Raw genomic sequence first — 119,913 nt, forward strand, 5'->3', positions numbered from 1 at the left:
CAGAAATATACTGCAAATACAATGCAAACTAATACAGAAACATACTGCAAATACAATGCAAACTAATACAGAAACATGCTGCAAATACTCACAGCACAAACAAATACAGAAAAAAACGCTGAAATTACAACACATAAAAACAGAAATGTGCTGTAAATACAATGCAAAAATACAGAAACATGGTTCAAATACAATACAAACAGATACAGAAACACACTGCAAATACTCACAATGTAAACAAATACAGAGACGTGGTGCAAATACTCACAAAACAAACAAATACAGAAACATGCTGCAAATACACACAATGCAAACAAATACAAAAATCCTCTGCAAATACTTACAACCCAAACAAATACAGAAATGCCTTGCAAATACTCACAGAGCAAACAAATACAGAAACATTCTGAAAGCACTCAACACAAACAAATACAAAAACGTGCTGCAAATGCTCACAATGCAAACAAATACAGAAACATGCAGCACATATTTTTGCAGCATTTGCAGCACGTGCTGTCAAACTGATAAAAATGTCAAACTGTTTTCTCAGTTTGCTGGTGTTATTTTTCTATTTGCATGTGTTTTTTCAGTTGCAGCACACTGAGCTCTCTGAGGGTGCTTTCACACTTGGTTCGCTTGCCTGGTCCGAACCCGAGCATAACATTACTCTCTGCACTTTTAAGTATTTACGTTTTTGAACCGTTCATTTTGTTTACAAAGCTTCGGTACATAACGGCACTTGCATCTGTCTTACGAATGTACTGCAAATGCTCTAAAGAACACTAAAGGCGAACAGAAATGGTACGATTGCGTTCACATCAGCAGTGAACCGTACCAGAGTTCACATGAACCGTACTCCAGACCACCGTTTTTAAGCGGACTCAGGTACGGTTCGCGTGTGCGCACCCGAGTTCAGAAGACAGCGTTCACATCATCCAAACGAGCCAAACTCTGACGTCAATCGAACCCGGGTGCGCACCAAAAGTGCTAGTGTGAAATCACCCTAAGTCATCATAAATATAATGCAGGTGTATGGGACCCTCAAAGTTGATGATTCTAAAATTATGTAAAAAAATGTGATGAAACTAGTGCAAGAAATATCACAGAAGCACAGAGGACTGCCACTTCTCATGCAAGTTTCACAAAACGCATACATCACATTTCACCACATGCTGAAAGTTGGCCCAAATCTATAGTCCATAGTTCAACATTTTTTAAATATTAATATTTTTCACACATACCTCTATCGTTTCGCTTCATAAGATGCTGATTTTTCAACCAGAGTCATATGGATCACCGTCATGCTCCTTCTGAGTGGTTTTTGAAACACCAATTTTGAGGGGCCCATCCACTTGCATTAGACAGAGATGGATTATTTTTGTAAAAAATCTCTTTTTGTGTTACACAAAAGAAAGAATGGGATGGCATTAGGGTGAATAAATGATGAGAGGATTTTTATTGTTGGGTGGAGTATAACTTTAAGGTATGGCATTAGGAGCAGAGCTAATGACACCAGTATGACCCCCAGTGCATTCAGGTAAACAGATCACTCCATATTGACGTACCTCTGCTCACTTGTATTCACCGTGAAGTGGAGCTATGAAGCCCGGGTAAATGGTGCATTGTTCATCACAGAAGAGAAGGCAGGCAACAGCTCAATCTCTCTGACTGCCCTCATCGCTCTGTTGCGTGTCATCGGGCAGTGGGTGATGTCAGAGTAGCTGTCATTTGTTTCGGCCCGTCATAATCATTTCCTGACTTCATGTTTCTTTTCCACTGTGTCACTCTCACTCACCATGATCATTAGTCATAGAGCCAATCATGCATTATCCTCATGCCATCAATCACAGGCAGTCCCACCCTCTCCGTACCAGCCGGTTATGTGACAGCCGATCTAATGCATCATGCAGGGGTCTCTGGGAGCAAAAAGACGGGAAAAAAAACAGATGAGGTGAATAAGTGTGATTGTGTGTGGGTGCTTTTTAAATGTGTGCAGGTTAGGATGTGCGGCTCAGCGGGTAGGTTTGAATGTTAATGAATAATTTGACAGCTTTGGCTTGTGTTCTGAGGGCATGTGTGTATGTGGTGTGGCACCACACACGTGTCTGTCACAGCAAGACATTTTATTCATTCATTTCACTCAATAAATAATAGTGTCAGCACTACTGATATGTTGACATCCTTGAATAGAAATGAGGAGATGGGTGTAAAAAAAAAAAGTTTTTGTCCATCCCAAAATTTCTTTCCAGCAATATTGATGTTTTTTTTTTTTTTTTTTTTCATTTTGTTTTGTTTTGTTAATTCACTTTTGGAAGGGTATGTCTGCTCTGAATGGTCCTTTTTCTCCTGGTGACAGAGAGAATGCCTGAGTGAAATTCAGCTCCTTCCTGATTCCACAGGGAGTTTTGGGCTCGTACAGATTAAAAAGAGAGACAGAGTAAAGAATGAATCATTTAGAAAGGGAAGGTGCGAGGTTTCTAGTGGCTGACAGCCATGCTTTGAAGTCCGCCTCTCTGTAGAGGGTTGAGTGTGTTTTGGTAGGGATGTTCTGCAGTTGTTTGTTTGGATAAAAGGGCCGTGAGCCTCAAAAGCATGAGAAACACAGGAGGAAAACATCAGTCGCGATGGAACCGCGCGTTGGACGCAAAGTTCTAGAATATTGTCCCTTAGATATAAACCAGTATTCTCCATCCTCTATACTGCCAGATATTTTGAGAATGAAGTGAGGGGGAAACCTGCTGTGAGAATATAATGATGCAGTTGCATAAGAAGATCAGATATGCACTTAAAAAGTGCCTCCAGAGTTAACATAGTAACACGTGCAGTTAATTGAATTCAGCAATGTTATTTTTGTGTTAGTTTTACACTTAAACTGCTTCATTCTCTTTATACGTTTACACTTTTACAAGACGCAGAGGAACACAAATTATATATATTTCTGTATCATTAAAACCCAACAATAATTATCACCTAAACACTGAAATCCATTGTAATTCTCATAAGCATTAAAGAGAGCTAGAAAGCCAGCAGAAAATGCAACTTGTTAAGAAAGTTTTTGGACATTTCTGAAACACCATTCAGCATTTGCAGTACCTGTGTGTTTTAAAGACGTAGTATATAGGTGTGTGAACACTGTGAGAAATCTACTACGTATTTTAACACATATGCAATGCAAACATGCAACATTAATTTTAAAATAACTGTTGTTCACATTTTTTTCTTTCCTTGAAATGTGATATGTGAACGTGTTAACAATTTTAAATGACACTTGTCTTCAATAAATGTGGATACTCTCAGTAGCAGTCACACTACATTAAAGAGTGTCTAAATTAAATTTATTGTTTATTTTTTTCCATAATTCAAAGCAGAGATTTTGGTAAAGCAAAAATAAACACAATTTAAGACACAAAACATACTTTTAGGATCATAATCATGTTTCTCTACAAACAGCTTGTTGAGACTTCCAACTCAAAATAATAAAGTGTGTCATATAAACTTACACTGAAAATAAATGTTAAAAACCAGTTTACATCTATTTTGCAATTTTTACAAAAAGCCATGCTATAGATATATATTTATTCTTGAAGTGATACTCTGTGACTCGTGGCCAAGAGAACTCAACACAGTCCAGCTGAAGAAAACACAAACTATTTCCTTGAAATAGCTCAGAATGTGTTAACATGATGCATATTTTAAATGACCAACAGCTTTAGAGTGTTTCTTTTCACTATAAAGCATTTTACATTATGGTTTTATAAAGGTCCTGTTAGTATCTTACCATTATTAGCAAATTAAATTAGACAGCCCCACTGTTCTAAATACAAGCTAGTATGCTAAATGCAGAGAGAAATATCTGGATGAAGTACTAAAAGGAAAGGAGGTAAGCCAGTGGAAGAGATGGGTGTGAGAAAGCGTATTAACACCTGTAACGTGAGAAATAGCAGAGATGCACATGGCACTGTGACCACAGGTACCCCCGAGCGATGCATTAATCCTGATCAAACATTAGATGCTCTCCTCTCATGGCATCGACACTAAGCTCTAAGAGCAGGTTGGAGAAATATTTTATTTCCTTTCCCTTTTTTGCTCACTTAAAAAAGACTGACACAAATTACGGCAACACTTTATTTTAAGGTGTCCTTGTTACACGTTACATGTACTTACTATTATTATAACAATAAATTATGCACAATTACATGCAAGTTACCCTAAGCTAAACCCTTATCCTAACTCTAACCATATAATAAGTACATGTAGTTAATTAATATTATTCACAATGAGCAATACACTGTTACAGTATTTATTCATCCTTGTTAATAAAAAATACAACTGTTTATTGTTTGTCCATGTTAGCTCAGGTCTATTAAATAACATTAATAAATACAACTTGATTTTAATAATGTATTAGCAAATGTTGGAATCAACACTAATTAAGATTGATAAATGCTTTATCATTTTTTCATTGTTAATTCATGTTAATGTTAACTTAGTAATGTAGTAAAATGTTAACAAATGGAACTATGAAACAAATCTATCTATCAACTGTGTGTGTGTGTGTGTGTGTGTGTGTGTGTGTGTGTGTGTGTGTGTGTGTGTGTGTGTGTGTGTCTGACAAAGAAGATGATGTCTGTCTGTAAGACCTATAAACTTGAATTTAAATTCTTTTACTTCTGTTTATAATTTGACTTGCATTCCAGTTCAGAATACAGTTCTGCATTCTGTTCACCATTTTAAATTCAATTCAGATTCAACTGAATTGGACTAATGGTGATACCAGGGTTTAATATTTGTTTTTGTTTTTTTTTACAAAATCTGAATGGTGTAGGGGTGTAACAATATACCAGTATTGACAATAACTGTGATATTTAAAAAATAAAAAAATTAATAAAAAAAATGAAATATTGATAATGTTACACTACACATCAAATAGCATTGTAAATAATCCAGTGCCATATGGTTAACACATATGGCACTGGATAATTTACAATCCAAAAACAAAACAAAAAAACAGTCTGCAGGAAGGTTATGCTTTTGTACTGTTATAATTACAAACTCTCTTCGCCTCGCTATACTTTCTGTTAGCATATAATTAATGTATTTTAAAAATAATTTTGTTTTATAGAATTGTTTTTTTTATTTTTTTTTATTTTGTTATTATTATTATTAATTTGTGTAGATATCACAATGATATCATTAATGTGTTTTGTTTTGTTTTGTTTTTTTGGCCACAATAATCATGCAGTGAATATCTAATATAGCGACATTCATAACACAACCCTGGTGTCAGAATGTCCAAGATGACTGCCATATCATCCAGTATAATATAAAATGACCTTTTTATGGACCCAAATTACAGTTATGTAAGTAATAGCATACTGTGTATTATATGTAGATGTTTGCCTATAGGTAATTTGACCTGGCCTAGCTAACACAGCCAGTGAAGATTGAGACCAAATAGAGATCGCTATTTCTCCTTCGAGTGGGTACACAAACATCTGGGTTTGCCTTAAGAACACAAAAGGGGGATTGAGTTGGAAAGATGATGCTGTCAAATGTCTTGTTTCGGTATCTTTCCTCACACATAATAAAGTCACGAAACCCCAGATTTCTATTTTTAAGTATGGGGGTTTAAAAGCACAACTCTGTACTTTCCTAAAAGAGAATTTTAGATTCTTCTCTCCAGAGACAATTCTTTGAGAGAGACTTTTTGTGTTACTTCTGTGCGAGAGGACAGATTTTGCACAGCAAACTTCAACAGAGACGGCAACTAACAACTCAGACAACGCTCTCCAGCTCACTCTCTTCATTAGAAGTAGAGGAGAACAGAGTCTTGAGTGAAACTTCAAGGGGGCAATTCAATGTGAGACTCTGACATGGCAGACCATAAATTCAGCAAGAAACCTCAGCAACTCATTGTTACACCCCAAACACCTCAGACATAAATAGCCGACAGGGAGAGTTTATGAACGTCTAGCTGAATTTATAGCCAGGGAAGTTAGTGTGAAATAATGGTGTGATTTGCTGACTCATCTCAGTAGAAAAAAATTAAAACCGTTAGTACCCTCCTCAGGGAGAGGGGCGAATCGACATCAGTGCAAAAAGGAAACAATAATAATAAAAAAAAGAAACTTTAGCTTCATTCGAGCAGGGGAAAACAAAGAAACACACACCTGAGATGTATACCTGCAGTGTGACAGACTATGGACAGCATCCTACGGAGTTCAAAACTGTGAGCTGCTAGTTGTGTACCAAGACATTTAGCGGTTAAAGTAATAACTTGCTGTTCACAAAAGCAAATTCTTGCATCACAAATTCTATCTAAGAACTCTGGAAGTCATGAAATATTGAACGCTTCATGTTTGCGGTTGCCTTGACCCCACCTAACCTTCTTCATAGATTTATATGATTTATGTATTCATTCAGGTAAGCCGCTGCGAATGCAATCTCGAGCTGGTTTTTAACCCCTTGTGTTTCACAGAGAAAGGCTTTTTCAGCATATCCCTTTCCCCATGGCTAGTTTAAAGGATGCTGTAAAATTGATTGCTGTTCATTATTGCAGAAGGTCACCATTTGCCCAATAAGTGTTGATGAGGTTTTCACCTCTGGTCATTGATCTCAGTTGCGCTAAAGCTGCCGCCTGTAAATGTACGCACATCATCGGTCGTCTCCGTCAAGATCCACAACCCAGCTTGCATGTCGTATAATCTCAACGCACTTTAATTTACAAAGGCAATCATGTATGCTTGCTTTGAATCAAGGACAAAACCTAGTCATGTGGTCTCACTTAAATGAACTTTGTTTAACATATAAACATCCAGGTGCTTGAAAATCTTTTAAGTCCTTGAGCCTTGTGTTTTAGTCATTTGCTAATGAAAACCAAGCATAGAACTGTAATGACACTGTTTATTTGTATTTTTTAAATTAAAATTCAACTCAGCCCAGTTAGTATTCATTAAATGACACAGCATAGTTATTGTATGATCAAACAGGATTATCTGGAGTGCAGTTAAAGAGCAACACAAGCCTCCTTCAGGCAAAGGTAATGACTATGAAGGACTTGTGTAATGAAATGAACGACATGGCAGAAACATTCAGCCATGACTTGGATTCTCAAAGCATCTGCTGACTTCATAAAGCTGTTGTCATGTCACCCATTCATAACTCAAACAATGCAGAGATATGAACTATTTTTTCTTGTTGAAAGCTTTGCATTTCTTTAGCTTATAAAATATTAAAACTTGATTTCAAAATGGTGTACAATTATTTAATTATGTCATCCTGGCATCGCGGATCGCTCTCGTTTCATTCAAATGCAGCTGCTGCCATTTTGCTACGATTGTTTTGTAGGCTATGCTGTAATGGATTATAAGAGAACTAACAAACTTGTAAGGTTTTAAACATTTTCGTCTTAATTATTTTATTGCCTTAATTATTTTTTGTGGTGAAATGTTGTGCAGTAAGTGGTTTGACTGCACCGTTTCCCTTAAATGTCCGTCTAGTTTGAATTTGCCGCTTGCTCGCAACTGCTGTCTTCACAGAAGCTTTTAAGTTCAAATATTTCAACTCAAATCAATATTTCGTGTCTAATTATTTACTTATGTGGCAAGTAGCCATGTAATAAGCGGGTTTATGTGTATACTTGAGTTGGTTTTCTCAGAATAAGCCCCTTCAGGTTGATAAAAGACCTCTCCGCTTTGCGTCAGGGTCCTGATAGCCCTGTATATATATACAGGTGCATCTCAATAAATTAGAATGTTGTGGAAAAGTTCATTTATTTCAGTAATTTAACTCAAATTGTGAAACGCATGTATTAAATAAATTCAATGCACACAGTCTGAAGTAGTTTAAGTCTTTGGTTCTTTTAATTGTGATGATTTTGGCTCACATTTAACAAAAACCCAACAAATTAGAATATGGTGACATGCCAATCAGCTAATCAACTCAAAACACCTGCAAAGGTTTCCTGAGCCTTCAAAATGGTCACTCAGGTTGGTTCACTAGGCTACACAATCATGGGGAAGACTTCTGATCTGACAGTTGTCCAGAAGACAATCATTGACACCCTTCACAAGGAGGGTAAGCCACAAACATTCGTTGCCAAAGAAGTTGCCTGTTCACAGAGTGCTGTATCCAAGCATGTTAACAGAAAGTTGAGTGGAAGGAAAAAGTGTGGAAGAAAAAGATGAACAACCAACCGAGAGAACCGCAGGCTTATGAGGATCGTCAAGCAAAATCGATTCAAGAATTTGAGTGAACTTCACAAGGAATGGATTGAGGCTGGGGTCAAGGCATCAAGAGCCACCACACACAGACGTGTCAAGGAATTTGGCAACAGTTGTTGTATTCCTCTTGTTAAGCCACTCCTGAACCACAGACGACGTCAGAGGTGTCTTACCTGGGCTGTTGTCCAGTGGTCCAAAGTCCTCTTTTCAGATGAGAGCAAGTTTTGTATTTCATTTGGAAACCAAGGTCCTAGAGTCTGGAGGAAGGGTGGAGAAGCTCATAGCCCAAGTTGCTTGAAGTCCAGTGTTAAGTTTCCACAGTCTGTGATGATTTGGGGTGCAATGTCATCTGCTGGTGTTGTGTTTTTTGAAAACCAAAGTCACTGCACCCGTTTACCAAGAACTTTTGGAGCACTTCATGCTTTCTTCTGCTGACCAGCTTTTTGATGATGCATTTTCCAACAGGATTTGGCACCTGCCCACACTGCCAAAAGCACCAAAAGTTGGTAAAAGGACCATGGTCTTGGTGTGCTTGACTGGCCAGCAAACTCACCAGAGCTGAACCCCATTAGATAATCTATGGGGTATTGTCAAGAGGAAAATTAGAAACAAGAGACCAAAAAATGCAGATGTGCTGAAGGCCTCTGTCAAAGAAACTTGGGCTTCCATACCACCTCAGCAGTGCCACAAACTGATCACCTCGCCACGCCGAATTGAGGCAGTAATTAAGGCAAAAGGAGCACCTAGCAAGTATTGAGTACATGTACAGTAGATGAACATACTTTTCAGAAGGCCAACAATTCACTAAAAATGTATTTTTTTTTTTTTTTGGTCTTATGAAGTATTCTAATTTGTTGAGATAGTGAATTGGTGGGTTTTTGTTAAATGTGAGCCAAAATCATCACAATTAAAAGAACCAAAGACTTAAACTACTTCAGTCTGTGAGCATTTAATTTATTTAATACACGAGTTTCACAATTTAAGTTGAATTACTGAAATAAATGAACTTTTCCACGACATTCTAATTTACTAAGATGCACCTGTATATCTATATATATTTAATTTAATTTAATTTATGCATTTAGCAGACGCTTTTATCCAAAGCGACTTACAGTGCATTCAGGCTATCAATTTTTACCTATCATGTGTTCCCGGGGAATCGAACCCCAACCTTGCGCTTTGTAACAGCTCTACCACTTGTGTTTAATTTTATATATTGTGTTTATAGTGTTTTATTTATATATAATATAATATACTATATATATAATATTTTATTAGAATCTATACAAATTGTTAATATTTATATTAATTATTTTTTTTTTTTTTTTTTATTCAAAAATTTTTAAACTTTATTATATTATATGTTATATAAAAAATTGTAATACTTGGTTATTTATATATATATATATATATATATATATATATATATATATATATATATATATATATATATATATATATACACTGACTGTATATATAGACTGTGTGTTTTTTTTTTTTTTTTTTTTTTTTTTTTTTATATATACTATATATATATATATATATATATATATATACACACACACACACACACACACACACACCGAGAGAGAGTATATATGGACTATCTATCCATCCATATATTTGCCAAACTGCTTATCCTCTTTATGGACTTTATTTAAATTACCTTTATTGTGAATATTGTCAATATAAAGTCATATACAGTGAGGGTGAGGGTAAGCAAAGAGCAATCTAACATGTAGAATAAAATGGCCTACAGTGCCCTGCTTATGCTATATCTTACAATAACAGAGATTTTGAGGAATCTTAAAAAGTATTCAAGAAGATTTCAAGAAATAGGGATGTACAACAGGAGAAAATTTTCCTTACAGCATCATTTTAAAATGAACCCAGTTCCACGGAAGAAAGCCGCACCAACACTCTGACTTGACAAAATGTCAATGTGTTTTCCTCAGGAGAGCATGCTACTTTGTCCTCTCTTCTCAAAGCTGAACGCTTGGTTTGCTCCTGGATGTGGAATGTTAATGAGGTTGATGGGTTTGATTGAGGTGGGATGGGAGAGAGAGGAAAAAGAGGGACAGAGAAAGAGAAGACTGCCAGAGCGTGAAGGAGTATGTCGCTCATAAGAATTTACCGCTCCCTGCTTTCATAATACAATAATAGACTGGAGTAAAAAAGAACTGGCTTTGTTTGACTTCACCAGTCCAAGACATTACATGTTTTGCTGCATGTCATCTGCTGATGTCAACAACTGCCGAAACAACCATTGTTAGAAAGTTTTATTCCACGGATCCAATTTTCCTCTGCTTCTTCACTGCAAGCGCATGCCAATACATACAACAGCATCCCTATGTTATAGTACGACGAGGAAAAGCAACCTTGAGTCACAGTCTGCATGACATCCTAGTCACTATTTTCATTTTTAAAACATACTTCGCTGAGCTAATTTCACATATTTGCAATGTCAAGTAACATTAAATTAAAGGAACAGTTCACCCAAATATAACTATTTGCTGAAATTTTCCTTTACTCACCACAAGGCAAAGGAGTTTATTTATTCATTCAAACAGATGTTTAGAAGAAATTTAGCATTACATGACTTGCTTACCAATGGATCCTCTGCAGTGAATGGGTGCCGTCAGAATGAGAGATCAAACAGCTGATAAAAACATCACAGTAATCCACAAGAAATCCATATGTCTCCAGTCCATCAAATAACATCTCGTGGAAGTGAAAAGCTGCAAATTTGTAAGAAAGAAAAAAAAATCCATCATGGCATGTTAACATTTTAACTTAAAAAATCCATAATAGTGCTTCATTCAGTGAAAAAATTCCATCCATCCCCTGTTGTCTTCTCACATCAAAATCCATCAACGTTTATTTAGAACTGATTTGGTGTGCATATTTCTCTCCTGATTCAGACAAGACAACTTTCTCAATATTATAGATAAAGAATTCTTTATTTTATGTGGAAGCAATGATTTGAAGTTAAAAATAGCTTAATGATGGCTTCGTTAATTACAAACTTGCAGTTTTACAATTGACAATACATTAATTGATGGACTGGAGTCATGTGGATTACCTGTAATGTTTTCTTTATCTGTTTGAACTCTCATTCTGACGGCACCCATTCACTGCAGTGAATCAACTGGTAAATAACCTGTCTCGATGAAGAAACAAACTCTATTCCTTTAATTAAAAATACAGAAGACTGATGTATTTGTTATAAACAGACACCTCCTCAAAAATGAAAAAGCCAACAGATACAGCAATACATTACCATGCTGCTTTTTGGACAAGATCCACTACGTTCAGACATGCTTGAGGGGGAAAAAGTTATAAAATCCTTCATTATCCCAAAGCCCCCGTACACCTGAGCCCTTGGCGCTTTTTTGCTCCTGCCAATGAAAGAGTGTGAAGAGAATCAGGTAGCTGTCAGAGCGTATCTTATCATGTCTCCACAGAAAGACACAATATGTCTCTGCTGATGGTCTTGAAAACAGAATGAGATCTTTGAGGTTTTTCATCCTTAAACCACAGAACAGTCCTGACAAGTTCAGAAAATGTATATGTGTGCTCATCAATTAAATTACTCTCATTTTGTTGTAATATAAACTAATTTACATTTATCCTTTACACCGTTGCTCCGAGCAGATGCTGTTTTGTGCAGAAATATGGTCTTTTTTCAACCCCATTATCAGATGCTACATCTTTTGGGGCTACTGTATCCACGGAAGCGAGAACAAAATTGAAGATCTCATCAGCAAGGGAGCACATCACTAGGAATGCAGAATGCTGTAGCCTACGCTGTGTGTAGGCAGATAGCACAAGGCTCCAGGCAGATAGGCATCAGGCTATGAACATCCAGATCACAGCTTGCAGCTGGCTCAAAGCTAAATACAACATCCAGAGGTGACTGTCTGTGAGGGCAAATGCTGAAAGGTTGTTTCATTTTAAAGATACAGATGCTTTAGGGTTCATTCCCCCAAACAAAACCTATATTTTACAACATATCTTTGCATAAACATTGCGAAATTATCAACCTGAAATCTTACTCTACTCAACAAAACATATTACACTGGGTTTTGGGTTGTAAGCAAACATGAATAGTTGCACAAATGTAGGTTGACGTGAATAGGTTACAACAGCATTGCCAAGAGCTACTACACAGAAGGGTTGGTGTTCTCATTTATGGTTCTCTTCTGCCCCCTGCTGACATGTTGTGTGTTATGACATTACAATGTCAAGTCTATGACACAATGATATGCAAATCATCATTTTTATTACTTTTTAATTATTAGTCTTTTTGTCTTGTTTTCTTGAGAAGTAAAGTTTGTAAAATAATACAACTTCACAGATGTTCACAGATTATATCACTTTTTAACCCAATTTTTCACCCCACAAATATTTATTTTCTTATTTTATACATACACTTATTATTTGTCTTTATTTGTATTTCTATTTTTCAAATTCTGTCTTTTTTCTATGATCCATTTGTAAGATGTGATCTACGTAAAAAAAAAAAAAATCTCGTTTTAAGCATTATTTATTATTAGGTATTTATCTGGAATTTTTCAAAATACCTAAAAGTGCCTAATATTTGAAAACAATGTCAAGTAATTTACAGGGGTATTATAGTTACTGTTAACTAGAACTGAAACTAAAACTTTTTTTTTTAATTGAAATAAATCTGAAACCCAATAAATATTACATGATAAACCCAAACTTATTTCAGTTAGTTGCAACATTTATAATTTCTTATTCAGTTTAAAGCTGGAACATTAACATACTAACAGGAAATAAAATAAAATTAATAAAAACTAAAACTAAAATAAACAATACATTAAACCAATATAGTAATGTTAAAAAAAGGCAAAATTACATATTAAAATTACAAAAAAATAAAAAAGAACAATCAAAATATGAATAAAAAACATAATAGTATATAAAAATGTTGTTATTATTAATGTAATAATAATCATTATTCTTATTATTATTACTATTATTGCACTGTATGCATAGGTATTCAAGTGTCACATGTATAAATATGTTCCATTCATTTTCTGCTCATCTTCATTTTGTTCATCACAGAAGCTCTGTTGTTTCCTGTGCACTCTGTTGTGTATTCACCTGGGCTTGATAAGACAGGAACAGTCCTCTGATTGCTTAACCCAGCCAGCTATTTTTAGCACCTTCACCGTCCTTATCATCAAGGTAAAATAAGAATGTTGCTGAGAGGGCTTAATTAAGCATTTCAAACAGATGCAGCGACACAAGTCTCATTTCCCCCGTTCCCTCACTCTCGCTTTTGGGACTCTGTAGTAATGAAACAGGAATTGACCTAAATATTCACTTTGCTTCACTATCGTTTCTAATTATTGCAGCATTACAAAACTCTGTGCGTTCAAAAGCATCTAAAGCTTCAGTTGTATTGTGGGAATTACATCTTAAAATGAAATTTCGTAGTCATAATTAAATTGATGCTCAAAGGGAACCATATTCAAAAAAAAAAAAAAAACATGTTTTCTTGAAGCCACTACAGTTGGATTCTACATTCAGGTCAAAGAAACAGAATTTAGTAATAATAGCAATAAAAACAGCCAAGGTGTGAAAAAACACATTCTAAAAAACTGTTTTGTAACTAGCTTTTCTGGGACTTTCAGAGCTCAGTGTAGATAGGGAGGACTGCATTCACTTTTATAAGAAAAGTATGAGAGGAGGAGAGAAATAAGGATTCGGAAGGGAGGTATGAACAAAACATTTATTTGTCATCAGAGGACCTCTCTCCCGAGGTCTCTCTGTAGAGCTTCTGACCAGAACGCCTCTTAAAAAGAGATCAACCTCCCTGCGGCTTCATTAGATCAGTCCACAACAACAAGAAAACACCAAGCAAACAGACTCCTTAACGAAGACCAGTCTGAGCGGTTCAACCCAGAACTCACCTGGACATCAGCGGAGCCCTGGAGCTGCACTAAAGGCCTCAGTTCAAAACCCTTCCTGAAAGAGAAGATGATAAAGAGGATGGTGTTGTTGATGATGCTGTACTTTAGTTTCGACTGCTTCATGTCAGACACAGAAGGCATGTTTGCTGGATCTCCTTACTGATCATTCAATGGTTCAACTCGCTATTTCTTCTGCAACAAGGTCCATGAGATTCCAAGATATATACTGAAAAATACTAATTTGTGTGAGTATAAGCACACACAAATGTACAATAGAATACATAGTTATTAATTCCACATTAGAATCCTCACTTCAAATATTTTGATACTGCCTAGTTGTTTTGGATGTTGAAGTTACAGTGTGTGTTGTTAACTAAAGCTATTTAAAAATGTGTTTTCATTAATTGAAATAGAGTTGAAATCGAATTAAATAAATGTTAGATATTTGATAAATGTTATTAATAAATAATTCATATATATTATTATGTTATAAATAATGTAAATAAATAAATAAACAACTAGCTGGAAAAAAGTTCTAAAATTAAAACTTATGTAAAACAAACATTGAAAGAGGAAAATGAAAAAAAAATAATAATAATATAAAACTGAAAATATAAAATGAACAGCTAGTTCAACATATTATAATATTATATGAATAATACCAAAATAACATGGACATAGTAAAGTGTATAGTAAGATACAAGTAGAAAATAAATTAATATTATTAATATTTCTTAAAAAAATATTATTTAAAAAATACTATAAAATGTCACTACAAAATATGAACAATTTTCATTTATTGCTTACAATTATTTTATTTAGCATTTTTTTGTAATTCAAAACAAATTATGTTGTATTCTTTAATCATGATTATAGAGATTTATGCACTACTTTTCTTACATTTATTTTAAATAAAACAAAACGATTTAATAAATAAGAATTTTAATGAAAGTTGTATAATAACGAAAGTAATAAACAACACTGACAACTTGACAGTCTAATTAAAAACCTGAGATTCTCAGTGACATGGTTATTGTGCTTTGGAGAGAATGTGATTGACAATCGCTTTCAAACACTTCCTTCATCAGCCATTTAGAAAACCCCACCCCAAACTCAATCAGGGACAAATAAGTGAGGATCAAAACAGTCAAACTATGATTTAAAAAGATGTAGTGATTTTTCCTAATCTTTAATATCTGTATATCTTGTAGCAGATTTACTTTCCTGCATGCTTTACAAGGATTCTTGTCCGGAGCGCTTTGTGTAATTGTGCTGTCTGCACATGGAATGAATATCCACAGGGAGAACACACAGACATTAATGACAACGTGGGATAAGAATTACACAAAAAATCTTGAGAGTAAATAGATTATTTGCAATCTGTAAGTAGGCTACTGGTAATTGTGTTTCCATATCTTATAACATTTCGCATCTTGAATGACCTAGTTTCTGCTATGACTCATTCTGCTAATACTAACTTTCATGGGAACTTATTAGATTCCTGAAGTGGAAGATTGGTGTAAGTTCACAAATATACTTGAAAAGAGTTTTTAGAGCACACACACACACACACAGAGATACTTTAAATTTAAACCAGTCTGATCTCATGAGAAAATGAAGCTTGTATGCTTGAGAGAACAAATTTGTATGAATTTGTGCAATGTGATTTGTATGGGAACATATGATTTTTAGAAAAAAAAAACCATGAAGGTCTGAATTCATACCAATTATCCAACACATAAAATGTGATTTTGTTTTGTTTTCAGCAAATCTTTTTTTGCTTGGTGTCAGAATTATAATCAGTGTTTGTTGTTAGAAAAAGATGATTGCAATTAATCGCATCCAAAATAAAACATTTTTAACACATGTATGTGTGCTGTGTATATTTATTATGTATGTATAAATACACACACATGCATGTAGTTCAGAAAAATGGTATGCTTATATATTACATTTATTTATTTGATATATAAATTATATAAATATAGACATGTAAATACATGTAAATATTTTCAAAATATATACTGTATGTGTGTGTATTTATATAAACATAATAAATATATACAGAACACACACATATTTTATACAAACAAAACTTTTATTTTGTATGCGATTAATTGTTTGACAGCACTAATACAAATTAAGTGATTGGTAAAATTAATAAAATAAATAAATAAATAAAAACAGTCATACTTGAAATAGACATGTCAACTTTTATATAGGACTGCTTTAATACCACACTCACCTCTGAGTAGACTGCGCTATTTATAACTGTAACACATTGATGGATGGTGAATCACATCTCTTCTGTCTAATTTTGAGCAGGGAGATCAAACTGACTCAGATCAGCGTGCTTCGCCGAGCAGCCTTGTCTGAACTACATGAGGTGACGAGAATGTAAGTGCAAAGAGTGAAGGACACCGGGCTGTTTACTATTAAAACCTGGAAGTGTTTATTCAGCAAGATTCCAAAGCATACAATCAAACATTTAAAGCCCAGAGAAATAGCTACTGAATGCTCACAACTCTTCTTGGCTTTTGGCTTAGTTTTGACTTAATGCAAAACTGCATAAACACATGATATTTAGTCTTGATTGAATATGTTTAGAATTTCACATGGAACATGATGTTTACTAGTGACCCAAACACTATGTATCACTGTATTAAAATACTGCAAAACCAAGGACAGAATAAATGACAAGTGTTTTTTGTTTGTTTGTTTGTTTTCTTATTAAAAGAGATAAAATCAAGTTTAATATCAGAATTATTATTATTTATTTTTAATTAAGTCAGTATTTGTATAGTGATTTGATTTCGCCCAGTGCTTTTAAAAGGAATAATTCATCCAAAAAATATAAAAAATGCGTTAATATGAAAGACAAAACAACTTTTTTCTACCTATCCATCTATCTGACAGTACTATTACAAATTCAAAAAATCTTGTGATCCAAAAAGATGCCTTCTGGAGACTTCCAAAGCTACAGTATCTGTGAGTTCTCTTCTGTCTTCATTACTCTTGTCTAGTAAATTCTGAATCATTTTGGTCTCATGTTGTGGTTCTGCAATTTAAAGGGAGTATATTCCCACAAGAATTTCAGTCTATCATTGAGTTAGGTTAAAAGTCCTGAAAGACCTCAGTAGAAGCCTAAACACGTGTCAATATCCATATCAAATGTTTCTCACAGGAAACAAAGGCTGTAGATACAAAGACAAAATACAAATGTCTCTCTGACGTATATATTCCATTGATTAATCTTGTCTGTATGTGTGAGTGTGTATTCCTTTAGGACTATATCAAACACTGCTCTTAAATTCCTGCCTGATTTCTCCAAGATCAACTCTGCTGCTCTTGAATTTATACGTAAGTCTCTACTCATGTTGTCACTGTCTTAATGTATACGGGTCAAAGATGTTAAGATGTCCACATCAAAAGAAATTTACTAAAGTGATTTTATGTCCATAGAAAGCACATTAAATGTACGTAAAGTGTCTACTTTTAAGGTTTCAAATACGTTTTTGGAGAGTAAAATGTCTAAATTTGGTTTATATAATGTTACATTGTCATTCAACACAATATTTATGTAAAAATTCAAACAACTTGCTTATTCTGGCTTGTACATATCAAAATATATAAAAGAATAAGGGAGCATTACATTTTATTGTGTTTTAAATGAGTAAAAAAATCTTACTGACTTAACTAATTAACTAATTAGAATTTGGGTGAAAGTAGTTAGTCGTATAATATGTCATAGAATTGATTTTTGTTGTAAATATGCCTGACAAGATTGTTACACTGAATGACATTTTAGTGGGTGTCTTCTGTAAATCCGGGAAAAATGTATGATATTTATTTTTTGCTCTGGAAAAAAAAAAAAAAACACACACAAAAAAAACACAATTTAAAGCAGTATTACACTTATTGTTAATTAAGCAATGTTAATATACCCACCCACCCACTATCTATTTTGTACTTTTGTAATGCACTGATAACCACCAATAACGTGGTGATGAGTCACATGACGAACCAAAGCATATCACAAACAGTTTTTCACAAAAAAATTATTTTTAATGTGGTGATGAGTCACAATTTATTTATTTTTTAATTTTTTGAGTTTTTAAATTTTTGAGATTTTTAGTTAATTGAATTTTTAGTTGATTGAATTATTTTTAGATTTATTGATTTTCAGTTTAAAGGTTACTTTTAATCAGCACATTAAATTGACTTTTATGTATATTTAAGATAAATCTTCAGAACACAATTTAAGATATTTTGGATGAAAACCGGGAGGCTTGAGACTGTAGACTGCCAAGTAAGTAACACTGTCTAGGTCCAGGAAAGTATGAAAAGCATCGTCAGAATACTCCATCTGCCATCAGTGTTTCTACCGTAACGTTATGAAGCGACGAGAATACTTTTTGTACACGAAGAAAACATAAATAACGACTTTATTCAACAATTCCTCTCTCTGTGTCTCTCCAAATCAGTGTAGCGCCATTTTGACAAATCTGAGCAGTACGTAGACGGCATATGCTCTTCTGTCAGCCGCACCACAAGGATCCGTTTTTTTTTTTAAGTTTATTTATACAGCATATTATAATGAGTCCTTAAGGATCATGTGACACTGAAGACTGGGGTAATGATGCTAAAAATTCAGCTTTGTCATCACAGGAATTAGTTACAGTGTAAAATAAATTAAAACAGTAAAGTTAAACATAAAAAAATCTTACCAGCCCCAAACTTTTGAAAAGTGGCCTAACTTAATGTACTAATGCAGGAGATTAACAGGGCATGGGATCTGTGAGATTAATAGCTATGCATTCAATGGTAGCAAAATTGAAAAATTGTGAGTTCAGTTACATCCTTTATATATTGGACTGGCAGATGGGAGCTGGGTGCCATGTGGCAGGCTTCTTCACAGTTTTCTCCAGCGAGCTGTTTGTTTACACTCTGACTGCCATTGCCCTGGAGCGCTGGCACACCATCACTTACGCTATGCAGCTGCGCCTGCGCCATGCCTCACAATAATGGCGGCTGGGTGGCTTTTCGCCCTGCTGACTGCTCTGATGCCCATTTTGGGAGTGAGCAGCTACAGAAAGACCAGCATCTGCCTGCCAATGGATGCAGAAACGGAGCTTTCACAAGGTTACGTGATGCTATTGCTCCTACTCAACATAGCTGCTTTTCTAATCGTATGTGTTATAGGAGCATCTACCTGACCATACACAATTCCACCTTCACACATTTACCGCAGAGTTCTCTTCGGGGCAAAACAGAGCCATGGTGCCTTCGCCAAAGACTAGTGATGGAAGAGCACTGAATCAAGCTGAAATAAGGAAAAACGTGGAATCAGGATACGAAATTCTGGAAGATTTCTATGGCAAGAAATAGGGTAAAGGCATCTCATATTGATTTTATGTACTGACAGTGCTTGACCTCTCGGGTCAAATGATTCAGATCTCTTTAGAAGTAGATACTCCATTCACAAGATGCTGCTTGATTTACCTTTAATAATTCCTGCTTGGATGAGTGCACAAAATTTTAGATTAGGCGATATCTTTAGCATGAATAATAGATCTCTACATCTTTCAACAATCATGCAGCATTACATATTGTCATGTTATTTGACTTTATTTATTTTTTCTTTGTGTATTCTTTTTTATCCAAAGCGACTTACAAATGAGGACAATGGAAGCAATCAAAAAACAACAAAAGAGCAATGATATATAAGTGCTATAACAAGTCTCAGTTAGCCTATACGTAGCAAGGGCTTTTAAATAATATAATAAATAAAAAGAAAACAGATAGAATAGAAAAAGAATAGAGCAAGCTAGTGATAGAGGTCTTTTTTATAATTGTATAATAAATGAAAAGAAAAATAGATAGGATACAAAGAGATTAGAAAGGTAGTTACATTTTTTTTTTTTTTTTAATAGAATTAGAATAGTGAGGGAAAAGTTATAGGGTCAAATAAAGATGGAAGAGATGTGTTTTAAGCAGATTCTTGAAGATGGCTAAGGACTCAGCTGCTCGGATTGAGTTGGTCAGGTCATTCCACCAGGAGGGAACATTTAATTTAAAAGTCCGTAAAAGTGACTTTGTGCTTCTTTGGGATGGGCTGGGATAAGCGATGTTCACTTGCAGAACGCAAGCTTCTAAAGGGCACATAAGTCTGAAGTAATGAATTTAGGTAAAGGGGTGCAGAGCCAGTGGTGGTTTTGTATGCAAACATCAATGCCTTGAATTTTATGCAAGCAGCTATTGGTAGCCAGTGCAAATTGATAAATAGAGGTGTGACGTGTATTCTTTTCGGTTCATTAAAAATTAATCTTGCTGCCGCGTTTTGGATTAATTGTAAAGGCTTGATAGAACTGGCTGGAAGACCTGCCAAGAGAGCGTTGCAATAGTCTAGCCTGGACAGAACAAGAGCTTGAACAAGGAGTTGTGCAGCATGTTCGGAAAGAAAGGGCCTGATCTTCTTAATGTTGAATAAAGCAAATCTGCAGGAACGGACAGTTTTAGCAATGTGGTCTGAGAAAGTTAGGTGATCATCAATCATAACTCCAAGGTTTCTGGCTGTTTTTTGAAGGAGTTATGGTTGATGTGCCTAACTTGATGGTGAAATTGTGATGAAACCGATGGGTTTGCTGGAACCACAAGCAGTTCTGTCTTGGCAAGGTTGAGTTTAAAGGTGATGGTCCTTCATCCAGCAAGAAATGTCTGTTAGACAAGCTGACATGCGAGTAGCTACCGATGGATCATCAGGATGGAATGAGAGGTAGAGTTGAGTGTCATCAGCATAGCAATGGTATGAAAAGCCATGTTTCTGAATGACAGAACATAATGATACCATGTAGACAGAGAAGAGAAGTGGTCCAAGAACTGAGCCCTGAGGCACCCCAGTAGTTAGATGTTGTGACTTGGACACCTCACCTCTCCAAGATACTTTGAATGACCTATCTGATAGGTAAGACTCAAACCACTGGAGTGCGGTTCCTGAGATGCCCTTTACACATTTTTAGTCCTTTTAGATCTCTACATCTTTCAACAATCATGCAGCATTACATATTGTGGGATTATGCATCCTAAATTTCCAGAATAATGTTTTCCAAAACTTGTTTTTCATCTGCAAAGAGGATGCTTTTAAGGCCCTTTAAGGCTTGCTAATGCAAAAAATAAAGAAATAATAATAAATAAATTGTAAACCATCAATAGTGTGTTTTGTATATTTGTTCATTTTATATAACCAAAAATAATAATATAAGTTAAAAATAATTACACTATATAAAAACCTCCAGTTCCATTCAGATGGTTTGGTTTTCTGTATTATTTTAGTTCTCATGTTTGCTGAAACTGAAAAGACATTTATTGTCCTTGCCATTGACCACTCTTATCTTAAATATTTCAGTCCTTTAGCACTGGAATGATTTCTTCAAGGTCACTATAACCTTGCAGACCAACTGCAGTATGAGAGAGGATGTCTGAGAGAGTATGAGAATTTTAAGTTGGTACAACCAATGAATCCTTTACTGGACATTCACACAGCAGAGTCTGCTTCTGCTTTACATGAAATGAGGCACAATTTAAAACCCAAGTTAGGAGTGAGTTTCATTCTGTCCCAAGTCTTAACTCTTTTCTTATCTTTGCACCTGCAATAATGTTTAAGCTTTGAGACAGAGAGCTGTTGTTCTGCTACTTTTTTTTTTTTTGGCAGCAATGTTTGCCTCAGTGCTGGAGTGGAGCGATCGGAGTGTGTGGAAGTTACAGCAGCTGTGCAACACGGCACCCTGAACTCAAACCTCAAATGGGCTGGAAAAAAAAATAAAAAATAGGAATCTGTTACGAAGATATGGCTCAAGTATCAAGGCCAGTGCTGTAAGTCAAGGGAACAGTGGACAGCAAGAAAGCCACACACACTGAGAAAGCAGAGAGTAGTTACTGCAACCATTAGAACTTTAAAAATCTATATTATTTACAAAATCCTATATTTAAAAACCCATGTCTGTGGGTCACTACTTTTTAATTCCAACACCCACAGTGAGAACTAAGATGATTATATCAATTCAGCAGCACTATGAATATTTCTGTATTTCTGTGATCATCAGTCTATGGCTGCAACTGACCACTGGATGGCGTTGTAATCCATCAAAAGCATAAAGCAAGTCATAAAACACTGCATTTTGCATGTTATTTACTCTTATTATTGCTACAGAATATGGTAGTTATACTGTGCACGGTATGCAAATATTCTGTATGCATAGATTACCCAAGATGAACAAAGCTTATGGAAGGACATCCCACAATGCAATGCGCTTGACATGACCTTCCTGTTACAGTGAGGAATGATCCTGAAAGAGCTGTGATTAACACCTCTTTCTTGACTCACTGTTTGATTGAACAAATGTTTACATTCTTAGACAAACTGGACAAAAAAAATAAAATAAATTATAATAATGCAATTAAAGCAGTTTTCATTTCTTAGAATGATGAAACTCAATCTGAACTAAATATGCTATTTAATAGGGTAATCTGACAGCAATGTTGCATAGTACTGTTTGAAACATTATCTCAATCTTATTTTCACTATCCATTTTTACAAAAAATAGTAGTCAGCATACAGTGTATATTTCCGCAGGATTCATTAGCATATGGAACATAGCCTTAAGGCCTTTTCACACTAAGGATGATCACTGTAACGATAACCATGAAGTTTGAATAATCATTCTCATTCTATGAGGATAGGAAAGTTCACAACTGTTACAATAACCATACGACGAAGAGGAACGATTTCAGTGGAATTACTTTCAGAACGATTAAAACATTGACAGCGAATCATAATCAACCATGTCCTTTTACAATGTTACATAATGTAATAACTTATATATAATAATGAATAATAATAATTTTTGTCCATTAGTGTGGACGCTAATATGGTTATCATTCCAGTTGTGAACGTGCCTTTAAGCTGCTTTTAAACTATTTTTGACGTTCATATGAAGGTTGCATTTTACCCCCCAGTGGCAGTCACGTTAAACTTTAGAATTGGTTATGAAGCAGCCCTTCCATGATAAAATAAATGAATGATGAATGTATGATTTTTGAACAGTTTTTCATAACTGTCCATTTTACAGAAACAATGATTAAAGAATGATTTAGTGTAAAAAAAAATTAAAAGGTTAATTGTTATTTTGTTTTTAAATAGTTAAAAAAAATCAATTTCAAAATTTTGACATTTAAATATTTTTAAATAAAAGCTCCATTAGAAATGAATGACTTCATGTCTGTTTGTCAGAAATATTAAAAATGTGGCTTTACAGTCTGACTGACTGATGACAGTGAACTGAACAACAAACACTAAATCAGTAAAAGAAAAAAAAAACTTTTTTATTCTTTAATACCATATATAATGCAACAATTGCATATCTTTGGCAAAAATAAACTTTATAAACCTTTTATTAACAGAGGTTAGCTTACAAAATCAAAAATCTGGTTCAGCTGCCACATAAGGCAGAAGAACATGACAAAATTGACAGGGAAGTGGCAACTTAGTTAGTGGACCTTATCTTAATATGATAACAATAATAATAGTAATATAATAATTCATAGGCAGCTGTTTTCAGAATTGGCCTCAAATTCTAAAACTACTGCTTGGCTCCCCTCCCTGCATTAATACTTGCATTCTGTATTAGCACTATGTACAGCTAGAAGGGGACGAATTGGCAGCCATGGTTAAAGTGACAGGGAAAGAGCTTCACAAGGATAGGCAGTTTTAAAGTAATCGACTCAAACAGAACGTTCTGGTTTGCCAGTGTAAAGGGGCAAGTGGCAGCTATAGTTCACAATTTCACATGCTTGGGTATATAAAATGCTAATGTAGCCTCAAACAAACACTTAAAAACCCAATCATAAACAAACAAACTACTGGGAACACACAGCCAGGCAAGTTTTGTGAGCAGCAACTTTGGCGATCTCAAATGGGACAAAAAAAAACTGGGTTAAACATGGCTGGGAGTCCAGAGAGTTCTTAGTGGCACAGTTCTCAGTTCACATCCAGTTGGCTCTCCCATCACCGGCAAGCAATATACTGTCCACTCTCCCATTTCACTTCCTGTGATCCTTTCTCCCATGGTCAGCAGTGTCCGTGAGCAGCGGTGATGGGAGAATGTCTTTGTCTCTGCTTGCAGGCGCATTTATTGTGCAGTTCACATTGTCTCTGGTTTCTTCTGAACTCTCTGGAGGTCTGGAGCAGCACAGCGCCAGCTCAAAAGCAGCAATGGAAAGAAGTGGAGTTTCACAGAGCTCCCCCTGCTGGAGGCTTTGTCACACAGTTTTGAAACCAAGAAACAGATGACAGGCCTGATTTGGGTAGAAGTGACACTCACGCCAACATAAAGTCAAGGAGCAGGAAAGGGAAAGAGTGGTTCAAATCTTATAGTAGAGGTAAAGAGGTTCTTGTTTTGATTGGCTGCTATTAAGTATGCTCTGAAAGCAAGCAATATGCACACGGGCAATGATTTAATCAAGTCACTGCATGTGGAATAGCACAATACCTGATTGCTAGCTTCTGAGAAACACTGAGGCTGATGTGCATGCAACAAAAAGCTGTTTCCTTCAAGGTGTTCTCCAGTCATAGTGGTCAGGATGGGGAAGCAAACCTGATCCAATCAGGATGCACGGGAGGAGTCACATGGTTTTGACATCATAACTGCGGCAGCAGAAGGCTCCCAGGGGCATGCCGTCACCACCACACGAGATATAAACCAGAAGTACAAAAATAAAATAACTAAGATATTTAGGTCAACTAATTATTGCATTTCTTCTTTTGTATCATGTTTATATTATGATCCAAAATCAATGGCACTTTCATATTTCTCTTTTTTCTTTTTTTTAAGCTTTTTCCCTCTATAGTTAAGAAGTGCGAGAGATCTTGGGAGCTTGTAAAATCCATGCATTCATTTTCCGTATAAATAAGTTTGTGTTGATTTAGAGGTGGAAGCATGCAAATCTTGTTTGTAAGGTTTTTTTTTTTTTTTTTTTTTTTTTTTTAAACAATTAACATCTTCAAACTCTCATACCATTAAGCTCAAATGATGTGGGCTGTTCATTCAAATTGGTTTCTTTTTCTGTACATAAAATGTCAGTATGGCTTTTCTCTCCTGTGTTTGTATTGCCATATTTGATGAGTGGACCGAGACGTCATCCCAGTTAAAAAGACGTAAGGAAAGAAAACACCCCAATAATTACAAACAAGAAGGAAGATACACCAAACCAGAAGAGAGCGGTTGGGCAGGCCACAGGATGGAGTTACAGAATCGGGTTCATTTCCTACTGAGTTTCCTGCTCTTGCGTCTTGAGGCGACTAAACTGGTGCGAATACCGGCCAGGTGTAGGAGTGAGCCGGCCGCCTCCTTGAGCTCCTCATCCACATCTGGACGAGAATCTCTTCTGCTCCTCTTTCCTAAAAGCGGACCCTGTAGCGGGCTGCGTGGCCATCGGGTACAGCCTCCTCTTTCCTGATCGTGGTGTAGAGCCAGACTGAAGTTGTCCGGCTGTGAAGGAGGCATCTGCCGAGGGCAGGGCGGGACAGGGGTGCTGCTGTAGTTGTGATCCTGCTTTGGATCCCGACTCACAACCACCAAGTCCCTTCGGGAGAGATCTATGGGTCCTTCTTGATCATCTGGGTCTGAGAAATCATAAGCAGATGGATAATAGATGACCAAAATCGTACATGATGTTTTTGATGTCTCTTATGCTCATCAAGGCTACAGTTATTTTTAAAATAAAAAAAATAAAAAAATAAATTTAAAATGACTGTTTTTCTATTTGAATATATTTTAAAATGTAATTTATTACTGTGATTGAAAAGCTGATTTTTCAGCAGCCATTACTCCAGTCTTTTTCTACATTAAATCAACTCTAATACGTAGATTTGAATTTGAACATAGCTGATTTATTACTATAAATGCTAAAAAAACAACTACAAAAAACAACAACAATAGTAGAACAGAAAGTCTTAAAGGGTTGGTTCACCCAAAAATGAAAATGATGTCATTAATTACTCACCCTCATGTCGTTCCAAACCCGGAAGTCCTTTGTTCATCTTCGGAACACAAATTAAGATATTTTTGATGGAATCAGAGAGCTCTCTGACCCTCCCATAGACAGCAATGCAACTGTAATGTTCCCAGGTCCAAAAACATAAGGACATAAAATAGCCCATGTGACATCACTGGTTCAGTCGTACAAAGCTACGAGAATACTATATGTGTGCAATAATAACAATTAAAAAAAATAATAACAATTTATTCAACAATTCTTGTCCCGGAGTTACCATCTTCTGCCATTTTGGAGAGTACCCCAGAATGTAATAAGTGTTATTTATGTTCAGCATCCACATGCTTTATCCCAAATGTAAACAACGCTGATTAAGTTCTGAGGTACTCTCCAAAATGGATGGAAAACAATGGTTGAATAAATAATGTTTTTATTGTTTTCTTTGCACACAAAAAGTATTCTCGTAGCTTCGAAAAATTGCGACTGAACCACTGATGTCACATGGGCTATTTTACCAATGTACTTGCTACGTTTCTGGACCTGGGAACATTACAGTTGCGTTGCTGTCTATGGGAGGGTCAGAGACATCTCCGAATTCATCAAAAATATCTTAATTTGTGTTCTGAAGATGAACGAAGGTCTTCTGGGTTTGGAACGACATGACAGAATTTTCATTTTCGGGTGAACTAACCCTTTAAAAGAACAGCCTTCATTTGAAACACACATTTTATGACATTATAAATGAGCTTTTCTAATACACATTTTGGATTGGATGATCCCTGATTAAAGCCAATTACACATGCGCATGATTGCTGTGATTATGTAAACAAATACCTAGATGCATGTCATCACTAAAATAAACCTGATGTAGAACATGAATAAAAGAAGAAACAAACAAAATAAAAGGGCAAAAATGAGGTGTTGGTGTATGTGATGGTGTTCTCTTACATGAGTCAATGTTCTGCTCAGAGGCAGACTTTAACAGCATCATGGCAATGGCAGCATCAAAATCACATTCTGTGAAGAGAAAGAAATGTTTGATGCACACAAGTATTGACTATGTGATGTGTGTGTGTGTGTGTGTGTGTGTGTGTGTGTGTGTGTGTGTGTGTGTGTGTGTGTGTGTGTGTGTGTTTAAGTGAATGAGTCACTTCCACCCAAGAGCAAAACAGTCGCTCTCTAATTTCGAAGTACAAGTGCCTTGGTTGCCAAGGTTACCAAATACAGGAAAGAGATGGCATCTATGTGCATGGTGTAGAAGTGAGTGGTGAGTGGAACAAAAAGAGCTGACATGAGTGATAGGCTTCAATGTGTGATGATGCATCTGATAATGGTATGTAAAAGATGTGACCAGGTTATGGATTTTCTGAACAGACCTAATGAATTCTACTAACCTTTTAGGGCACAGCACTGCTCTGATGTGAAAAGGTGATGAGGAGGAGACGAGGCACTACAGAACAGAGAGAAAGTGTGAGATGATGTTAAGCACACCAGTTAGATAATTTCTAGACTGAAGTCTTACATCACAATCTGTTATATCATAATCTTCAGAGGCAACCACAGGTGAAATCTGTGTCATAATGTATGAGACAGACAACTGTGGTTTTGACTAAAGTACTATTATACAGTGCGCACACACACACACACACACACACACACACACACAGTCGTTCAAAAGTTTGGGTTCAGCAAGATTTTTAAGTTGTTTTTTTTTAATATCTTTTGCTCATAAAGGCTGCATTTATTTGATCAAAAATATAGAACAAAACAGTTATATTGTGAAATATTATTACAAGTTAAAACAACAATTTTCTATTTTATTATACTTAATTTATTCCTGTGATGCAAAGCTAAATTTTCAGCCATTACTCCAGTCTTCAGTGTCATATGATCCTTCAGAAATCATTCTGCTTTATTACCAATATGCCAATATTTATTAACCATGTTGGAAACAGTTGTGCCGCTTATAAATAAATAAATAAATGTATGTATGTATACAGTACCTAATATAAATTATTAATTTCTTTAAATACTTAAGTATATAAAAAAAATAAAAATACTGATCCCAAACTTTTGAATAACAGTGTATATACATACACACATTTTTTTATATATATTACCATGAGGTAATACCTATTCTTGGGTGATCCAGAGAAATATATTTTTTTTATTAATTTTATTTTATTTTATTAAGACTCAAAACTGTCAAATATTACAATGGGTGTATAAATGTTATTTAATTTTTTGTAAAAATGGTAAAAATACTGACGATTCAATTGTATGTCATGAATCACTTCTATTGTATTGCCCAATAATTCATATTTAAAAAACTGTGTAACATAGTAAGGATAAATATTAAATATTTTTTAGATAAACAAATTAATAGCAACAAAGAAAGTAACATAAAACATTAACATAGTTAAAAAACTGTCTGAAGTAATTTTTAACATTTTTAATATTTTAGTTGTGTTATTTTAAATGCATTAATTAAATTAAATTGTGTATCAAATTGTTCTGAATCAGAAAAAAAGCTTGAATTAAAATCAATGGATTGAATTTATTTGCTGGCAACTTTAAGATGCACACCACTACATTATAAATATAACCAGACAAAAAACATTTAGAACAAGCAACACTCACACACCTGTGACGACAACTGAATATAAATTTTATATTAATGCACCAAAGCTGCAACATTTTTGGTAAACAACCTACATTAGACATGATGGCCTGCACCAGACATCAGTGAAGCATCATGACACATAACTAAATCACTCCCACTATATTTAACACAGCTGTCTGCACTGGAAGTGTTTTCCAATAACAGTTCACAGAGTAAATCTCTGAAATCCTAGTAAGCAGCATACAAGCATTCTTTCTACTGACTGAAGCCTTGATAAATGTCTGAATTATGCATTTGTCATATAATCAGGCCAGTGTTGATACCTAGGAGGGGAGGCAGGAGGAGTGCAGAAGGCATGTGCATTCGGGAAGTGCTGTTTCTTCAGGGCTTGCATCAGCATGGGCCGGAACTCGGGGTGAACGCACCACAGAGAGCCTTTCCCATTGGTCTAGAAGAAACAGAGAGGGGCGGAGTCAGAACTGAAAGAAGCAAGCATGATATCAACATGCTCAGGTTAAATGACAACAGGACCATCTGTCTCTCTGCAGGTGCACTGTACATTCATAAGCACATCATACATTAGCTGCAAAATCATTTTAAGCCATGGTGAAACTATAATGACCACATGGGAACCATGTGGAACAGTGGCTCCTATTGTGTTTGCATGGGGATATGTGTGTGTGAATAAAGGACTCATCACCCTTTGTCTGAGGTGTGGTCCTGCAGGGGGAATATGACCTTGACTCACTTCACTAGCCGTGTTCATAAACAGGAAAGAGGAAACATTGCCATGGCAACAGACACCAGGCTGAGACATATGAAACCCACAGATTCACACGCAATGTCACACGTTAATGAAACATACCATCCTCACCATTCCATAAATCATTTCGCCATCTACAGTTCATGTAGAAGAAATGAAAACATCTGCCTCGCTTCATTTAACTGGCTGCGTGCCCTGCTTTGAACACATCGGTTTTCAAAACGCCCTAAACCAATATCCCTTTTGACAACCCTGTTAGCACACTGCAGTCAGCCGTGCACTACTTTATACACTGACCCAGTTAGTTAAACATCTGAGCGAGTGCTCTGCAGTGATGATGTGTGAACCGCTCCTCAGAAGAAGATGCTATTCTAATTTATTACAAGGCTCTCTGGAATACTTGATTCTGATTGGTCAGTCGCAGCTTTGTGAGGTCAAATGGGTTTTTTCTGTAATGGCAACTCAACTGCATTTCAGCGTTGTCCCTGGCAACCGGTCTCAGTGTGCTAGTTTCACGTCTCTTGTAGCACTATGTGGTCACACATAATAAAAATTATTTCAAGTCTATTTATATATATATTTCATTATTTTTGAGATAATGTACAGTCATTACTGCAAAATAAACCCCTTAATTTTAGGGATGCAGCAATGTTCAAATTCTGGCTGATACTGGTAAGCCGAACATTATCTTATGCCATTTATCGCTTATAGGCGACAACCAATATATTTCTAAAATTAAAGTCATATACTATTTTAGCTAATATATGAAAAATAAGTACATAAGTACAATACAAAATATTAACATACATTTTGGTAAAGATTACATTTAACGAAAAGCAAAAGCACCAATATATATATATATATATATATATATATATATATATATATATAATATATATATATATATATATATAAAAACACTAAAAATAGGCTGGAATGAATGTCCACAACAGTGTTATTTTAGTATTATTTATATACTAAATTTGCTTTTATTTGTACATTTTCTATAGTTTCATTTTAGTTTGAGTAATTTTGTTATATGCTTTTGTTGTTTTTATTAGCTTCTTTTAATATATTTTTATTTAGCTATAATTCAGTTTTAGTTTAGCAATTTTATTACATGTATTTAAACTTATTTTCAGTTATTTGCCAAGAGAAAATTTCTAACTTTTAAGTTGAAGTTTTTCTTCTAATATTTATTTTATTCTAATATTAATTTAATTTTTAACTTAATTTCAATTAATGAAACATTTTTTTATAGTTTAACATTTAGTTAATAAGAATACTGGTCCACAATTAAATATCCAATAAAGAAAAAAATAATAATAATATTGTAATACTGATAACCATTATGGTTCTGTATTACAATTATGGTTATGCCTGCATTTATTGTATGACCGGCTGAATGTACATTATCACTTACAAACACCACATGAATATGTCCATTTTTCTTGCATTCCTACCTTTCCTATGCTTCGCTCTACTTTGCGGAAGCACTTGTTGAGGGACAGGTTGTGGCGCACTGAGTTCTTCCAGCCAGTAGGGGCGCTGGAGAAATATGGAAAATGTTTGAGGATCCAGCCGTAGATGTCCTTCACTGGGAGAGACTTGCTGGGCGACTGTTCGATAGCCATGTATATCAGTAAGGAGAAAGAGAAAGGAGGTTTTGACTTGTAAGGATCCCTCTCGCTTCCTGCAGAGACAGAGGAGGTGGACGAGGTGGTGTTGCTGTGTGGCGACCCACCGCCTCCCTCGATGTCAAACAGCGGGCTGTTGATGGGTTGTGCTTCGCCTCCGAGCGTGAAGTTCTGCAGCAAGTTCTCATGAAGCCAGTTCAGGTTGGTTAGTTCATCATCTTCAGACTCACCCGCCACCACACTCAACGCTCCAGCCCGACCAATCTGGTCCAGACTGGTAGCCATGGGACTGGAAGCACTCTCTGCTTCAGGTAGAGTCCCAGCTCCACACACGCCCTGCGCTCCGGGAGATTCGGCTTTCTTATCTGGAGACATCCCGATTATCGGACCCATCAAACCAGGAGGGTCTATGAAAGGGAAGGGTATTGAAGAGAAACAGAAAGTGGGCACTGGTTACTACAACTGTCAAACACAAATAAATGTGGGTGTATTTATTTACAGAAATGCAGAAACTGAAGTTAAGACTGAAATTGAAAATAATGTTTCGTAAATTCAATTTGGGTAATTGTTCTTATAATGCTGTTCAGAATGTCATGTTGTCAGGAGATAAATTAAACCAGTCATAGTAAAGTTCAGAAATGCCTCTTAAAAATTCAGCTACATATTGGTACTATATTTAAAATAAATATTAAATAAATTCTAGGTGAAAATTAATGGCAACAAAGTACACTAACATTTTTGTTAATAAAAAGTTAATAAAAATGCAAATTGGCTCAAAAAGCTTGAATATTTTTTTTTTTTTTTTTTAAAGTGTAAATCATGAATTTAACTGATTTGGTGTCTACTTGAGGACTGACACTGGATAATTTTTGGTCATGTCCCCAATGATGACATGTTTACCTATTGTAACTTATTAACACTATGTGCACAAAATATGCTGACATAGTAAAACTGTTTTAGTCAATGACTTCTGTCCTTGATTTCAGCTGGCAACTTTTTTTTTTTTTTTTGCTGTTTCAGACAAATATTCTGGGCTGCCAACACATATTTTGCGTTCAACAAATCACAAAAACAAAATAAAGATATAGTTTTCATCATCAGTAAGGTGTATACTGAGTTTGGTCTTTTATATCACTGTATTAGTTAACTGAGGTGCCCTGCGCGTTGTTGAGGAATCCTAGAGTGTGATGTATGAGGGGAACTCCAGCTTCACACAAGCCACACAAAGTTAATTGAAGTAAGCACACACGTAAACACCATCAGCTATTCTGCACTCCATACTGGCCCTGATTATCATAACTTCTACTTACCACTTGCTCCATTCCTTCAAATCAGTTTTTATGAATGAATGAATGACTGACTTTTGCTACTGGTTGCTTTTGTCTTCATCAACAGCCGCTTGCGCCACCTGCTGGTGAGGGACTGACAGCAGCTGTGCATCGGCGCTCTACTGCTATTCTTGCAGTCCCGGATATGCAATGCCGAATTTTCTGGCGAATTTGAACCACTGAATTTGTGGAAGCAAATTTGTAAAGTGAAATAAAATGGTCCGAAAACTGGCTGTCAAATGATTCATCATATTTTTAAACAGATTTCAGCCCCTAAAAATGCAAGACCTGAAAATACAAAGCATTAAAATGCAAGCACTGTTAATGCAATGCACTGTTTTTTTCAGCTAGTGCAATTCAATGTGCTTTTTTGTTTCAAAGACATCTGTCATTATTTTACTTCCATAGCTTTCTCACTGATGACATGTTTGCTGCATTAGTGCGCGCCTCTATTTGATGGCATCACATCATTGTTCGGTACAATTTATAAGGTTTTTTCACTTATTCGGGCAAACAACAAACAATCTTTTTTTGCTATTTTCGGCCGAATAATTTCGCATCCCTAAAGCCTTCCATGTATCACTATTACATAGCACACTTTAAATATTTCTTCAATACCACAGTAAAAACTACAAGCCTAACTAAGAAACTTTAAATATGACGAGAAAAAAATAAATAAATACACAAATTACACAAATAGATAAATGCATTACAAATAAAATAAGGTCTAACAGTACTATCCAGGTGCAGAAATCTAATGATTAAGTGTAAAATAACACTGCATAGTGTTCACTGTATAAATTACATATAGAATAATCTTAGTTATAGCTGTGTTTTGTTGTTTGATTAACATTAATGACAGACAGCAGCTGGTATTTATAGGCCACTGTCCCTTTAAGACCTAATGCACCGATCTAATATAATGATATACATCCGATTTCTACATCAGGTGTTTTTGTTCACATAACAGAATGCGTTTACGAGAATGACTGTCGAGAGTGGTATTTTGACATAATTAATGTGTATTTGTGTCTGTTCAAACACTAAGAGATGCGAATGAAGAATCACCTGTTTTGTATTGACGAACTATGAACTGTTTAACCCTTATTTAAAGGAAATTGCGTGCCAGAGGATTCTAGAGTATGACTACTGAACATAAGAGAAGCCAATGAGGCAATGAAATCATAAATTTTGGTTCAAATTTGTTATATTCATAATACTAGATGACTTCATTTTTTCCATTTCTTTTACCGCTAAAACACTGCAATCTCTTTGCCTGCACCATTTCTCTTGAGGGAATTAAGAGGCCCTTTAGGACAGAGTTAAGGGCCTCTTAGGTGTCTACTGAAGTGTCTAAGAATACCATGAGCCTCATCTTCAAGATGATACCACACAAGAACAACTAAAGTGTGCACTCCAGGATTCTTAGACATCCATTGAAGACGTGCAAGTCTGTTATCAGCTCGATGTAATAAGACAGACAAGGACGGAGAGGATAAGTGATGGTGGCCCCATACAGCTTGAAGAAACTCACAGAGATCAATTAGAAATCTACCAGCCACAGACTAAGCGACTGGCTTTAATGGACAGCCATGAAAAGCACACAGAATATTTATAAATAAATCATCAGCTCAAGTAAAAGAGGACTGAGTGCCTTGGAGAGTGAATGTTTCTCTGCCCACTATTATACCCACTGCCATGGAAACCATACAGCCCATCGATAAATAAATAATCACATAAAGTGCTGCTCTGAATCATTCTCTCTCCCACTCTGGATAATAGAGTGGAGGGCACAGGGAGGGGGTTCCACTTCCTCTTTCAGACCGTTCAAAACACCCCAGACACAAATAAACATCTTCCTCTGCACATAAGTACTGTAATAACAGGTGTCAACAAAAAATAGCTTTTCCACAAAGTTAAAGGGATAATTCACTCCAAAATGACAATTATGTCATCATTTACTAATGTCTGTGTCATTCCAAACCTGCATGGCTTTCTTCAATCTGAGGAAAGCAAAAGGAGATGCTTTGAAGAATACGCTGCTCTTTTCCATACAATGAAAACAGATTGGAAACCAAAGATCATCCAATTGCAAAAAGGAAAAAAAAGCACCATGAAAAGTAGCCACATGATAGCCTCGTTTTATTATAACTATTCACAAGAGGGGTTGGGATGTTGATCAGTAATGGCTTGGGATGGGTGTCATCACGTGTCTCAACCAATGAGAGCATTTACAGTGGGGCTAAGACCCCCTTATTAATAAGACACCCTTATTCTCCCGCATCCCGCACACACGAGTCTCTACCCGCCCTCATCCACACTCGCCCATCAAGTGTTGTCCTGTGCCGCACTCTTTTGCTTACGATCCCGCGGGAGTGCAGGTCTCTACTCTACACACACATTATATATAATGCTGAAATAAATATTCACTGTGATTTCAGAGATATGGTGTTTCAGTGTGCAGAAAATCAGTACCATGCTTCACTCTGAAACCGGCTGGTAATCCACAAAAATAAAAGCTCAATGGTTTAAATTTAAGGACAGAAAATCAAGTTAAGAAATATTAGTATTGTAATTTTACAGTTGTATTTAAATTTTTCCAAATACTCAATTTTTTTTATTGTACAGTTAAACAGTATTACTTAAATATATTTCCTCTTTTGTTTAATATATATTTATTTTTATATAATATTTTTTTTAATATATATATATATATATAAATTCCATTTTCCAGGAATTGAGGAGGGGTATTTGTTAATTGTGTTTGGTATTTTGTTTAATATATATATATATATATATATATTAAAATTCATAGATTTTTTTTTTTTAATTGTTTGTTTTTTTTTTTTTTAAATCGCAATGCACGTTTTCTCCAATTTCATGCAGCCCTGGAATCAAACCATCTGTCACCCTTGTCCACATTATTATGCTCCTGTAGTGCATACACATGCCGTTTTGTTTTCCAATAGCATCCTCTTTGGATGTCTTTCTTCATGGGCACTCAAGGGCAGGTACGACAGCAGTATGTCCTTCATAGGACATTTAGTGCTGTCTGCTTCCCATCCTGCTCCAGGCGGAGACCTGATCCCTGCACTCATGGCAGCTCTCATTAGCAAGACAAATCTAACTCTCCTCCAACAGGCTCATCAGCCCATCACCTTGCCCTCCATCCACACAGACAGACAAGGCTAATGCTGACACTCTACCAGTCTAAACTACTTCAAACAGAAATACACCCAAACAAACAGACTATGAGTAAACTTTTGTCAATGGGAGGGGCAGCTTTGAAATACAACTAATTACCCTTTTAATTCCCAGGCCCTCTGGGAAACCTTTGGCATTTATTTATTGTCACTGACAATTATCCAGAATAGTTTATGTAGACTTGACGTTAAAGTTGCAATGAAATCAAAGTAAAGGCAGATCTTTTCTTCCACACTGTGATGGAGTAGTCCAGCATACATCACCAGAGAGAAGTCTGCTGTTTCAGATTGAAATGAGGTAATTTACGAGATAAAAAATAAAAAATGAAGCGCAAGCACAAATGAATTGTTAATAATATGATGAAATACATTTTGAAAAATAAGGATGATTTTCATTTCATGCCAACAAAATATGTGCTATGAGCTATTATCCTATTATCCACTAAAGCAGAGAAGCCCAAACTGGGCCCGCAGCCCAAAAGTGGACCAGAGCCATTGAAATGCAGAGAATATACATGAAACTAATTTTTTATTTTTAGTATGATATATTTGGCTATAATGCAACATTTACTTTCAGCCCACATCCCTCAATCATGTTTTTAGCCCTTCATAGGAAAAAGTACGGGCACCTTTGCACCTAGGGCCCTATGATATTCGCCATGCAGAAAACGCCAACGGAATTGCCGAATCCTGTCATAAAAACGGAATTTACTGTTTAACGCAGAATATCATGGAATATGCCAAATTTGAAAGGATACATTAAAAGTAGGTCAATACACTTAAAGGGGTCATATGTAAGGATGCAACGATACCATTTTTTTCAGATCTGATCCGATCCAGAAAATTCTGAGTATCGGCTGATTCCGATCCAATACGAGCGCAGTTTTTTTTTTTCCTGAATTTCTAAACTTCTGTGTGTTGACCTGATCGTCAATCTTTTGTGTGTTAAACAATCTACTAAATATTGACAACTTAATTTTAATTAAAAATAACATGAAAAAATATATCATAATGTATGAAAATAAATACTATTATGAACTAGGTTAGTGGATAATTTAGCAGAAGAAGTTAGTCTAGAAAAATCACAATTTTATAAAATCTAAACATTTAATGAAATAACAATATTTAGTGGGGAACAAATAAACGTGAATAAGTGTAGGTGTAAGGAATTATTGAATAAGTGTGTAACGTGAATACACATTGCTCTTTGTATTGTTGTAAAATACATTAATGAAAACATGTAAGTGTATTTATTTATAATTAAATAAACTATAAATTTAAAAGACATTTTTTTAAATGTATAGCACAGTAATGAAGGCAGCAGCATATGATAGATAGAGGAGTCATAGGAGTCCTATCTATCATATGTTGCTGCCTCCATTACTCTGCTATACATTAGATTATTTATAACCTTTCTTTTTCTGTCCTATCATAGGACTGAACAAGAAACGCTATAAATAATCTTTCATTGCGCAAATGTATTATAACGAAAAGCTCCAATACAGAGCGGCACAAAGCGCTTATGCGCATCATGGAGTCACAGCGTGCAGCTCCACATAGAGAAGTTCAAAGCACAAAGGAAAGAGATTCTGATGTGTAGTGTTAGTGTATTATATCTGTGCGATAGTTTATTGAGCCTTTTCTTTTAACAGTTTTAAATTTCAGTTACTGTGCGGACTTGGAGAGAGTTTCATTGTTTTGACTGTCGGAACCGAATGTTACCTGCAGTCTGAATGCTGAATGGAGGATGACAGACAGCTGCAGCGGAGAGAAGAGTTTACGTGAACTTGAATTTAACGACTTAAATATTCATCTGAACCTCACATTAAACTATGGAATGGCTTCAGAACACTTGGACTTTGACTTTATGGTGCTTTATAATGTTTTGTGATTTCATGAGGCTTAACAATAACACAGAATAGTAGGCTGCAAGCAGAATATCAGATTTGGATCAGTCTTATCTGACCGATACTCGATCCAGCAGAAAATGCCAGTATCGGATCGATGCATCACTTGTCATATGATGTGTTTTCAAGTTTCTCTTTGGACTGTTACAAGCTGTTTGTGCATAGATAAGATCCCTAAAGTTGCAAAGACTAAAGTCTCAAACCCAAAGAGATATTCTTTAAAAAATGTAAGACTTGTCCACGCCCTCCTAAAACCCTCACATGTCTACGTCACTACGTCTGTGGGATGATTTGCATAACACCGCACAAATGTTTTCACAAAGAAAGAAGGCATAACTTTTATTCTCGCTGTAGTAATGTTGCTGTTTCATTGTGATAGCAAAACTACTTTGGTTGGCCTTCCAAAAGAGGACACAACTAGAAATCAGTGGTTAAGTTGTATTTACAACAGTGTTCCAGAACAGTTCAACCCAAATATTTGAGTGTGTGCACCGTATTTTATGGAGGACTGTTTCCTGGGAGAGTAGCCTACAATGCCGATGCCGTCTGTGTTTCTATAAAGTGGGGCAATTCCAACTTTGCAAGGACAGCCTAGATTCTGACTCACAGCCTGTAAGTACATTTTCATATTTAAAGAAATGCCACTGATGATTCAAACGCAAGCTTTGAGCAGTGTAGAGTAGCGCTTGTTGTTTCTCCGATCACAAATGCAGACATGGATTTATGTTTATGCTGTGCGATACATAACACAACACGTAAAAAGACAGTATAAGTCATTTTAATCAGTAATTATGTCCCCAGTGGATGCAACAAATGCCTTGTTTGTAATGGGTTTTATTGTAGTTGTCTTGTCGCGCTGGGACACGGCATCACAGTATGGTAAGGGCCGTAACATTTCCGTCACACGCTTGAAGTATTCGGCCAATCACAACGCACTGGATAGCTGGCCAATCAGCCTACACCTCGCTTTTCAGACCGATGAGCTTTGTAAAAATCAACGCGTTTCAGAAAGGCGGGGCATAGAGGATTTTTTTTTTTTTTACCTTAAACCACATAAACACATTGCATTACACCAAATACACAAAATAATGTTCTACATCATATGACCCCTTTAAATCATAACATGATATGGAATAGTGGATGTGAATATTAAGTGGCAAAAATATAATTTAAACATGAATACCGCATGTTATGTGTGTCTCTGTGTGAATTAATGGTGCAGACACGCGGTTTCATTTACTACACATACTGATGCACATGTGATGCTCGCAGTGTTTTTGTTTTAGCCACTGTTGCCTCATTATATGACTACATGAACATCTCCAGAACTCCAGATCTCTGAGAGTCACTTCATGAGCATTTTACCATTTCTTTTGAGAAAAACTATAGTCATATCATATAAACAGAAAAAATTAAAGGTCTTCACAGCAACCCATCAAAATAAAGGTTCGGTTTAACAAAGAAACCGTGTCAGAAATGCTTAATACTTAATGACAGTACTATGTCTACTAATAAAATTATTATTAAAACATTATTTTTAAAGGAATATTTACCAGAGAAATTATTTGTCATAATATATGCAGCAGAAAAATGTAAATACACAACACTGTACTTCTGAGGAAAAAAATAAATAAATAAAAATAATACATTTTTTAAATAAAATAAATTAATTAGAGATGCTAATTTGATTATTATTATTTAGTGAAACCATTAAAATCGAATCCAGAAAATTAATGTAAAACAGAATTTTGTAAAAATAAAAATAGATCTAAAGGATTTTATAAAAAAACGACCTGTTTTTCCTCTTTCATCCCCACCATTCACAAACTAATTTCCATCAAAATTTGAAGGAGGATTTATTCTGTATCGAACGGCTGATGTCTGCAGAACAGAGCACTGGGAAGAGCATGTGCATCTGTAATAAAACAGTTGGAGATGGAGATCAAGGGGTCTTCTACGTGTTTAAGCATGCTTAAACAGCCATTCAAATTGGAGCTCTCTGCTGAAAACCAAGCAGAGAGCTTTTCTTTCCTGATTCCTGAAGCGTTTGGTATTGGTCTGTCAAGTATCAGTCCTGACTTAAGGACTCCCAGCGCATCTTCGTTGCTTTGTGAGAGCTAATCTAAAAGCCCAGCAGGAAGGTCACCTAACCCTATTAGAAAACTGCTGGAGATTAACTGCTTTTTTACTTTTCTCTGTATAATCCAAAATTCTGATATTCTACTTGATGTTGAGGAGACATCTGACAAGCTAATGGATTTACTTCCAGTCACAATAAGCTTAAAGAAACTTTAAAACAAATCATACAGTACAAAGAACCTGTTGTTGTTACTTAGTTCGGGGCTAGTTTCCTCCACAATTCTGAATCACGTTTCAAAGCTAAAGCTTCTTAAACACATTCATATGCTGCAAGGGTTCTGGAAACTTGAAAGCCATAATCCAAAGCAGTAAAGACACCACATGTACAATGCCTGAGTTTGTTTCATATCACCTTCTATTTTAAATATTAAACCTTTCAAAACTCAACTCAGAAAAACGTTTTAAATTTCCTGATCAATGTAGTCATTTAAAGTCCATTTAAACATGCAAATGTACAAATGCAATCCTAAATTTAAAAAATGCTTCCCATTTGTTAACTTCTTGACAACTTTATGTAAAAATTGTATACTTAACATTCCAAAAACATTCACAATAATTTGTCAGCAAATCCACTAATTCATCTTTAATCGGATGCAGCAGTTTAGAAACAAATCCATTTGACGTTAAATTGTCTTGGTTTTTTTATTCAGGCTCAGCATTTTGGTCCTTTTTATGGCAAAATTTGGTTGTTAAATGGAACACAGTTTAAACTCGGTCACTATGCACCAATCAATGACAATATTTGCATATATTTATGAATATTGCAAGAAACATGACTTGAATTTTCTGAATTAATCTGTCAATAAACATTATGCCAATTAAATGTTTTACACACATTCTGGACTACAAGCAAAAGGCACAACATGCAACTTTTTAATGTTTTTGAAAAAGAAAAAAAAGTATCTTATGCTCACCAAAGCTGCATATACTTGATCAAATATACAGTAACAATAGCAATACTGTTATTATAATTTAAAATAACGGTTCTCTATTTTAATATATTTTTGAAATACTAATTCCTGTAATGGCAAGTGGAATTTTCAGCTGCCATTACTCCAGTCTTCAGTTTCACATGATCATTCAGAAATCAGTCTATGCCGATTTGTTGCTCAAAAAAAAAAAAAAAAATATTTTTTTTTTTTTTTTTGTCAGTGTTGAAGAGCAGCTGCTCTGCTTAAAATTGTAATATTTTTATATTTATTTATGTATTTTTTAATATTTTTCCAGGATTCATTGATGAATAGAAAGTTCAAAAGAACAGCATTTATATGAAATGGATTATCAATTTACTTCATCCTTAATGAATTAAAGTATACATTTCTTGAAAGAAAGAAAGAAAGAAAGAATGAAAGAAAGAAAGAAAGAAAGAAAGAAAGAAAGAAAGAAAGAAAGAAAGAAAGAAAGAAAGAAAGAAAGACACTTACTGACCCCAAACTTTTGTTAGTGTATGCTAGTTGACAATAATTGGAGCATATATTAAGTATTCGTAATTTTGCATTGCTTCAAATGCTCTCAGTGTAGATGCATATTACTGAACTGAATCTTTTTGTAGTGTGGACAGACTTGTTCATCAAAAGAGGAGTTTTCTGATTTGTTGCATCATTCACTTGCAATGCAGATTCAGAAGCAACTGTATTCTTAACCAAAAAAATCTGAATCATCTCATTGCATGTCCAACTTGTAGTCTGCATCACTTTTGTAATGAAAGTGAAAAAACATAAATAGACCCTAAGAGTTAAAAAAAAAGCAGTGTAAATAGCTGTAACTTTTGCCAAGTTATGTTCATAAAGGCTTTTTAAAAGCAAGCACCTACACATGAATAAGATATCAGCAGGGTTTCCGTTTCTTAGAGCTTTACATGGCAGTGACATACAGGCATTCATACATACAAGCGGCCACACAATCTTCACAGTGTGCTGTCTGGACTTCGTCCCGTGCCATTGTCACACCCTACAGTCTCAATTAAACACACCCTGTTTATTCACACAGGAGTGACCAACACAATGGAGGCTATTGTGGTCAGAATGACACAGGCTATGGTACTGGGGGGTGAGCTCTCCTCATCAAGGCACTGCCTGACATTAGCATCACTGTCAATGGACAGAGGGGCCCTAACTGCCCGTCGGCTGCTCTGCGGACTTAAATCTTTTAGAAAGGAGGCGAAGGTTACTAAATGAGAAGGAGTGTGACAAACCAAGTCTAAGAACACAAGGTTGAGTTGGGGGTTGGGGAGGGCGTGAGGTCTGACACGGTCCAGGCAAATGAAGGAAAAAAAAAGCGCACATTTGCAACTGAAATCCAGAGCAGTCGCCTATATTTGATTACCACGCCCCGGTGTCACCATGTAGCCATGGCAACCACAGCATTATAGCCTCCTGGGGATGTGAGTTGCGCCTCCTGGTCTAACGTTGAGGGCATCAAGGAACAAAAAGAGGCTAACAGCAGATGAGAAATATGTGCAGCTGGAGGTATAATGAGTGGATGGAAGGAGGAGGGGTAAACGAACAAAGGCACTGTCGTTACAGGCCACATTAAAGCTTGGACATAAGTTTCATTTGCTTTTCAATTGAGTTTGGAAAAGCTGATGAGTTTTACTAAAAAAAAAAAAAAAAAAAAAACTACAGTGTGCATTTACCTCAGTTGTCTTTGGAGGAAAGCAACTGCATGTTCGTTTACATGTTATGCCCCTCAACCAGGAAGAGTTGCCAAACGTAAATTTGTGGTTTTACTAACAAGACTGTTTTTTTAACCCCTCGTGCATTGAAAATGAAGAATCTACTCTTCTTTCTTCGACTGGAAGCCAGTTTATGACTATTGATATAACTGTTGTTGACTGCTGCTTAACACTTTTTACTGCCATGCACTCATCAAACTTTTGTAAAGTCAAAAATGAATAAAACAAAGAAAAAAAAATTAGAAATATATGTTCCTCAATCTGTATTTAAAATAATATTAAAATCAGTTTTTAGTTGCAAGGTTTAACAAGGTTTGGATGTCTTAATAAATAAAATAATACACAATACATGTATAAAATTAATACATATATATATATAACATTTTATTTTATTTAAAATGACAATAAACTGTATTTTGTCTGCAAGGTTCAACAAAGATTATAAATAAAATATTCAATAAAATACAATTTGTGTTTTGTCTACGAGGTTCATTCAAGTTTAAATGTCTCTATAAATAAAATAATAAAATAAACATTTATTAAATAAAACAAAATAAATATATTTCAGACCTTTATATATGCACACACACATATATATTATATAAAACACCCAAACCTGGTTGAAAGAATGTACGAGTTTAAATGTTTTGCCTGCATTTCTCATTTCTTCAGCTTTTGTGGGACAGCAACTGCATACAGCCAAGAGCCAGATCTTATCTATCATTGTGAGAGTCATAATGAGACTAATTAATTTCCCGTTTAATGCCAGGAGAGAAGCAATAAGCAAGGGATCATTTGCTGTGTCCTACAAAAGCCCTCCAGAGAACACAGCACTGCACAGACACTATAGCCATTCACTACATTAGAGCAGGATTCGGTACTAATGAAGTCTTTTTAGGCAATTGTGCCCTTTCAGATGTAGCGAGCTATGCATCTGAATTCTGTCCACTGTGGATGCAACTTATGTGGTCATACTGCAAATAGAAGCAACTACATGACAACCCTGTTAACAACACAGACCCCCCATTCACTGCCTACGCAACATGACCTGAATGAGTCTACAGTCTAAAGTGCAAAAGTAGACAGCAGAACTAAATAATGTGCTCATGTGACACGCTGCTCAGAGTTGTGTACTCGTCCCCAGCTCTTCCCTAAGCACAGCTATGCGTTCACTCGGACCACGTGTCAATGTCACTCAGACGTTATCTACCGCCGGAAATAATGAGTGCACGTCCGCGTCAGAACATCCCATTTCATCAACAAGTCACGAGCAAAACTACCAGTCGTTTGCTTTCGATCTCAACGAACGCTTATGTACAACCACAACAAGTAATAGGCAAAACAAAACAAGAGAAAATAACAGCCCCCACCCTCACATCTCGTGTTACATAGTTGCCCTAGATTCTCACTATTCGCCACTAACTGATTATATATATATATATATATATATATATATATATATATATATATATATATATATATATATATATATATATATATAACCTTCAACTGTAACCTTTAGCATTCCTCTGTTGTTATAGGCGATTATCGCGCGTTCGATTAACGTTCTATTCGAATGCTGTTTGGACTTCAAAGACACTTTCGCGACGATTGACGTTTGAATTGTAATGTTATTTCAAATAGATTTGATGACCGCATATATGTCGTGCGTTCTGAAACTCCCACAGATAATGTCACAAGAATGCTGAACGAGGATCTTCAGTTAGCGTCAAGCTAATGCGTGGCTTTAAAGCGAAGCTTCGCGACAAGCTTCTGCACAGTTAGCGAAATAAAACAGCGACGAAAAAGTCCTTGGATATATTTTGTGTTATGAGTAACGTTATTCATTCAGGAAAAGTGGAAGAATACGACTGGCATGTAATTGGTTTAATGTCTCGTGTCAGCTCGACGGCAAACGCACGCATTTTACTCAACTAAGTTAGCTAGCAAGATCACATGGTCTAAAATGTTCATAAATTTATTCTGGAAATAAAACAGGCGTGTGTATGTTTCAATATGAAATATAAATTAAAAAAAATATTCGTTTAAAAAAACGTAAACACAAATTAGTGAGGTCAAAGGCTTGTTATTGGCTAGATTTTTTTTTCACGAGACACGTTTTATACTTGTCATCTGATTAATAACGCGCTGACATATAAGATTTCCCTTCAAATAAACAGAATTATAAATCGCTGTTTACTTACATTCGTGCATTCTACTGTCGCGTCCGACGACAAAGCTCCCGTGCTTTCATGCAGTAGCCTTTCGCTCGCGCTGTGTCAAAAGATCAGCAGCTGCTTCCTCCATCCACGCAGCGCGGAGATCACGCCGCACGGCAACGCTTCCGTACCCCCCCTACCGTCGCCAAGGCAACAGGGCCACTTCAGCCAATCACACCCCCTCCTCTCCGATATCCCCCTGACAACTGCCGCAGCGCGGTAGCACTTTTTTTTAGCAAACCTAAGCAATTGCGTTCAGCATGCGCTCCGCGTTGCACCACGTTATTCATTCGTTCGTGAGAGGTTTGTGACGGAAAAACTCGGTGGTAATTCAAACGGTTTCGCTTTAGTGGAGAGCCTAAACCGGTCGGTGTAGATTCAGACATTTTGACGTCATACTCTCATTGAGAATTTGCTTCATATTTAATGGCTTTACCAACTTAGACAGTGTTTGACCACCAACCGGCTTGCGCTGGAAACGAGGTCAGATGCTGTGGCGTCATTAGAGGGGGAGTCCTGGAGGCTCGTCGTCCAATCACAAGCTACTTCGCGATGTGAAGTAGAAGTACTCAAAACTTACCAACTTGAACTTACATAAGTATTGTGCTCCAATGAGATTTTAAACTCGCTGGAAAGTCAGAAGCACAACCACATTATTGCCCTTTTTATTTACTATTAAATATTTAACCCTTTCAGGCTGATAGATTTAACCCTTTCATGCCTAATTTCTATTATAAATGCAGCCATAAGTAGCTAATAATCAGTCAATAACAACAAAATAAGTTTTTGATGTTTAAATAGTTATTCCTAATGTGCATTGTTCATAATGATTGATTCTGACAGGCAAACAGTTTTTAATACCAACTAAAATAAAGTTTTGGTAAATCACGTCTAGCTGTTTTGCAGCAGCCAAGAGTAAATATCCTTTAATCTAAATGGGTTAATTGTAAGCCTTAAATGCAGGTCAACTGGCCTGCATTATTTAATTAAACAATAAAAGTGTTTTAACTGTAGCCTTATTATAGGAGCTGTTTATGCAGCCAGTCCATGCATTTTGCTTTCCAGTCACATGATTGATTTATGGCATTGAGGTGGGCTGGAGGAGGGTCTTCAGCAGAGGACAATGCGGAAAAAAAAGCAGAGAAGAGATATCTCACACAGACATAACATGAATCTCACAAGTGAAGATTAGTGCAAAACGTAGTGTTCATTTTGCTATAAAACATGACCGAGACAATTTAAAGTACTGATTTTAAGTATTGATTAATTTATTTCTTATTTAACATTGTCAAGCAATGTTTCTTTTATAGAAACCATACACTGGGCTCTTTATTACAGACATGAAAAACATGACTTTTCCATGTAATTATCAAATGTTAAAAAAACAAAAAAATTAAAAATATGCTGAAAATGTTCTCCCCCTCAGGCCATCCAAGATGTATATGAGTTTGGTTCTTTATTGGAACGGATTTTGAGAAATGTTTGGAGTATTTAGTACATGACTTGCTAGCAAATGGATTCTCTTGAACTGAATAAAAATACCTCAGTGATGTATTTGTTTATTATTATTAACAGAATTAACAGATTTTTGCTTGAGAAGACATTAATTAACTGATGGACTGGAGATATGTGGATGACTTGTGAATTATTGTGATGTCTTATAAGCTTTTTGGACTCTCACACATTCATTACAAAGAATCCATTGATGAGGAAGTTATTCTAAATTTCTCCAAATCTGTTCCAATGTGTTTGCATGTGCAAATGTGTAACTTTTTCACCCCAGCATTGTGTGCCACATTTTTCCACATTATAATTACAACTGTTTTTGAAAAGTAAGAATTTTAGTGAATGCTTTTTGTCCTGTGATGTGTCCAATGATGTCAATGTGCTGTTACTTTTTTACCATATGTTTATCCCAGATAAGGACATAACCAAACATACAAGATTGGGGGTAAACAAATGAAAGTTGAAGTTGAAGCCACTGAAAACCCCAGTCTGATATGTATCTCTTAGTGTCTATGGCTGGGGTTATGGCTTTAATCCCAGATGGCTATAGGAATTTATTTATATCTGATTTCTCTCATATCACGTTATTGTTTAAAAGATAGATGTGGGTCATCATTAGATGAAAAGTTTTTTTCTGTCTTAAAAAAAGGCCGCCAGTTTAATATACAATCCAATTCCACTCACTTCCCTAGATAAGCATTTCAAGGCTGTAAGTATACAGTGTGTAAACACTACACACTTCCATTTATTTGGCCTTAAAAGTCTGAACTACCTATCAGTCGTTTCTGAAATGCTTTTCATTCATTTCAGTTTTTAGTTTCTCTGATTAATGCAAGCACAATTTGTGTGTGTGTGATAATATTAGACGAAAGAAGTTAATTTATTAACACAGGCCTTTAGATCACAATGACCCAAACAAGAGTGTGGAATACTATACAAGTACTCTCTCAAAACTCTATCCTTGCATGTAATAGTTTTTTTTTTTTTAATGAGTACAATCTCAAAAGCAAGAATATTTTTTCATTGTACCCTATAATCTAAAAACAAATAGATCTAATAAATTTAGGCCACAAACAACCTTTGAAGAGTTATGGGTGACGTATTATATCAATTAAAACAAAATACTTGAAACATGAGTGCATAAACCTACCATCAAATATCTGAAGATCAATGCGGTTTAGCAGATGTCTAACTCTGAAAAGCTTGTTTAGGTTGTTTGCCTATAGGTGGCGCATATTTACCCAGAAATTGAGAGAGCAAAAGGAATATGAATTCAGTCAATAACGACATATTCTTATCAGACTAGATAAAACACACCGCTGTAAAAGTCTCCTACAGCACTTACTTGCGTTATTTGCACAAGTGGAGTATCTGCATTAGAGTATTACAGGAAGGCAACACCTGCAATCAGGGTGGTTTTGTCTTATAATAACTGTAATCGAGTCATGTTTAACAAGCTCTTGAAGGCAGTATATTATTCTGTTGAACTGTAGTGACAGCTGTTAGGGGTTTTCAGGCTACAGTTTTATCAAAGTAGTGCAACCTTTAAAGCATGTGATTAAAACAGCAAACTTCCTCTTAACATGTCAAATGTACTGTTATGAATCAACAAAATCAAGCACAAGCACTGTTGATCTAATAAAGTTTATTTTCTTAAAAATGACCAGTTTCTGTTCTTTTCTAGGAAATTAAACCCTTTTTAAATTCATACTAGCATCTACATAATGGTTATTGAAGACTTCACAATATATTAAGTCTAGATGTTATGGTACACATGCATAAAATTCAGGCTGCATGAGAAGCCACAGTCACCACATTACACATAGATGGAGTTTGAGGGGCAAAAAGACAGTGGGGCTGTAGAGATACTTGTCTCAGCTTTAAAGAGGCCAGAGGCCTCCGATATAACCAACTCCAGCAAGGCTTTTCAAAATCACTATCATACTTAAAACAGGCACAAGTCAGGCCATGGGCCCAAAAGAATGCAATAAAAATGATTTGAAAAGTAAAGGGGCATTTTCATGATGCTATGATCACATGGACAAAGAATTAACAATGAAAATGCTCTGGGATTGTTTTTAATAGAACTCTTTTTTTTTTTACATTTTGTATAAGATGTTACGGTCAAACATGTTTCAGAATTCTTTGGGCCCTTGTTTCACACTTCAAACCACTTGGAGATTAAAGGGAACTTAAAAATGAGAAAGATAAATACAACAGGCAAAAATAACCTTTTTTTTTCTAATTATGGCAGCAACAAAGGTGATGCAAACATTTCTGAACCTGCACAACCGTAAATTCCACACTTCAATCGTTCACATAAAAAGAAGTTAACTTAAAAGTCACCTCATTAAAAAAGAAAAAAAAATGCTGGAGGACAATTTAGTGTTCGTTTTTTTATGATCTTTTCTTTGTTATTCCTCTTTCACAGAAAGAACTTATATGCTGAGACAGGAGTACGATTACAGCAAGCCTAATGTGTGCCAACAAAAATATTAATAACAATAATAATAATAATATATAATAAAATAAAAGACATTCAAATACAGTAAGATTTTTTTTTGCCTGAAAATACAAAACTACATGAGAAAGCATTAAAATCATATTTGTAGATCAGAAACACATATTAACATTAAAAAAGCAAGTGCTAATCACATTGTTTTTTTTTTTTGTTTTGTTTTTTTGTTAATTTTTTTATATCATACATATATTTCAGCACATCTGCTGTCAAAAAACAGTCGCCGGAAGCCATAATGCAATGGCTCTGCCTCTAATCCGAGAAACCGCAATCTGTAGCTCCTAGTGGCTCGGGTCACGGTCAGATCTGTACAAAAACTGCAGCAGAACTCGTCTTGAATCTCCACATAGCACTGAAGTTGCACAGGGCAGGGCTCACAGCGTCAGACTTTGCGATTGGAAGGACCCAAGAAAGTCTATTCCCCTCCCAAACTCAACACCACTGTGGTACCCACCTCCATAATCCTGAGTCAACATATTGCTTCACAATATTTCACTCTTCCAAATCATCCGTCACGCTCCCAACCAGAAGTGAAGAGAACTACTTGCATCAAAACATCTTCTCAGTTTGCAATATACAAGAGAATCTGCACCCAGTACTGAGGCAGCTTTGGAGTTCTGCATTTCACCTTTCCAAGGATAGTTTCTCTTAAAAGAATGAATTCAAAGTCTGACAGTTTTAGTTATCCACACATACATCGCACACCAGGTCTCTCTGGCCCAGAAATGGCAGGTGCTCTGGATTTGTAGGCAGGTACGATAAAGGCCAGGGTGCTGTGTTGGAGGTTGAGCTGGATCTCAGTTGTGCTGTAATGTGTTGGATTCTATGGGAGGTGCAGAGTCATACAGAGTGTCCGTGTCATGGGTCGGCTCTCCAGCCAATGTGCAAGGATTGGACAATGTACCCGCGCCACAGTCACAAAAAAACCTGGATAGGACAGATTAGAAAAGCGATTAGAGCAGATTCATCTATGTATCCACTAAATCGCAAATATGACAGAAAAAAAGAAAAAGAGTTAAGTTCTATTTTAAATCAATGTTATTTTTATAACTCTAAGATACTCAAGAAAAATTGATCAGTTTTGAATTTAAAAACATTAAGCAGCACAGCTGTTTTCTATGGAAGCTTGTTTCAGCTAAAAACTGGTTTTGCACTGACCTATCATGCCGTATAAACTCCACATCATGCCCTTGGTGGCACTTCTTAATACAATTCACACAAATTGCATTCCGGTCTGTTGTGTTACAGGTGTGACACCTAATACAAGAGAATGGAAGATGGTCAAATACTACAACCAATTCCACTGGTTTTCAAAGCAGACGCTTCTAGTTGCGTGCCTTCTAAATTACCTGTAGAAATCGTGCATGGGGTAGCTGGTGTAACTGGAAATCTTGTACAGGCACTGACCTCTGCTCACTGCCTTTTCTATGGCATCCTGATTGTTCATGATTTTGTTATCTACAAAGTTATGAAAAACATTTACATTAACAAATACATAATATTGAGGTGAAGTGAGATAGTCAGCTATGAGTTTCAATGTTAATGTTTACCTTTCATTGTAACGTTGACACCAGAGGCTAGAAATAAGCCTCCAAATCTGTTGTTGAATATTTGATTGCCTTCCAGAGTCGCTGTGGCATGGTTTGTGATTTCAATGCCTAAAGTGGGGGTGAAAGAGCGTTATTTAGACGACTAAACAGAAAAATGCCACAGACTACACAATCGTGACAACACGTACATTTTTATTGTTTTACAATGTGCGTGTTTTATGTTTTTAAACAGAAAAATGCCACAGACTACACAATCGTGACAACACGTACATGCTGAAAACTGACCATCCAAAATGAAGATGAATTTGTTTCTTCATATGAACAGATTTTTGAAAAATTTTGCATTACATTTCTCTGAAATCAGTTCTGATTAAGAAACAAACTCATCTATATCTTGGATGGCCTGAGGGTGAGTTAATTTTCAGCAAATTGTAATTTTTGGATGAACTATTCCTTTAAGACCACTACAGTGACAGCGTGTATGCACTTCTGACCTAAACCTTCTACTGACCTGCAGCAAAGCCATCAAATATCCGGTTCTTCCGCAGCACCGGGTGGCTGTTTGTGCTGATGAGAACACCAGCCTGTGCATTCCTGAAGATATCGTTCTCTTCCAACAACCCTGAACATGCATATAAAGACACTGCTATTAGTTTCTATCATAAAGATTAGAAATGGTCAACTGGCAATGCATTTCCTGTGCTGTGCCTATAAGCAGTGAGAAATCTTCCAAATCTGTTCTTACCCCTCCCGCCGTTGAATATGCAAATACCCCCATCCCGTCCATCATGGATTTTATTCCTGCGCAACGTGGGGTTGCTGTCCGTCTTAATCCACACCCCTGCCATGGCATTATCAAAGATCTCATTGTCCTCGATAAAACCCAGCCCTAAGAATAGACCACCAAATGATGTTAAACACAAACACGAGAAAACAGAAACTAGGCAGACCAATGTAACATCTGAGATCTAACTGTTTATGGTAGAGCTGCTCGATTATGACATCATAATCACGATTATTTTGGTCAATATTGTAATCACGGTTATTTAACACTGTTATTAGTGGGCCATATAACAAAAAAATACATAAATTTAATGTAAGTCTAAAGTACTCAGTTAACAGCCTATAGAAATTGAATAATCAAATGTAAAATAAAACAGCATAGTCTTCACTGTAAATATTAAACTTCACTGGTTTCTTATTAAAGCTACAAAAGACTTTCTGTGAAGAGCAGGGACTGATTTTGTCTTTGTCTTTTGTTCTTTGATTGACATTAAGCACACAGTCGGCAGCAGGAATACAGAACGCTGTCACTTTAAGACCCGCTCGGTTTTAATTCATCGTTACACACGAATTTTCATTCTCATCTATTTAAATTCATTTATTACATAACCGATGAGGGGTTTAAGTGAATAATCATCAAGCGCCACATTTTGACAATTTTTGCTTGTATTTGACCGTTTAGATGACTTTACATGTCCGTGTTCTGTTCCGTCTCTGAGCGCAAGCCTACTGAGGAACAGTGCAAGTTCTCTTTAGTGCTTTTGAAAACATCTAATCAACTTTAATAACTCAAGCATATCCCATTTTGTAAAAGTCACGTTACATGATTTTACTGATTTACACGTCAAAATGGGCTTATATGGGGGAGTGAAAGCGCACTGCTGGAAAGGGGGTGCAATAATTGTTTTATCTTGATTATTATATTTTCATAATCTAGGCCGAAATTGAAATCGAAACTAAATTTCGATTAATTCCACAGCCCTAGTTTATGGGAAAAAAAAAATGAAAAGAAAAAAGAAAACCATACTTAACAAGCTTCATAAGGATTGAAAAGACAGAGACAAAGTGGATAAAGAACTTACCAGAATTGTAAACAAGGATACCTCCATTTTGTCCACCCCAAATTTTGTTTCTTCTGATTTTTGGATTGCTTCCAGTTCTTTGTTTAAAAAAGAAACAAAAGAAAAAACATCAGTCCTACACAATGCATCCAAAAAATGAGTCCAACATAAAAATGCAGTACACTTTTTATTTTTATTTTTGTACTTCCAAGACTACTGAAAACCAATTGGTACTCCAGATACTTCCTAAAGGAGCAGAAATTCAATTACGTCCTACCTGATCTGGACCCCAGAGTACATGTGATTGTAGATATCATTATCTTCCAGTACTCCATGTCCGTTGTCATAAAAATACACTCCAACCTTTTCAGAGATATAACAAAATTAGAATGGAAGAATGAAGGCTAGATCATATCAAACTAAATTTTGAAGTTCCAAACCTGTTTTCCGCTGTGTATCCTGTTCCTCCTGAGTACTGGCGTGCTTCCTGTGGTCACCCACACTCCGGCCAGAGTGTTGCTGTACACCTCATTTTCCTCTATTACACCCTGGCCCTTTTCATGCTACAAACAGAAACAGGCAGAACAGGGAGAGTTACTCTATGACCAGTGCATACTTTTTTGTTCTGTCAGCAGCCTGTAATGTATTACAGTCAGTTCATGTTCATGCTCACCACATAGATTCCTCCATGCTGCCCGTCATGGATCTTGTTGTGCCTTACTATAGGACAGCTGTTCGTTCTGATCTGAATGCCAGCCAGGGCATTTCCATAAATATCATTTCCCTCAATGAGGCCCCTCCCATCTCCAAATATGTAAACGCCTCCTTGGTTTCCATTGAAGATGGCATTTCCCCTAGATTAAGAGCAGACATTTCACTTTATAGATAATCAACAAGATGGAACAATCAATTCCCAGTGTGCTGAGTGTTAAGTGAGCTGAGCAAAAGCTAGTCAATATCCAAAATTATTTCCAAGTCTAAAAATAACAATATTGATTTATACTAATATGACACTGCAAACTTCATTTCCATAGGCAACACAGGGAGGACAATGGAGACTGACCTTATAGTTGGGTCACTGTTAGAGGTGATCCACACACCAGCAAAGTTATTAGCATAGATTTTGTTTTCTATGAACTGGCCTCGGCCTTTCTCATGTACGTAGATGCCCCCCGTTTGGCCGTGGTGGATCTCACAGCGTACTACGGTTGGATTCGCGTATGCTTTCACCTCAAATCCTGCAATCCTGTTCCTATGGATATTACAGCTCTCAAAGTAGCCCTGCAGAGGGAGACAAAGAGACAGACATCAGCTCACTGGCTAGAACAGATATATTAAGAAAACATTTCTAATAAGAAATATTAGATGTAATCACCATGCCATGGTCAAAGGTAAACACTCCTACATCTCTGCCATGGTGGATGTGATTACGTCTGATGATGGGATTGCCATGATTTTTTACCCAGATACCCGCAAGCGCATTGTTTGAGATTTCGTTATCTTCATAAATACCCTGTAACACAACAGCTCACAGGTAAATATTTAAAGTGTTATATATATATTTTAGTACTGTCAAATGTTTAATCGCGATTAATCACATACAAAATAAAAAGTTGTTTACATAATATATGTGTACTGTTTATTTATTATGTATATATAAATACACACATTCAGTATATATTTTGAAAATATTTACATGTACATACATCTATATATCTATATTATTATAGTATATATAAATATAGTTAATATATATAAAAAATTCTTAAATATATACATGCATGTGTTTATATATGTATATATACATAAATATACACAGTACATACTCATATTATGTAAACAAAAACTTATTTTGGATGCGATTAATCGTTTGACAGTACTAATATACAATGGGGAAAATATTTATTTGATCCCCTGCTGATTTTGTAAGTTTGCCCACATACAAAGAAATGAAGGGTCTGTAATTTTTATAGTAGTATTTTTACAGAAATTATATATTATGTGGAGAGATTGATTTGCATTTCAGTGAGTGAGATAAGTATTTCATCCCCTACCAACCAGCAAGAATTCTGGCTCCCACAGATTGGTTATGTGCCCATGTGGAACACAGATTAGTCCTGCCACTTTAAGAAGTTACTCCTAATGTCAGCTCATTAGGTGTATAAAAGACACCTGTCCATACAATCTGTATCTTCCATTCCAACCTCTCACACCACCATGGGCAAGAGCTGTCAAAGGATGTCAGAGATAAGATTGTAGATCTGCACAAGGCTGGAATGGGCTACAAGACCATCAGCAAGAAGCTTGGTGAGGAGGAGACCACTGTTGGTGCGATTATTCAGAAGAAAAAAAAACAAAAAAAAAAAACAACAACCATCAATCGGCCTTGGTCTGGAGCTCCGTGCAAGATCTTGCCTCATGGGTTAAGGATGATCATGAGAAAGGTGAGGGATCAGCCCCAAACTACACCGGTGGAGCTTGTTAATGATCTTAAGGCAGTTGGGGCCACAGTCACCAAGCAAAACAAACAAACCAAAAAAAATTTTTTTTGTTAAATTTTTTAAAAAAAAGTGGTAACTCATTGGTAACACACTACGCCGCAATGAACTGAAATCCTGCAGCGCCCGTGAGGTCCACCTGCTCAAGAAGGCACATGCACAGGCCCATTTAAAGTTTGCAAAAGAACGTCTAAATGATTCAGAGAAGGCTTGGGCGAAAGTGCTGTGGTCAGATGAGACCAAAAATTAGCTCTTTGACATTAACTCGACTCGCTGTGTTTGGAGTGAGAGAAATGCTGACTATGACCCCAAGAACTCCATCCCTACAGTCAAGCACGGAGGTGGAAACATTATGCTTTGGGGCTGTTTTTCTGCTAAAGGTTACAGGACGACTTCACCACATTGAGGGTCAAATGGACGGGGCCATGTATTGTAAAATCGGGGACAAGAATCTCCTTACCTCAGCCAGAACACAGCATATGGGTCATTGATGGGTCGTCTAGCATGACAATGACCCAAAACATACTCCCAAGGCAACAAAGGAGTGGCTCAAGAAGAAGCACATCAAGGTCATGGAGTGGCGTAGCCAGTATCCAGACCTCAATCCTACAGAAAATCTGTGGAGGGAGCTGAAACTTCGAGTTGCCAAACAACAGCCAAGAAACCTTAAGGATTTAGAGAGGATCTGTAAAGAGGAGGGTATCAAAATCCCTCCTGAGATGTGTGCAAACCTGGTGACCAACTACAAAAAACATTTTACCTCTGTGCTTGCCAACAAGGGTTTCTGCACCAAGTACTAAGTCATGTTTTGCTCGGGGATCAAATACTTATTTCACTCACTGAAGTGCAAATTGATTTCTAACCTTTAAATAATGTGTTTATTCTGGATTTTTTTGGTTGATATTCTGTCTCTATACATTAAAATAAACCTACCATAAAAATGAAAGACCCTTCATTTAAAACCAGCAGGGGATCAAATAAATATTTTCCCACTGTGTCTGTGTGTGTTTATGTATATATGTATACACATATACACACACACACAGAGTCTTGTTTAGTGGTCGACCAATATTTCGGTTGATATTTTGCATTTTTCAAATATTGGCATCTGCTGATAGGTTTTTCTGTTTGGCCGATGCGTTTGTGGCAGGACTTATATATTTTGACAGCTCAATGGACTTATTTCGACGGCGCTGAGAACGGCAATTCACATTCTCCCTCTTGTTCACTGTTGTCGTTAACCGCTCTGTCCACGGACAGAAGTCTGTCTAATAATCAGACAGAACTGTTAAACAAAGGAATTAAAATGTATACAAAAAAGTATTATAACGATTGCTTTTACATTGTTAGTAATAGAAAGGCAATCATTATAACACTTTCTCTTTTGCCGTCATTATTCAGCATTTATATAATTTAAAGGGGTCATATGATACGATTTAATGTTTTCCTTTCTCTTTTGAGTGTTACAAGCTGTTCGTGAATAGATAAGATCCCTAAAGTTGCAAAGACTAAAGTCTCAAACCCCAAGAGATATTCTTTTTAAAAGTTAAGACTCGTCCACGCCCTCCTAAAACACCTCGTTTAAACACGCCCCTACATATCTATGTCACGTTGTTGGAAGATTTGCATAACGGCGCCCAAATGTTCAGGCAAAGAAAGAAGGCGTAACTTTATTCTCGCTGGCGCCATGTTGTGGAGATGCGGTTTCATTGTGAAAGTGAAAATACTTTGTTTGGCCTTCCAAAAGAGAACACAACTAGAAATCAGTGGTTAAGTGGTATTTACAACACTGTTCCAGAACAGTTCGACTTCAACCCAAATATTCAGATGTGTGCAGCACATTTTGTGGAGGACTGTTTTCTGATCCTTGGAGAGAAGACTACAATGCCGGCTGTTCTGACTCACAGTCTGTAATTACGTTTACATATGTAGAGTATTTGCCACTGATGATTCAAACGTGAGTTTTGATCAGTGTAGAGTAGAGCCTGTTGTTTGTCGTTTCTCCGATCACAAATGCAGACATGGTTTTATGTTTGCACGGTTGGTTCATAGATGAGTATTTATAATTTTAGGTTTGTGATTGTTGTTTTTTTTTAACCTTAAACCACATAAACACATTTCATTACACCAAATACACAAAATAATGTTATTTTTAGCAACATCAGATGACCCCTTTAAACAAATCTTTGAATGATTAATGAACATCTAATTTCTAAAATCTTGCAAACTTTAAGTCGAATCCAGCTGAGATCTTATGAAGTGTGCATTTGTATCCTGCACAATCGCGTATGCTCTGCGTGACAGTCAGTCTGTGCGACTTGAATATGGACAGGAAAGTTCAGTTTCATTGAGACACACAAGTATGCTCTGCGTGACAGTCAGTCTTTGCGACTTGAATATGGACAGGAAAGTTCAGTTTCATTGAGACACACATGTATGTGAAGTTTTATCTCAAAATACCCCAAAGATAATTTTTTACAGCTTGTTGAAATTGGCACTTTTAGGGTATGAGCCAACACACACTGTTTTTTGTGTTTGTCCCCTTCAAATAACAATGAGCTGGTGCTCCTGCCTCCCTTTTCAGAACGGAACTGACCCTCATTTGAGAGGCAGTCTGGCGTAAAATGTTAGTACAAACGCATAAGACTTTTCCGGGGGGGTGGTGGTTTCTGGGACATTTCCTTCGAAAATGAAATGTAACTACTGTGTCCTCAGTTGTCTATGGAGACTCCTATGTTTGTTGGTGCATCCCAACACACAACACTTTTCATGGCTCTTTGGCGCTGACATTGTACTTCCAGTAGATACAGCAAGAAAACAGTAATGGCGGACTGCAGCTTCACTCAGGGCTGTGTATATGCTAATAGGGCAGAAAGCGTCACAAATGGGTGGGACTTTCCCCGAGTATGACATCATAGTAGTGAGAAATCTGGAACTGCTAGTGTGGAGAGACTGTTTCTGATTTATTGGGATTGTAAAACAATGAGTTGGTCGATTTTTACAATTATAGGCTGGTTGTTTTCACACACTGCCATCACACTACTGTGTTGAAACACCTTATAAAAGTATTTTTTGCATTCTATGGCACCTCATGATTTCAAATGATGCTGCCCTGCATGCTTTTGCCCAATGTCATATACATGTAATTGCCACTGTGTGCTGTATGTAAAATGAGTGTTACCTTGGTTTATTTTTATTTAATGTTGTTATTAATTATTAAAAAATTCTTAGTAGAATACTGAATGTCCTGCTGGTTACAGTGATTACTTTTTACTTATATTTTTTATTAAATATTTGTTTAAAAATACATTTTCATTTAAAGTATAAGCATGTTTATTTTACACATTTTTTCATCCATTTTCAAATTTCTTAAATATTAAATAAAATTATATCAGCTTTATATCGGCCACCCTGCTTTCTAAGATATCGGCATCGGCTTTAAAAAAAACAATTTCGGTCGACCACTAGTCTTGTCTGCAACTGTATAATCTACAATTAATTGCTACAAATTTGTGTCAACACTGACATAAAGTAGATATATTCAAAATGCAACATTTTTACAATATGATTTTGACCAGAACATGTAGGCAAAATAGACAAGCCTTGCATTTTAACTACTACTAAATAAGAATCAATGAAATAGTCTAAGCATGTATCATATGGGTTCAGAAGACTTGATATAAAAGTAAAAAAAAAACAAGTCATATGAATCAATTTTAATGAGCTTTTGATGTGTTTTCCTGTGCAGTGCTTGACTAAAAGGTCAATATGATCCTATTGTATGGAAAACATTTGCATGACGAAAACTCAGCAGCATAAAATCTCAAAACAACATGAATACAAGTAAATAAGTACAATTTCCATTTTGAACCATTCCTTCAATGCACAAAAGAGATCATGAAGGTTCCTACCTGTGCATGATCAGTGATGTAGAGTCCAACATTTTCACAATCGCTGATGTTGCAGTGTTTGATGGTAGGTCCGGCACCCTGACCACTTACACACACCGCTGATCCCACTGCACAGAAGATAGAGAGAAACTCCCATCTCAAAACCATCCAATAACAATTGCTGTATTTTAGCTAATAAAATATGGTGCTAACAACACCAAGGTCATGGGTTTAATTCCCACATTTACTGATGTATACTTTGAATGCACTGTAAAGTTAGATGAATATCTGCCAAATGAATTGAACACATACATAGGAAACTCTTTTTTAATTCATCATATGTGTCAGTACATTTAAGACATTAATCTTTTAATTCAGCAATGATGCATTAAATTGATCAAAAATGATAGTAACAAAATGTATAATGGATCCTCATCAATGTATCCTGGGAAAAATAGTATCATGTTCCACACAAAAATATTAAGCAGCACTGTTTTTAACACTGATAAAAACAAGAAATATTATCTGATTATAAAATCAGCATATTAGATAATATTGCTGAAGGATCATGTGAAATTGAAGACTGGAATAATAATTGCTCACAATTAAATTTTGTCCCCTTACAGTAATAAATTACATTTTAAAACATTAAATTAGAATTATTATTTTTAATAGTAATAATATATTTACTGTATTTTTAATTTTTTAAAAAAGAAGCCTTAGTGAGCATAAGAAACATCTTCCAAAATCATACCAAGCCCAAACTTTAGAATTATGGTGTATTATGCTAGGGAAGCAGATGAAACACACCTGTGCAGGTACTGCGGATAACGCAGTGGTCGATGTTGGGGCTGCAGTTAACTGTGATCTCCAAACAGTGGTGAGCATTATGGTGCTGTGCTGACTTATCATCAGGGTTGAACTGGGGGTAAAACAAAACATTTTACACACACTCAAAAACATGATTTGCTGCCACCTCTAAAAAACAGCATCAGGGATGATTCAGAGAAGAGCAAGTAGTATTAACTAAAAGACATCATGCAATGATTTAAATTCATGCAATGACTCTAATAAGACACTGCACTAAAAGAAAAAAGTTGGAAAAGCTGTTAGACTCACCCTGATGGTCATGTAGCCCACATATGCATCTTCAGATCCCTCCATAAACACAAATGTTGAATCTCTAGTGTTTTCAATGACAACCTTGTCAGCTACCTTCCCTGAGGCTGAACAGAAAGAAAACAGGGGTGTAAGTGTTTAGGAATGTAAGGTTAAAGTTTTAAAATCTAAAGGACATAGGTAACAAAAACAGGGTCATCAGGTTCAACCTGCGCCAATCATTGTGATGGGAGATTCGATGTAGATCCATTCATCTGTGTAAATGCCAGAATGCACGAATATCAGGCCATCAAAATGGGCCTCCTGCACCCCTCCCAATGCATCCTCAATGGTGTCATAATACTGCACATCAGGAAAAAACACTGCAATTACAAGGAAGCTGAAATCTCCTCAGTGCATTTATTGAACCATCTTCACATAAATGAAACTGCTGAAGCCAAAGATCCATACCAACATATTCTCTCTGCCTTTGTATCTGGCTGGATTACTATAAAAGTGTTCTGCAAAACCAGGCTTTACATGTGCTCCTTTATACTGTGGAAAAAGAAAAACAAAAGCAAAGACTTAATGAACACTTATTCACAAGTTAACATAAGATGGAAATGTCATACAGTGAACAGCATTATTACTCTGACAAATTGCAAAAGGCCTCACACTGGAAAAAAATCATCTATGGATTCACATCCATCCTGATGTGAGAAGACAGATGATTATCTACAAACTGACTTTTCAAGGACAACAGAATCACAAGCTCTCATACCAACTGCTGAAAGCTCTCTTTCCACGGGTTTGGTTGCTCATACTCTTCCGGGTTGATCTGGTAGAACTTCCCCGGCTCTGGATGCATCATGGGCCGTGTGTACTCAAACACCTCCATGTATAGTCTCTTCCTATAAATTACACAAAGAGACAAAACAATCACTAAAAATATCAACTTGAATCTGTAACATCTCAACCAATCCACCATTTACAAAACATTACAGTGGAAAATGAGCACTTTCTATATTTCTACCATAATTTCAGGTCAGTGTTCATACACTACTGTAACGACTCACACACCACTAGTAAGTTACACACTACCGTTCAAAAGTTTTTTGTTTTTTTTTTTATTTTGAAGAAAATACTTTTATTTAGCAAGGATGCATTAAATTGGTCAAAACCCAGAGTAACAATTTTTACATTGTTACCAAAAATTCTATTTAAAAAACATTCCGATCTTTTGAACTTAATGAACGCATCCTAAAAAAACATGATTTACGAAATAAAATTAAGCAGAACAACTGCTTTTTAACATTAATAATACAGCACCAAATCAGCATATTAGAATGATTTCTGAAAGGATCATGTGACACTGAAAACTTGACACAAGCCACAATGCTGCTGAAATTCAACTTTGCATTCACAGGATAATATAATAAAAAAAATTATTCTATATTGTAATATTTCACAATATTACTGTTATTACTGTATTTTGAATAAATAAAAGCAGCTTTATTGAGCCTAAGTTACGTCTGTCCCAAGATTTTACTAACCCCAGTATTTTTGAACAGTATGTTGTTCTTTTGTGGAAGCTGCAAACAAGACTGATATCAAAAAGCCCCAAGATATGATTTTGCCATTGTGCTTACTAGCCATGTCAGGTGTTAAACTCATCTTCCAAAGAGAAGCATTACACTCTTACATTCTTCAGATAGCTACCATATTTTTTTTTGCAATATTATTGCTGTCTAGCTGTCATGATCATCATAACATAACTTCTCATAGACACTGCAACAATGTGCTGTTTTCCCAGCATTATGATCTATTAAATCATTTGTAGCCCGCTTACACCATGACATTGCCCTTACAATTCTTCTCAATACTTCTACAATTAAAGAGATTAATGTGCTTCTGCAAATCAATCTATTGTCACCAAGTAAAAATTCTCACCAGAGAATGGGGTCATTTGCAAGCTCACTGAATCGCTTGCATACACAGGCAGCCTGGCACAGATCCTGCTCCAGCAGGTAGGAGAATATCTTCAGAACGACTTCATCCGGAAGCTTCTCTTGGAGATACTGCTCCGCAGGGGCAGCTGAAATAAAGACAACAGGAGAAGAAATCTAAATCAAACTTGCAGAGCACAATGAATTAATAGTCCTTTGATCAGAAGCAAAACCTAATGTAATCACAATTGAATGACCGAGACCACACTCTGCACTCACCTGGCAAGTCCTGGGATTTTCCCGACACTCTTGCACGTTTAGCTCTGTGACCAAAATTTTCTGTGGCTGAAGTGGAGGCTCCCTGCATCACAAATCAGACATTGACTTTTAAACTACTCGTTTTATATTAAAAAGACATCAGAAGGTCAATCTCTGTTAAAAGTGCAAACTAAACAAGGATAGTATGAATCTCATTTTTTACCTCCATGCTGTTTTTTGTGGGGCACACAGTTCTTTTAGGCAACAGGGACTTTCTACGGAGTTGGTATGGACTGTTTTGAGCTCCTGGACCAGATTCTTCTGCAACCATATCTGCAGGGATGTCCTCATCTACAGAGAGCATAGGAAGAAAAAAAAAAACAATCCATTCAGCAAAACAGTTCAACCTGCCCTGCATAGGCTCAGACCCCAAGATCCACCACAAACTCCTGATTTCCACGTGAGCACACTGAAAACCGTGCCTGCTGGAACAAAACAGATCCATTCTCGCAATGAAGAACAGTCAAAAAGCACACTTTTTGTTGGCCTTCTCCAAAAGCATAGCAGCGCAGACAACACTTCCACCCATTATTTACCGAGAACGTCACAATCTGTGGAAAACCTCAAGCTTTTTCATATCTTGCTAATTAAGGAGTAAAACCCTTAAAAGCCTCAACTTCCTCCTGTTTTTGCAATTGTAAACACTATTATATTTTATACATAAAGCAATGCCTAGATTAATTTTGTTCCAGGTAAGATGCAACAAAAGCTGTTCATCAATCAGCTACAAATGTCTTAAAGCTCCCTACCTGTTCACCTCTGTTTGTGTGTGCAAGTTCCCTACCTACCTGTCAATACCTGGTGTACTGATCACCTGAGAGCCTTACAGTCTGTCCTTCCCTACAGCACATTTGGTACCTGGAGACAACATCCAAAAATGAAAAATGAGAATAGCAGCTAAAGTTTGGCTCTGAACTGTCACGAAGTGTATGGCAACTGATGACTGATCCATTGGTAACAAAAACTTTACAGGTGACAAGACAGCAAGGCAACAAGAGTACATCAGGGCAAAATATGAAAACAACACCTGCTTATTAAATCCTTATCTGATCAGCTGTGACTCTTCTCACTTTGTCTGCCTAGAAAGAGGTACAAAAACAAAGCAGTATGGAGAAGATGCTATTCCTTTTACCTAAAACAAAGATTTAAGAACCTGAAGCTTAACATTAAACACGTTTAATGCAAATACAGATATTACATGACTCTAACTAAAGTGCAGTGATGGCATCAGATGGCAATACCATAGCACTATTATGGTGTATGTCCAAAATACATTTACAGGTTATACCACGTGATATTAAAATGAATATAACATACTGTGCACTCTCAAGTCAATGCATTTAGACAAATTTTCTCATTGAAATATTCTATAACTGCAAACGTTTCACATCACATCAAATGTAAACAATAAGATCATCAAAATGCCCTGATCACCACTAGTCTAAAACGAATCAATAATTCCTAATAAGCGCTCAAAGAGCAAGAAAACCTAATGCTTTAACATTTTATCAATGGAAAGCCTGTCAGTGGGGGTTTGTAACGAAGCTTAAGCGTGTAAACAAAGGTTTCTGATTGATCGTCGCATATGCACCTCCACCAGCAGACTCCAGGGCCTTGTGCATATCATCTACAAACCTGCAACAACAACCACTCATGTGATAAATGTCCCATTACGCACATACCCCCGACAAAACAGCAAAGAGAGCCTTTATCCAGCCCCGTTTGCTCGCTCAACTGCGCAGCTAACGTTACTTGCGTTAGCTTGCATGCTACCTAGCAGTGTGTAAACACAGTTAACTTCACAGCTACTGCATTGAAAGCCAACCAAAACCGAACAATCACAATGCTGTTGAAGGTACTAATGCGATGCAGCAAAAAACAGACAGTGTATTAGTATTTGGTGTTAACGGACAGTGTTGTGTAACTTATCAATGGCAGCCCACACTGGATACTAGCAGCGGAGATTTTCCTGCATAAATCCACTTCACTCTTCCACCTACAACCCATGAGAGGTGGCTTATAGCAAAGATAAATCAAAATGTACCTTGTCAACTTGTTTCTAGGTTTAAAGGCAACCCGGAAAGGTGGTAAGTGTGTTAAAAGCTAACCGTTTACGGTTCTGGCTCGCGCAGCCCAAACAAAGCGCGGCCTGGCCTGTGTATATGCGCCTCGACGCTGTGCACACATACCCTTTTATTCAGGCCGTGCGGCTTCGGAGTGGCCATGTCGGGTCAGATAGATAAAGCACCGTACACGAAACGGCACAACATTCAAGTGTTGTTGAATTAAAGGCGCACGTCTCACCTCTTTCTGCGTTGTTTCTTTCCGGCTGCACCGGGCGCGGCCTCGACACTCGCCTGGGTCTCCTGCTGCTCGCTCTGACGGAGTTCATTTGGCGAGGTGACTTTACCAAGAAAAAATACGCTTCCCTCGGACCTTATCCTGTTGTTCTTAGCATTTACACAAATCTCTGGTCTGAAACAAGTCAAATCACCCGTCTAAACCGAAAAAGGACACCAACCCGGGGCAGTTTTTCTTTTTCGGGGTGTTGTTGGTGTGTTTTTTTCGGACAGCTCCCCCCTGTGCTTAGCTCCGTGTCTATCTCTCTCCCTCTCTCTCTAGCAGGAGGAGCCATTAGCATGGACATGGAGAACATGCACAAGGGGGCACCACTGATATTCGACAAAAAGTGTCATTGCTTTTAGATATTAAACTTCCAATCCTGAATAAAATCGGTTTCAGAGTGTAAACCGCCCTGGTGCCAGGAAGCCGAGTTTTGAATGGAATTGCAACTGCATGAAAGCCTTCCCTGGAGCCTAAACCTGTCTCCTAGCTTGGTCAAGGTAGCAGAAGGGGAGAAGGTTCTGGGAGACCAGCTGGCCATCTTAAACCAACTAGGATCAGACTATCTTAGACTGGTTTAATATGTTTTGGTTAGAAAACAAACTTACTTGAAAGCATTGCTGTTACAAACCTGACCAATTAAAAAAATAAGCACTTGAAAATAGTTTTTCTTGGCTTAATTTACCAGGTAAGCCATGAAAGGGATTTTTAATGCCACTCTGAGATATGAACATTGTGTGAGACTCATATGCTTTAAAATCCAGCTAGTGTATATATTTTAATGTTTAAAGTCAAATATTATAAATGTATTAAATTGAATAGTTTTTCATAATTTTTAAAACTATACTTTCTATAGTACCACACTGTTAGATGCATCTATTTAAATATTTTTTTATTATTTCTTTAATCATTTTCAGTTTTTCTTCATTTAGTTTAATGTTTTATTTAGTTTTTTTTTTCTCCAGACCTAGCAATCTACTGTGGCGTCCTGGTGTATTTAGTCCCTTTATAAAATATTGTATTGTTTATGAATCTAAAAGTAAATTTAAAAGGGTACAAATAAGGTCAGTCTAAACTAAACATGTTTTTAATTATAATATTAAAACATTAGCTTTGAAAATAGGCAAAAAATAAAACTTCAACATTTCCAAATTTATCCATTAGATGGCAACATTGTTACTAACCAAAATTGCTGTTATGCTTATAACTGACAACATACACAAAATATTTTTTAGAAAGTTTTTACTCTGAGAATTTTTGACAGAAAGCTTAAGAATGTAGCAACACTTTGCAAAATAATCTGAAAAAAAACAACTGAGAAGGATGGTGCTAAAACGGAACGTATTTCTAATCTACTATAGATTATATCAATTTCCATTATACATAAACAATTGTATAGAAATGTTGGACTTATCCACTAAGCCAATGCTCAGCCCTCAGGCTGAAGTCAGTTCGACTTTGGCAGAACGTGTCACTATCTCATTGACGAAGCTATTGTTTTTTCCGATGACCTCTGCCTTGAGTTTGCGCAGCTCCTCTTTGACAGCCTCATCAGACATGCCCTCAACAGGCATTGATTTAACCTTATCCAGGAAAGCCTCGATGATCCTCTCCCCCTCCTATGGGCAAGATTACAGCAAATCAGTTTATCAAATGTAAAAATTAAATACATTGAGCAGCAGAGCAAACAAAGTTTTTTTTTTCAATCTCACATGTTTCTCCAGGCAGCGTTTCTTGGCCTCGGGTCCAGCTTCCTCCCCAGCACTTGAGATATCTTGGAACTCCTCAAGCTCCAAAGCCTTCTCCCGTGCATTAGCAATCACATGTTTGGGGAAGTTAGCAAGCTCTGCCACATGAATCCCAAAGCTCTGGTCACAAACGCCTAAGTCAAATAAATCACAAACATCATACACCACTAAACACAAAGGAAATGTACAAAAAGTTTTTAGAAAATCTTTCAAGAGTCACGTACCCTTTTTCACCTTGTAGAGCATTGTTAGAGTGCTGTCTGTGGTCAGAGCAGTGACGTGGAGGTTACGGACAGTGGGAACCTGCTGTGCAAGTGCCGTCAGTTCATGGAAGTGAGTGGCAAACAGGCAGAAGGACTTGAGGCGGGTGGCAATGTACTCTGAGATTGCCCAGGCCAGACCAAAGCCATCATATGTGGATGTGCCTCTGCCCAATTCATCAATAATGATGAGAGAATCCTCTGTGGCTGATCTAAAGTGACAAAACGTGACATGCATTCATTACAAAAAATTACTGAGTGGACATATTGTAAATGTATCAAAAGCATAAAAATTAAATAATGTATACTGGATGCATCAAATTCATAAACCATTGTGTATATGTGTGTGTGTGTGTAAAGTATAATATATGTATATATATATATATATAAAGAATATTCCAGGTTCAATAAAAGTTTATATAGCCAGATTCGTACTTCACATTCCTCTTACTTTTTAAGTGGTAAAATTGTTTTAATTTCTTTTTAGAGTTTATGGCATTATGTTGTTACAGTGACAAAGATATACTAAAATCACATTAACAGGCGTATTGTATATATCTTGCGGCTATAATACAAAAACAGTATTTTAATATTTACATTTCTCATCCTCATGTTGTTCCAAATCTGCATGGATTTATTTCTATAAAATATCTTAAACTATCCACTGAATAATTTTCTGAACCAAAACTAATTGGTTACAAACATTCTACAACAAGTCAGTCATACAAGTTTAGAACGATGTGAGAGTGAGTAAATGATAACAGAACTTTGAGTGGACTATCCCTTTAACTTCTACTGAACCCAGAATGTTCCTTAAAAAATAATGCACAAAACATGTCAAATGTGAGTTCTGACCGAAGAATAGCAGCCGTCTCCAGCATCTCAGCCATAAAGGTGGACACTCCTTTGATCTGGCTGTCCCCTGCACCCACTCGAGCGAGCACGCAGTCCACCACACTCAACTCTGCCTCATCACATGGTACAAAACAGCCAATCTGTGCCATCAGCACGATCACACCCACTTGACGAATGTATGTAGATTTACCACCCATATTTGGACCTAAAAATATAATAAAAATGCTTATTATAGATTAATGCATTTATGTACATGAAACTGCCATTTCAAACAAGAGCTTACCTGTGATGATATGAAACATCTCCTCGCCCCTTCTGAAGGTGACATCATTGGGAATGAAAGCCACATCATCTTGGGCTTCAACACAGGGATGTCTTGCTGCCTTTATAATGAGTCTCCCTGACCCTTTCTCTAGTATTTTAGGCCTTACGTAAGGCACTGGAGCAGCATGGCACACCACAGCAAAACTCACTACTGCATCAAGCTGAGCTATCACCTCATTCAGAGTCTGTACTGGATCCACATAGCCTATGGTACAAACACAGGGTTATTAAACTATTCATTCATAATGTGCCAACAACACGATTAACTGAAAACAGCTTAATGTTGGTAACCGAAATGGCTAACATGTTCAATACACATTAGGATCTATAAACATTTGTGGATCAATGTTGATTACCACAATAAATAATACCACGTTGATACCAGGTTTTATGGAATATCCATGTTTCATCCATGTTTTTGTTACAAAACAAGCTTAAAAATAAATCCGCAAAAATAGAGCACCATGTACTGTATTAATATGAGGGAATTTTCCCATTGCATTGCAAACATTTGATCCAGAACATTCCTTAATTACACACTGAACGAGGCTTTAAAAATGATTGATTCTCACCTGCAGCTATGCTGATGATCTCTTTGACAATGGCATTTTGAGCCTCTTCGTACTCTTCTCTGCTTTTAGTGTACTCTTCATTCAAAGAGCTCAGCTTACTGTAAAAAAAAAAAAGACAACCCCATCACTCACTAAAAACTCTAACCAGCAGTATTTAAACATCGCCTTCAACATCTCTCTTGCCTGTTAGTGAATCGCACTCCATTCTTTTGAACATCTAAAGTAGTGAATTTCTTGTTGTTGCGAAGACTCTTCTCTTCTTTGCATGTGACTCGGAAAAAGTACCCAATCTGTGCGTTGGATTCAAGCTTCACAGTCTTAGCTGCTTCCAGCCCTAGAGCAAAACAAACACAATTGGTTTTCTTACTAGTTTAACATTTAAATGGTTGATATTTCCACATTATGTTCACCTACCAAGTTCACGAGCCGCGCTGTTCAAGGCCGCCTGCATGGCTTTCTCCAAGCGATCCATGTTCTCCCTGAGCTCACTCAAGGTGGGATCAAATGAGGGTTTAACCAGGAACTCATGATGTTCAACCTGGACAACAAAAACAAGAGTGGCATACATTTTAGGAATTCCAGATTTTAGACTTAAAGTTTAACTGAAGCACTGAATGTAGATGGCATTAGCAGACCTGGTTCATGTCCAGTGTGGTTTCAATCATCTCCTGATATTTGGAGAAGTCAGAAACAAGGTCATTGAGGGGAGAGATGAATGCTGCGTGCAGGAGGACCTGATGTTTTCCTAAACAAAATACAGCTGTCCCTCAGTGTGTTGCTCCACAACAAACTTTGTTGCTCAAATTCAAATAGGAAGGTTTACAGGCAACATTGTGCTCACCACTGTATCTCTCCAAGGCCAGCACCAGACTCGGCAGTTGCCCCACAGCCTGATAGACTCGGTAACAGTCTTGTAAATTAGAGCTCTGACGCTGGAACTTCTTCGCCATTCGGTTCAGGTCTGGAAAACGGCGGAGAAGATCCTCCTGACAACTCTTCCTCAGCTCAGAGTCTTCCACAAAAGTCTCCACAAGATCCAGTCTGCACATCATGCCCACAAATGTGTAATAAAGTCAGAGGCAAAAATAAACCCTCTATAATGTTAAAAATATGCTACATCAATCCACAAGATACTTAAACAAGATCAAGACAAAAGAGCTGCTAATGATGATCAACTGATCAAACATAGCTTTCTAATTAAAGTATTTAATACTTTTCTTCAGCAAGGATGCATTAAACTGATCGACTGTCACAGTAACGACATTTTTATTTCAGATAAATGCTGCTCTTTTGAACTTTGTATAAAGAATCTTGGAAAAAAAAATATTAGTTTCAACAACTGTTTTACAACATATTTCTTGAGGACCAAATCAGCATATTAGAATGATTTCTGAAGTATCATTGTGTGACAGACTGGACTAATGGCTGCTGAAAATTAATTGGAATAAATTTAATTTAATAATATATTCAAATATCAATATTCTGTAAAGTTATGATATTATAAATGCAGCCTTGGTGACCATAAGAGACTTCTCAAAATTTCTACCATCCCTAAACTTTTTAGGCGTATAAAATCATAATTATAGTCTGGTTGTATGTTGTTTTGTATGAAGTTCAATTCCATTTAAATTAAACAATAAATAAATAAATAAAATATTATATATAGATATATAATACTTCAAAAATCAGCATTAGGGTAAAACTAAATCTTAAGCTACTTAAGCATCCTATATCATTCCATAAATATGTATCAGATTGAATCAAAGAATGACATCCAGATTTAAAGCAATATGTAATAATAATAATAAAAATAAAAAATCACCTTTCTTCTATCTTGTTTTTGTCAATGAGAGGCTGTTTGATCCACTGGTTGACCAACCGCTGTCCTTGTGGGGTACGACATTTGTTTAAAAGGCCTGCCAGAGAATGAGTGCCTGTAGCATCATCAGAAGAGCCCTGAGGAATCAGAGGTGGAACATATCAGAACTCACAATAACCCTTCACCGAACAAACTGCATATTTCTTGTTTTTGAATGACTCCTGACCTGGAAGAGATTCAGAGCCTGCACAGCAGCATTATCCAGACGCATGTACTTGTTGAGGTCAAAGGTGGTTATCTTGAAGGAACCAAAATTGGCCTCATCTGAGAGAAGCTCCAGGTATTTGATGACGGCTTGTAGGCAAGACATTGCAATCTAGAAAAAGCAATAACCTGATTAATTCTCCTGGGCAAGAACCTGGAAATACACACGTCTAAATTGTGCTGCAGAGCCCCAAACCTGTTTCTCCATCTCTGGAAGTGCAGCACTGGACACAGTCTCTCCCTTACGGGCCTTCAGGAGCCGATTCAGATCCTGCACAATGTCTTTGGTTGTGAACTCTGATTTCTTCCTGTCTGTGAGCAGAATGCCACCACGCTGCACCACCTGAAATATGAACAGCAACCAGCATGTAAGAAATAATACTTATGATTAAGATTACACAATCTTGTTTTAGCGATGCACCAATATTAAAATTATGGTTGATATGATAAGTTGCAGATTTTTTCTTTTCTTTTTTTATTTTGTCTGATAACCAATAAATGGCCTATATTAAAATACTTTTTTTTTTTTTTTCAAAATATAAAATTTTAATCAATCATTTTAAATGGTACAAGTGAATTTAAGCATCACAGCATAATATTGTACAGCATAAAAAGTTAATATTAATTTTGATTGATTATTTTTTATTTTATTTTTAGAGGGGGTATTTTTCAACTGGCAAGACAGGTTGTTAGTAAGGATTTTATTTATATGTGGATGTATATGAAGAACACAAAAAGTGAAATCAGTGCGACATGACTAGAGAAAACTAAGAAAGGTGGCTTTTCCTTTTGGTGCGAAGTCAGAATTGTGAATCATAAACTCAAACTTGAAAAAAAAAATTAGAATTGAGAGATATGAGCACTGTATTGTCTTTATTCTAATTCTGTGGCTGAAAACAAAACAAAAAAACTTTGAACATCACAACTGCGAGATGTAAACTAAGAACTGTGAGATATAAACTCGGAGTTGCAAGAAAAAGGGTCTGAATTCTGAATTTATACATCACTATGAATCCTATATATTGTGCATCTCCTTCTTGCTTCATAACACGTAATTTGGCCTCTATAAGCAAGTCACCTGTTTGAGTTTCCCGAGGTCTCCACCTGCATCTCCTCCAGGGAGCACACACTCTTTGGGCCCGATCTGCACAAGAAGAGCCTCCAGATTGGAAAACTGATCGTTGTCTGCGAATTCACACACACCGAGTTTCCTGAGGGTGCTGTCCACATAGCCAACACCGACGACACGCTGTCCATCGGCCCCGGTGCCAAGACGAACCCCGACAACACCGGCAGCTCCCTCCCCAGGACCTCCTCCACTGCCAAATAAAATCTCCTCAAACTGGGTCAGGTTTCCTGGAGACGCCTGGGATGCAAAACACAAACATGATGAGGTAATACATGCAGAAAATTTGTATTAACCAGTGAAGACTGCAAGTTACCTTGTAAGATATCTGCCAGTCATGTTCTTTGCTGCTCTTACTGGCATTTTTGTAAACCTCCACCCGGTACTGCCTGACCAGCAGCAGGTCCCTCACAAATGACTCAAAGTTCATCTTACTGAGGACCACACTCTCCAACCTCTTATTGCCTGCGTTTTTAAAACACAAAGCACCTTTATTAGACATAATTATTGATTTAACAACACAAACATAATTTTAAAGTTGTTCACAAACTGATTTTATACGAATGCAGTTTAAATAAGATGTAAATATTTGCACAACAGAAAGAAACAAAGAACCAAAATCTTTAATGAACCGACTATTTTATGAAATAATTCCATAAGTTAGCAGCCAACCTGTGCCCAAGTTCTTGATGACTCCATTCGTCTTGAAAACCTCCTTGGCTGCAAAAACAGCATCTTTTCCGTGCACCGTATAGTAATCGTTTCGATCAAATACTCTCACGGTGGTGTCCGGTTTCTCGGGCATGGAAAAATAAAAATTCAGAAATCCATGTTCAGACGCACTGTCCATGGACAGATTTTGCTTAGGTTGCACCGCCATGCTGGAATCTCCCGCCACAGCTCAGGCGCGCCACGAGGGTCAAAGGCAAACGGGGCGGAGTTAAAATGACGACTCAAATACAGAAGCGTTATTTTGTAACAAATCTGTGGATTGGGAAAAGAAACAAGTCCTCAGTTGTTTACCCTTATCTCTTTTCAGCATTTTTCTTAAAAGGATTTGGAAATGTAGGGGATGTTGGGAAAAGTGGGATGTGTGGTAAGGATTAGTGTTTTTATGTGGTTTTATTTATTTATTTATTTATTTATTTAAAAAAAAAAGAATTACATTATAAAAATAGCCTACTTAATGTACAATTATATAATTATTAATATATTTAATTTTATTCATAATTTAATTATTAATACTTTGTGTAAATACCATAAAAATGTACTTTGCACACCCAAATGCCCACATTTTATAAATTAACTAAAATCATGTTAGCCTTAGTACAAAAAAGAAAGTGGGGAAAACTATTCTAAAAGATAAACATATGATTTGACTGAAAACATATCATAAAGTAATTGAAGTTTAAGTATGTTATTATTGTAACTATGTATAACTATGTATAACTATGTATAAAACATTCTTTTCTGTGTTCCTGTGGGGGAAAAAATGTGCATTTCATTATCTTTCATTATAATTATTTCACCTCTTTTGTGAGCTGGTTTTAGGGAGCCACAGAAAATTATGATAAATTGACCGAGAAGGAATGAACACATAAATTTATTTTATAATAAAACAACTGAGAATAACATAATCCGTTACATTAATAATGTAATATGAAAAAGCCCTTGTTCCAGGGTTTTAATGACTTGTATTTACTTATAATTTAATATGACACGACTGTTGTTGTTTAACCTGCAAATTTAGCTGCCATAATCAACTGAATATGCATTTCAATCACAGCTAAATCTGATTGAAAATAGTTGTTTTGCACATGTGGGGTTAATCACAGATCTTTGAGATCACATTTAATGATGGTTATTTGTTTCATTCGTTGGGACAAGATAACATCCACTCTGTATGAAGCTGTAATTAAAGGCCTGATCATTTGAGCCCTCACTCTGAGCTTCACTCAAACACATGGGCTGGTATAAAGCTACGGCAAATTGCTGAAAAACAATAGTACCTTTTAGCTTGCAAGTGTTTAACAGGTGAACCATCCCTTTAAGAGATAAGTGTTTGGAACCCAAACAGAAGCAGAAGTTGCAATAGCAGGTAACTATCACTTGGTGTCAGAACTGAGCTGGTGAGGCCAGCATGAAAAGCGATCCATCTCTACATAAAAGACTTACATAACAGCCACTTCATCTGTGTGCCTCTCTAATTCAATGAATGAACAGACCTGGAAATCAGCTGTGGCCAACATTTGATCTGCATTATATCTTTCTAGGCACACTTTGCATGTGTACATAAATGTAGGTAGCCACAGTCAAGTACTGAGTATATATGCATACGTATGTACACACACACATGCAACCTTGTTCCTCTGAAACATAAGTCACTTTCCAAACTTGAGAAAACAGGTTAAAGGACAAACCAAAGCTGCAGAGGCATTGCTACATCTATTTTAGACGTTACCTCCATTCATATGTCTGTTTTTACACAATTGTGTCCCATTCAAGGTTTGTCCTTAAAGAAATTATTCACTCAGAAATTAAAATTATTTCATCATTTATTCACCCTTATGTCGTTTCAGATCTGTATGACTTCTTCTGTGGAACAAAGAAGATCATTTGAGAAAGATAAATGTATTTTTGATGCAGTGAAAGTCACAATGGTAACCAAAAGTGTATGATTGCCAACAATATTGGGTTACCAAAATAGTTTCTTTTATGTTTCTCATAAGAAAGCAAGCTGTACAGTACGTTTGCAATGACATGAGACTGAGTACATTTTAAATTTTGCGTGAACTGTCCCTTTAAGATGACACTCTCATTTCTTGCTTTATCTTTCAATCATAATTCAATCAGAAAATCACTTCTTCTGCATGGAAAACTTAGAGGAGTAGTTCACCCAAAAATGAAAATGTGTTGAAAATGTACTCAATGGAGAAAGCAATATTATGGATCGAGGACTTTTAGCTGGAAGCAACCGTTTTAAGTTAAAAGCATCTTAATGATGAATTTGTTCATTACAAACAGAGATTTTCACTTCACAAGATGTTAACTGATGAACTGGAGTAGTTTGGATACTTGTGGATTACTGTGATGTTTTTATCAGCTGTTTAAACTCTCATTCTGAAGGCATTCATTCACTGAAGAGGATCAATCGGTGAGCAAGTATGTAATGCTAAATTTCTCTAAATCAATTCAGATGAAAAACAAATTAATCTACATCTTGGATGGCCTGAGGGTGAGCACATTATCATTTTTAGGTGAACTCTTCCTGTAAGTCTTTACCTAGAAACAGTTTCATCAGGTTGATAAATATAATTGTTTGGTTAGGTATGTTTACAAATGAATACTGTATAGGGACTGCTGCCACAAAGTATACTTGCCAAATGATGTATGTAAACAAACTGTGTCTGTATCAGTCCTATTAATGTTAGAGGTATAGTTCTGCGATGAATTCCATATGGGCCGAGTGAGAGAGTGCTGGTTCTCTGCAGTGGCCTTTAGTGATGGGATGGCCTGCTTTAATGGGGTGGCAGCCTGCTGCAGCGCTCTGGACTGTGGCCAGATGCAATGGTCTGACTGTTACTGCTGTGACAGAGCAGAACTGTCTGGGAGCACTGCAGAGAATTTAATCATCAGGACTTAGACCGACAGATTTTAAAGTACCCTCTGTTGTATTGAGATATCTGTCATCATTTCTAGTTCAAATAATGGAAATTTGTACATAATGTCAAACTTTTTAAATGCACAAATAATGCAAGCACTGTACCAGTTTATGTACTTAAGTATATGTTGGGTGCGTTGATTCTAAGTAAAATTGTGAATATATATATATATATATATATATATATATATATATATATATATATATATATATATATATATATATATATATATATATATATGTGTGTGTGTGCAGAAACAGTGGTGTAATGAGCTGCAAGGAACAATAGATAGAGATAAATAAGACAGATATAGGTAGATAGAACCGTTTAACATTTATCAGTCCAAACAATTTAACATTTTCATTGCAAGACCACAACAAAACTGAAAAAAAAAAAATACAGTTTTTTTTTTCTCTGTATATAAGCAATTGGTGTCAATAACAGTAAATCATCAAGACAAGTAAATGACGCAGGAGCAATAAAATGATTTCTGGAAGAACACAAGACAAAGACCAGCCAAAAAAAGCTATCAGTTGTTACTTCATTCGGTCATATGTCGGAAATTGCCCTTGTCAGCACAATGGATGTGCATATTAGTCTTCTCGTTGTTATCTGCTAAATGGCATCTCAGTAACTTGGCCATCAGTAAGTACTGAACACAGTGTCTGTGTGTGAGAACAGCCAAGTCTTGCATATCAGATGTCTAAAACTGGGACGTCTAGAATAAGAAAGAGAGAGAGAGAGAGAGAGAGGGGGTCTAAAAGGTTAAAAATAATGTGGAATTCATCTTTAAGATGTATATATTGCATGCATATTTTGCTGTCACTTTAATGAACAGATACATATAGCCTCTAATAAAGAACAGTAGAATAAATTTACAGTTTGTTCTCTATATATAAAGCTCCTTTTTTAAAGTGTGTTAATTATCTGGAGCGTTCGGTGATGTCAAATAGGTCTCACTAAATACATGGTTAAATATTAATGCTGTACTGTATGTGAAACTGAAGCTTCTGCTGTACTTGAATTACAGGTAGCAATTTACAATGTCTGAGACACACAACAGTGCTGATCAAGAAAGTTTGGGGTCAATATATTTTATAAATATTCATAGCACATTAATTAGCTTTATAATTTTTTTTCCTTTATCAAGCCATGTTCTAAGGTCATTGCTTTTTTATCATAAGGTTAAGTGACTCAAAAGGTTTTACAGTAATCCCTGTTGCAATATCAGTTATGTTGCACTTTAACCTACCATGTTTGAGCATTTTATTTGCAGCAATTAAAGCTATCTTTGAGGTTTATTTTAACCGTGCTGCTTTACTGCATATCTGCAAAGGGCAATAAAGAGGGATGTGACATAATTTATATCCATTGTAGACAGAAAATCGGTGCTTCTAAATCTAATCCTATTTAGTACTTTAGTCATGTATTCTTTGAATCTTATTACTAAATGTATTTTTTTGTTTACACATCATGCATATGCATTCAGGCAGCTTATTATATCGCCTCCTTCATAGATATATTATGTCAACATTAAAAACAATGTGTACTTAAAAAGACTGGATTATCTAGATATAATAATTTCAATAATGAAGATAGCTAAATCCCTCTGAACACTGAGCATCAAAACCATTCATAATTAAGTTTTTTTTATATCACTGATCTCTCTTAAAGCACTTGATGTTAATAAAAAGTGCTCTTTTTCTGTCCATTTAATTCGGATTTATTTATTTTTCTTATTGAGAAATCTGACAGAGGTGGTAGATTATGTGAATATAAATCCCCTTTTTAAATCGGCTTTACTGCCAAAGATCCAGAGCTTGCCTGTTACGAGTCAAGAGTCAAGCCTGTGAATTCCATAGTGGTTAAAATCTGAATGGAATTTTTCAGAATTGAATTTGAAACATCCTCCATGCATTCCTGACGGACAGCTGATGTCAGTTTTGGTATAAATTATGACCATAATTATATGTATCTTTCACAATTTTGTGAAGTTTGCCTAATAATGACGACTGCAATTCAACTACACAATTTTTGGCGGCCATTCAAAAAAGAGAGAGGAAAACAGATGGACTCTCAGAAAGGGAAAGACAATCTCAGTCACGCTCTTTTTCCTTTATGTACAGCTTCGTCAAGACTCCCACACATACACAGACACACGTGTGTACAGCCACACACGGGTCTATGTTGGGAAACTGGATCCTGGTGTTGCAATGTCTGCCAGTGTTCGGTACAAAGCCTCAATGTGCATTAAGAATGAATAGGTCTTCAGTTTCATGGCCCTCACTCTGAGTAAACACCTGAGTGGTCAGGGGCTCTTTATACCAGTGATTATCAACCATTCGTGTCTCACATGGCTTTTTATGTCCTCAATTACCCATTCACAGACACTGGCATCTTATTACCAAAGTTCTTGGCATAGTCAAAGCAATACCTGGATATATGGTTTATCTGGACTCATTTTACTAGATTCAAATCCTCAGTATGAATTAAGTTGAACATGATAATGATCATTTTTCAGTGCCACGTTTATAGTGCCATATTAATTTATCTGTACCATAATATTTGTCATCATGATATTTTATGACACTTCAGTGTTGTTCAAACCATATCACATTCACATTGCAAGGCCATAATAAAAATGTAAAACGATATTAAAAATTAAATTTTTTCAGTTTTTTAGTTCACATTGTATCACTGTTATTTTAGTATTATTTTACACTATTATAGTATTTATAACTTTTTAGCTTTTATTTTTATATTTTTAGTTTTTATTTTACTTTTACTTTAAGCTTAATTCATTTTGTTATGTGCTTTTGTATTTTTTCACTCAGCTTTTAGCTTTAATTAATGCTGATTTGAGTTTCAGTTTAAATCATTTTAATATTTCACTTACTGTATTTCAGTTAGTTGCCAAAGCAGCATGTTTTTTTGACATTTAATTTTTTATTAGATTACCATTTTTATTAGAACTTAAACATAATCATCTTTTTTTTTTATTTTAGCTTTCAATTAACAAAAATAATGATGATGATAAATATATATATTTGATCCTCTACATAACATTTGTTTTTATTCTAACAAATGCCACTGAAAGCTCATTTTTATGTTACCTCCCAAGCAAAGTATTGCACATATAATCTGGCCATTTAAATAATAGCATTGCATAAAAAAAACCGAAAAAGTTTATTTTTATGTTTGTGTGGAGGCCTAGAAAGACAGACTAAAATCTTATAGGAATAAGATTGTTTTAGGATACCAGACGCCACTCTATGCATCCAGACAGTGCGGAAACTTTTAGGTAAGCTGAAAGAGGCATTAAGCACACATGTTGCATGTGTTGTGGGTATAACCACTGCATGATTCACTCTTTCCCTTGGTTTTACAAGCTCTGGAAAGGCAAGCATGCAGGAACCACCCAACTCATGCTGTACTGTTTTAGACGTAACTGTTTTCTTAAAAGGAAGTTTGATTCAGTCATCTCCTTTCTGGAGGCGTGGTGGTTAGAGGTGAGGTGGTGCAGAGGCATGGAAAACATCTGGGGTAAATAATGAACCCTATGATCCAAGAGCACCTAAGACGAATACAATGCAAATGTATCACTATAACAATACTGAGGGCTGTTCTCTCAACTGATAATCTCAGTTGCTCCTGCTGTTTTTTGGTATGAAAATGCCTCTACCACCCTCAGCAACAGTCTGTCTTCTCATCCCTTCAATATCCAACAGACCTGGGACATAGCCAGAGACAGGTGGCCTGCGAGGAGGGAAATATAAGGCAGTCGAGCATTGAGAAACTGGCTAGGCCTTGATAAACAAGGCAGGATCTGGTTGATGGCATCACTAGTTTTGGTGCTTTTGTTACTGGCTTTCTTAAATTGTATTAATCAATCTCCTTTCTTTACAATGATTTGCATTTCCTTTATTGTTTTGTTCAGTCAATGATAAAAAAGCAGATATACAGTAAGTGCCTTAAATGACCATTCAACAATAAAACATTAATAAGATATTTTGGTAAGAGCTTATGCTAAAAACAATAAGGGTGGAATATCTTAGAAAGGCCGCTGTTTTAATAATCATTAATAATAACATTTTAATAATTTTATTAGAATAGGGAAGTTCACACCATAACTATAAAGATAGCAACATAGAGGAACAATATTGTTGGAATCACTTTCAGAATTAATTTTTTTCCAGCTAATGAACGGTAAAAGCATTGACAACCAATCAGAATCCACCCGACTTAAGTGTCACATAAATGCAGTGCTTTACAATAAAAATAACTTTACTGTGTGTGTGTGTGTGTGTGTGTGTGTGTGTGTGTGTGTGTGTGTGTGTGTGTGTGTGTGTGTGTGTGTATGCTATAAGCCAAGTTTTCATTATAGGTGTGAACATATCTTAATTGTTCATTATAAAAGTTGCACAACTTTCCTTCGTTTACACATTAAATGCACATGCTGAAAAAGGTTATTTGAATCTAAAAATTGCACAATGTGTGTATACATTACAGCCCAATACCATACAATTAAGCTTCTATGGAAAACATATGTTTTCTTTTCTGTGTAAAGATGCATTATAAATAACCATATTTATAAATGTGGATACACTTTACATCAATTTTGGGGCTTATGTAATTGGAAAAAATCTTAACATTTACCCAGAACATTAAGACTATAATTTTGGCCCCCTAAGGGTGGAATTCACAATGGCTCAGGTGATTCCCTATTTCAGCTCTAAGTTACATTGAATTTATGACCGGGCAAATTTTACAGTGTGTGACCAGGGAGTGACGCATTGCAGGTACAAACGAACCAATCAGAGCCATCCGCACAACCGCAACGCGTTCAGTATTCTTCCGCCGTCAGATAGTCCTCCTGCATTTGTGCCTCAGCACCAGCCGTTATCCCAATACAATACCGTATCGTTTTTGAAGAAGGACAAATATCACGTTTACTCAAGCTTAGTTAAGTTTCGTGAATAAATATCGCGGCATTTCCGAAGCACCGCTAGTCAGAATGCAGTGCGGTTGGCGGATGGATACAGGAAGATGGGAGGTGTTTATGTACGACCGTTAAGGCGGGTCTATACCAATATTCCGACACCCATTTGTGAATCTCTCACGGAGACGGAGGGAGACAGACAGAGAAAAAGAAAAAATGGTGAGTGCACGCTAATATTTATAATAAACGATGGATATGCGTTAATGAAAATATATATGATTTTAACACACATATATATATGCGCGCAAGCAAAGAAGTCAAGAAACAGAAAAAGAGTTTTCTTCAGTCGTTTACAGGAATATGCCGCCAAATTTACTACTAACGTTACAGTGGATGGACTGAATGAAGGAATATAACGTTAACGTTACCCACCGCCTCGCATCTCCTATTCCTTCGGGTTCTGCTGTACTTTTTTGTCATATTTCTCTTGTTTTTTAATATCACAGGCTAAAACGAAAAAAATTATGCGCTAACGTATAGGAAGTACTAGGTCTGCTTGAACCCATTCACTTTCAGTTTTAACATTGAGAGCGAAACGTACTTTTTTTTTGCTAAACTTTATAATAGGGTTAATGTAAAGTGTATAGAATCTTGAACAAAATTCGTTTTTCTTTAAGCTTTGTTTGAACAGAAAGTATCCTGGTTGGTTTAGTTAAGTTAGACAGCATCATAACGTTAACTTGTTAAGTTAACTTTATCCATAACGGTCTTCTATCAGAAAAGTAACGTTAGCTGGTTAAACCGAAAAAAAAAAAACTGTTATGAATTGTGTTTTTTGCATAAATTCGTGGAGGGTACATGTTCTCTAATTCTTGAACCATCTTAAGATGTTAATGTTCAGTATCACACCTGTTTCGCTCATATAACGTTATCCGTTTACTTTAATATGCATATGCGTGTTAAAACGTAACGTTAGTGATCAGATTCAGTCATTATGAAATAGCCTGTAGTATTCTTACTAGGTTACTCGAGCATTATGACACAGGGCTACCATAACAATAAAAAGGTTAAATTACTATCTAAAAATGACTATCTATAGTGCCACGAGGGAATAGTTCACCAAATAAGTTACCGGGAATCAGGTGGGTGGATGGACTGCTGTTGTTAGGAGTGTCCAAATACCGTCGCTATGGAGGGACTTTATTCTCTCCAGCTGCTGTCGTAACATTTAGAGGGAGGGAATCTGAGGTCTTTGTTTGGTCTCACACAGGTTGCTAGACATTGATGTCAGAGAACCAAAACACTGTGAATTCTTAGTGAGTTTGTTCTCCACACCATTTAGTAATATGGTTGTTTGTCATCTCTTCCCACCCCCAGGCTGATCAACTCACAGAGGAGCAAATAGCTGGTAAGGACATGCTTTTTCTTTTCTTACACACCCCTTCAGAGTTTCTGCACTGGATTATGGCATTTTGCAATAACCTGGCTGTTCCAGTTTGCTATAATTGCTGTTCTGTTGCCTTTGTTAAGGTTGTAACTTAGTCAAATCTGTGTGAATGGATGGGTTATTGCTACTTTGAATGTGCAGGCTCATAACTTTTACAGCATTTAACAAGAAATTTGTGAATATAACTATAACACATACTGTGCAGATAAGTTTAACTGTAATTTAAGTAAATTTATGTTAAATTACTTATATGTATGTGTGTATATATATATAGCTTAGGCATTTGTACTTTTTTATACTTTAATTGTATTAATTAGGGTTATTATAGTTATCTGAAACTACAATTAAAACCAAGAAATTGTTTGTTATTAAATAAAATCAACTAGCTAGTTGCTAGGGCAATATTACTTTAATAATATAAATATTTAATTTTACCTGATGTAATAAAATAACTAAAACCAAACAAAAATAAAAAACTCTCTCTCTTTCTCTATATATTTTCCTCAATTCACTATATATAAATAAAAACTACTAAAATTACAAAAACAAGGAAGTTACTAAAAAACTTTTAACTGAAATTAAAATACAAAATATAAGAATAAAAACGGATTCAAAATATTAATAAACATGCTATAAGTTTTATGTTTTGTTGGGAAAGTTGTAATTGTGCTGTTTCTTTGGATAATTTAACATTTCATAAAATACATATATAAATAAAATTAATTAGTGAGCCCGATGCATGTCCTTAAGCTTGAGTATTATTTTGCATGTTTTTAGTAAAACATTTTGAATGGGCTCATGTTTTGTGTACTAGGAAAGCTGGTTGTCCATCTGTTATGTTGGACGTTATATCACTGGAGGTATCAAATGGTCTCATCAGCTTTGCTCGATGGGCAGTGTTGGCACAAGGAGGAGTTTGTATTGCCCTTTAGTGCTCAGACCTCTGGGCAAATGCACGCACTGGTGAAATGCAGTCTCACTTGTCACTATAGTTTTGTCCTGACTCCTGACTATGCCTGCAAGGATCAATTCTCCTCATTTAAACCGATCAGTGACAGTGCTGATCCTTACTTGACTTACTGCACAAAATGTTGTCTTTTGAAATTGACTCTAGAAGGTACTTGAGGCATCTACGCAAAGCGATTTGTTTTGCATGTTGCTTGTGCATGTAACTAATGGTGCTCTGCAGGTCAAAGGCCTTAAAACTAGTACTAGTTGTCAGCTGTTGCTATGGCTCTGGGGTGTTTGTTTGTGTCTTCCACAGCATCCTGTCACCCTAGACATTCATCTGTGGAGGCGTTTGTTGTTACTGGTCTTAGCAACACACAGCTATTTAATAAATGCTAATTTTGAAGTTTTCGAACTTGTTGTAAAGCATAAACGGTTTAAGATGAAGTACATAGTATGGGATCTACAAAGTGGCCATGTGGAATTTTAATGCCCACAAGTAATTAATTATTCAAAAAGCTTGGCATAAAAAAGTAGAAGTACTTTACCTGTTCCTTTTGTTTATTGCTAAAATGGAAAAGCGATTGATGTGTGTGATTTCTGAGGGAGGGTTTATGAATATGTGGGTTATGTGGCTCAAACACTGATCTGTCTCCCCTGGTTATCCTTCCAGAGTTCAAAGAGGCGTTCTCACTATTTGACAAAGATGGGGATGGCACCATCACCACGAAAGAGCTGGGCACTGTCATGCGCTCCCTTGGCCAGAACCCTACAGAAGCAGAGCTGCAGGATATGATCAATGAGGTGGATGCGGATGGTGAGGACACATTTTTGCTGCTACATTAGCCATCGGCAAGTTAACTCTTGCAAGTAGGGTCCAATTTGCATATGACTTGAAACAATTTTCCTGAAGTGTTTTATCACATTTAAAACATTCAATTATCTGACTGTGTACTTTACTCTTTAAATAGGCAATGGAACAATAGACTTCCCTGAGTTCCTGACCATGATGGCAAGAAAGATGAAGGACACAGACAGCGAGGAGGAGATCAGAGAAGCTTTCCGTGTCTTTGATAAGGTAAGGCTTCTAAAGAACTGTTGAATTCAGTTGACCTGTTATTAAGGTTTTGGTAGTAACATTCCTAGACTTAATCTGGATGGGTTCTTGTTCTCTTTGTTCAGGACGGGAACGGATATATCAGTGCTGCTGAGCTGCGCCATGTGATGACAAACTTGGGGGAGAAATTAACAGATGAGGAGGTGGACGAAATGATTAGAGAAGCAGACATTGATGGAGATGGTCAGGTCAATTATGAAGGTGAGTCTGTGTCCATTAAAAACATTTAGTACCAATTTTGAGTTGCCCTTTTTTCCACAGTGATGCTTAATCACCCTTTTTCTCTCTTCGCAGAGTTTGTACAGATGATGACAGCGAAGTGAAGGCCTTGTACAGAATTTCTTGTATAAAATTATCTGCCTTTTCTTGTTTTTAATTTCTGCAAAATGTTTCATTTTAATTTCTCCCCATCCTCTCCTGCTGTCCAAAGGATCTGCATGTATACTATAAGATTTGAGTGCTCATGCCTTCCCCCAACTCCTAGTCATCGTAAAGAATCTGTTAGAAGGAGCAGTTATGGGACCAGGTGATACGTATAGGCACAGATACTGAATACGCACAGGCCCCTTTTTCCTCTTCTTTTGCTCTGTCTGCCTGCCCACCTGACGAGCGGTGACATCAAGGGTCCAGCTGACACAGCGTGTCATCATTTCAACAATTTTTGGCATGATTCTTTTTTCTTCTCTTTTGATTTTATGTGGAGATGCAACTCTACATGGACAATGGACTGAGTATAAATAGAAATGGGAAAAGTCCTCAGCATTGCACTATTGCAACATTGTTGAATTAAATACTAACGGGTTTATCGCCATGTACTCATACACTCTAATCTTTTTGTATTTGTTCAGTTCTTACTATGCTTTTTAATTAGTCACTTTTCTTTTGTAACTGCTTATGGCACAGCCATGCCTCAGAATCCATTCCAAGTTGTATATTTGTTTTCCAATAAAATTAACAATTTACCCAAAAACTGTTTCTCCTGCCTTTATTTCAGTTGACTACTTGGCTGGAATCGAAAAGAGAGAATTTAACAGTATTTTGGTTGTCACTATTATTAAACTGCATTTACAATTGTTAGTCCACTCTCCAGTAATATAATGTTGGTTATACCCATTTATTTTGTCATTGCTACATACTTTGGAGCAGAAGTGGAAAGTAACTAATTACAAATACTTTCCTAACAGTACTTGAGTAATTTTTTTCTACTTTCTTGAGTATAATTAAATTGTGGTACTTTTACTTAAGTTAAAACTAAAGTATTCAACTTCACTACATTTATTTTTCATCAAAAGTACAAAACAAAAACAATAAAATGGACAAAGAAGGTGCCGATGGAAAAACGGAGCGAGGGTTCTGACAAATAATGCTACCTATCAGATTATGCTACCAATACTGTATTTATCCTACTGTAAGGGTGGGTTTAGGATTGCGGTAGGTGTACGTGTTAATAAAGCCTCACACCTTATTAATATAATGCTGGGAGCAAAATCTGATAGGTAGCACTTTTCGCTATCGTATTATGCTACCATCTGTTTAAATGGGAAGTAGCAAAATCTGACAGAACCTTTCAAACTTCTAGGTGGAGCCCTACTCTTCAGGCAGTAACAAACAGGTCCGACTCGGGTTAAAAAACAATCAACACTTCCAGTTCAGCTGCGGGGGCGGGGCGTTCAAACCGCGCTTTGCTTTGACTGTCAGTCATCCGCGTTGTCGTTTTAAATCAGCATCATTGGGGTTTTAGAATTTTAGTGAATGTGAGATATGCTCTGATTTTAAATTGTCATTTTGTCAGCTTCTGAAATGGGTCATACCGTCGATATTACCAGAGCACACAGCAGTATAAGTAAATAGAAACTCAGCTGATAGAAGGGCGCAGTTATTGCATGACAGGAGCAAGAACAATGTAAGTGTCTAAAATACATGCACAAAGTTCAGTTGAATGGTAAAAATCGCCCTTTTTAACAGTGCAGTTAAACTAAATGTACGAAGCTAAAATAACCACAACATTAACAACAACACTGAAATAAGAGCGTTTTTATTAGTATTGTATTTATCGCGCTTTTTAGAAGTTAAGTTAACCATAACACCGCCCAAATTTTCACGCAACAAAAGAAGGTGTAACTTTTATTCCCACTGTAGCCACGCCACCATGTTGTGAAGATGCTGTGTGTTTCATTGTGAAAGTGAAACTACTTTGATCCAAAAGAGGATGATATCCGCTTCGCCATACCTAGAGCTGATCCGTGCTGGTCACTGAGGAAATACATCAAATTCACGCTATGGATCGCCAGATCAGCTTTCATCGTGGACAAAGCGGAGTCTATCCCGGGGTCGTCACATGTGGTTGTTGCAAGCCCACCGGCCGCTCCTTCGTCGAATCCACCGGCCGTTCCTCACTCAAGCCCGCAGTCTGTGACACTGTGTGACGTATTTTATGGAGGACTGTTTCCTGAACCTGCAGTGTAGCCTACAATGGGTCTGTGCTCAAAGGCTGTTCTATAAAGTGAGGCAGTTCCAACTTTGCAAGGACAGTCTGGTGCTTCTGACTCACAGTCTGCAAGAATATTTTTTATATTTAAAGAATTTGCCTGATGATTCAAACGCGAGTTTTGAGCAGTGTAGAGTAGCGCTTGTTGTTTGCCGTTTCTCCGATGCAGACATGGTTTTATGTTTACGTGGCGCGATACACAAAAACACAGTAGTTATAGTTTAAGTCTTAGTCATTATAATCAGTAATTATGTCCCCACTGGATGCAACAAATGCCTCGTTTGTAATGGGTTTTATTGGTTTTGTCTCGTCGTACTGGGAGATGGCATGACAGTATGGTAAGGGGTGTAACATTTCCGTCACACGCTTGAGGTATTTGGCAAATCACAACGCACTGGATAGCTGGCCAATCAGCCTACACCTCGCTTTTCAGAACAATGAGCTTTGTAAATATCTACGCATTTCAGAAAGGCAGGGCATAGAGGAGCAACAATAATGTACATGCAAAACACTCTCATGCAGTGTATGTTTAATTCATACTCAAAGCCGGAGGGCGCTCTCACACAGAAAGTCCAAAACGGCCCAGCAGAAGTAATAACTTATGACGTGCAGGAAATCCCTAATATGGATAAGGGCATCCAGCTATTCCTGTAGCTAATACCGCATTCCAAGCAACCCGTAACCCATGTTTTTCCAACCTTATACCCGTGAAAGTGCACTGGAACGGCAGTCAAACCTGTGACTTCCCACCCGTGAACTCGTACTAGATCGATGTACTCCCAGTTCTGAGCTCTGACGTCACATAACCCGCGAAACAACAATGTTAGCCCCTACGGATAATATTGCCTATGGATGCAGTGTTTATGCAAGTGGTAAATGTTGAAAATAGATTTTAGGACAATATAATGTTGCAAAAAAATTAATAATCCAGCTACAATTCCTTGCGCTCAGGAAGTTTGGCGTGACTTGCCTGGAACGCTACAAAGTTGTGAGTCATGGTTTGAAGTCATGACTTACGGCTCAAAAACCTGCCTGGAACGCAGCATAAGAAATGTAATTTTTCAGGTAATTTTGAGGTAATAAATAAAGTATATGAATAATGCAGTGCTAATTGACATAACATTTAAGAAGAAACATTCTACATTATAGAAACTATTCTGCCTTATTTTGTGTTTGTAAACCAATCCTAAAATTGTCATTAGGAAAATACAGAAAAAAAATTAATTATACAAATTATTGGTTATTATCCAGCAGTGTATTTTTTTTTTATTTTTATTAAAATTAAAATAAAAAAAAATAAAGCCTGTCAATTAGACAAAAGTCAAAAGTTGTTGTTTTTTCATAGTATTCAGCTAACAAGGAAATATTTTGCAATTAGAGTTAGAATTAATGTGAATGATATCTTAAGATGATTTATTTATGTAGATTTCATGATTTATTTATGTATTTATTATTATTATTATTTTACCTTATTGGAATCGAAATTAGGGATTTGACAAGAATCGGAATCATAAAAATTCAAACGATGCCCAACCTTACACATACCCCACATTATTTTTTACCGGCACCTTTCTATTCACAATGTTTTAAACACTTTTCTTTCTTTTAAACCCTCACTTACCCCTCTTTGCTTTTGCCCTTTTTAAAAACAACACAGGGCTATTTCCGTCCAGCAGAGATAATTCCTATTTTTCTCCCTGTGCATTTCCTCTCCCATTTTCTTTCACTCTCTTCTCTCCTCCTGAGTCTTATACGTGAATGCACTTTTCAAAATTAGTTATAAAACAGTTGCTCTTGGCAACAGGGATATTTAGTATGTTTGCTTAACATAGTGTCAAAGATGACAATTTATGAGACTAATATAATGTTTTGCTCCAAAATCACTATATAACATCAGTAGTGTCCGAAACAGTTAGCTTCTGTGGTTCCATGTTGCTTCTTATCACAGTGAGACAGAAAATATTTTTTATAAAAATCTTTACTGTGGTACAAGCTATGTCAGTTTGCATTGCAATTGGGTGTTTATTGTCTTCCAAGTTTCATCAGTCAAAGCATCTCTATCCGCATATTATTCAGCTGTAGTGATATCTGATGCATTTGTCCATATTAGGGATTTCCTGGCTCTTGCTTGTGAAACAGACGTTACTGTACACGAGTGTTAGGGTTAAACTTGCTCCATAATGCTCACATTGTCTCAATTTGGATAAAAAATAGAAAAATAATACTAAAGTACTTTGTAATGCAGTAATTTGAGCATAGTTTTTCAGCAAACTACTTTTTTACTCTTCCTTGAGTCATATTATATTTCAGGACTTTTACTTGTACTCAAGTAAATTATTCCTTGAGTAGCAATACTTTTACTTAAGTACAGTTTCTTAGTACTCTTTCCACCACTGCTTTGGAGTGACATTGCATGATTATTATCAGTGTTATTAGCTGTAATTAGGCACTTTTTAAAGACTTGATTAGTCAAGAAAATGTGCAATTTCTGTTCAAATGGTTATCAAATAACTTCTAAGTGAGTGTTGTGTCCTCTGGCCAATCTGTTTTCTGGCCATCGCTCTGCTGTTTGCAGTGTTAAAAATATCAGACTTCAAACTACTTATGAGTAAAACGTTCATACCCAGGTTGCTCAGTCTAATGTTTAAAGTGAATTTGAATCTATTCAAAAGCGTACAATCTGTGAAGGACTGATCCTCCGGGAAAAAAAAGTGCTCTAGGACTTCTGGTTAAACTTGCAGACTAATTCTGTTCCAAATCGAAAGCAGGAAGCTTATTCTACTAAACCTCTTCTGTCTCCTTAAAAGGGCTTGTTGAAATAACGCCAGAGTTGCTCAATTCGGATACACAACAGATTTTGTAGCTGCAAGGCTGAAATACAAACACTGCCCGAATGTTTCATTGTTAACAAGCTGCACACAAATGGTGATGTTTCCTTCGAAATAATCACATGTAGGTAACTGCGAGTTTGAGGAATGAGCAAAGGCTCATTCACAAGGCAAACAAATGCAAAGTGATTGTGATGGAGGCCAATGAGGCATAAGCGGATCACTGTATCGAGGGAGATATGTGTGCATCTCATCTCAGGGAACTATTTACCACCGTGCTGAGCTTTCTGACGTGTGATATTCATGTTCCATCACGTTTCCTAGCAACCGTGAATTCCAGTCTCATGGGTAGCTGCTCTTTCCCTTTTCCAGTAGGCTCTGAAGGATCATCAGGAGTTGAGCAGTGCTCCCATGTTCACGTCATGTAACCATGCGACTGACTGACGACGGAGATGTGGCGCTCTACAGAGGCAGAGTAAATAAAAGACAAGGCCAGACTTGGTATTTGCAAAGCCAGCCAATGGTGACACACTAGTAGACTTTTATTAAATGGAGACCAGTAGAAGAAAGAATGATTTCTGCCTTCTTGTGTCTCTATCCTTCTGGTTTGTTTAAAGATTCTGTCTGTGTTATGGATTTAAAGGCACAGCAGAAAAGTCCACAAGACAATATTATATGATATTATTATGATACCAGGCCACCAAATATACTCCATCACTGCACTATAAAAGATGTCTCGAAACCATATCACGCCCACACCATTTCTTTACTGTCATGGGAAAGAAGAACTGAAACATAAAATGAAATATTAGTTTTGGGAAGTGACAAAGTAGGTTCAAATCTATTTTACAATCATGTTTTGTATGGAAGCTAATTATTGCCTCAAGCCAAAATAATTGGTAAAATGTAATTGTGATTTTAAAACTTTTTATTGTTTATGTTTCTTATATTGAAATATAATATATCGACTATATCTGGCCCTCATGTTGTTGCCATCCTTATGATTATTGCTATCACTCAGCAAGGACACAATGCCAGCCATTCTCAGAATGTGTCAGCTGCCTCACGTACAGCCTTCCGTACCATATTGACACTTAAAAGGATCATCTTTCTCCCCGGGTCCTGGCTGTCCACCCTTTCTGTGCATGGTTTGGCAATCGCTATGGCCATTATCACATGTTGCTGATGGATACGTGTGTGTGTTAGCGCGAACGCGCAGCTGCTTCTGTTGTTGTGCCACGATAAATGGGAAAGTGGTGTTTAATGGGCCCCTGTGCACTCTCGTCGTTATTGTTCAGTCCTGGGTTCAGGGATGGCTCAGGGCGTCGCAGCCCCTGGGCCCAGTTTGTACCAAAAAACAAGCCAAAAACAGAAATCACTGGAGGGCAGCAATGAGAACAAACAGTTATTTCATACAAACGCTAGAGTGTTGGTCAGTTCAAAAGCCTTTTCCTCAGAGACAAAATTACAGCTCTAATTTAAAGGAACAAGATAGGTCCAGTTGCCTAGAAGCCTGAGGTTTGATTAGCCTCCTTGTATGGCAGCCAAATCCAATTCAGATCTCAGCCAGGTTGGCAACTGCTCGTAAAGAAGGAATTTTAATGGGGTTCGTGCTTGGCAGCCTCTTGGTCGCAACAGGTCTTCATAGTCAAGGTTTGGATGGGACAGTTTTTCTGGCGTGTGCCAAAATTAACACCTCTCTGCCCCTCTGAAGGGATTGAGTGACTCCTGCCCCGGGAGTCCGATGACATGTAATGTTGGTGTAACCGGATTACCAGGTTTGATTTAACCACACAAAAACATGAGTGCTCAATGTCCTCAGTGTTGCTTAGCCGAATTCCAATGAATTAAAAACACAGGCGATCTGTTTCAAACATTAAATAATCTTTTGGAAACCCATTGGATGAGATTGAGTCATAGGATGCCTGATGCGGACAAAATTGGGTCATAAAACTAATTTGTTTTTTATAATGGTGGCTCATTTTTCTGTCTAGAAAGGCACACTGTAGATACAAGCAACATGCGCTATTTCTGCCCACCTTCAAAGGCCAGGGAGGGGGTGGTGAGAGAGAGAGTGAGAGAGAGAGATCGAGGGTGGGAGGTGGAAGTTGCTGAAAATAGTGGAAAGCAATTAGAATATCACAAAGTTCAACCCCGGGGGGAAAAACTGGTGAGATTTTTGAAACAAAAGAGCTGTGTTCTCAGACGGGCAAGAAACTGAGGAGAGAAACAAGAATGAGATAGGGAGTTAAATGGAGGAGGGGAAGCGTAATGTAAGCGTAATGTAACTCACAAGGATCTGACGCCGGGAGGAGTGGTTCATTTCTGGCACAATGCCACAAAGAACTCTTTTCAGGGAAAATAAAAGATGTCGGAGGCTGAGATTATGTCAAGAGCCACTCAAAATAATTCTAAAGGTGAGGCCAAGCATGCTGGAAACAGAGTTTGAAGGTCACATAACTCAACCTGAAGAGGAAAAGGACAGTTTAAGTGCTAGCATGGGTTTTTGGGTTGCAGTTTGTCTTTGTAATCACTTTTTCCAAGGGCTAGGACAACACTACTGTGCTACCTTTCTCTAATACTCATGTGTTTTTGCCTGCTGAGGGGAGTGAATTAAAATGTCACCTGAATTCTTCATCATGCTGTTAACCCAGACCACACTTGATTTGTCTATGCAAGGTGCCCCGGGGCCCGTCCTTTCACTTTAGTACTGTATATTGCAAGACTGGATTTAGTCAGTGTAGGCAAGACATTTGCCATTCAAACTAATCCCTGGTGAACTGCTTCAAGAAAGATTTATTTCCACGTTTTAAATGCAGAGGTCTGTTTAACTTAAAGGGAAAGATCACACAAAAATGAAAATTCTGTCATCATTTATTCACCCTCACGTTATTCCAAACTTGCAAAACGTTCTCTCATTATTTACTTAATGTCTTTGCACACCTTTTGACTTTTTTGGTTTCTGCAAAACACAAAAAGAGCAAATTTATTGGAGCCCTGATAAGTCTTGAGTTTATTTATTTGTATCATGTCAACAGAAGTATCAGTGGTTTGTATATGATGCAATAAAGCCATGTATCTCTCCCTCAAAATTAAAGCAGTTAACATTTGGTCGTTCATCGTTCATCTTCGGAACACAAATGAAGATACTTTTGGATGAAATCTGAGAATTTTCTTATCCTGCATAGACCGCAATGCAACTGACACATTCAAGGCCCAGAAAGATAGTAAGAACATTGTTAAAGTAGTCCATGTGACATCAGTGGTTCAACTGTAATTTTATGAAGCTATGAGAAAACTTTTGTGCGCAAAGAAAACACTTTTTTTCTCTTCTGTCAATGTAACATGAACTATTTTAACAATGTCTTTACTACTTTTCTGTGCCTTGAACATGTCAGTTGCGTTGCTGTCTATGCAGGCTCAGAAAGCTCTCAGATTTCTTCAAAAATATCTTTATTTGTGTTCCGAAGATGAACGATGGTCTTATGGGTTTGGAACAACATGAGGGTAAGTAATTAATGACAGATATTTCATTTTTGGGGTGAACTTTCCCTTTAAGAACTTTCCCTTTCTGTTATTTGAAGCTTGCAATAGTGTCCTCAATGGTGTCCACAAAAGAAAAAAAGATTAGGGACAAAATGAAGGTGAGTGCACGATGACAGAAATTTCATTTTATGCTATTGATTAGTGTACATGGGTTATATGGCTTAGCAATGCCAAGGTTTTCAGTTCACGTCCAATCTGACAAATGCTGATATTCTGATCTGGGACCTTTGCCATTAGCACAGGGGTTATCAATTCAGAGCCACTTACTCAGTTACTTAATATGATCGCAGTTCTGCCCAATTTCTATCAAGCACATGAGCGATGCACTTATCGGCAGGTTGTTCCAGAGGGACAGTTCCTGTGGTTTGTGTAAAAAGGCTTCAGCGTAATGACAAGTTACCCTAATATCACCCTTGGAGTGTTTCCCATTATTACCAGAGCAACAGCACACTGTATCAGACCATCCTTCTGCTGATGAGAAAAAGTAGACCACTAAAGTAGTCACTGGGATGTCTCTAAACAGCCCGTACATAATGGCCGACATAAATTTGGATCAAAGCAATATCACTTTTATTAGCAGCAATATATCCTTCAGCATTTCTAAATGCAAAACGAGAGCCATGAGAACAATTTGCATTGTGCTTTACGACCTGTACTTATTTGTCATGTGCTTTTACCTCATCCCTAGATGCCAGTGCAAAGACTGACATTAAAACCATTCAGCTGTCCGACTCTGGCCCTTTGACCTTTTAGCACAGGTGAAATTCCAGCATCTGGAGGGAAAGTTATTTAGTCTATTTGCAGAGACATGGTGTAGGTGGTCAAACGAAGATATTTATGACCCAAATAAATGTAATCCGTATGAATATCTTTCATTATTGTACGACAATAGATGTTAGTGATCTTTAGGCAATGATCTACAAAGGTTTGAAATTGAGTTTGAACATTTCTTGCCAGAGCTGTGGTGAGTCTAATGTGATCATGCACACAGTAATCCATTTAAGTCATTTTATGAATGCTCAGCAGGGAGACGGCTCAGTCTCCTGTCTCAGATGGCCTTGACTTCTCTAATTGATCCACAACAATCGATGAGCGAATCACGTCCGGAACATGGTATTGTACTCCTGCAATTATATTCAAATGTTAATCATGTAAAGATAATTCAATTTCATAGTTTAGTTCCAGAGAGGATGTATTATGTTTCTTGGTGTACAAACACTATAATGGCGAAGTGAAATGAAGCAAATTCATAATTGCTTGAGTTGGAAATCTTTTGTCTGTGATATTACAAAGCATAACCAAATAAAACTATGATAGACTGAGATATCACCATGTAATTCATTACTTTTGGGCTATACACTACCATTCAAAAGTTTGTGTCTGGTAAGATTTTTAATGTTTTTGATTTTTTTAAAATGTAATGACTTGCCTCAAAATAAAACTAGCTGAAACCATTAAAATCATATCGATTTTAATGCTTCATTTTTCTACAGTCTTGCACACAGAACATATTTTAAAATAGGCAATTCCTTTTTTTTTCTTTGTGTTATATTAACTTGAAGATAAGTAATTATTATACTACCGAAGAACTGATAGATATATAGTAACAAAATATATATACACTACCATATATACACTAAAAAGTATATATACACTAAAAAGTTTGGGGTTGTTTTTATTAAGATTTTATCAATGTTGATAAATGCTCACCAAGGCTGCTTTTAATTTATCAGAAATATAGTGAAAATGTGCAGTATTATTGTGAAATAACAATTTAAATAGTAATAGTAAATTGTGCAATAGTAAAGCTGTTTTCATCGGCTATTATATTATGTCTTCAGTGTGACATGATCCTTTATAATTTAATGTTACATGCTGATTTAGTACTGGAAACGTTCAAGAAACATTTATGATCATAATCAGAATGATTAATTTTTTTATGAAGCCATGATACCCATGTTTTCAGGATCCTTTGATAATAGAAAGTTAAAAAGAAGAGCCGTTATTTGAAATAGAAATGTTTTGTAACAATTATATTTATTTATGGAGCCCCGCACATGACATGCAAGAAAAAATAAATAAATCGTGTGCACGCTTTACTAATTTGTTCCCTTGATGTACTAAAACATGCACACAGTTACTATTTTGTTCCCTCGATTTGCTAATTCGTGCGCACAAATTATTAATTTGTTCTCTCAATTTATAAGTTGTGTGCATGATTTAGCAAATCGAGGGAACAAATTAGTAAATTGTGTGCACAATTTATAAATCGAGGGAACTCAATAGAAAATCATGCACACGATTTAGACTACTATTTTTTTTCCTGCTTGCCATGTGCGGGGCTCCGTATGTATTTACTGTCACTTTCATAAAAAAGTATTTATTTTATATATATATATATATATATGTATATATATATATATATATATATAGGTGCATCTCAAAATTACAATAATAGGTGCATCTCCTGAAATGTTTTTTTTTTAAGTTTTTATATAGTGTATTTTTGATTCATTATATGTAAAGTAAAACATTTCAAAAGTTTTGTTTTAATTTTGATGATTAGAGATTACAGCAGGGGTCTCCAACCCTGCTCCTGGAGAGCTACTGTCCTGCAGATTTCAGCTCCAACCCCAATCAAACACACCTGAAGCAGGTAATCAAGGTGTTCAGGGCTAATTGATAATTACAGACAGGTGTGTTGGAGCAGGGTTGGTACTGAAGTCTGCAGGATAGTAGCTCTCCAGGAGCAGGGTTGGAGATCCCTGGATTACAGCTCATGAAAGTCAAAATCCAGTACCTCAAAATATTAGAACATTTCCTAAGATCAATCAAAAAAAGGATTTCCAAAACAGAAAAGTTCAAGTTCTTTAAATTATGGTCATTTATGCACTCAAACTTGGTCAGGGCTCCTTCAGCAAAAATGACAGCATCAGTGAGTGGCATGGAAATGATCAGCCTGTGGACTGCTGAGGCACTATTGAGCCTTCAGCTCGTCTGTATTTTTGGATCCACTGTTTCTCATCTTTCTCTTGAAAATATCCCATAGATTCCATATGATTCCATAGATTCATATCATGGTCAGCAAACCACTTGGAAGTGGTTTTGGCACTGTGGGCAGGTGCTAAGTCGTGCTGGAAAATAAATCAGCATCTCCATGAAGCTTGTTAGCAGATGGAAGCATAAAGTGCTCCAAAATCTCCTGGTAGACAGCTGCATTGACTTTGGACTCAATAAAACACAATGGACCAACACCAGCAGATGTCACGGCACCCCTAATCATCACTGACTTCGGAAACTTTACGCTGGACTTCAAGCAGCTTGGATTCTGTGCCTCTCCAGTCTTCCTCCAGACTCCAGACTCCAGACTTTGATTTCCAAATGAAATGCAAAATTTATTTTTATTTGAAAAGAGGACTTTGGGCCACTGAGCAACAGTCCAGTTCCTTTTCTCCTTAGACCAGGTAAGATGCTTCTGACGTTGTTTCTGTTTCAGAAGTGGCTTGGTAGCCCTTTTCCTGAAGACGTCTGAGCCAGGTGACTCTTGATGCACTGATTCCAGCTTCAGTCCACTCCTTGTGAAGCGCTCCCAAGTGTTTGAAGCTTGCAGATATCCCTGTTGCTTATGCACCTTTTCCTACCCAGTTTCTTCCTTCCAGTCAACTTTGCATTTATTATGCTTTGATACAGCACTCTGTGAACACCCACCCCTTTCAGTAATGACCTTCTGTGACTTACTCTCTTTGTGGAGGGTGTCAGTAATCGTCTTCTGGACCATTGCCAAATCAGCAGTCTTCCCTATCATTGTGGTTTCAAAGAACAAGAGATACCTGGAATTTATACTGTAAGGATGGTCATTTAATGAAACTCAAATATAAAAATACTAAATTATTTTGAGATACTGGATTTTTACAACCTGCAAGCTCTAATCATCAAAATTAAAACAAAAAAACTTTTGAAATGTTTTACTTTACATGTAATGAATCTAGGATATATGAAAGTTTATAAGTTACTACAAAATGTTACTACAAAAATTAACTTTTCACGATATTCAAATTTTTTAGATGCACCTATATGTATGTATGCATGTGTGTGTGAGTGTGTGTAATATATAATATATATTACTAACCTGAAACAAAATTATACAGAACTGTCCTATAGCCAAATAAAAAATAATTATTATATATATATATTATATATATATATATATATATATATATATATATATATATATATATAATAAATTAATATTTTTATTTGGCTATAGGACAGTTCTGTATAATTTTGTTTCAGGTTAGTAATATATATTATTATCCTGAAACTTTAAAATGCAATTGTATATATTTAGAGACGGTAGGTCAGGTGGACAATTTATTATCATTCTTTTAAGGATGGCGGTTTACAGAATTATTTAACAATGTCAGATTTGTGGTTATGAATGCATGAAGTTCATTAGATAATAGCTTGTGCTCAAATATAATCCCTGCATGATCTCTGTTTGTGATCACACACAGGCGCCAGAGCAGACAGCCATAACTCAGTGTAAATGATGATATTTGAGTTAAAGCGGTTCTGTGAGGGATTTAGCTACTTGAAAGAGAGTGTTGTTCTAATGTACTACCAGGCCATCTTTGGAAAGATCACTAATGACAAAATCCAAGGAATCAGCAGTCTCCTCAGAGCCATTGTCCATGCACCATGATCCAGTGACCTTGCCATGAAGGGTGTCCAATCTCTAACATATGCTTCTTACTACAATTAAAATGCCCACACTCGATCTAAGTTACAGAGACAGATGATATTTATCTGAATAGCCGCATGCACTCGCATGCTAATGAAAACAAGATCCCTTGAAATCTCTGACCTCAGCTTAACCTGTCTGAACCTTTCTGAAGCAAAAGAAGTGAAGCTAAATTAATGATTTATACAGAAGTGAGGAAAATTTTCACTCCTTTGAATATACTTTCCCACTGAAAACTAATTTTGAGATTCTGGTCACTTTGAGTAACACTCAAAACATAATAAGATTTTAAGAAACTGTATATTCATAATAGCATATTTATTTCTTTCTAATATTCTAATGTGTATTTTTTTCTTCAAATAATATTTTTTATAATAATATAATATAATATAATAATGGGGAAAAAAAGAAAAACAATTACAGTTATATAAACCTGCATAGACCTTACCAGAGCTATCAGAGAATGTCACATTTGAATTATCCATGGCCTAGAACCCCACCTGTGCTTTTTTCCAGTGACTCCCCAGATGAGATGGCCCTGACAGGGCCTTAGTAATGGAGTCGGACCCAGGTGCCCCAGTATCCATTTCCTCTACCAACACGGGCTCCCCTGGATGGGCCGCACTGCTCGATTGAATGACTCTTGAAACTTTGATGAGCTCGAATAGGCCAGTGCTCCACAGACAAAGAGGCAGTGTTGTTTGCCCAATAGCGCTACTAGGAAGATGCTGGGTCAGCCATGGGACATGGATAAAACCTGTTATTGAAGCCAATCCAGTGCTCATGCCTCCATGAAAACAGGATAATGGGAAACCGCTGGTTTATGCCAAAATGCAAACAGATTGATTTGGTTTGTAAAGAGAGCTAGCCTCAAGTTCACCTGTGAGGAAGAGGATAATAGCATATTTCTGTTCTGCGGTATTTCATATTAACAGCTGAACTGTAAAATCATTTAAATAACAGAATAAAAAATACACCCTTAGGTGATAAATCCAAAGCTGTTTATTATACAAAAAAAAAAGATTTATAAAAGGTAAAGGTATCTAACGACATCTGAGTCTCAGTAGTATGGAAATACTTTGAAATACCAAGCCCTTTATGGATGTTTATGAATCTGCATTAATATGAATATATGCACAGCAGGGCATAGTTACACAAGCCTGATCAAAACATTAGATAATCCATCTACAACCCAGACAGAAATTCCTGGCAGAGGACCAATAACATCTTCACAACAAAGCATCTGAAGAGGAGATGCATTCCTGAGAAACATTGCAGATACGCACAACTTCAAAAACACATTTCCGTCACAAGACATTTAGAGAAATAACAATGCTACATGGGAAAGCTATTTGTAGTTTGTATAAGCCTCTCTCACAATAAAATATGAAGCAACCCTTTGAAAAAAGCAGTTAGCTTCATGCTACAGTTAGCTTCCATTACCACACATTAATGTCCTTGATGTGAACGGCCCTTAAATACGCAGTCACACTTTAACAAAATTTTGGCGGGCAAATCTAGAGGGCAAAAAAATTTTCATTTTCAATTGCATAGCTGTAAGTCATTTTCAAACCAAAAACATATATAGCTTGGCAAAAGATATTAAATATTAAATTATTCATGGACATTGGTGTATTTTTTTTTGTCATATTGTAGTTTTCTCAAAAGCAATTAGCCATTTGAGGCAGTGATGTTACTACAGTTAAGGGGCTTTTAGGTATTATGCTTCACATTGTGCCAAATGTCAAGTAATCAAGTAATGCATGGCATTAAATTACTGCTTTACATTTAGCATTCTGTTATGATATACTTCTTTTAATTCCTTGCACCTGAATAAAAAGGTATTTTCAAAACAGCTGCACTACTGAAAGTTTGCCACTGAAAGCTACTCATACATACTGTGAATAGATGTATGAGCATGAAGGAGATGTGAAGGTGAGAACGTCTTCTCTTTTTCATCTCTCTCCAAAAGCTGATGATCTAGAATAATGGTTAATCATAGCCACTGCACATCTATAACTAAGATATACAACTCATCCCCATTGTGAACAGAAAGGAAGGTGGGCTGATTATAAAGAAGAAGAAGAGAGAAAAGAGGCAAGAATGGGGGAGGGGAGGATGCTGGAGTGAAAGTCTGACATGATTTCCCTTTTCACAAACCCAAGCATTAAAAGAACCTCCCACACTTGAGGGCGAGGAGAACGAGAGACTTTACATCGCAAGTGATGGTATAGATTTCAGATATTCCCACCAAAAGGGAACATGATCACATCCCCCACACAAGCAATCTTCTCCTGGGAATCTTAAGGGTTCTGCTGGGATCTACAGTGTGGGATACAAGAGAATAGGATAAGTGGATTAGACACCGACACCTGCCTCTGGGAGTCTTCACCTTACATGCCCTGTGTGAGAGAGAGTTTTTAACCGTTTGGTGCACAACGCTGCTTCTTTCCTCTCTGTTAAAGTATATTTATCCTGTCAGGCTGCAGCCAAGGGTTCAATACTGCCATTGCGTAACTGACAGGAATGCTACCCCACCAATGGAATTTAATTACAACCCCTGGAGAGTCAGAGATGTTCTTGACACGTAATTGAAAAAATGCAGGGGGCAGAAAGCCACGCTCAGGAACAATAGGATGCCTGGAAACTGCTGTGCAATGAGGAAATCCTAAAACACTGAGGACAAATCAAATTACTACTAGGCCAGAATCAGAAAGAAGAAACTGACTGTATCATTCCATGCCTTTAGACTGTGTAAAGAATTTAGAGAGATACATACAAGCTAACATACTCTGATCATGACAGATGGAGGATGAACGTCTGCTGGCCATGCATGAAGCACAATTCGTGCACAGTTGCTTCTCTTCATAAGTTACTGTCTGATTAGTAGAGGAGAAAAGTGAACAAAGGGGAAAATCAAGTACATAACACTAGGTATATCAGTCTTGTATGATTCAAGTGCCAGGCCCACACACAACTTTAATATAAACTGCATGCTCAAATATATTGAAACATATTTGAACTATAGCTATGTGAAAGGTAGCACATTCATTCTTAAAATCAGACAGTCACATTGTAAGATATAAAATCGGTATCTACCCTTATATAAAGTCGAATTGTGATAAACAGTCACATTATGAGAAGTCATAAATGAGAGAAATAAAGGTGCAATGACAACATATGAAGTTGTATTTGCAAGATATAAACACAAATACAGGAAATAAATTTGAAATGGTGAGATATTAAGATCATAAATGATGAAAAACAAAGTAGCAATTATTTTTTTAAAAAGCTTAAAATCATAGTAAATAGTCATAATTATAATAAATAAAGAAATAAATAATAAAAAAATGTTTTTCAGGGACACAAAGGTTTTATGTGTGAACACAAAAGTATTTACATATGGGCCATTCTACAGAGTTGGAAATGTCTTGAAAAAAATGTGTATTTTCCCCAAAAATTTGTATGTATGCAAATTCAAACATACATCCAAGGTACACATTTCTAGTAATAGTGCAGTTAATTCTCATATTGTATTTTCATAAAGATTTGGAATATCTTTCCTCTAACCATATTTGTCCTCTACTGAAACACAGTAATAATAATTTAATTAATAATTTAATTAGAAGGGTTATATTGACCTATTAAGATTTTGCTTATATCTAGATTGTAGGCAAAAAGTTGATCATACTGATTTCAAAGTTACGGATTCATTAATTTGAATATACACTGAACCAAAAACTATCATAACATCTTAGTTGATAATTCAGTATACTTTAATTTTTTTTATTTATTTTTTTTGACAACACACAGATTTTTCAGACTTTTGAAAACATTTTCCTCAAAATAATGAGACCTATCTACACACCTTGTAGCTTTGAGAAAGGGGGACAAAGGACTTTTCCTTATCATAAATGTATGGGTTTAGTTAAAATCAGTCTCGGCTAATAGACTAAAACATACACTGTTTCGGTAGTGATGTGAAAAATGCGGGACACTTTCATGTTTCATAATTTACACACACACACACACACACACACACACACACACACACACACACACACACACACATATATATATATAGAACTTTTTTTAAAATAATCAAAAAGATACTTTTAAAAACAACAATGGAAAAAATACAAAAACTATTTCAATATCATTTTCATAACTTAAAATTTAGAAAGTACCCAATAAATTATAATAATAATTAATTGGTTAATTGTTAATTAATAGGTTAATTGTGGGTTTCAATAGATAATAGAAAGATCTTAATAAACATCTAAGATTTTAATACTTATATGCTTTTTAAATGTGTTTTTTGGTTGTGGGACAGCAGTTTCCACCAATTCTGTAGAATGGCCCATGCGTTTGTGTGTGTGTCCACAAATGGACTTTGGATTTGAGACCGAAAAATGCCTGAGCACTTCATCCCCATCTATCAAAAAGTTTAGTGACATACAGTTAACATCTATTAACAGCACCAGACATGTTGATGTGACCATTTCAGCATGTGCTATAATGGACAGCACAGTCATCACGCTGACGACCCCAATTATACAAATCCAAAAACGCACCAGACAACTCCAACAGTTACTGTCACTTACACAATGTGGTTCCTCTTCCTTTCCATCTAATTAAAATATTACGCATTGTCAAATGTCTGACATGTATGTGCCTGAAAATCATCACATCTATTTTTAAACCAAGGTGGTTACATAAATCTTCACACAAAGGAGGAGATCTGAATTGCAATCTTTTCTGACTTACTTTCCCCTCCCTTCTCACCCCAGTCCATCTTTCTCCATCCTTTTCCGGACCTCTTCTCTTTCTTTATGTGCATTCTCAGTGAGACACTTATTCCAATGGAATAAATATTCAATTATTCACACTGTGATTGTGTAGCTATGCCCTCAGGTCGGCGTCACACTAATGGAGATGGCAGGCTGCTTTTACTATAGTAGTAGAAACAGATGACCAACACCCCCTCAGTCTCAAATCCATCCTGGCCTTCGACGCAATTACCAGAGATCCTCATTAAAACGGTGTATTGATCCAAGTGTTCTGCTTTCTCCAGTTTAGTGATTGACTTGTGTCTGTTATTGACCCGAAGTCGAGACAGCACACAAAAGGCACGGCTGACACCCTTGAATTATAAAAACTCAAATTTACTCAGCTTCAGCAGACTGCTGTGCCTCCTGCCTTTGTAATGCGGTAAACGTTTAGGTCTACCTGGTCTTCTAAAGTACACAGGAAGGTCATTATATAGTGTACAGCAGGTGGAAGATGATAAAATACTGTTCCAACCTCAATGACTTTCTTTCTTTGATGAAACACAAAAGGAGTTTTTAAATTGTACCGTTTGCTCTTTTTCATGTAATTGCAATGAATGGGACACTTAAGCACCATTAAAGAATCATAAAAGTGATCCATATGACTCATGTGCTATTTCATTTTCTGTACAGAGAGAGATTTTTTTTTTTTTTTTTTAGAGAAAATCTTTTCAAAAACCTTGACATAAGATCTAGACCTTATTACATTCATGAGAGAAGTAACGACCGATTTGTGAACAGATTGTTCTTTTGAATCAGGTCTTTTCAATGAATCAGTTTAATAAAACCTGTCTGAATGATTTATTATCAAATCAGAAGTTTAACTCAGTGACTAAATAATCTGTTTACAGCAGTTAATGTCTAACTGGATGAGAAGATGATCAAAAAATAAAGACTTAAATGAATAGTCAACATTTACTTAACCCCATGTTGTTTTAAGCCTGCATGGGTTTTTGTCTGCATAACACATACACACAAAAATATATTTAGAAGAATGTTAGAAACCAGACAGTTTTAGTTACTATTGGCTTCCAGTGTGTGTAGGAAAAAACACTCAAAAATGTGCAATAATATCTCATAATATCCTCTATGTTCCACAAAAGAAAGAAAGGCATACAGTACATGTTTGGAACGACACGATAGTAAGTCATGTAAAAAATTAAAATTTTCATTTTTGGGTAAACTAAAACTTACATTTTGATCGGTTTGCCACAAAAAGCTACAGTATGACTTCAGAAGACTTGAAATATAGTTTGCCAGTTATTTGGGCTGCTTTTATGATATTTTTATAGTGCTTTTACGTCCTTTTCAAAGCCCATCATTACAATTTCAATGAAAAGGAGCGATCAGTCCAATCCTCAGAATTCTCATTTTATGTTCTTTGAAGGAAATTCCAAAAAAGGGTGAATATTTCATTTAAAAACACAAGACATATTTTACATCATTCTAAACAGAGCATACTATAATGTACAAACTATATAAACATACACATACAAAGAAATGCAACCTTGAATAAGTAGAAAGCATGTTTAAGAGGTCTCAGGAAATTGTAGATATGTGAACAATAACTGCTGTCCTTCTCCATTCTCTTTGTCTCACACACACACATACACACACACACACACACACACACACGCGCATACGAAAGTGTCTGGGTGATGCAACCCACTGAAATAATGAGAACAACATTCGATTTTTCTTGCTACATTTGAGCTACGAAGTAACAGCCATTATGAGATGTACGTGCATCTTTTGCTTGATAATTATGTATTATTTTATTCATCGTTTTACTTTTTGCATGCAAAATGTATCTTTGCAAATAATATCTGTAACTGCAACCAGTCAATCAATTACCAATGAGTCTCTTTCATTAGATCTGTTCCATTGCAGAGCCTACCCCATCTGACCTTAAAATGAACTCAAATGGCATCAGACATTAAACTTAGGTTTCGTCTGTGCGATGAGAAAGTGATGGCACCTGTATGTGTGCAAGAATAAAAGCAGGTCAGAAGTGCTTTGACCTCATCTACACCTACACCCATCTGTCCCTGATCTCATCACACTGCAGCACTGACTTAATTGGACAAGAGATGACACTCGCACTAACCAAAACCCTGGGGGTCACAACCTCATCATGGAGAGGGAGGCGGAGCTAAAGAGACAGCGATTACAAACTACAGTGTTAACTATGGGGTGAATTTATGGTAAAACTGGTTAGCCCTAATCGGATTGTCCCTGTATTTGCATGGATTTGAAATAGAAATCTTTTGTAACATTAACTGCCTATCAAAATTTTGATTGTTTACTTCATGTCAAAATTAAGCAACATTGTCACTGGGGCAGTACCATTTTAAAATGGTTCAAATATGCACTATTAAGATACTAATATGCATCTTTCGGGAGCAAATAAGGTACAAATGTGTAACTTTTGAAAGAGTCCAATACCAGTGACAGTTTCTGAGAGTGTGCTTTAGTGTAAAAATATCATAGGTAAATAAAGAGGAGTGTGCATCTGTGTTAAGGCCCATTCACACCAAGAATATAATAATACAACTATAACGATAATATTAGCATCAATGAAAAATAACATGCTTGAGGTCTTTAAGCAGGATTGATTTTGATTGACAGTCAATGTTTTTATAATTCATTAGCTGGATAAAATTGTGCTAAAAAGTGAGTCTAATGATATTGTGTTGTTACCTTTACAATTGTGAAGTGGACTTTCGCATTCTCATAAATTTAGAATGATTATTAAAACTCATTAGTTATTGTTATAGTTACTGTCCTTGATGTGAATGGACCTTTATTATTATTTCTATACTATTTAAGTTTTTATCTATATTTTAAGTTCTAGAGTTGAGAATATTAATTACATTTTTTTTTGGCCATTTGTTTAAAGGTTTCATTTATTTTTCTTTCAGTTTAGTTTAGTTTTAGTATTTATTAATTTCCAGTTAGTCATTTTAGTTCTTATTCTTAAACTTATTTTAGTTAGTTGCCAAGGATTCATGTAATATAACTACAGCTTTAAGCCAATGAATAAAAACATTTGAAATCGTTTTAGTTGCCCTAATTGGTGCAGAGACCACATGGGTGTTCTTTGGGTGCCTTTGGTGCTTCTCATACCCGTCAGTCTCCAGGAAGTCACTGGGAGTTTAGTTGGATCAACAAATGCCAGTGTTAAAATCCCTTGGCAGCATGAAAAGGGCACCGCGAGCTCCCTTTGCCAAAATTTATCTCATCGAACAATTTGGGTCAGGAGGGTTTGGCATGTTTCCACATCTTCCCTGTGAAGCATTGACTTAGTCTGAGACATTCTCACTATGTACAGTGATACATGTCCTGACCACTATTTCACCCATTACAAATATTCTTATTTTATGAATAATCTACCTTCTCTCTCTCATTATCTCTTACTCTCCCTCTCTCTCTCTCACTGGAATTAATTAGATAGGTTGTTAGAGGAAACCTTAAGGCCCATGGCACAGGTTCTGGTTATTTATAAAAGTATCTTCGCACCATCTAATCAGGTACTAAAAACACACACACACACACACACACACAAGTGGAAAGAGAAGAACACATGAAAAATGCAGTATTTATGATTTATGGGACTGTTATCAAGAGAGCTTGCCTCTCGCTGTTTGTTCTGTCTTCAACAAAACCAAAAAAAAAAAAAAAAACCTTTTCATCAAAGCGGGTATTATACTGCACACTCTTCTAAGGAGCACTTCAGACTAAAACATTCAGGGAATTATGGATCTCCAGAGAATCCTCATCTTACCTCTGTTACTATCTCTTCCCCTGGATGGAAATAAGTGTGTTGGGAGACGATGTGTTGGATGAAATGGGCTGAAGTACTCTGATGGAAGAGAAAGAGACAGAATGTGGATAAGCGAGATTCACCGCAGATTGCTCATTGTAACAGACCTTAATGTGCTCTCATATTTTTGGTATTTTTTAACAGAGAAGAACAGATAAAATACAGCTATTAGTGGTGCTTGCTAAGGCAGTCTTTCACTGCTTTAATGGTTAGGGATTACAAAAAACTCTTAACCCAAGCATTAAAATTCAGCACTGTACTATTTGTACTAAGGACACACTTCAAACCCATTCATTACAAAAGACACCTGTGTGTTCAGAAGTTTCGCATGAAGCTGAAAAATAGCCCTACGCAGATTCCACTCATGTTCAAGTTGGTGGCATGAATTCTTGATTAGACAAACGACCTTTTCTGTCTGTAAAATTTCATAAAATAACAATAATAATGTGACTGCAACTTAATGGGTTATTTAAAAAAAAAAATAGGTTGGGGACTTGGTTCTATGTGACGGTTGTTGATTGGATTTTGAGATGTAGGCATTGCACTCAAAAATAAAGGCAGAAAAATGCAAGCTTGGAGGGGGAGGGCTTAAAAGGACAGTATAATTAGAGAACCAATCACTGAGTCATCTTAAGCCCTCCCCTGTAAACTTGAATACATCACCAAAAAGAAAACTGTGCTTTTCTTCGGAAGGTTCAGTTATAATAGTTTGATTAAACATTACAAGGGCAAATAAAACAAATAACTGCCATGAGATTGTGTTGAATACATATGGGGAATTTTCATATCATGCCAACTTTTGCACTTCATCCACACATCATGACATAGATCCACTTCAGCTTTCCGGGGAAAGAGTGTGGCAAAATAGAGTGATGTGTGTCTGAGCGAGAGAGAGACAGGAACGGGTAATGGGAGGAAGCGGTGATCGATGCTCTAGTGCATTACTGATGATTTGCAGTTAGTGGTTTTTGGACACACAGCCATTAATGAGCCATGTCTGTCCTCACCTCAACCACATACAAATACAATGAGAGTGGACATGGCTCTTAGCTCGACAATGTACACACCCACAGACACACATTACATGCACAAATATACCTAATGCACAAGCTCCTAAAAGTGGTCGTCAAAAGCATCTCCAGAGCGGTTTAGATGCAAGAAGAAGTGGGATAACTTAATTTGGTGTGACTCCACCAGAAGAATTACAGAGATGAGCTGGACAGAATGAATTGTGTAAGTATTGCTCCAAACACCCCAGCCCCCTCCAGCAGGCAGAGCTGTGAGTCACTCTTCCCCCTCACTCTCATTTCACTCAGCCCAGCCATGAGCTCCAGCACTCGGCTCTCAGCTGCTCGACCCAACAGACACATGGATGCACGAATACCAGCAGGCGCTTGTTTACCAAAAGAAAGCCAGTGCCTCATGCAAATCAGCTGGGCTCATTTTAACACACCTTTCAGGATGTCTACTATGTCTCATTTCTCATGTTGGGCAGGATGCAAATCCTCCATTTGGATTTACAATATGGAAATCACCTAAGGCTGTGTTTAGATGGACTGATTCTGTCCAGATTTGAGCACAGCTTGTGTATCGGCTTGGATTTCTGCATTGGGAGAGTGAATCACCACCCACTAGTAATCACCTCTGAATTCACGTATAGTCACAGTGTCCTCCCCGTGTTCTACACCCACACCCAGCCTACAGCTGACCATCTCCTTATGGAGCTCTCTCTCTCACACACACACACACACACACACACACACACACGCTTCCTCCAATAAGGTTTGCAAACACAAACTTTGCTTGAGCTCCAGTAAATAGAAAACAAACAGCAAAAGAAGCACAATGTTCACAATAACAATCAGGTGAAACAACAAACTTTGTGATTAGCATGACAAATATTATTATTATTATTAGCAATAGTATTATAATATTATTAGTAGTAGTAGCAGTTTTATTATTATTAACTAACACCAGGGTCAACATCACAGACCTACCTTACAGGCTTAAACAACAATAAAAATTCATTATAATTATCATATTACTAACAAATTTAGTCTTCATAACATTATAAAAGGGTAAAGACTACTATCAAGTACATAATAATAATAATAATATTTATAAGCATTATTATAGACTACGACCATACATCTAACACTAATTGAGCCCTGTAATACTGTAAGGGAGGATATATATATATATATACACACACATATACAACCATATCCATTCATTTATCCATCAATTTATTTATTTATTCTTGTTTTAATTAATAAATAAATAAATACATTTTAATAATACTTTATGGGCTAAATACTACTACTAATAAAAACAAAAATAGGTTAATACTAAAAAAAATAAATAATAATATTTCTTAATGTTGTTATAGAATATGGCTAGATATCTAATACCAATCAAGAACCTTTTCACAGGATTAAATAAATAAATGTTTTGAGTTCTAAATAATAATAGTATAATAGTAATAATAATTTATTATTATTATTATTGAATATGCCTATATCTTTAACACCAACCAAGACCTGTTTTACAAGCGTAAATAAATAAATGACAAACAATACTTAATAGCAGCTAAAAATTTTAATACAAACACACACACACACATGTTGTGAGTGGTGTCAGACAAATACAACCATATTCGCTAAAGCACAAAAGTATACTATGCAGTGATCCTGTAAAAGACTTTTGTCATTATGAATCAAAACAGCACTATTTACATAAGATGAGAGCTGATTAAGGAATGGTTTCGAGTCTCTGGAGAGCAGTATGTTCTCTCTGGTTTGTACCCACAGAAAACAGGGCCTTGATGTGCTACTTAAAGAACTCTCGGCCACAGACAAGTGTGAATATGACTCACTCTGCTTGTAGATCTGACAGTCAAACATTTATCAAAGACCAACATCATGCAGTAACATCTCTGGCATGGCGAAACACCAGACACAGTTCTTCTCTGCTACAGTTCTTCAGTTTTTCTCTGCTCTGCTGAGTTGGAAAGAGGGCCGGGTGTAACCCTTAGACCACATTTGAATCCATCTGTATTATCCCTCTCCTTCCTCGCTTCAGTGCTGCAGACTTCCTCACCTGACGTCTCTCTGCCTGGTGTGTGCACTACCTCACTGCCTACATAGTTCATTATATGGCAGCTGCCTATTTTTTTATTTTAATTTTTTGCTACTTTTCAATATTGAATAATATGTTTATTAATCTTTATCTTTAAATATCTTGTTATTTAAAGACAGCCTAACAGCGGCTCTCGTTTAGTGCAGTCAGCTGGAAACAGTTGTGTCAGATGCAGAGAACATTGCTTAACCAACAGGAACAATGTCTCATATCCATGGCAAGATTTTCACCAGTTTTTACACACAGCTAGGCGCTTACATAACTGAGTTATTCAGTGCTTGGCAGTACTTCATTTTGGATGCAGTACTGTGCTGTTCTTATCACTGCTCCACCTTTACATGAAACAACACACTCACGGGGCACAACAATAAGGAGGGCCTGGCAGAGTAGTTCGGTTTTCTGTGAGATTTGGTTGTGAATTCTGCTTGTCAGCTTATCATCTAGCTAAAATTATTGGGTAAGAGTTCCTTTTGAAATTGGAAGAATATGAGCGTCAATAAGAACGCCTTCGAAATTGCAATAATCAGGAATGTTTGTCATAATTTTCCAGCAAAGATCTAATTACCCGCATAATTTTTCTTCTATGCAGCATTATGTCATCAAAGTGTGGACTCGTCGGAGGACTGCAAGGGCTCAGGCCAGCGTTTGAGACTGGGCCAACTATGTTCAGACAGTGTATGCTTCTTTATATCACTTATTGTCCATCTGCATCCTTGCTTTATGCAATACTTTTGTAAACCCCAATCTGTTTGAGCTGACCCACTTGAGGATTCTGAGAGGAACAGAGAGTGAGGATGAATCTGCTTGAAACGAGGCTGTAGAAGCTCATGAAGCAAACACGAAACAGCTGTGGTCCACAATCATGTGACGTCGGTTGTTTACTTCATAATCAACCTAGATTACCAGCACATTTGTGCCAATGTTCTCCTGAAAGCACAACAGTATGACGGTTTGAACTAATAGTAACAAGGCAACAAAATAAAAGAATTCCTCATGAGTCAGTGAGAATAGATACACATTCACATGAACATAAATTGCCACATGCAAATTTGGTTATATCTTGTGTATTCCGTTTGTTGTGCTTTTGACCCAATTAGAGGCTTCTCTCAATCTCTAAACCAATCAGATCCATCAATGAGTTAGGAATCCCCGTTGCCCTAGCAACTGTGAGGTCACAGAAACAGATGGGGGGAGGGGGGTGCTTGGTCGTAAGGTTGTAAAATGCAGTTTCTCTCCCTTGACAGTACAGCTGCTGTGCAAGTGTTTGATGTATGCATGCATTCATTAGCGCAGGCATACAGGAAGGAACAGAGGGAGACAGGAATCCATTGAGGCAGATGTGCTTTGAAAATATTTCCCTGCCTGTTCCTCACTGAATCATTGCAAAGCCAATCCCCCACTACTGATGACCGAAATCAGGGCAGATCTGATTGCTTATGATCAAACTACTCCGCTCTGCGTGATAACTGCAGCCTGAACACATCAGAAGAGAAAAGCAAAGCAAGGTGATGAAACTCCAGCCTGACCCATTATTATTCACTGAGAGAATTCACTCTCATCCATGTTTTAAACTCACATCTCTCTCCCACAAAGAAAAGCACTTGCTCAAGCTGAAATGTTAATGATGACGCCAACAAATGAATTGCAAATACAGTCCCTGCACGTTTCTTGTGGTCTGAAGTCGGGTGACCAAGTTGAATAAAGGAGGACTGGATTATGGAATGAGAGCAGATGAAAGGAGAGAGGAAGAAAGCCGAGCAGAAGTGGAGTCCAGGGCAGCAGAGTTGAAAAGCAAGGAGAGTGGGGGCGTATAGAGCTGTCATTTCATCTTAGATTTTGCTCTCTCCTTGTCTCCACTCGTCTTGCTTGGTGAAATGTTAATCTGGCATGGAGTGGAAAACAGCAGAGAAGATCAAAAATAGGTCAGAGGGAAAGAAAGGAGAGGGTGAAGAACGCTCCGTCCTGTGATTCGAAATGCACACCGAGAGAGATGATCAAGCTTCAGAAGATGTTGAAGAAATTTACTGAACACAGGCTTGCAGACACGGAAATGAAGAGTTCAGATACTTTCTGTAAAAAAAAAAAAAAAAAAAAATCATACCCAACTGCTATACAACTCAGTAGTTTCTTCTGATGGGATTCGACTCAAAATGGGCCGCAGGTCTGTTCTGACAGGGTCAAGAAGAGCTAAATGCAAATAATAAATATCAACTTTTAAAAGTGAGGGAAAAACACTTCACGGTGCAAATTTGCAAAAAACACAAATTCATCTGTCAAACTAGCCAAATTAGGTGAATGGTTACCTGGCACGCCCTTACCCTCAAAAACCATGAACAAAAAGGACACAAGGTGAAAGAAAACATCGCATGCTACATTAAATATGGTTATGCTGTTCTGTGCTGCGTCACTAACTGGTTACTGAAGCAAAACAGCTTTTGCAATTTCTTGTCTCTTTAATTTATTTATTATTCTACTTTATAAGATAGTATGGCTTCATATAGCGAGTCCAAATTGCTTTTCTTTCCCACTTGTTTTGTTCCACCGTTCAGTCTGAGCATCTTAGGATGTGGTCTGTGCGGAGCGTAATTTCTTCTCCTCTCACTCTCTGTCTGTCCCTGACTGTAGAGCTAGTAGGACAGCAGGGGGTTGGGAGGCAGTCCTTAGACTGCATTGCTTACACATTGAGTGGAGGAGGGAAGCAAAAGAGGTTAAAGATAATAAGGAGTTACTTTGAACAACAAACCTGCTGAGACAGGAAGTATGTGCACACATGCACACACTCTTTACACACATGCAAAAACCTCTCACACTACTTCCCTTAAGAGTTCTGTCTCCTTCACAGAGTTCTTTAGTGCCCTCTGCTGGGTGAGACGCAAACAGCATCAGCACTGAAAGATCTACTGTACACCTGCCACTGCTGACTGAGAGACTGATAAATGTCAGAATTCATGAAACAGCACCAACACCACTCAGCTAATAAAAGCAGAGGGTTTCATATATGCACCCTCAGTGTGCACCATCTGCAGTCTGGTGAGGTAAATCACACTGAGCCTGATTTAAAGAGATAGTCCACCATAATATTAAAATTCTGTCATCACCCTCGTGTCATTGCAAAAGTGTATGACTTATTTTCTTCTGTGGAATATAACAGAAGGGGTTTTGAAAAATGTACAAATTTTGTAAAATAAAGATGTATTCGATGTATACTAATTGCACATAATTAAATATTATTTTAACAATTCCAAGCAACAGCTATCCAATAAATCTATACCCAATGGACAAAAGTCCCGCCTTACAGTTTTCCTGGTTCGAGAAGTTTATATATATCTCACTGGAGAAAAGACGCAAAAGTCAGTTTCTATTTCTTTAAGGGTTAGTAGGAATAGCTGCATAAACAGAATTTAAAAATTTAGAACTGATATTGGTTTATAAAGAGAAATGAATGATGCTTAAAACTAAATATTCAAACCAAGGATCCTGTGCTGTCCCATTGAAATGAATGGAAATGTTAATCAATAGCTTTCTACAGGTATTACATTGACCTCCGTGTCAAATTTTACAGAATAACACACAAACTAGCTAAAAATGTGGATAATTTTCTGGAGTTCCAGGAAAAGCAAGGTGCAGAAATAAGTGGGTTTTTGTTTAAAACTGCAGCATTTTACACATACATTTTCATTGTCCACACAGTATTTTCAGTGTTCTGCATCCTTCCATCAACATGCTATTTCATTAAAATGAACACTAATACTCAGAAACATCAGATGTGCCCAAATGTTCTCTTGACTCCCATGTGACATCATAATCACAAGTTGAACTATTTTATTATCTGAAAGCATATTGCTATTCGCCTATTTTTAATTTGTATTGCTCGCATATGTGCTGCAAAAGTCTGGCCCGTAATTTGGCGCTAATGTAATCCAACTCTTCTGCACTCACTGACCCCCATTATGAAACTAAAAATGTGTGAAGAGAAGCATTTCCTTCAAAAGAGGCCAGTCTCCTCCCCTGTTTCTCTGCTCCTGAGCTTCTTGTCCTTCCAGTTTTATCTCAAACTCTTTCCACAGCTTCCTTCTCCCCATCACCAGCTGCGCACACAATCCCCGGCTCTGTAGGCCCACTTGGAGGGGTCATACTCTTCCATCTTCTTAATCACACCCATCCACCACTACCTCCTGCAGTGAGAGAGATGGATATGCATTTTACTGTCGCTCCGCTGTTCACGCCGAAATGAGCAGCCGCGGCTTCCACACTATTCCCGGAGGTAGAGAAAGCTGAGCCTTTTCAAAGTTCAAGACAAAGTGACACGTCCAAGGCCACCTTTTCTCCCTCAACACTCACTCACACATACACACCTCTCTCTGGTTTTAGCTCTAATTATACTGAGAAGTAGGCTGCTGTTCTAGTTCAGAACACCCAAGTGGGTGGCCTGATTCACCATCACTGGGCGTGGAGAGGACAGGAGGGGGTGAGAGAGAGAGAAAGGAAGAGCTCAAGGCATGATGTGATGAGGGAGATGATAAGCATGGTCCTGCAGAGCATTTGGATGTGCTGGAAACTGTTCTTTCTGCTTACTGCAGTGATTTCCTGAAATATGGGATTTGTACAAATTTCTAAAAGGAAAGGACCTTAAATTTTATCACCAGAATATCACACATTCGAGCGCGGCCTCTTCTAAAAAGCAACACAGTGGCAACTAACCAGAACAGCCTGTAACAGAGGCCAGCTGGTAAGAGCAGTGTGGGTAAACCTAGGGTGACCATATTTTAGTTTTTTAAAAAAGAGGACAGTGAGGGCTAGAGCCGTAGAGAGAGAGAGAGAGTTGCGACAACGTAAGTTTGAAACGCTCGATCGTCACGTGATTCACGTAGACCTCAAATATTTCCAGGAAGTTCATAGAGGCCAACTGGAATACACTGAGTCAGAGCTGAGATTTTTTGGTAATTAGTAGACAATAAATGCATTTATTTACAATATTTATAAAATATATCAACACATATACACAGAATGTATTTGTAGTTATATCAGTGTTGTTTTTAAAAGATAAAATCCGCTAATATTTAAGGATTAATATGGTCAGCTATCCTTATCTGCCCTGTTGATATAATTTAGGCTGAGGTTACGATTGTAAAAGTCTGTGTTTGCTATATAAACAACATTGTGGTCCTTTACCAAGGTAACTTAAGCCTCTTTCTCTCTCTCTCTCTATATATATATGTGTGTGTGTGTGTGTGTGTGTGTGTGTGTGTGTGTTCTTTAAAATTTGTGTTTTTGTAGTGTGATATCATATTTTTGTTTTTTTTTTTTTTTTTTATATCTTGTTGTATGTTTTGTTTTTTTTCTTAGAAAATTCATTCCAAATAAGTGAAGATATTTTAATCAAAATCGTTAATGTTTTTGATTCTTGTGATCCTCAATTATTAATATATAAAAATATATTTGTAGTATATTCAAATTTAAAAAAACATTTTTACACATTTAATCATATATTTTATGTATGTTGACTTATTTACAGCAACTGATTTATACATGTGTAATAAACCGAATAGCATGTTGTAATTGTAGAGTCACCACCATAGTTCGCTGTGCTGCATTATGAATGCAGTCACTCACAGAAAGGAGTGTGAATGTATGGTTTCCCTACTGATTTGGAAAGGAGAAAAAATTATGTATCAAGTTTTGTTCAATTCACATTTTTTTGTATACACAAGTTGTTTCAAAGTAGCTTCACAGAAAATGAATGTTTCTAAATTAGCCCCCAAAGTAGCACAATGACCATATCCCAAATATCAAAAATCTAAAAATGTAATTTCCATTCCTAAAATAGGCCTACATATTTTAGTCACTGTTATGATCTTAAACACAGCTAAAAGCCCTCCTACCAATGATAATCCTTCATAAAACTTAACATCTACCACAGTTTATCATAGGTTGAATGCAAAATGTTTCAATACAAGCATTTCAGACAAATGTAATTTCTGCAATATTTCAAACCTTTAACCCACATGACAAAATGAACCCACCACGAGAGTTTACAATCAGACCTATTCCATGCAAAAAAATGCAGATTTGGCAACCCTGCATCCAACACAAGCTGCATAAAGTGATTTAAATACTCTGTGAATTGATAGCGGCTCCATGATGCGTAAAAATGATATTCAATGTTAAAATGTTTGCGGGAGCAGATCAGAAATTCAGCAGAAGCGGGATTAAGAAAACAGTCCCACGGTGGGCTTTATTATAAAAAAATACACAATAAATGGCAACTGTAGAAGGCAAAAGCAGAATCTCTGACATTTTGGGGGATTTAGAAATCCCGCTAGGATGCATTTTTTTAGGTCCAAAAAGAGGACATGTCCGGGGAAATGAGGACATATGGTCACCACCCTAAGTAAACCTCACTCCCTTGATCTGTAGCGACTGACGCTACAGGCTTCTTGTTAGCAAGTCTGGTGCCCATGCTGGAAATGTCAGCACGAATCCAGCTTGAAGCAAGTGAGGTGAGTAGAAGCGGAGGGGTTACGTTGGTGCCGTGACCCGGATGGGAGTGAGGTTTAGGGAGCGGGTGGTAAGAGTGGTGTGGGTAAACCTCACTCTCCTGATCTTAAGTGGCACACTAGTGACTGATGCTAGCGGCTACAGTCCATGCTGGAAACATCGGTTCAAAATCCCGTTTGGAATGAGTGAGGCAAGTAGAACACTAGCCAAGAAGGGGTTACACTAGCAAGTACTTAATGGATAAGCAACCACCCAGGATGTCCTAACAATGTATTAGCCTAAAAACTAGGGCTGGGTAAAAAATATAAATTTCTCGAATTCAATTGATTCTCATTTTTTACGAAATGATATTGATTCTTAAATTCCAAGAATAGTATAGTCTAGCCTGTTTTCATTCAATGCACGGAACATTGTATTGCACCTCTTAACAAGGCTTTTGATATGAAACAAAGTCTCAGATTTCAAATTCTGTCCATTTTATTGCAACATTCCAACAATAAGTGTTTTGCAGCTGTTTAATGTGGAGTGAAATATTGCTGTAGCTCCTCAGTTCAAGAGAAGCAGCTGCATGTAAACTGCTCGTCTCCTCCACTTTAACCAAGACACAGCACGAAATAAACATGAATGAACGTTCAAAGGTATGTTAAAAGAAAGCGTATCCAAAGTCCGTATCCTATCTCATGTAATCACTCAATCAGCATTTCAACCACAATAAAACATCAATATAACAGCTTGTAAATAATGTCAGGTAATGTCACATTTACCTCAGAAAATCATTCGGTGAGCAAAAACTTGGTAGTCAGCTCTAGAGAGAAGTATTTTGCTAAATATATGCACCATAAAACATATTGATTATAATTTTTTACTGTTCTTCAATATTTAATTCATGTTTCATTCATAATTCACGTTTGAATAAATTTATGACAGCCACAATTTAAATGTTTATATTTGGTGTGGAAATAGGCTATAAAAGGGCCTAATTGTAAAGTTAGCATTATTATTATAAAAACTTAATTGAGTGTAAGGTCCCACTTTATACTGCAATTGAGGTGGGACACGGGTTAGGTTTGGTGGTATGGGTAGGTTTAAGGGTGGGTTAAGGTGTAAGGGATTGGTCAATGTAATTACAGATGTACTTTTTTTTTTTTTTAATATAAGTGCAATGTAAAAACATGTATGTACACAATAAGTGCTTTGTACTGAATGATTAATTTAAATGTAAGTACATAGTAGTTAAGGCCACCTAATATAAAGTGGGACCGAGAGTAATTTTAGTGTTTGTACACAAATCAGTTAATTTAACCCCCCATATTATAATGCAGTACCAGCTGACTCTCATGTGTATTTTGCAGAATTAGTTTATAGATTTTTTTCCTTGAGAAAATTTGCCATGTACTGTACCTGATATATCCAAAATAATGGATATCGAATCCAACTGAATCAAATTGAATCGTAAGGAAATTGTGCGAATACACAGTCCTAACAACTGTCCTAACCACCCTACCAATCATCCAGATAACACTAGCAACCACCTGGAACACGCTAGCCTAGTACTGGTAACCACTAAGCAATGCACTAGCATCATCTTAGCAGCCACCCAGAAAAGCCCAAATACATACAGTGCATATACTTTAAAATAGGTAAAACTGAGATCTTTACTCCACAGGCAATCACTCCCATCAAGTTCATGAGTGTGTCATGTACCTGAACAATGTTTATGTCAGACCAACTGTAGTCATCCACATTTAAACATGCTGTCAGGCAGATCTGGAAAAAAGACCCCAATGAAAAGAGCCTAGAGTTGAAACGAATGAAGATGAATCAAGAAAGACAAACAAAAAGAGAGAGGACTTGCATAACCATGAGCAGCTTCTGGTGAAGCGCTGGTTGCTAAGCAACAGCATCCGAGCAGCAGCTGCATTGCGACAGAGTTGAGAACACAGTCTGTAGTTGACCACTCTCTCCCCATTTGACATGCTTTCTACAAAGTCATGTCTTTGAACTGAACCCAGGTTTCAGAGAAGGCCTGAAATAATATTTTCCTACCACAATTATGAAAAACAACTGACTCTGGAGCAGGCATACAGTGTGCAAATCATGGACTAGTGTGTGAGCTGTTGTGCTGAGTCACACTGAGCCAATGAGAGAAAAGTTAACTCATCATGTATGGAGGAGTGTAGGAGAGAGAGGGAGGAGGGATAAAGAGAGGGTGAGAATGATATAATCAGGGCAGGAGAGACAGAGAGAGTAAGAGATCTTAGTCATTTTATATTGTGTAAGCTTTTCATCCAAAGAAAATTCCAGCTCACCAAAGTTCCAAATGGTTTGTTCCATATCAACCTGTCATATATACCAATAAACAGAATATAAGATAGAACAAAAGTCAAAGAGTTCACTTTAGAAGTAAATATGTGGCATCAGAGAAACCTGCAGGACTTCACCTCCTAATTGTGAAGGAGCAGTGGCGACTGTCTTTTCCTTTTAAACTGCAGCGACACCTCCTGGTTACAATGGGAAGCACAGGAACCATTAAGACCACTATAATATATTAAACTAAAGAAATAACTTTAAACGGAATTAAAATTATGTCATTATTTACTTACCTTCATGTCTTTCCAAACCCGTATATCTGGAATCTGACTCTTCAAAAAGTACGCTAAATCCCTTAAAAGTATCATGAATGCAGTTCATATGACCTTGTGCACTAAAATCCTCTAATACAAGTCGCGAAATTTAAACTGTAATTCAAATATAAATTTCTCTCCAGTTAACCCTTTGAATGCAGTAACTGCTGCGGCCAAGTGAATCAATGAGTTAAACCTGAGAAACAGATCAGTCCGATTCAGAAATGAAATGACAAAGAAATGGACTAATGAACTAAGAAATTAAAATTCAATTGATCTTTTGATATATAAGAGGTCATTGTACTATAAAAACATCCTGTAAGTTTCAGAACTCATAACTTTCTCGTTAGTTTAAAAACAGCTTTTATTGAAGCCAATTTGCCAAAAATAATTTTGGAATTTGCCACTTTATGATGTAATATTGTAGCTACACACCACCTGCGCAGATGATCAACGGCTGCTTCTACATCGCTGCCTGTTTAGCTCCGCCCACCGATTTGCGCACATAGTAGGTAAATGACAAGAGTGGCAAACGCAGGTCTACGCGGAAACCAAGCAATAAAATTTATTTGATGAACTTTATTTTTAATGACATTCCAGACCGCGTCAGTAAGATCTTGGTCCTTTGTTCACTTAATTTTACTGCAAATTCGTTTACAAACAATTCGACACAGGATTTTCAGAAAGACTGAAACTAAAAGACAATGCTGTGCTGACTATATTGGATCGGACAGTAATGTTGCACCACACAAGTGTGTGAGTAATTGTTTTTATTACGTGGTCACTATTGCTTTGTTATTACAGACTGTTTGATATGCACTGAAAATTTATGCGTTTTAAACCTAAAACACAGCAGCCACCATCTGTGAAGGATGTAAGCTGTCAAACATACACAACTGTTAGCCAATCATATCAGTGGGCATTTACTTCTGAGTCTACAATCTGCCACACCTATTTAAACAGAGCATTCCAATGAGGGGGGTCAAAGCACAGAAAATAGCCTAATACTTCTAAATTATGTTTTTTGATGTAAAAATGTATTAGTGGACATTTTTATGTATAAGTGGTTATATCTTAAGAATCAATCAAGTAAATAATGACTTTAATTTCAGTATATCGCATGCCTTTATATGGCTTTAACCCCTTAGTTGTCACCGTTGGTTGGCGCTCTTTTTTTGTTGTCCTTTTTCTCAATCAAATCTTTTAGTAATCATAAGTTATATATAATTTGAAAGCTTAGAAGCCCAAAATTCATCCTGTGAAAAAAGACATTGATTTATCATGGAAATTGTACTTTAAAATCTTTTGGCTTTCTCCTTCCCCTTAGTGGGCGGTGTCAAGTGTCATATTACAAAATGCATTAGTCTTTTACAATCCAAACTTTTTATAATCTTGACAAAAAACATATCTTTGGAAAGGTCTAAGTCTCAGGATTCCATATTTTTGTGTAGTAAAATTGACAGAGAAATCTAGATATTTGTGACAGAAAAATGCATTAAAAAAATTCAATGGAGTTTGAATGGCAACCAGTGGCTGTTTGTGGTATAACACCCTAAATAAAATCAACCAATTTTTAGAGTAAAACAGAAGAGATGGACTATTCTGATGATGTCTTTCACACTGACAGTGTAATTTACTAGGCAGTCAATGGGACAGTCACAAGCCTCCCGGTTTTCATCCAAAGTATCTTAAATTGTATTCTCAAGACGAATTAAGCTTTGACGGGTTTGGAACAACATGGGGGTAAAGTGATTAATAAAAATTTTCATTTTGGGGTGGAGTAACCATTTAACAAGACCTCCAAAAGAGACCTGCAACTGTCAGTGACTGTCTGTTTGTGTGTGAACAGTTACAGCTCAGTGTTGGCAGGAGCGATTTCTTAGAACTGTTAATCAATAGCAAATCATAGACTTCTTTGAAGTTACTGTATCGAGATTAATCCAGCAAAAAGCAGATGCCTTTAAAAAAAAAAGGAAAACAATTTCTAGAGGACAACTTTGATGTGGATTGTTTGATGAATAGGTTTACTGAGTGTCATTTGGCAGTCCACTGCTCATTAAGATGGGTGTCTTACAAACCCCAGCCAGACATGGCGTGC

The 119,913-nt window shown here is 36.5% G+C and overlaps 4 protein-coding genes across 8 annotated transcripts; 1 reads left to right on the plus strand and 3 right to left on the minus strand.

Annotated features, from left to right (window-relative positions):
• Positions 1 to 25,174: 25,174 nt before the first annotated feature.
• On the minus strand, positions 25,175 to 45,030 carry LOC109099946 (forkhead box protein N2-like). 2 transcript variants are annotated; one of them, XM_042735492.1, is made up of 6 exons: positions 44,694 to 45,025; positions 31,065 to 31,645; positions 29,162 to 29,286; positions 27,610 to 27,665; positions 27,164 to 27,232; positions 25,175 to 25,844 (listed from the first exon to the last, which is right to left on the minus strand). In XM_042735492.1, exons 1-6 carry the CDS (start codon positions 44,701 to 44,703, stop codon positions 25,480 to 25,482), a joined length of 1,206 nt encoding a protein of 401 aa, XP_042591426.1. In that variant the 5' UTR covers positions 44,704 to 45,025; the 3' UTR covers positions 25,175 to 25,479. The 2 variants fall into 2 exon arrangements, with proteins under 2 accessions (XP_042591426.1, XP_042591427.1); XM_042735493.1 differs by lacking the exon at positions 27,164 to 27,232 and having other exon boundaries at positions 44,694 to 45,030.
• A 2,814-nt stretch (positions 45,031 to 47,844) lies between these two features.
• On the minus strand, positions 47,845 to 64,562 carry LOC109100198 (F-box only protein 11). 4 transcript variants are annotated; one of them, XM_042735490.1, is made up of 24 exons: positions 64,181 to 64,560; positions 62,904 to 62,955; positions 62,665 to 62,734; positions 62,040 to 62,167; positions 61,838 to 61,919; positions 61,563 to 61,707; positions 60,394 to 60,523; positions 60,084 to 60,167; positions 59,843 to 59,975; positions 59,634 to 59,740; positions 59,325 to 59,436; positions 58,536 to 58,642; positions 53,502 to 53,639; positions 53,190 to 53,407; positions 52,800 to 52,980; positions 52,567 to 52,689; positions 52,404 to 52,489; positions 52,148 to 52,224; positions 51,028 to 51,171; positions 50,794 to 50,904; positions 50,283 to 50,390; positions 50,082 to 50,190; positions 49,891 to 49,989; positions 47,845 to 49,659 (listed from the first exon to the last, which is right to left on the minus strand). In XM_042735490.1, the coding sequence occupies exons 4-24, from the start codon at positions 62,145 to 62,147 to the stop codon at positions 49,530 to 49,532; spliced, it is 2,532 nt and encodes an 843-aa protein (XP_042591424.1). In that variant the 5' UTR covers positions 62,148 to 62,167; positions 62,665 to 62,734; positions 62,904 to 62,955; positions 64,181 to 64,560; the 3' UTR covers positions 47,845 to 49,529. The 4 variants fall into 4 exon arrangements, with proteins under 4 accessions (XP_042591424.1, XP_042591423.1, XP_018969238.2 ...); XM_042735489.1 differs by lacking the exon at positions 62,904 to 62,955; XM_019113693.2 differs by lacking the exons at positions 62,665 to 62,734; positions 62,904 to 62,955 and having other exon boundaries at positions 64,181 to 64,559.
• Positions 64,563 to 65,444: 882 nt separating this feature from the next.
• LOC109099945 (DNA mismatch repair protein Msh2-like) lies at positions 65,445 to 72,115 on the minus strand. Its single transcript, XM_042735494.1, has 16 exons — positions 71,860 to 72,115; positions 71,504 to 71,652; positions 71,140 to 71,427; positions 70,258 to 70,404; positions 70,024 to 70,173; positions 69,801 to 69,934; positions 68,820 to 69,019; positions 68,614 to 68,723; positions 68,393 to 68,516; positions 68,162 to 68,312; positions 67,979 to 68,076; positions 67,366 to 67,611; positions 67,083 to 67,287; positions 66,192 to 66,439; positions 65,932 to 66,101; positions 65,445 to 65,838 (listed from the first exon to the last, which is right to left on the minus strand). The coding sequence occupies exons 1-16, from the start codon at positions 72,065 to 72,067 to the stop codon at positions 65,656 to 65,658; spliced, it is 2,811 nt and encodes a 936-aa protein (XP_042591428.1). The 5' UTR covers positions 72,068 to 72,115; the 3' UTR covers positions 65,445 to 65,655.
• Positions 72,116 to 79,948: 7,833 nt separating this feature from the next.
• LOC109100201 (calmodulin-1) lies at positions 79,949 to 84,270 on the plus strand. Its single transcript, XM_042735495.1, has 6 exons — positions 79,949 to 80,008; positions 81,167 to 81,196; positions 82,857 to 83,000; positions 83,155 to 83,261; positions 83,366 to 83,501; positions 83,595 to 84,270. The coding sequence occupies exons 1-6, from the start codon at positions 80,005 to 80,007 to the stop codon at positions 83,621 to 83,623; spliced, it is 450 nt and encodes a 149-aa protein (XP_042591429.1). The 5' UTR covers positions 79,949 to 80,004; the 3' UTR covers positions 83,624 to 84,270.
• Positions 84,271 to 119,913: the final 35,643 nt, after the last annotated feature.

This window comes from Cyprinus carpio, chromosome B12 (assembly GCF_018340385.1).
Source record: "Cyprinus carpio isolate SPL01 chromosome B12, ASM1834038v1, whole genome shotgun sequence".
Taxonomy (NCBI): Eukaryota; Metazoa; Chordata; class Actinopteri; order Cypriniformes; family Cyprinidae; genus Cyprinus; species Cyprinus carpio.

What these genes read in the sequence shown, in the direction of transcription:
- LOC109099946 (XM_042735492.1), bottom strand. An exon ending in TAGAGCGAAGCATAGGAAAG is followed by an intron (nt 29,287 to 31,064) that starts GTAGGAATGCAA and finishes TGTTTCTTCTAG; the next exon opens with ACCAATGGGAAAGGCTCTCT. An exon ending in GCAGTGCTGTGCCCTAAAAG is followed by an intron (nt 27,233 to 27,609) that starts GTTAGTAGAATT and finishes TTCTCTTCACAG; the next exon opens with AATGTGATTTTGATGCTGCC.
- LOC109100198 (XM_019113693.2), bottom strand. Translation starts at nt 64,268, where the DNA reads ATGAACTCCGTCAGAGCGAGCAGCAGGAGACCCAGGCGAGTGTCGAGG. An exon ending in ACATCACTGATCATGCACAG is followed by an intron (nt 53,640 to 58,535) that starts GTAGGAACCTTC and finishes GTTGTGTTACAG; the next exon opens with GGTATTTATGAAGATAACGA. An exon ending in GGATACACAGCGGAAAACAG is followed by an intron (nt 52,490 to 52,566) that starts GTTTGGAACTTC and finishes ATCTCTGAAAAG; the next exon opens with GTTGGAGTGTATTTTTATGA.
- LOC109099945 (XM_042735494.1), bottom strand. Translation starts at nt 72,067, where the DNA reads ATGGCGGTGCAACCTAAGCAAAATCTGTCCATGGACAGTGCGTCTGAA. An exon ending in AGGCTCTGAATCTCTTCCAG is followed by an intron (nt 69,935 to 70,023) that starts GTCAGGAGTCAT and finishes CTGATTCCTCAG; the next exon opens with GGCTCTTCTGATGATGCTAC. An exon ending in AAAAACAAGATAGAAGAAAG is followed by an intron (nt 69,020 to 69,800) that starts GTGATTTTTTAT and finishes CATGATGTGCAG; the next exon opens with ACTGGATCTTGTGGAGACTT.
- LOC109100201 (XM_042735495.1), top strand. An exon ending in CAATGAGGTGGATGCGGATG is followed by an intron (nt 83,001 to 83,154) that starts GTGAGGACACAT and finishes CTCTTTAAATAG; the next exon opens with GCAATGGAACAATAGACTTC. An exon ending in TGGTCAGGTCAATTATGAAG is followed by an intron (nt 83,502 to 83,594) that starts GTGAGTCTGTGT and finishes CTCTCTTCGCAG; the next exon opens with AGTTTGTACAGATGATGACA.